Source organism: Amblyomma americanum, chromosome 4, assembly GCF_052857255.1.
Source record: "Amblyomma americanum isolate KBUSLIRL-KWMA chromosome 4, ASM5285725v1, whole genome shotgun sequence".
Classification (NCBI taxonomy): Eukaryota; Metazoa; Arthropoda; class Arachnida; order Ixodida; family Ixodidae; genus Amblyomma; species Amblyomma americanum.
In genome coordinates this window covers 186,067,065-186,211,243 of record NC_135500.1, presented here as the reverse complement: position 1 = coordinate 186,211,243, position 144,179 = coordinate 186,067,065, and positions in this window count along the sequence as shown.

Genomic DNA, 144,179 nt, shown 5'->3' with positions numbered 1-144,179 from the left:
CAGATGATGGCCCTAGTATTCCGTGCCCATTACAAACTTGTTCTGCACAAGGACCATTGATACGTAGTTTGGCAATGGTCAAGAGCCCCCAGTACTTCCCGTTTTGGGGTCATGTTGTGTAGATGGGGTCTGCATCGACAGAGTTCCACATCTCCTGAAGGTGAGAGAGCCTTTCCTCTTCTCCTGTTCGAAACTTGGGAGTTCAACAGATGCTACAGGTAACCACACTATACGGCTTAGAAAGAGAGCGCCTTGAGCTCTGAACTTTCGGGAAAGGCAGCGCATAATATTGTATATCCTACTAACACACGAGTTTATGGCAGAGAGAGGTTGGTGAGATGGTTCTTTACAATATCAAAAGTGAACATGGGAGGGGAAAGCCTCAGGGGGCTTGCCAACGTTTCGACAAGAGGACTTGTCTTCGTCTGGGCAAAGCGTTCAAAATGAAGGATGCTTACCTTGTGCAGTCACGAATTGTTCACACACGTCACCTTGTTCACACATGGATTAACGTCAAAGATACAAAAAATCAAGAGGTTTATGAATCCCACGCGCAAGTTAGAGAATTTATCGTTTAAATGGGTTTTATTCTTAACTTGTTGCGCTGTTGCGTATGAAAAGGGGATGGTTGAAGTTGCTTTTCCAAATGTTGAAATGAGCTTTAGTGTCCTGATGTTTTCTGACCACTACCGCAACACGTAGTCATGGCGACTGTCCTTTCGCTAACAGCTTTTCAAAACCGGAGAAACACTGTGACTTTGACTGTACTCACAAAATAACTGCACAAGTTTTAAGAGAAGCGAAGAAACTGCTTCTGACGGGACTAAACCTTCTTCCACGGTTGTTGCGCCCGCGCCCATGACACCAAGTGTTACACTTTGCAGAAGTTTGCTGCAGAGACCAGTTTTCCAAGCACGTAAGCGCAAATTAGCTGGGAACCAGGCCAGGACAAAGATTGTGCATGTTCGATAACCGGTGGGTACTCTGCCGCACTAGGGATCGAACCCCTCCCATATACGAGGTGGATGGTCAAACCACTAGGCCATCTCTACTGATCTTTGTCAAATATATTGTGAAAATTTTACATTGCCGAGTCTCTGAATCCTTTGGTGATATGAGAACGTTTGGCACCACTTTAACAGAATAGTGCTCAATATCATTCATTACATGTCCTTGCGTAGTGGACCGCTCACAGTTATCCAAAAAAGCGACAAAGCTGTAATGAGCGCCAAGGATACCGCAAAGAATATGTCTTGAACTCGGCATTTACATTAACCCTGCACTATTTCCCACTACCATTAAATTTATTCAGCCTGCATAAGTATCATACAAGCTGATTTGCAGTCCAGGCTGAAAGCATCCCCTTTGCAAGCCATTGAGCGTGAGGTGTTATGAAGACTGGCTAAAGAATGATGGCTTGCAACGTGTAAGTGCACTCGTAATTTTTCCTCCAGTTTGATTTCTTCGTTATTACAGGACAATTAATTGAAGATATTTTTGTTATTCTGGAACGCAAGTTTCTTCCACCGTTCTCGTATGGCAGGCGATTGTCATCGTACAACAGCCTGTGTTATCCTTACCCATTTCGAAGAAATGATTTTGGATGCACCACTTTCAAGCCTCACGGTAGGAAGCTTCCTATTAAGACCAAGTACTATCCTCCCGGTTCTTCCTTTCGCTGACGCACAAAGTCCGGAAGATTAGAGGCAAAGTAAGACGAAAGCGCAGTTGGAAGAAAAGCTGGCATTGGGGACCTAAGAGCGCTGATAGCGCAGCGTGGCTCTCAGCCACTTTGCACTTTGAGCGGGGCTTTATCAGGTGGAAGTGCGGCTCTTGTCTAACGTCCAACTGCGCCAGAAGCGAGATAAAGGGGTGATCGTCTATGGCGCCCGTCCTAATGGCAGCTGCTTTCCGAAGGGATAAAGAAAGAGCGGCCAACAAGGCATGCATAGCTAGAGGTGAAGCCCGCTATTATCACGTTCTAACCACGGTCATTTCCTCCTGTCGTTCCCAATAGCGCTGGAATTGTTACTCTGCATTGCCCTTGTCCACTTCGTGATGTCGGCTGTGATTGTGCTGCTCTGAGAAACGAAGCCACCCCTTATGTCTTCGTTTAGAAACGCGAGATTTCTAAGCCCCAGCTTCCTCAGCGCGATTTTTGGAGCTGGTGAACAAGAAACAAAACAGCTTGTCAATGCTGCTGTCTGATAGATCCGTGAGAATTACATTGTCACCGGCCAGAATATCTGGCCTCGAAGCACTCGTTTTCTAACCGTTCAGTTTCCTTCGTCTGAAGCAAAAGTCCCAGGGTCATCGCAGAAAGTTGTCGCGAGACGGTGCAAAAGCTGCCGCTAAAGCACTATAGTTCTTCCAGTACGTATGCTGTTAGTGAAGGGCTTAGCTGGGGTAAAGTTAACTTATGTTGCACAGCCATAATTTAAAGTTCCAACTGCTATTTAGACGCCTCCGCTCCCCCCCCCCCCCCCCACCTCTCCCGCTTCCCCTAAATGTACATGTCATGCCTCACTTTGGCATTTTGAAAACACCACAAAACGTGGAAGAGGAAGAGACTGACAAATTATAACGCCCAGCAAAGTGTACAATGGTCAATAATAACTTATTGCGCTAGGCAGCTCTGACCAGGAAATGTTGACTTGAAGAGCGAAACGATCGAAGCGATACGCAGAGCAGTGAGCATGAGACGTGGTCTGCATAGAAAGGCAGAAAAAAAAAATAAAATAAAGCATTTATTCGACGTTTAACAAATGGTCCCAGTTGCCAGCCAGAAATTCCTGACTTCACTCCTGCATTATAACGTTTTCTTCGTCCGGCTATAATGCGCACACTCTTTGTCTCATTATATGACATGTATTTCACAGCACACGTTATACATATTGTAAATTGTCTTGTGACGTCTTGATATTGCGCGTCGCAGGATAGCGACAGCTCATGCCTGCCCATAACACACTTCGCGCAATGTCTCCAGTTCCAGTTCTTCAATATCTGATTCCGCTGAATTCTCTGATGTAGCCGCTGGGTATGAGTGCGAAAAGTGACTCTATAATCTGCACTTTAAAAATGTGAAATAAAACTGAAATTGAAACGTCGACAGAGGCAGGAGCAAGTCGCTTTACTTAGCACGAGTAAGAAGCAGTATTGCATGAAAATTGCGAATTAACGATAAAATATGGCCCCTTCTCTTTGTTTCGAGGAAGTGTAATTGTTTCCAGGAGCTCTCATTTTTCTCTTTCATTCATGTATATGGTTTAAATAACATGGATGCTCATGCAAGCCAACCGGCAGCGAGGAGTGGGACACCTGAAATCTTCTGTCACAGAACATTACCGGAATCCCTTGTGACGTTCTAGGCGTTGTCTGAGCAAGGTTGACTCGAAATTCACCTTTCATCGGACAATTTAGACTGAGATACGGTTGTGTATTTTTTGCTTTAGATTTTATGTCTTTTCTGTAATTTTATTCCATTTTCATTCTCTTCGAGTCGTGAACGCAGCGGTTCTTCAATTACAGAGTCGACGGCTTCACGTGAGCGCACTGTTCATGCACATTTACCAGCATGCTTCGTAGTAAGATTCCTCATCTGTGCTGTATTTCGCGAGGAAAGTTCTTGGTTCATGCGCATACGTTCCCTGCCTTTATAACGAAGCGATTATTTCTCGACGCGCAGTAAAGTGCTACAGCCTTCCACCGTGTATGTAAGATAAACGCGAACGGAAAATTTTGCTTTCATGTTGATATCTAGTTTCTCACGCGCTTCATACGCTTCCCCTTATCTAAAACAGTACCACTTAGCTTGTTGTTGCAGAAGTGTTAACCAGGCGGTCACAGAGAGAGGCGATAAGCAACTTGCTTGAGGAAAATGGGCAAGAAAGAAACTAGCTCATTGCACAGCTCGATATACGCTAACTTAAGTCTTGGTGCTATTCCCAAGTACACCGCAGTTAGTACGAAGCCGGCACGGGTAACAAAGTGTCAGTCTAGCCTAACAGAAACAATCCACTTGTTCGTAACGCGTACACAAGTTTGCAGCAAATGTTCCTAAGACAGCGCAAAGTGAGCTTTTTATTATGTACGCGCCAGAAAGTAAACTGAAGTTTCAAGTGAGCGGTCTCACTCATGTGGTGTGATATCCAAGTGAACCTGCCCCTTTTCTTTTGTTTCCTTATCATTGCACAAAATCTATTCACGAAAAGATCACGTAACATAAAACGAAGCTCAAGGCTCCGTGTCTAAAGAATGTGAAATCCAGAGATTATCTCCTAAGCATCCTAACTGAAGAAAATGAGTAAATTATTTTGTACATCACGCTACAAGTCTATTAGAACTGCGGAGCACGACAGGTAGTCTTGTTATTTTTGTTTTACTCAAAGAGAATGGTGTGTTAACCGCGGCTTCAATTATATCTGCCACGACAGTGAACTCGAAAGGCTGTTTGGTTTAGGGACGTTTAACGTCCCAAAGCGACTCAGGCTATGAGGGACGCCGTAGTGAAGGGCCCCAGAAATTTTGACCACCTGGGGTTCTTTAACGTGCAGTGATATCGTACAATACACGGGCCTCTACAATTTCGCCTCCATCAAAATTCGACCGCCGCGGCCGGGATCAAACCCGCGTCTTCCGGGTCAGCAGCCGAGCGCCGTAACCACTGAGCCACCGCGGCGGCGAAAGGCTGTTTGTAGAACTCTGGTTCGTGATACAGTTAAGTAACAAGTAGCACTTGAACCATGACGCCTCTTTTATCAAAATACTCCCTGAGAAGGCAAGAGAATTGTTAAAAGTTTTCTTGCAACAGGAGGAAGCTTACAAAAGAGATTCTTGTCATTTCTACGGCGAATAATCCTGACTTCAGTCTCACGAACTCTATCGCCTCAAACCCTCCGACAACGTGAACGCAACAATATAGGCTCAAATGGGACCTGAATTCACATATATACACTAGCCTCCGGCGACAGTCGCATTGCTTAAAATATCCATTGCGTGTACGTCGAAACGAATTGACGGGTAGCAGATATGACGCGCCACTTCACAAAGGTGCTGATGAGAACTCACGCATAACTATAGGGTCCCTCTGACTCTTTTCTTACTGAATCTGCAGCGTCAAGCTCCGAAATATTTAAACGAAAGCCTCCCTTCTTGGGAAACTCAGCGTTCTCATAGTACTGCACCTTGCACTAAATCCTGTTTTTCTCAAATACGCCTAAGCCCGTTCATCTTCCGTTTTTTTTTAAAAAAAGAAAAATGTGATAGCAGTTATTCTTGCCTTGTAAAACCAAGAAATGAATAACTAATAATGCGAGATAAGTATCGAACGATTGATACATCACGCAACCTTTAATACGTTGCAACCTAACTTAACCGTTCGCACCCTAATAGGGGCAATCTGCGTAGCAGCTTATGAGAAAGACTGCTGCCTCGCACCCGTGCGCAGTGCTCAGCGGTAATTATGAAATAATTTTTTTGCACAATACCCGTGAGCAACTGCCTAAGGACGCGCAATAAAAAGGATATCTGCATACAGCTAATGAGTCATCGAAAAACTTGTCACAAAAGGGAGAGGTATGTACATATTCATTTGGGAAAAGTCACATTTCACGAACGTAGCAAGATGGCCCATAATATAGCCCCAGGACGGATGCTAGTAGGAAAGGTTTTCAGTGCATGTGTTAATTACCCCCAGTGTTTTAAATACTTTTAGCACTTTCTATAATTGTTTTGATCTTGCTCTCGATTACTTAAATTTAATCGCTTTTTCATACTAACGTGTTTTCAATCTCCTATCATAAGCGGTTTTGTCTGATCTTGCTTTTGTGTGCGTCCCTGTGTATATTCCCAACGAGTGTTCCGCGACTAACTACATTCTCGTAGTTTCACCATCTGAGACTTTTTCTTCGTCTTCCAATATTACTGCTCACATAGGTGAGCCTCCCCTTCCTCTGAGAGCGCCGCCCGGCCCCGAAATGTTCACAAACGCCAGCTCTTCTGGCTTCAAAAGCAAAACTGGTACCCTCTTTGAAGAAATGGTTATCAGGTGCGACTCGGTCATTGCTTCGGCGGGCACAGCCAGGGAAAAAAGCACTCGCAGAGACGTGGAATGATCGAGCATCCGAAATAGCTTCCGTGGAAAACATCTGGCTTTTTATTTTTACTCCAGATTGCTGCCGGCCATTCTCCATCATGCCCAGTTTCGGCGCAGCCTCCAAATCAATGTTGCCTATCCTGTGCGGTAATGAGAGTGAGAAGATTGGTTTTATGGGGGATTAACGTCCCAAAGTGACTCAGACTGTGTGAAGGGCCGTAGTGAAGGGCTCCGGAAATTTCGACCATCTGGGGTTCTTTTACGTGCACTGACATCGCACAGCACACAGGCCTCTAGAATTTCGCTTCCATCGAAATTTGACCTCCGCGGCCGGGATCGAACCCGCGTCTTACGGGTCAGCAGCCGAGCGTCATAACCACTGAGTCATTGCGGCGGCTGAAAGAGTGAGAAGAAGCGGCACACTTTCCCGGAATAGGAAGCAGGATTAAGACTGCAATGAACAGCGATTAGATTCCATTATCCTCACACACTGTGTCCTCAATTCAACCCCCATCATCGCCGAGAGTGTGAAGACTCTGCAGCTTCTACGGTTGTCGACACGCAAGTCGTTTTTGGACAGCAGCACTAGCCTTCCGAGCGACGGGTGGGGCAGCACGTTGTGCGCCAATCTCAGGATCAAGAGGTAAGAAGCTCGAATCCCGGCTGAAGCACAACTGCGTGGTGTTGACCATTTTATAATGCGACTAGCTAAGAGGCACCATTTTCCATTCAGTCTCCGCCACCACGTGTCTCGAGTTAGTTCATGTAACTAGCCACCGCTGTGGCTCAGTGGCTATGGCGCTCGGCTGCTAACCCGAGAGACGCGGGTTGGATCCCGGCTGCGGCTTTCACATTTAGATGGAGACGAAATGCTAGAGGCACGTGTACTGTGCGATGTCAGTGCACGTTAAAGAACCACAGGTGGTCGAAATTTCTGGAGTCCTTCACTACGCCGTCCCTCATAGCCTGAGTCGCCTTGGGATGTTGAACAACCATAAACCAAACTAGCTAAAGTAACTGATAACCAGTTCATATTCAACAATAACAAACGTGCCTCCTCATAAACCAAACTAGTTAATGTAACTGATATCCAGTTCATGTTTAACAATAACAAACATGTCTGCGTCCGCGATTCTAGCTTTGGTTTGCACAGGGTATACAACATGGCCTTGGAAAGTATTCCATGGGGTGGAAGTACAGAATTTGTAAAATTAGAGAGGCCGAAGGCGTAATGCATGGCGCAAACCCTATCACCAACACTTAAGAAGTAATGCGCTATTTAAACGAGATAAAGTAGTAAGATTTGCAGGTAGGCTTAGCGCGAGACAAACGAGGACAGGAGAGGGACACAGGACGAGCGCTAACTTGCAACTGAAAGAAACGGAAGTAGAATTACGAGCTCGAGAAACTGAATGCGCGTGCCCAGCTAACCACTGATTAAGACGAGGGGGCAGGATAGAGACAATCTTAACCAAGATAACGTGGAGCTAAACGACGAGATAAAATGGCACGAAAAGAAACGGAAGCGCCTCTTCCATCTTCAAGCAGCAAAACACAAGAAATTACGCAGCATTTAGAAACAGATTCCTTTCTCAGCAGAACAATAGACGCTTCACCCACGCACTTACCGCTTCCTAACCTATGAATAAATGACGCCTCAAGAAGCTCCCTTGCAAGTTGTCCTTTAGAACGGCCAATAACTTTTGTTTTTCAAACAAAGCTTAGGCAGGTTATTAGATTGAGACGATTGAAAATAAGCAGAGTGTTTCCTTACGCGTTCATTGAGTCAGCGATCGGTTTGCCCTATGTAGACGCGGCCACAGCTCAGAGGGACTTCGTAAACAACATCAACATTGCACGAAACGAACTTGGCTACATATTTGATGTTGCAAGCCAGTTTGTTATGACTTCGACTCTCCAGTGCGCAAAGGCTTGACAGTTTTCGAGGTGCCGTGAATACGACCCCCCCACCAAACTTGCTTGCTATCCTCTTTAGTTTATGCGACACGCGGTGAACGTAAGGCATCAGCACGTATTTCTTTTTCTGTCTGGGTTCCATGGCAGTGCTGGAAACAGGTCCTCTCTTTTCTGGCTTAAGTAGCTGCTTAAACAGGCTCTCCGATACAGTCCTCAGCACCGAAACAGGATAGCTAGCATTCTTGAGGCGTTCGACTTGATGTCCGAAACTCTATTCCACATGTTGAAAACACGACTTGGGCAGCGCGGATCTAAAAGACAGAGAGACGATATCACGCTTCACAAGAGTTGAATGTGAGGAATGACAAGTTAAAGGGGGTTTCTTTGTACGTGGCATATAGGCCCAACCATATGTGCCTTGTCTTCTTAGATCTTAAAGCTAGAGCGTGTCATTTTGTGGTAGTTCGAAGGTAAAATTCATGGAACTGGAACGGGAAAAAACCACTCCAAGGCCGAGTCAGCAACAAGAGCAATGTTATCATCTCTTAGTTGTAAAAAGACTAGGAAATCGTCAACTAATCTAAACACATGGGCCACACAATCATTGCTCACATTCAGGTTTAGCTCGCGGTCAAATTTTGCAAGAAAAATTTCGCACAAAACAGGTGCTACACATGAGCTGATGAAAATTCTTCGTTTTTGAAAATAACATTTCTGCTGGAAAGTAATAACAGCGGAATTTAGGAAAAACATAAGTAATTCTAAAAAAACTTCCAATGTAAGCCCGCAACCGTTCTGGAAGGCCACACTACCGGACAGGTCAGTGCTCTCACGGACAGCAACAAGAAGTTCATCTTGTGGCACAGAGTAGAACAGTACCTCAATACCCACGGAGAAGCCACTGTTGGCTCCACGCAAGTCTTGCCGGAGCACATCAACCACTTGGTCCGCACATCTCAATTTGAAAGGATCTTCAAATTGCTGCATGCTAAGGTGAAGATGTAAAAATTTCCTGACTTCTGCTTGCCAAGAGTCAGAATTTCTGAAATTACAGAAACTGTTAAACAGATTCTAAGAAGAACCGGCTGTATCTACTCCTTTGTACTCTGACGCTACAAGCTCAAGCTAAAACTAAGTACGTGGTTGCACGTCTCTGTATCGTCTCTGTGAATGTATGCTGATATTTTCTCCTGACAAACGCTACAAACGAATTTTGAGAAAGCCACCATATGCTACAGTGTAGAACTTCGTGCGATAATCACACTGTTCTACAACTAATATTCTGCTCAGTGCCATCTTCATTGTTGGCCAGCCTAAGAGACTGCGATTACTGCTCGCCTCGTAAGTTTGAAGTCTTTGTTAGAAGACGCACCCTGCAGAGACATCTTGCGCATCAAAAAGAGACACCTTTCGCTTTAACATTAGTTGCACGTCGCTGACGACTTGATCAAGCCCAATGGCGCCTTGTACCAAACGACCACTTTTGCAATGCCGGGCCTTACCATGCCTAAGCAGTGATGGGCAACCGAGCAAAAGCTCATATAGCAATCACACACCGACTGAGAACTGCACTGATCATCGTACAATGTGACAGTGGGTTATCATGCTGCAAATGAGCGACGGCAAATGAGCGGCTGCAAAAGAGCGGCTGCACATTTCGAGTGCACTACTTCCTTTGTGAAACGATTTATTTTAGCTGTACGTATACAGGCTTCACTGATCGATGCTGCACTTCTTGTTTCTCATTCTTTACACACAAGTGTGGGGGTTCTACGCCGTTATTAAAAGATTGTCATTCAAGTATGCATCGCCAACCTCTTCCGTGGCTTCCCGTTTCCACGCGGCCGAGAATACGACAGGACGCAGCGTCGTAACAAGCGAGGACGTACGCCACCTCCACGCCCGACTAACGTGCTGCCATTCCAGCCGAGCCAAGGAGTAGTCCAAGCGGAGTTCGGGTCTGCACGGCGCCTCATGCGTGGGCACGGCAACTCTCTCATGCAAACGAGCTGCTCCTCGGGGAAAACCAATCATAAATGCCGGCTGTGCCTAATTCAGGGCGACTGCATTTGCATACGCTAGTGGGCAGCCGACAAGGGTATGAGATATCTTCCCGCACGCTTCTCCTTGTAGGCGGCTAAATTTCGCTGGCGTTGACGATGTATGGCTCTTAGCGCCTTCCCTCTCTCCCGCCTTTGCGCTTACTTTCTCTCTCTACCACTCAATTTTTTATTCACAGCTTCCAACTTTGCGTTACACAGCACAAAATAGGCCCTTTGGGCGCCGTATCACGTCCGAAAAGCGCTCTCCTTCCTGAAGCGCATTTGTTGGCGCCTATCTGCTGTCGTTATTGGTCAGAATACCACGCTTTCAAAACAGTTTACAAATTGCTAAAAAGAACAAAAAAAGTAGTTTTAGTGCATTATTTTTGTTATCGCTGCGATATTGTTGAAATGACACCAATGGCTTTTCAAAAAAATTGATTGCGGCATTGCGGATTGTGGTTTAGGATATTAAAGCACGAAGTATGGTGCGAAAGCAGATTTTTGCAGATGGACACTACTGCGATCTGTTGCTGCTGTGATATCTCGGAGCAGACTGTCACCCCAGGCTAGTCACTATCGTTTTAAAAACTCAACCTCGTTACTTTCTCCTCTAAATTAACTAAGTTTGGACTTTTTCATCGTCATAGCAAATTTTCTCAATTAACGCAGGTGGGCTAATGCTCAAGCCACGTTCCAGCAACATGTTGTCACCGCCGAAGCGTTTTGCTCCATTGCCGCGTTTCTGCCAACGCATGCCGCGCACATCCCTCTGTCACTACCGCCACGTAGGTCAGAGTCCGAATGAGGCGCCAACTGACACAGGGATCCAGTTATGCGTGTTTGCTATCCTTTCATGAATGTCTCAGCGCCTTCACGTCCATTTGCGGATTTTGCGGAGCAGGACGAGGCTAATAGGGCTTTTTTTACGCTCGGATGGACCTTGATTAAGACGACGGCATGAAATGCACAGTGCGAAAGTGTGGCAGCTTAACACTAGGAGTGGTCGGTTGCAGCGACAGCGCGGTGCTCTCGTGTAGCGGCCAGCGAAGATTATCTGCTCGTGCCGCCCACGTGTTCGAAACGCAGTCGCGGCAGTAATCATTTATTTCTCCGTGTATCTGAGAGGCTTCAAACAAATATCACCTTGATCAGGATTGCTATTGTAGTAGTTCATCGCCCTAAAACAAAGAGGGTGCCAAAACGAGGCTTACTACACGAGATTTTCGTGCAGCCTTTTATTTATTACCGCACCACGCCTATGTCTCTGTTCACCTGGGCTCTCAGTCACCACCATCTTTATTGTTTTTTGAAGCTGGGCGAAATGATTGCATCACCCGCACTTTTCTTGGCGTTCTTTATATTTTGGGCCAACTTTCAGCCGCCGCACCGTCAACTTTTGAATGCACACTCCCCATTAAGTAGTAATTTTACTAACATCCCAGAGTATACACCTTTCGTTGTCTTGAATACATAGAACAGTGGCGTTATTGCTCCCTCCACAAAATTCGACCAGGTAGCCCGATGAAGCCTGCCTAACCCTAACATCCCCAGCTCGACATTGACAATGTGTGTTGCTTAAAAAAAAGGCAGAACAACTGAACATCTGCAAAATGACAAACTCGCACTGTTCAGCGCGAGACTCTAAAAGGTAGATGGATGCGAAACGCAAAGGCGTCCGTGTGCTGTGCGATGTCAGTGCACGTTAAAGATCCCCAGGCGGTCGAAATTGTTCCGAAGCCCTCCACTATGGTACCGCTTTCTTCCTTTCTTCTTTCAGTTTCTCCTTTATCCCTTCCTTTACGGCGCGGTTCGGGTGTCAGCCGAGAAGTGAGACAGATACTGCGCCATTCGCTTTCCCCAAAAATCAATTTTCATTTCAACCTTCATTGTCAGTGAAAATGAAAATTGCTCATTCATAAGGGACAAAGAGCACATGACTATTGTGCATGCATACACTATTGAAAGTTCTTTCGCTGAGAGGCAATTTGTTGTGGTCTAAATGGTCTTCTAGCTGTAAATGAAACTATAATTAGTTCCTTATTTAAGCCTGCAAATTGTTTCGACGGTGAAGGTGAAAATGGAATATCGTTCTCGAGTATCACGTCTGCTTTGCGGGCAGCCTTGCCATCACGTGAATTATAGAACGATATTATCCTTAGACTTTAAACTGGACGAGTGTAACTTGCAATCAAGCTGTGTGTTGTGCGCTCGAACACTTTATAGGGATCCTATTTCCACCCGTATATTTGAAAAGCAATTTATTATCACTAATCCTTGAGGACCAGCTGAGGCTGCTAAGTACATCAAAAATTAAGTGAACGCATAAGATTTCGAACTTCCTAAAAAATTGAGATTTTGCTGAAACGTTAAATTGACTACAGCTTTCTACAACGGCGCACGGTGATACGAGCGTGATTCTCAGCTATGGTGGCTTTCTCTGAAAAGTTTTATTGGCTACTGTTGCTACAGCGGTGCACGGTGACGTGCACGTGATTCTCAACTATGGCGGCCACATTGTCCTAGCGACATGTTTCAAAACACCCGTGTGGAGGTATTTCATCATCATCAATATCATCATCAGCCTGGCTACGCCCACTGCAATGCAGGGGCCTCTCTCATGTCTCTCAACTAACCCTGAACTTTGCCAGCTGCGGCCACCATATCTCGGCAAACTTCTTGATCTTATCCGCCAACTCAACTTTCTGCCACCCCCTGTTGTGCTTTCGATCCCTTGGAACCCACTCCGATACCCTTAAGGACTAGCGGTTACCGTGCCTTCGCATTACATGTCCTGCCCAAGCCCATATCCTCATGTTGATTTCGAATAGGATGTCATTAACCCGCCTTTGTTCCCTCACCCAATCTGCCCGCTTCCAGTCTCTTAACGTTACTCCGGAATCGGCATAGTAGGCACCCGTTAAAGAACTTGGGACCGGTCATTAATTTAGAGTTCTCCGCAATGGTGTACCTTCTAGCGCAGCTTTGGCATTTCAAATCAATAATTATTAAATTTTAAACTTTCTAACGTGCATTCTAGATTATGAGAAAAAAATGTATTTTTTTAGGCGCGTCAATAAGTGCGCCCTGCTCTCGTGACCATCTGATTATAGAAATTGCTATTGTAATACTAAAGCAACAGCAACAAGCGCGAAGTTGTTACGCCTACGATTACACGCCGCAATAATAAGCTTTCTTGGAATCGAAGCTAAAACCAGGTATGAGAAGCGAAGAGGCTATATGACTTGTACTACTCGATGCTATATTTTATACCATTCAGGCGCTCGTACACATAATATAGGAGCGTTAATAAGTGAAGAAAGAAATTGAAGATTGTTTTTCTTATCAGTTTTGTCTAGTGTGATAATGCTCTTCTGCCAGTATGCTGTTTGCGTTATGTTATTTAGATTTTCTTTTATATTCTTGCCTTGTTAGTTTGTTGCTTTCAGTGTACTTTTTATGTAACACCCACTCCCGTGAAAGGCTTTTTTTTTTCAAAGGCCGGCAGTACTCCTAAAATAAATAATATAGAAAAGTAACTTGAGCACGCAGCGCGAGGCAGAGGCAAAAGTGAGGTGCTCTCAAACCGTGGCCCTTGACAGTGCGCTTTTTGCTGGGTGGTAAAGCTTCCTTTTGCGACGCACTGAGCGAAGAGTGGGGACGGGGGGAACCACACTGTAGCACAGAGGTCAAACCTGCACACACTCGTCCAGCAGCCTCATTTGAATAATTCTAAATTAGCCCGCATAGCGACTTTGTGGCGAAGCACTAGGTACACGCCTCGCAGACTAAGACAACGCAAGCTGCCGCGTGCCTCGTCTTAGACGAGTGGGCAATCTTTACGGGCACGCCTCTCTCCCATTCGACTTCCTTCCCTCCTCTTGCTCGGCAAGAGACTGCCTACGGTGCGCTTTCGCTGCCTTTTATCCGACGCCAGCGGCGCCAGCCGATGCAAATGAGTCTTCCTGTGCACGTCCTTCGAGCGGGTTGTTTCGGGAGAAAGCGGTGTACGCGGAAAACCGTGCCAAGAGGGCGCACCCTTTGCAGCTGGCAGTACATGCAGCACTGAGCATTTGTCAGGGGATCAAGGTGCAAATAGATAGATAGATAAAGAGGAGGAGGGAAAGGCAGGATTGTTAACCAGAAAGGGGTGCCGGTTGGGTACCCTGCACTGGGGAAGAGGAATGAGGGGGCTAAAAGGAGGAAGAGAGAAGGGGAAAAAGGCATAACACACATAACACATAAAGGCATAACACTGTCACAATTTGTCACTCAATCCAGTCGCTCTCAAGTAGGCAAAGAGTGCCTTGTATGCATTGAGGGCAGTCGACTGCTGTGGCCACGGACAGAAGATCGAGGTGCAAAAAAAAAAAAATTAGGGGCGATCACTTGGGTTGATGCGCTGTAAATGCGATCGCTTTTTTTTTCTTTCACTCGGCAATCGAATTAAATTTTGATTGTATTCTATTTCTGATTCCATTGTCATCACTTCGAAATAGCTGCCAATTGCTATTCTATTCCAGTTCCGAGTCTATTCTAATATTGATTTTATTCCAAATATGACGATATTCCGAGTGTATTTCTATACATTCTTTTCAGAGTTTTTGCTGAGTCGTTTTTAGTCATTTTCATTTTTTTCTTGGTCACTCTTAGTCCGGGGTTTCTTTCCTGTCTTCTCTCCTCTCCCCACATTTAGGAGAAAAGAATGACTACAATGACTACGGCGTGAGGGGGGGGGGGGGGGGGCTTGGCAGATGGCGGCTTCACACAGATGCCAGAGCCATCGACGTCAGACAGTCGCTTTCGTGGCACTCTTAATTCTATTACATTAGAAACAGAGCATAATTATTGCACTGACTATAATTCATCAAGAAATAGATTTAATACCATGATTGTTCCACACCCCTTTTCTTCAGCCTTTACATGCTGCTTTATTTATCAGGAAAAGCTAGCGCTGCATTGGAAACACCAACAGAATCACAGAGGGAGCAATTAAGGAGTAGCCGTGGCATCGGTTATGAAGAAGTATATAGGGCACACCTGCGATGTGGTGGCAGAGTGATCTAACTGTGCGCCGGCAGGTGTTTTTCTACTGCTAGTGATGCTCATGGTGCGTATACTGTAGTGAAATAAATGATCTTGGACGTTTTAGGGCGCACAAAGCCTTCATAAGACTTAGTTGGCACAGTTCTCCTCGAACTTGTCTGTCGCGAGCGAGCATGTAGCCGCGGGGTGTCTTTGGTATTACTAACAACCTAGGCGTTGAAGAAAACATACGATGTTGGTTATGATAGCCAGGAATGGCAATGCTAGCTGCGGGCACCAAGTGTGATACCCAAGTCAGTCCTGTGGGCCCCCAAGACTCAGAGTTAAGTCGCTAGGTGGCAGCTCGAAAGCTACGCATAACACGATCATGCATTTATGTGCACGTTCGTGCATGATGGTTCACTCATGGTTCCTTTCTCATGCTTCTAAATGTTATATATAGCCAGGGGATTCCAAACAACGCTAACACACAGAGAGCGCTCTATATCTGTGCGGAGCAATGTACATAGGCTTATATACCTTCCTCCTACGTAGCACCGACGTTCGAATGATGAATTTTTTACCTTCCGGTGAAGCGGCTATAATCCCTTTGAATTGAGCGGTAGCTTGAGTCACTACATTAGTATCAAAGAGCCTCCGTGATGCAGCGCCTATTTTCAAACTAAAATTAGTATCTGGAGCTCCAATCAATATTGCACAGAGCTTGTTCCTCGCAACCTAGTGAAAGATTAAATTTTAGTTTTTTTTTTCTTGCCAAAGGGCAGCAGCCAAAGGTTTTTCTTCTGGGCTCTCGGTAGAGTTCAAAGCAAGTAGGCTTGACACGTGGATACGTTGTACCTCCTTGAGTGTGTCTGTGTGTGTTATTCCCGGTCTTTCGATTTTTTTTTGCATGATCATTGCTGTCAGCGTTGCTGAAAATCCAACAGACAAGGGGGATCTGCAGTGTTTGGGCAAAAGCCGAGATACAAGCCCTTCGTTTCAACAGTCCTCATATTTTTATGTAGGAACGCCACTGGCATTGGGCTTGGAAAAAACAAAAAACATTCACACGACAATGGATAGGGGCAGGTAACTATATGGAGCAGACAGTCTAATCTTTCAAGAAAGGTTCTTGCAGCAGAAAACTAAAGAGGAGCCCAAAACCGATGACGCAGCCCCCCCCCCCCCCGCCCAAACCTGCCGTTCAGCTTGTGTTGGGAAATGAGGAAAAAACAGCGCTCGAGGACAAAATGTGCTATTTTGATTAATCGGCAAGTAGTGTGGATGCTGGCAGTGGGGCCCGTCTCTCTCGGCGCGTCTGCATTCACCGTCTTTTTTTTTCTTACTATGTTTTCTTCTGTGAGTTATGGCGTTGGTCACCAGTTATATATTTTTCTCATAGCCGACACCTTATGCGTGTTGCTTAGCTGTCTTGGCCAAGCCGACCCGAACGTATTCTTGCCGAATACTTTGCTAACTTAGCTGACGTTCGTTTTGACACACTTGTGGTGCAAGATGAAAAGTCATCGACCAGGAAGCGAACAGAGCTCGGTTGAAGTTTGCGCTCCTATGGCGACTTTCTTGAGGCTCTGTGACAATGTGGCCTCGACAAATATAATATGAGGACGTAAAGAGTAACTGCAATACGATGCCACTATGCAGAAAAGAGCGCGGCACACTAGAGCTACGGTAGTATTTTAGTTACAGTTACACACTGTTTACTGGAAAGTGCGATGCGCTGGTAATAAAGAATCCGGCTGCTTTCATTCTTTGTTTTCAGAGGGTAAGTGTAGTATAAAAATCAGTGCTCTGCCAGCATGTCTACCTTTTTTTTTTGTATTTGACACAATAAGAATCAGTACACGCCGGCACTGCGGTGGGAACAGTTTTTCGTTTCAGCGTCGTATGACCATGCTATAAAAGCCAAAGCTTGACGCGCTCCTTGATTAATCTGCTGGAAAGGTCTTGCTAAAGATGAGCTATATTGTGAGTGCACAGCATGGAGTGTTAGGTGTAGACTTGCGAAGCACCCAGATCGTGTTTTACTTACAAGCACAAATGTTTAGCATTATCTCCTTCAAGTAAAGAAGTAGCAATCTGAACTAACTAAAGCGAAAAAACTTCTCACCTTCCCGAGCTCAGTGGCGAGTGCTTTCGCTGGAAGCAATTTGGCAAAACAGACCATAGAGAGGCGTATTGCTTCCAGATATACAAACGATCTTTGCTATGGGAAGAAAGAACGAAATGCGGCTCGTCTGTGTAAATCCGTCTACTCTGTGTTCCAGGCTTTATCAATTATAATAAGCACTAGAGATTGAATACATCCTGCGTCTGATTCTAATGTATTTGTTCAATAAGACCTCTTGACAGCCTTGTTTTTCTTAAGTGCTTTGCATCTGACAACTTTCATGCGCACGCAGGAAACAAAATAGTTGTTTTCTTTCCTTCTAATCTGTTTATGAAAAAAAAAATGTTATAGAATGGTATATGTCGTTTGAGACCGCATATTAGGCACTTATCCGTCAGAAAGACTGCCCAATCGGCGCATTGTTCATAGCACTCCATATTATTGTCTCAAGGGCACTTTGGTCGAAGTTTCTACAACCGATCTTAAGTCGATGCTAAGCCTTGTGTTTAACGCAAACGATAGAAACATTGTGGTCAGCTGTGCTACTACCCAGCTAAAACTAGAATAAAAATATGGAAGCGTTTAGACATGTGTTTGCACTCAGCTTCAGACCTCAGTGTTCTTCGAAATTCTTCTTCGGACAGCATTCTGGTTAAGTGCCTGTAGAATGTTTCAGCGCACGCCGTATAGACCGTGGGCGCCATAGCCAAGACGCATTAGCCATTTATAAATACAACCCGCCGCAGTGGCTCAGTGGTTAGGGCGCTCGGCTACTAATCCGGAGTTTCCGGGTTCGAGCCACCCGCGGCGGTTGCGTTTTTATGGAGGAAAAACGCTAAGGCGCCCGTGTGCTGTGCGATGTCAGTGCACGTTAAAGATCCCCAGGTGGTCGAAATTATTCCGGAGCCCTCCACTACGGCATCTCTTTCTTCCTTTCTTCTTTCACTCCCTCCTTTATCCCTTCCCTAACGGCGCGGTTCAGGTGTCCGCCGATATATGAGACAGATACTGCGTCATTTACTTCCCCCCAAAACCAATGATTAATATTATTATTTGCTATTTTACTGTTCTGTTGTATATGTTTAATTCTTGTATTCGCAATGGTGCAGAAGAGCTTCAACTTGCACTGTTATTTTTGTTTACCATTGCCTGTTTTGTTAAACTGCCTCGTTTGTGTCCCCACCCTGCTAAAATCCCAACTCCGGGATTGCAGTATCAATAAATAAATAAATAAATAAATAAATAAATAAATAAATAAATAAATAAATAAATAAATAAATAAATAAATAAATAAATACACCAGACTAAAACACACTGTCACATTTGGTCCTGCGGGTAAAATTAACGGCACTGTACCGAAGAAAAAAAAATTGAGCAAGGCCTTGAAGAGAGCCGTTCTTCTCTGCGTGTTCAGTTTCACGCCTACAGCCCGAAAGAGTTCTTGTTTCATAATCCTTGAGGTCTAGTTTCAGTTTACAAACGTAAGGGAATCAGGATAACAGACACCTTTAGTTGGGAGTACGCAGTAAGCTTGCGTACGCATCGGTGTCTTGTTTACACTGTTTACAGCGCACGCATCGCTTATTGCGTTGCGTACGCTGTAAATAGTGTCAACACGACGCATTTAGTTGGCCGTGCCGTAGCGCCTCTCAAGGGCGCGCGCATATGCTAGCGCCATCTAGTGACAATACGTTAAAGGACATCAACTCTCGGTTGAAGAAATTTTCATCCGTGATTACTGATAACTAGGCTGAGTGCATTGCGAGCTTTTGTTGTTCCAAGAAGAAAATTTATGCAAACCGAAGAAAATGTAATAACTGGCTAAAAGCTAGAAAACTTCTCCGCCAGGTCTCGTTGCTACGAGGAAAACACACTGCAATTAGTTAGGCCTAGGAGCTTGAAAATCGCCTGATTACCTGAAAAAACAGGGGCTAGCTATAGCAATTCTACCACTACGTGTGGGCGAGAGTGTTCGAAATAAAAGCGAACCGCTACCATTTGAGCGAGCTACTGCGTCGGAGAACCCAGCGGCAACATGTATTCATTCCGAAGCGGGCGAGCTGGGTGCCGCCATCTTGTTATGGTTTGTAGCGTGTGTACGCCCGTAAGACGCTGCGAAATAGCAGCGTTCTGCGCATGCGCAGTCGTTGCCCACAAAGAGAATTCGTGCGCTAGCTCACTGCGTACGCCTAACTAAAGGTGTCTAACATCGAGTGTGCGGTTTTTGCTATCGCGTGTTTAAGATTTTATACAAAAATTTTGCTCTAGCACTAGGTTTGTTTTTCTTGAACTATTCACATTCAGTGGTTCAAACGTATTTTCGTGCACAGAAGAGGAAATTTTTTTTGTGCAATAAACATGTGTCCCGGTGAAATAAAGCTGCTCGGTCCAACAGCGCAAAACTTGATAATGCTTCAATTCTTATCACCACCCCCTCCTTCTCTTCCACCACCCCGGAAAATGCGGGCTAGTTTACAATCGACCTTTCTTTATTTGCTCTGATTGCATTTTCACATGTGATGCGAAAATAATTACCGTGGTCACATTAACATCGTGTAGAAAGATTTAGCTATGCCAAGGATGACCGATCGAAACTAGTCTTCAAAACACACTGCAGCACCCTGACGCCTGCATTAGAGACGACGAAAAGTTCAACAAGAAAGAAAACGAGAAAATGATAATAATAAGAAGAATAAAAAGCACCTGTCGCCCGTAACATTTCCCCTACCTCTCCGCACCTGCGATTATAACGATAAATTGAGAGCCCCGAAAGGGTGTTCCGCACGCTGCCGCCCGTGCCTGCCCTGCACCTCATTGCGACCAGCAGTCGAGGAATCCCAATGGGCAGTTTTTCCTTCATTTTCATCCCCACCAGGTGGTGCTAATGTTCCACTGGTGACGAGGGCCCAACGGGGCTTTACTGTAGTATAAAGCGTGGAAAAACCGACCCAATTTGTGGACGACTCGGACGACTCGCAAGCGAACGAACTCGACGGCAGTAGAGTGTCCCCCTAAAGGGAGACTGGGGTATCGGCTGTGGCGGCGGGAATGTTGGCGTGCCGTATACCGGCCGCCGCTCCTAATTAAGTAGGGGTGGTGCCTTGAGGGGAACAAAGCGAGCACCGCTGATGGACGCAAAGACGGGATCGCGTTTGTTTCTGAGTTGGCTTTTGCTCCCCCCCCCCCCCTCCCCATGAAAAGCGACATTGATTGATTCGTCTGGTGTGCCCTCCTCTCCTCGCGTGCATTCCCCTGTCTGCCACGTACCGCGCCACTTTTCCCAGCACGCTTGCCTACCGCGCCGCTCCCGGGATGTTGTTTTGCCCTCCTGTTGCGATTTGCCCGCTCGTTTTCTTTCTACATTCTCGCATTCGTTCTGTTCGCGTGTTGGCATAAGCCTATTGCCGAATGGTAGTTCTTTGCTCGTTTCGACTTTTGGTCACGCCTCGTTGTAAACATATATAGGACAGACAACCCGGTCCAGAGGTCGCTTTGCCACCCGTGCGCCAGCGGCCTCCACGAAGAGATCCGAAAAAACTCTAACGCGGAGCAACTTCCTCGCCTGCACACGACGCGCTGCTGCACAGAAGGAAATGCACAGCACGCGTTCCGGCTGTAACGGCAGTCTGCGGTTGTCTTTTTTATGAATCAACTTTTAGTTAAAAATGATTGCGCTACAAAGTTCCTATTGGTCAACAAAACAAAAATGAAAATTCTCCTAGTGTTTCCTTGCATGCTATGACTGTTGGCTCCTATCATATGTACTTCTGAACGGCAAGCACGCTTTCGTAGAAAGAAAACTCCCTCTCGAAAGTCACGGCGTGCACGTCTGGCTATGAGCCCGATAAATTTCTTAACAGGGGAGCAGACAAAGCGGATAGCAAATTCTAGGTAAACAAAAATTCAGAAACAAATGTTGAGAGGGGAATGGTTATGCACAGTTTGACGCGCTACCTTCAGGTGCAACAATGGTTGCCACATTCTGTTAATTAAATGGAATCCTGTGAGAATAGTCAAGGCTGTTTGTTGCCGAGGGGGTTCCTAAAAGCTTGGCGTATTTTCGTTCCAGAAAATTTCACAGGGGCCACATAGTAATAGAAGGCAAGCAAAAGAATCTAACTGACATCAGTGACTTTTCAGCGTGACATTTAAAAAAAAAATAGAAGCTATGCCTCCGCACTTGCTATGTCGTCCTCAATGCTTAGCGGGCAACATACCGTCCCGAGAGCTGCCTCGTCGCCAAAACAAGATAAAATCTCTAATTGTGTCCATTGTAGAGCATTCACGTAGCCTCGAAATAGGCTATCACCCATTGCCGTGGCCTCTTCTTGATCTTTTCGCATTCGCTTCACCTTTACAACCACTCCTTTTTCCTGGCCAGAAGTAAAACCATTTTGAGCAGCCAGGTGTCGGCCTCGCTTTGGTCTTGGTTTTAGTACTGTGGCTGGTGCGATCTCACCCTTGTCGTCCGATACCTGACGGGCATTTCCGCATGAACAGCCTCAGGCAAAGAGAGAAAGAAAAAGAAAAGACAGCAATGAAAGAATGTGACGTCGTTCGTACCGGAGGGTGGCCGAGTTTATGGGGCCACCGGCGCCGTTGCGTCTTCCCCCCCTCTTGTGCTTTGTATTGAACAACAGGCGCGGGTCGAAGTTGCCAGGTTGAGCCGTCGTTTACGATCTCTGCACAGCGCCCCCTCTGATGTGCGCCACAAGAGATGGCGGCGGTGCGAGCCCGTGGCAGGGACGCATAAATCCTCCCAATAAATCAGGCCAGTTTGTTTTTGGAGAGGCGATTTGCGAGCGCTGTACGCACACATACACACGCACAAACACACACATGCGCGCGGACGTACACACACACACGCACACACATGACCACACACACACAACTTTCAACATATATACAACCACACGCGCGCGCACACACACACGCACGCACACACGCGCGCGCACACACACACGCACGCACACGCACGCACACACACGCGCACACACACACACACACACACACACACACACACACACACACACACACACACACACACACACACACACACACACACACACACACACACACACACACACACACACACACACACCACACACACACACACACACACACACACACACACACACACACACACACACACACACACACACACACACACACACACACACACACACACACACACACACACACACACACACACACACACACACACACACGCACGTGCGCACACTCGTACGCACACGCTCACATGCACGCAGCACCCACGCATACACACATACAAACACACTGAACCACTTCACGAGAAACTCAGAGCGCTCGGCTCTTTCAGCTCAACTTCTTCCGTATCGCCTTGTTACCTGAATGGTGCTTCCATTTTCTGTTTTCCTTCGTGTGTGCGTCGTGAGCGCCATTTTTTCGTGAGGTCTGCAATACACGCGTCTACGCGTCTACTTTTCGGCTGAGTTCACGTGTCTGTTCGGTGCCGGTGTGGCGGTTTACCTGCTGTCGCGCGGCTCGCCAATTTTGTTGTCGAGTGCTGTGCACGTTTGGTAGGTCGAAAAAAGAAAGCCAACCCAAGAAAAAAGTTTACGCGTCGCTACACAATGTTTGCTGACGCTTCGCGACTTTGCTGCGTTATGAAGCCTACAAGGAAGCCGTGCCGCTGAGGAGCGAAAAATTTATGTGATGGTCGCCTGTTCGCTGTTTCCATACACGCCTTTTTTCTATCATGTCAGTTCTTCAGGACTGATTTTTTCCACAGGTATTTATGAAGGCCATCAATTTCCTCGCAGATTGACAATCCTGCGATGAAATAATAGTGCAGAACTCAGGTCAGAAGCGTAACAAATTAAAGTGGTTTTGAGTGACTGATCCATCGATCAATTAATTGACTGATTGATTGATTGATAGATTGATTGATTGATTGATTGATTGATTGATTGATTGATTGATTGTAACTAGTGAAAACCAGATTTTCATCCGGCGAATGAAAGCCTCTGACATGGTACTCTGTGTTAAGGAGCTCTTTTGGAGCACAAAAAAGGTGAAGAAAAGCGCAGAAAACATTTGTTGCAAGTATTGCGAAAAGAAAAGATGTGTGCATAGAAGTGTGGTGACTTCATATCAAAGGGGATACAAAGAGAGTCTTGAATTTTGTCCAGAACTTCAATGTTCTGCTGGTAGGCTCAAAAGCAAAAACTTCGGTGCACATCACTAGTTCGACATACAGGGCGGAGGTCCAAAAACACTTCTCTTTGTTGTTAGTGCAGCCATAGTGTTAGACACCAGTTTTGTGACAGCAACATTGAGTCACGTCTGTTTAAGCGGATACATTTCAACAAGAAGTAGCGCAATGGTTTACACACTTGTCTGAGGGCGGACTGTTCGCTTCGCCTGTGCGGTACCATTCGGTCCTTGTGAGCGCGCCTCTTAGGCGGAGTCGATGGTAAGGGAATTCCAGGAGTATAGAAGTTCTGCGCGCCACTCTTGATGTGAACTGCTGCAAACACCACGTCAGAATAGGATTAGCGGCGCTGGCAGTAGTAAATAAACATAGAGTCTATCTAGGTGAAGAGGTGAGCGCAGATACGAAGCATTAGTGTAAAATAGCTGTTTGGTCGAGAGAAAGCCTCTCGAAGAACTATCTGCGCTAAAAGGAACCTCACGGGAGCTCGGGAACAGCAGTCTGGGTCTCACAAGCCCTACCTGTAGCTACCATTAAAACAGCCACGTGCCGCTGCAGTGGCGCATCGCTTAATCGCTGCACCGCTACGTGAGTAGGTGTATGAGGACTCTCCGCGATCTATCAGTCTGTGAAAGAGACGTAGTACTTAGGCACGAGGGGTCCCTAATGCTATCCCATTTTACTCTTAAGGGTAGATTAAGCATCGTCCAAGTTTTATGGCCGACGGTGCGTGTTGCATTAACCAGTGGCGGACGACACAGCGACCTTGAAAAGCAAGCTAATAAAGGAAATATACGGAGACAGGCAGAAAGGAAAATGAGTTATAGAACAAACGCGAGTTATCGACATCCTAGCTGAAATCGGGCAGATGAGATGGGCATGGACAGCGCATGCACGCATGCAGTGCGGACAACAGATAAACGATGGTCCTTTGAGTAAAATGGAGAGAATTCCAAGGTAAGGTAAGCGTAGCACAGACGGAAGAAAATCATGTGGGCAGATGACCTTAGGAAGTTTACCCGTATAAGCTTGTCGCAGCTGGCGCAGGAAAGGTTTAATCGGAGGCCTTGCAATGACTCTGATCATCACGATGGTAACATATAGACAAGTTTAGATGTTTTCGTCAGTCCCTGTACTCTAAATTAAAGCGACCAAAATACTCGAACTTACCGCAGGATTAGCATAATTCAACTCAAATAGAGAACCCGCTGTATCTCTCTTTTGTCCCAAACGTAAGCGGCGCATAACAATATTTGTATGCTCTTATTCGCATACAACATTTATTCGCCTCCATGGTATTATTATAAAAAGCTCCACCTCATATTTCTATAATCTTGTTTGGTTTAGCCTCTTCACGTTGTCTACATCGGGCCGCCATGTATCGTGTGTCACCTCACATATCAGTACGCTGATGATGGCGTCATATACAGAAATATATATACACACAGGCCGATACTACTCAGCTGCAAACAGATATTAATCGTATCACGTCATGGTGCTGCAAATAGAACATGAAACTTAATTTTAAAAATGTAATTATATCCGGTTCAGCAGAAAGCGCACAAATGTGGAGGCAATGTATTACTTGCATACAGAAAATATAATTTTGGCTGGTAGCGTTAAATACCTCGGCACAATATTCTGTTCATGAATAAACACGTAGAATATGTAACTACGAAAGCTGGCAGTGCACTTAATTTTATCAAGTGCAATTTCAGGTCTGCCCCTCGTGATGCTAAGGGAATTTATATTTACTAATGCCCGCTCCATCCTAGAATATGCCGGCATGGTCTGGGACCCTAATTACAATACACTAATAAATAAATTGCCGCCGCGGTGGCTCAGTGGTTATGGCGCTCGGCTGCTGACCCGAAAGACGCGGGTTCAACCCTGGCCGCGGCGGTCGAATTTCGATGGAGTCGAAATGCTAGTGGCCCGTTTACTGTGCGATGTCAGTGCACGTTAAAGAACCCCAGATGTTCGAAATCTCCGGAGCCCTTCACTACGGCGTCCTTCATAGCACGAGTCGATATGAGGAACCCCATAAGCTAAACTAAACTTATAAAAAAATTAGAAGCTGTTCAATATAGGGCCGCACGTTTGGCGACTAATTCCTACACGTATAACACTAGCGTTCCCGCATTGAAGGAAGCGCTTTTTTGACAAACTCTCGAAAGGTGCCGTTTCGTATCTAGGTTTACATAGTTGAAGAAAATAGCGCCAGGTAAGGTTTCAGTTGATCGCGATCTTTATCTAAAACCACCTACGTTTGTATCCGCGAGAAAAGACCACAGTTGCAAAATACGGGAATTAGGCGGCCGCATATCTGTGTAGCAATCATTTTTTTCCCACGAAAAATAAAACAATGATACAGAATAGCAGAATGTGTCATCCCAGGGACTTCAGATACTTTTCCAGCGCTGCTAATGAAGTATCGACGAACTTCAATCTAGAGATTGTATTCCTGCTTTTCTGCTCTTTTTAGCTCAGTATACTGCTGGTGAGTTGTCTGCGTCGGGGCTGCTTACCTGCTTACCGTCTTCTCACTTGACTCTTCCATTGTTATCTTGACGACTTCCGGTTCGTGACGATTCTTTTGACGATTGTGTCTTGTTTTACATGTCATTTTTTAAAAAAAATCTACTCTAATGACCTCTGGGCGCAGCATAGGACCATGAATAAATGAATAAATAAATGAGACGTGAGGTAACCAAAAATTGCAATAAATAAAATAATAAGATGTCCGGAACAGCGGACGTCTGTTTATCTGAAACCAAGCGTCTTTTAGCTTAGCGATTTACCTGCCAGCTATGTACACTGTAGCTGTCAATTTCAGTTAGTTCAGCTAGTACACGAAGAATAGTAAGAAAACTTGGTATGGAGTAAAAAAAATCTAGCTGTCTCTCTGACGGATATTTTTTGCATTATAGTTAAGTGAAGCCGTTATCGTGTGCCGAAAAATCTGTAATCTTATTTAGAGCTAATGCGACAGGTGACTGCGAGATATTTTAATTAGAAATGAGAATAAAAGTGCCACAAGGAAACCGAAGTTCACCACGTCAGTGCGAATCAGGAACGGGCTTTAGAATTCTGAAAAAAATGAAGTACACTTCAAAACAAGCTGTTTGTTAAGAACTTTTTTATTTTTCGTGCTCTTTATTTGTTACTTACCGCATATGTCAGGCGCCACTCAGGCACTGATTAAAAGAGGAAAAGGCGAAATGCTTAACCGCGTGATCTAAAAATGGGAAACAGAATTCACAAAGGAGCCGGCCAAAATTTCCGTCTTCTCTGCCTTTTTCTTCTAAGATTTTGATTCCGATGACAGGTTCCGGATTTCTCTTTGGCTGCTTATGCTAGCTTATTGCCTTGCGATAGCTTTGGGGTTTTAATTTTTTTATTTTTATCTTAAAAGCAATTTTCCGAATTATGGAGCGGCACCCCGCTAAGCGGCTTGACAGTGGAGCAGTGGTTTTTCGTAAGGAAACACCTTTCCTAACGAACTTTTCAGCAAGTAGCGAAAACAACTGTAACGGCCATCTTGAACGCCTTTTCCCTTCGGCTTTGAAAAGCTGCGGCGACTTTTACACTGGCTCCCCCACTCTTCGAGCGTTTTAATTTTGCCATTCAACGTTTGTACTTACTTTGTGTGTGTGTGTGTGTGTGTGTGTGTGTGTGTGTGTGTGTGTGTGTGTGTGTGTGTGTGTGTGTGTGTGTGTGTGTGTGTGTGTGTGTGTGTGTGTGTGTGTGTGTGTGTGTGTGTGTGTGTGTGTGTGTGTGTGTGTGTGTGTGTGTGTGTGTGTGTGTGTGTGTGTGTGTGTGTGTGTGTGTGTGTGTGTGTGTGTGTGTGTGTGTGTGTGTGTGTGTGTGTGTGTGTGTGTGTGTGTGTGTGTGTGTGTGTGTGTGTGTGTGTGTGTGCGTGCGTGCGTGCGTGCGTGCGTGCGTGCGTGCGTGCGTGCGTGCGTGCGTGCGTGCGTGCGTGCGGGGTAAAGCCGGTGGGGCCTGATTTTTTTTTCTTCCAACATACACAATCGATTATGGCTGCAGCTCTGCTGTTGGTGCTTGCGAGAGCGCGTGCTCCGTTCGATGCCAATGTCTCAACCTTTGCCACTTTTTCACCGTGTTGACAAATCTCTCCGCCGTTTTTACTGCCCTGGACACCTCAAAATGTCCGTCGTATACATGGTTAATGACTACGCAACCTTTGCCACATTTTCCCTCCTAAATTTCACACCCTGCGCTACTTAATGAGCTTTCTTCCTGTATATTGTTAACACGCCCATGCCATCACTCCTCTCCATGCTCTACGCTTGGAAGAGTGGCTCGCTTTAGTACAAGGTCACCAGCTTTAAATGCATGATCCTTCTGCAGGAACCCATGCAAAGGTTGATAAAGAAAGATCGGCAAGAAACCAGAGCTTACGAGAGTTGTAGCTTTGCAACGCAGACAAAAGTAACACTAACTCTCGAAGTTAGTGGACGTTGTATTTCCTGCCATTGTTTTAAGTGTTTGCGTGCGTGCGTGCGTGTTCTGTTCAGAATAACTTTCTTTCAAACGGTAGGCACATGCTTATGAAGTAAACTGGCACAACAAACAAACAATCATAAGATAAAAAGCTTTGGAAATCATGGTGTGGGGTCGATCGGCTGCTGGCGGATTTTTCCAAGAGGCTCTGGTGGTGACTTGTTCTTGGTAAAATAAACTTCTCGTAGGTGAACCCTTTAATTTTCTCCTATTAAACAGTGCGAAAATGCACGCGTTTTGGTCTCTTATTATTGCGCTCTCTGTATTAATGCGGTGGTCGGCTCACTCAACCACTTTCCCAATCTTTTTCCTTACACTTTGCATGTGTCAAATGAGCAAATGACAAAGTCCTCCTACCTGAAGAAAACGAGCAAAATAAATTCGATATTTCTTTATACCATTTGGCCGGCACTATCCTTGATTATCCATCATACGAGGAATTTACCTCGTTAAATTGCAACAACAGCATTATCAGGGCCTTAGTAACGTACCGAGACGCGTTTGTGAACTGGCGGGACGCCACGAACAGTAATGATTCCAAAATAGTGGCTCTTTCTCAGCTGACCACCGATTTGTACTGATTGAACGAACGTTACGGGTCGGCAGTGATGTGCTTTGCTCTTCAGCTAGAGCAGGCGATCTCGCGTATTCAGAGCCGTCTGCTTTATCGCTCATATTGATAAATGGGCAAGACCGAAGGACCCAGTCGCACCCGGAATTGACTCTTAAAGCGGACCAATGCAGTCGAACGGACATTTCTTTAAATGCGCCTCATTAACAGCACGGCTGGGAATCGGCGGAAGGGGCACTCTTTTGGCTATTCCCGGGGGCCTGATTCAATGAAAACGTCGCGCCCCACTGCATTGATCGAGTGCTAGAGTGCCAGAGTCACAGTCACAGTTGAGGATTGTGCAACCTTGGCGGTTTTATTGCTAAGCTGGGACTATTTGCGTGTACCTCGTCGATTGTCAATTATGAATTTTAAACCACTGTTCGGGTGAGCTGATATTTTTGCGCAACACGCAATTTTTTTTCGTTTCACTACGCCACTGTAACTGATTGGCGCTGATAATATCGGTGAGGAAACCTGAAAAAACCGAAATGTTGATGGGTGTAATCAAAGCGTTTATGCTGTGGCACAGTTCTCGCAGATTTGCGTTCAGCCGGGCAGATCTTCAGCTGGCGTGCGTGACAGCCGCGTTTTCCGTGCTCCTGCAGCTTGTGACGGACAAAAGTTTCGAAAATATCAAATATAAGCAAATGTTTGCTAAGCCCGTGCTTGATATTGAGCTTTCTACAAGTTTGCTTCGTCGTAAAGCGCAGGAGCGCAGAAAAGTGGGTCGTTGGGCACGCTAGCTAAAGATTTGTCCGGCTGTACTTCGAACAAGTCGTAAGCTTTGGTCGTTATTTTCAATAACGGTTGGTGGGAGACGCCTTTGCTTTATTGGCGAATACATGTTGCGTTGCGTTACTGCCGGATGTTGGAAGTTTCGGACCTTTCATGTAGCCACTGGTATGTCACAGTTTAATCTTCATTAAATGAAACGAATAATCTCGGTTTGATCAACAACGTAAGCAATTATCTCATTGCGGTCACGATTATATCGTTTCGTTATCACGAGCGACTTATTATATTATCCCGAAATGTCACAAAGGCTGAATAATTTGGGTTAAATTTAAAGCATTGAGTGCCACCTTCACATCAACAAATATTCACTAGCGACTACAGATATTTCTGCTTGTGAGATTCAATATCTTATGCGCACATTAAGTCTGCGAACCGCTGCCCCATCACCGTTCTGCCTAGATCATAAAGTAGTCTATATTCTAAATTATGTCCTTGTCGGCTTTCCATTTCAGAGCGTTAGGCCTATTAGCACATTCTTCAGTTTCGTGCTGTCTTCGTCGGCGTCCGCAGGGCTCCCTCCCACCAACTCGTTTGGCAGTTATCAAAGTGGAGAAAGTGAATTCCGCACGCAATTTTTAGAGGCGATGAGTGAGAGAGCGAAGATGGAAAGAGAAGATAAAAGACGGCGGGTGGCAAAATGAAGAGAGAGAACTCATCTTCTCCACTCCCGGAAGTGATGGCGGTTAGTGCCTTGGGCCTTCGCCACGACTGCGGGGGGTGGTTGATTCGAACGCCACCGCCAGACGAAGATGGGTAAAAGTGCCACCTGTCCCGGATTCTTTTCTTGCCGTCACACGACAGCTGACGTTCAAATATTCATGCTGCACAACCATAACAGTCCTGTGATTTTTTTTTTGCTATGTGAATCATGAATAGTCAAGGTTATAATCGAAAACGCTGTCCTAATTTCTCATAACATTGGCCGTTCCTCGGCTGTTCAATCCTTCCAATGTTATTTAACTTTTTTGTATCCTGGCCCAACTTTTTCAGTAGCTCTATTAGCTATCATAATCTTTCTTCTTTGAAAATGTTCCATAATGCTTTCTTTATAGGTTGTTGTACGAATGATTGATATCCAAATAAGCTGTAAACAAATGCCTCAGTTCGCATGTCTATTCAAATACATTGCGTGGGTGCTACAAATCAGCGCCCAAGTGCTTTTCGATTGTGAACCCAATAAGAAGTTCCCTCAATATATGTTATCTTCGACCACTTTGTTTGGCCCAGCATGAACGCTCATGTTCGGTGGCGGGCGCACATATACCAGAAATGGAAGTGCGCTAAGATCACTTGCCACTTTCTGCCGGCGCATCAACCGTATCGACAGCCTGAGTATGATATCGGCCGCGTGCGTTTAGACGAGGTAGGGCCGTTGACCCCTTGCCACAGCTTCAGATATCTGCTTACGTTCGTCAACAGATACTTTTCGTGGCCAAAAGCACCTCCTCTCAAGGAAATTTCCGCTGAAACAGTCACACAAGCTTTCATTGCCACGTGGGTTTCGTGCTTTGGGTGCCCGCTCCGGCTGGCAACAAATTGGGGCCGGCAATTCCAGATCAGCCGTTTCTCCACATGTTCAAGGCTACATGTAGTTCGCATCTGCCACACAAGGGCATACAGCCCATCATGCAGCGTGATGATGGAGCGGCTGCAGCGAGTGTTACCAGCGCCGCTGACTGCGAAACTTGACCTATAGCACTGTGTAGAGAAGCTTCCCCTCGCAGACTTCGGTCTGCGTTCGACTATTAAGGATGGCCTAGGCTTCAATTCAGCAGAAATTCTCTGCGGATCGATGGTCTGAGAACCGGGATAGTTTTTAGGCGAATAGACAAGCGCCATGCACACATCCTGGGCAGCACACTGAGTGGCCGTAAGCTTGGCTGCAGCAGCTACTGCGAACCACCCAGCGTACCGCATCCCAAGCAGCAAGTCAACAAAGTCCTAGACGTGGACACTAAAGCGCACCTGTTTTTGCGCCGATACTCAGATAAGGTTTAGTCAAATGTGAGTGCGAGCTCGTTGGGAAACCATACTTGAAACAATCGCGCAGAAAACACACCGGCGAGAGTAGACAACACAGGGGCGACAGATAAAGGCCTGATTACATCGGCCTGCAACAGGATATTTCGGCTGCTGCTGCTGGGAGAGAATACGGCCGCAGTCGTAATTGAAAGAGGGAAGGAAGTCTTCGCCTTCTTCACGTGAAGCCTGTGCACATGAAGATTTTCTGCTGTCAGCTTAATTTTTCTTCTCGTTTCGACCGCATCCTATTTTTCTTATCTTTTCAAGGAGGAAAGGGATGGGCGGAGGGGATGGGTAGCTACCCTTTGTTTCTGCCTGTTACCCGGTAGGTATGCCACGCCTTCTTGAGCGACCTCGCAGCAATTGTAAAAAATCTACACGCCTCGCACTCCCGACCCACGGGACCTCATATTACCGGGAAGCTCTCCCTCTCTCTTTCTTTTTCTGCCTTTCTTTCTCGCTCTCTCCGAGAGACAGTCGTTTCTTTTGCAAATAACACTATTCTGCTTGGAACTACTTCAAAAAAGGCACTACGCAATATTTCCTAGGCCCAAATACGGCTTCGGAAATATTAAATTGGTCGTCTTTACATATAAAAGAGCAGTTTAATGCGGTGTAACATGTTGATATTGCAGCCAGCCTGGAGAATAAAGTCTCTCGTCGCGGCGCTATATAATCGAGTCAGTGCCGCTGTTAATGAGAATGGGATAAAATATATTGAGCAGAATAGCTCGGTTATACCAGCCCGATCTGTATTCCGTTAATCAGAATGCTATCGTCTCTGCTGTAGGCGGAGAAATTCCGCATGCTGCGAGCACATTAGCTCCGCCGCCTATATGGGAGGTAATCGACACTCAGTTAAGCGTATATTTCAGAGACTTCAGCAAAGCTTATGTGTTGGAGACCCTTCAGGAAGTGGTGTTAGAGCCCAAGGATCGTTTCATACACCTGGATTCCAAACAGCCCCATGAAATCAAATAACGCTCACATTTTGTTCTATTTTTCACGCGCAAGCGAACTAATACATGAAATGACCAGCCCGTACGGTGATCGCTCTCAGCATAGGGCGTCATGCATCGTGCTTCTCTAAGTGTCCGTCATTAGTGCAGCTTTTGTGAACTGTAACAACGTTTATGGTGCACCACGTGAAGAGCGTTCGGAGCAGAGGATATTGAGAAGCTCGGAGCACATTATGCGGGCGTCTCACTTTATGGCAACACTTAGGTCCCACACCTTTGCTACTTTTTATTTTTTTTTCATGCGGACAAGCTGCGCCTATAAGTGGCTGTTCGCTTGGAACATTGTGTGCGTGATCCTGCACAGAGTCGATTAGGAACGGCGCGCGCGTAATGGTTCTCTCGTTACGACCGAGTGTCACCATCCTTGCCCATTCTCGAGGTGGTCGCAGCGAGGTAACCCCGGGATCGGAATTAATGCTCTGCAGTTGCCGCACCAGTTGTGGAGTGCACAAAGGACCAACGATAAGAAGTGTAGGCCCAAGGTCATCACTCCCACCTCGCCCTCTCTCGCAAGAACCGTGCAGAGTGCCGAAGCTTAGAGATGGGGCCAGCGAACCGGGGAAAGGCTTCTGTTGTGTCATTACGGGTGGTTACTGGCCAGCTGCTTTACTATCCTATTCTTATTCATGCCTATAATGAGCATACGAACCCGTTTCAGTGCTGAACAGTTCTAATGTGCGAATAACTTCTTGCTCTCAGGACGCGATCAAGTTGAACGTTAGCCCTGAATTTTCCGCACTTTTGCACGCTTCTGGTGGGTCAAAGTGTTATCGGCGCTCACTGGGTCCCTGGAAAGTGAAAAGAAATCCGCTCGTTCATTTACGCAAGCCGCCTTTACCAGGCGGCCATCAGAAACTGTGGCAAAAAAGGCGATAGCAAAAATAAAAATTTCTCATGAGACCAAATTCTTGCCAAATTTGCTGGCACTTGACTAGAGAAAAGGCACCAGGGGTCACCAAGGAGAGAGAGTCATTACCTTTGGGAAACGAAGCAAGGGATGGATGCTCGTTGCGCAAATTGAGTAGCGTTTGAAATTGCTAAATTTAGCGCCGAAAACGAACACATTTCACACTTTTTTTTTTCTCTAGGCTCTTAAGCCGACGATGAAGAGGTATTCGTTCATACGCATGAAAGCTCGGAACGTGACCTACTCCTGAGATTATTAGCAATTATATGCACTTGACGAACGAATGTATTGGATAAGCTGACGGCCAATCTCAAGGCAGGCGGTTAGCTTAAGGAAGACTCGGTAACCTAGATATGACGCCACGTGTGCACAGCCTCAAAGGGTGCATACATGACGTTCAAACTCACACGAATTCCGTATCTACTCTCGGTTCGCTTCTCAGTGGCCTACCCAATTGTGTTGTGGCGCAATCTACTGGGAGAAGAAAAAACTCAGGAGGGTGTGCTCTATATTGCGGTCGGCCTTCTCAAGCTAAGCCCACTTGAAACCGTGCCGTTTCATCTTTCCCGCTCCACGCACGCCTAAGTCGATCCTGCCTGAAGGTTGAGATCAAGCCGTGTCCAATCAAAACGCGTCACAGGCTGTCACACGGAGGCAACTTTCTCTCCTTTCTACTTTATGACTAGATTTCAAAACTTTCACGTGACTCTCGCTCTGTGGTTTCTCTTCCTCTATGGTCTCCACCGTTATCATAAGAGATTTCTTTGATCATCTAAGAGCTGTGTGACCATCAAGGGCGCTGCCATTTTTGTCTGCTCTCTCGCGGGGCACCTTTTCTTGCACTCTAAAAAAAAATGCCGCCCTTCGCTGATTATCACAGGCTTGCGGCGCCCATTACTCCGCTGACTCTGACACCATTGTTTAAGATCATGACGAGATCAGTTTCCCCTACGCTACGGGGCTGGCGCGCTTTGCTGCAACCTTCTTTCGGTCCACACCCTGCTGCCGGCTACCTGTTCTTGTCTTAGAAAATTTGCTGGTTTTTTAGCGAGTCAGTCATAGTTCAGTTTATTTCTGGAGGACAGGTGGGAGAGGGGCCAGGCCAACCTGACAGCTGCACTTGGGATATATTCACGATCTATTTAGCGCTGCGGACAACGCTCTTTAGTGCGTCATTTCACTTAAGGAAACGCGTTGTTCTTGTAGCAGCCTGTTCTTATTGTTGACGCTGCCGACATCGCAAGCAGCAGCTCCAAGTTGCTCCACCAGTATTCAAACGCGGTTCGTAGCTCTACAGCCACGCAAAGAATAGGCCGGCACAGCAAGCCAAAAGGAAGCTGCCACTTTTAGGACGACATTTGCGGCTTCTCGTTGCCCTCAATTGTTTGTCTGGCTGTGCCAAGCACAGAACGAAAACCAGACAGGGGTAGCTTGGACAAAGTATCGTTTTATCTTTCTTTCTCACATCGGCGCGCGCTCCACTATGTGGTGGGCAAAGACGGTTTGTGCAGCACCGTGGTGAATCCCAAAGCATAAGCTGCATGGCTGTTTTGCATCACAATATAGGTTTCGCATTCAGGTAAAATACGGCTGCTGAATGCACTCGAAGACCGAGTACTTTTCTGCTTCAATGCAGCCGCTGCTGACATCGCAAGCAGCAGCTCCAAGTTGCTCCACCAGTATTCAAACGCGGTTCGTACTTCCACAGCCACGCAAAGAAAAGGCCCGCACAGCAAGCCAAAAGGAAGCTGCCGCTTTTAGGACGACGTGTTTTTTTTTTCAGCCGAATGGGCGCGTGCGGTATTGTCAAAGAAATATCTGTTTACTTATTCGGGCCTTTGTTGACGAAGGGCGCTTACACACGCGTTCTTCCTGTGCGTTTAACATTACTTATCCAGAGGATTCTGGGAATAAACAAAAGAAATGTAGTACGGATAGGCGACATTTACCGCAACGCCCGCGACTCGTCTATGCGTGCCTTTGTGCGCACAATCGCTTAATTTGCGTAGAGAGACGCCTGTGGCACACAAAAAGAGCGATTGTGAGGCCCGACGTGAAGCAGATTCCTGCGAAGACTAATTTGAAATTAAAATCAGATGCGCGGAAGCAAGGCAAACCTGTTTCGATAAATTCACCGTCGTCGCGCAGAGCCTTCATGCAATCACGCCAAACTCCCCTCGGCCACTTGTTCGGCACGCGAGAGCTAGTTGGACTGAGAATATATTCAGGAAGCTTACATTTAGCAGGTGTGTGCAAGAGAAGATCTTGGAGGTTAGTTTCATGTGAAATAGATTAAATAAACTAACAGATATAAAAGAACAGGAACTTGGAAAATAAGGAACGATACAGATAACTAACATGAGTGCGAAAAAAGGTTGTCACACGCAGAACGCATTACAAGGAGCAGAAAAGGAACAGCAGACTTGAAAAGAAACCCCAACGCTTCGTGGGCTTGCCGACACACGGCGCCACCAGTGGCATAGCCATGAGGTATAGCGCTTTTATTGCATTTTTATAGCATCAATATCTTCAAAAAGATGAACACTTACACCCCATCGCTGTCTTTTTCTTTCTTGTTTACTTCTGCTCACTTTCCGCAATGTTTTTCCTGGGAATAAAGGTTGGTCGTGGACAACTAAAAAAGAATAAAAAAAAATGAAGCTGTATAACGCACTCTTCCTGCTGCTCATGTTTTTGGTGCCACGTGGTTTTCAGTGCCATTGGCCCGAAACTGATGTCCCTTATTCGGCATCGCTAAAGCTCAATTTCCCGACGCCCTGCCCGAGCCCTACTCAAGCCACTTAAAGCTGGGATCTTACGAAAGATTGGGAGAAGCCAAAGGCCCTTATAGTGGCACCAGCATTAGGCAGGCTCTGACAGTGCACTCGGGTTGCATAACGGAGCTTGCTAACAAGATCCATGTTTGGCGAGAGAAGCCAGTAGCGCAAACTGTGCCCAAAAAGCCCCTAATCCGAACATCTGGAGCCCACATCGATCTACGTCCACAGCAGCCTAATTTCGATATCAGGTGATTTGTTTTCAAATTTCATTTTTTTTACTGACCGTCTCTCTATTGTAGTTCACTGTCGTATTTCGACGATGCCTCCGCTTTAATTTCATTTCCGTATATATTCATTCTTTGGCACTGACGAGTCAAAACGTTTCAAGCTGGGAGCTCTTGATTCGGGAAGAGGAGGCATCTTCAACGGAAACTGTTAGCGTCAGAGCTTTCAATGTGCCATCTATGTGAAAAATATAGAGCAGAAGAGAGCTTGTTTCTTGGCCGCACCGCGTGGCTCATATTAATAATTGGTTTTTGGTGGAATGGAAATGGCGCAGTATCTGTCTCATATATCGTTGGACACCTGAACCGCGCCGTAAGGGAAGGGATAAAGGAGGGAGTGAAAGAAGATAGGAACGAATAGGTCCGTAGTGGAGGGCTCCGGAATAATTTCGACCACCTGGGGATCTTTAACGTGCACTGACATCGCACAGCACACGGGCGCCTTAGCGTTTTTTCCTCCATAAAAACGCAGCCGCCGCGGTCGGGTTCGAGGCTCATATTGCAATCCCAACGTTACGACACTCTCCAGTATAAAGGGAGCTCCAGCCCTATACCTTCCGAGGGTTAGGACTGCCACGGATACAACAAAAAACCCCTACATGGCTTAGAACAAGAAATCACTGCGCTCTAAACGTTTGACAAAGGCGGTACTATAACTTCAAAAGAAAAACAATTCAGAGGACTCCAGGTAGATCGAACGCTCGCAGTACACTTTCTTTTCGTGTTCCCTTTTCTACTCAGCACACTAGTACGCGAAGCAGAGAAAGGCGGAATCAGTGGCATCGGGAATACGAGTGTTACTTGCGAGCATCATGTGAAGGCAAACATTTTTTTATATTGCACCAGATATTATGAGACAAAAATATTCACAACGTTGTAGCTAAAAGCTGCGAAATGTGCTTTTGGTTCAATGTGTGTTGAGCTCTGCTGCAGGAGTTTACGATGTTTGGCATTACACAATAACAGATTGTTGGCAGAGTTGGTTTATGACACACTTTCGCAGACATCGAACATTCGACTTTTATGAAACAAAAAGCAGAGTGCACATTCTATTTTTCACGTTAATTTGAAAACCCATAGTTGCGATATTTGCTTACATTACGGCGTACCTCAAAATGCTATCAGCAACAAATTTCCTGCTCATCTGTGGTTTCGTAATGCTAACTAACGAACCAAACGCACCGAACTCGCAAGAAACTCGGAATCCATGTAGAATTTGCACTGTCCACTTTCCAAATTACCCTTAATCGCCATGAAGAAGGAAAAAAAAGACTAAATTTTTTTAGATTCCGGTCACGCTAATAGCCGATGAATTCTCTTTGTTTTTAAAGTAATCGTCTATTGCAGTCTCTTCATAGAATCCCAGCGGTTCTTCTAACATGCATGGATACACTTTTGAAAATGCCATTTTTCCTCATACCTTGCTATTAGCATGATGGGCTTACCGCCCAGTGCACGCAATTGCCTTGAGAAACCTCTAGGCTGAATGGTTCGCGATTTCAAAAAACAAAAACAAAAAAACAGCGCAAGCACAGCATAATTGTGGGAAGTCGAGACGTCCGTATTTTGGAAAAGGCGCGGGAAAATGGGCATACTTTTCAACGACCATAATTTTACTCTCTCAGCCTCGTTATTCAACCAGAACAAATTTTTCCGAAGAAAGAGTGTAGCTGCCATAGCATTAGTGCCAACTTAGACATGTACTCCACGATGCAAGAAGTCGGACACAAAAGAGCAAAGTGCACCTTGTTGCCGCCTATGCTCTTTATCGCTCAAGGTTTTTTGCCTGCTTCATCAACGTCCTTACTATCTTTTTCATCACCTCTCAAACTCCCCTGTATGTGCTACTTCACTCCATCCTCGTGTTAGCGAGTACTTGCAAGTTGAATTTAGCTCGCCGTTGTCCACTTAGTAATTTTTTCCAAGAATACAGCTGCCCTTCTTGAGGAAAGCCACGAAGCTGCTGTCTTTGAAAGCTTCTTTCATCTTGGAGCGCCAATCTTAATATTCTTGTCAGACCGTTGAAGATATGGGGACATGATAGCACGCACACAATAAATACCGAACACCTGAGGATTCATTTATACTTGTCAAATGCCGCTGAAGCTATTTAGTTGGACAAGTTTGAACAAGCTCCGTTCAACAATAAACTCTCAAGAAGTTCATTTCAACAAGCTCAACACCCACTCTCACTTCATTGTTAAAGAGTCAGCGCCACTACGGCGCTAGTCGCCGCGCTCCGCCATTGTCAGGAAGTTTTGTTAACGCACAACCTTGCCATATTTGCGTCAGGTTTTTTGCCGCTAAAGAATGGGAGCACGAAATGCGATGAATATGCAGAAAGAAACGCCAGCGTTAACGTCACGTGCCTCAGCTCGTCTGTGCCAAGAGCCCGACATCTCATCAGAGCGCTGAAAAGTGCTCAAAAGCAGCTTTCTTGCCTAAGTAAACTGTCTGGTTGATATTTCGGTACTCAGTAGAATTACGCGTGGTGAACTCAGCATGACACAAGCGGTCCATTCCTGCCTAGCAGAGGTTCCCCTCTTGCATTTTATCAAATATCGCAGGCTTGGGAGGGACGAGATTCTGCTTTGTTTTACCTAGAAGTATCTGCCATTCATATAGCATTCCCTGTTTGTAAGCTGTGCTATTTATTCACCTCCGTGTCCTCTTGCTACCTCATTTCATGCGCTGTGTGAAAGACCATGCACTTGAACTTTCACTTCAGTTCAAAAGTCTGATATAGAGAATCGCTTCGAAAATCATCTTGCGCAGCCAGCTCCGGATATTCCTCTTTTACGGAAATTCAGAAAACGTTGTTCTACAAACCAGAAGCGCTTCTAGATTAGGGATGCAGCATGAATTGGCTGCTGAGGGCTTTCGGGGTGAACCCTAGCGCAGAAATTTTCTTTACAAGCGACTGGCTAGCAATATGGTCTGCACTATAACGATGGTTCTAAACTTTTTCGTGATGACAGCACGTTAGAGGCTTGATGAAGCCTCTGGCAGTGCTTTCAAGCATAGCAAGAAATGCATTACTCATATCCTCTTCATGTTTCAAATTTCTCTGTTTTCACACAACCCATGGCTGTGGCATAAAGAGGCGAAAGAGAATAATCATTTCCCTGTTGTGTGTTACCGCACTCTCGGGCAAGAAACAGGCTCGGATTCAAGCTCTTCAACATGGTGCTGTCTGATTCCTAAAAGATATAGCATGTACCCAGCAACCGGAGCAATTGGCGGTCATGGCTCCTATGGGGCGCACCTTTTCATCGCGCCATTTTGATTACGTTGCGCTCTCTGGTTTGCCGGCACTGACTCCGGATCGTTGCGACTAGCTCAGAGGAACGGTTGGGGCTGGTGATTAAGCACCCGCATTCTTATTCAGCTAACTGTTTTTTTTCTGGACTTTTTCAAAAAACACTTCTTTGCGCACTAACTTGATAGACACGTTAAAACGCGGATTTTTTGCTTCCTCAGTGCCATCAACCTGACTTTCATCGTTAACCACCTTTGCTCGTGTTCAGTACTTTGGCGACAGGCGGGAAGCGCAGCCTCTCTTTGTCATGCACCGCCGGCTGCTTTCCATTTGACGCTACGCTCGACGGCGCAGCCATTGTTGTCGATGGGTTGGCGCTATAGAACGAGGCAAGACGCCTCTTCTGATATAAAGTTAATTAAACAATTCCCCTACACTCCAAAAAATGTTCGTTTTCGCCACGAGTGCCGCATATACCTCTTTCGGAAACGCGCTTATCTAAACGATCTATGTATTGAGAGGCACTTAGGAGACACACGTGCATGTGTGTGTTCCAGAAAATAAGATTTTAGAAGGTTAGGCACAAAAAATCTCCTGCTGCGTGTTTGCAACAGTACTCCTGATCGCATCGTGCTTGTTTCTTTCCGATCAAATGCCTGCACAACACCCGAATATTTGTAATATTTGTCTTGTGATAAAAACATGAATCCTTGGCTTGAAGTTTAATCCCTAAGTAGCAATAAGTAGCGAGAGAATACTTAACATTTAACTAAGTCAACACGCGATAGCTGCCCTCTAACGAGAATACTTAACATTTAACTAAGTCAACACGCGATAGCTGCCTTCTAACTACTTGCAAACAAATCAATGCTTGATTTCCTTCTTTCAGCAACAGTGTCGCGCGCACATGGGCGCCTACTACCAAGGTAGTCACGCGACGTAACGAAGCGAGCGACGTGGTGCCCCTTCCACACGGGAGAGGTTCGTTTCAGATGCACCAATACTTATTAGATTTCGCTGAACGTCCCTGGAAAGCAACAGTCCCTTCATCTTCATGAACGCCCCCAAAAGCCCTGGTGCTTCCAGTACTGAGCGGGGTGCATTGTTGTGTCTTTGTTGCCCTCCCCCTCTCCCCCCCCCCCCCTCTCCCCCGTTTGAAAGGGTGCCCGTCATTTAGCTTTGAATTCTGATCACGTCCTCTCCATCGATCATTGCCGAGTTCTTCCGGAACGTGCACCGTACGTGACTGCACATTCTCCGGAGGCTGATTGGCACTTGTTTGTCGGACGCGGACCCCAGGACCACGATGTGGAACCTCAGCGTATTCTCTCGGCGTAGTTGCAAGCGTAGGTTATCCTCATTTGCATGTAAGTAACCATACCTGTCAAGCTCAACGGTTCACCTGCTAATGCGTAAGCATTGATTACTGCAGTACTAAGGTGTTAAAGGGGCAAAAGGTTAGGATACAAACCTTGAACTATACGCACTCCATCTATTAAGAGCGAGACAGGCTTATGGCGACGACTACATTGTTGCAGACAAGGGGTGGGTTTGTCTTAACATAGTTGACCAAGTAAAGTAGAAGGACTACAATCAGACCTCTGCGTTTTCATAGTAACTCATCACGGCACAGCTAGGGGATTGTGTGACGCTTCATAACGTAATGTCACGAACATGAGCGCAAACATCTTTTCTAGCTTTCGTGTCGCGCAAGGTGTTCATGTGTCTTACGTGCATGCGTTTTGGACCGACACCACGACAGGAATGTGCGCTGAAAGTGTGATGGCCGATGGAGGAGTAACTAGAAATTTTTTTTCCATGCGTCAATAGATATACACGTATCACTCGGTGCACACGTGCCCATTTGTGCACCATGTGCTTTCCACACAGTCCCACCGGCTTTCTTATCTGAAATACAGTGCCGCAGACGGCCTCATCAAGGCCCTAACGGGCTCCCAAGTTCACCCATCGCGCCACCAAAGCCGCGGTGCTTCCGCAGAAACATAAACACACCATACTGGTTCGCCGCGTCTTGGCGCGATGCGGTTATGCTGTGTTAAGTGCTGTGAATGGCGTCGACGCCTACGCAGCTGGAACTAAGAAATGAACTCTGGAAACATTATTTTATTTGAAGAGGCGATTTAAAGCTGGTGTAAAGACAACAAGCACCGGAAGACGTTGAGCCAGATCGGGCGGGGAACAACCAACGGCTGGAGACAGCAAAAACAGGAGACCCGTGCTCGCCTATCACGATGACGAATGAGCGCTGCTGGCATTTAGTCTTCATGGTCTTCTTCAAAACGTGCGCTGCGGATGGCAACGCCGACACCACAGCACACAACGACAATGACGACGGCTCGAAATAGATCAACGAGCCAAGAAGGGCTGACGCTCTAATGTTGAAATGCCGCGGTCAGTATTGAGTATTTAACTCAATAATGAAGCATTGAAAGTTATCGGAAACTTCGAGACGGAACAGCTATTAATAAGCGCTGAACATGTAAATGTACATGACAAGGTAAATTTTTTCACAGATCTCTTATACCATGCAATGCAGCAATGATCATCACAGCAATATTAAAGTGCCCACAGAGAGAGAGAGAAAGGGGATTTTGGAATTTATTGACGCTTAAATTTCTTACAAAGCAAACACAGAACTGTGTACGGAGCGTTCGTTGCTGCCGAGGCCTTATATTTCAATCTTCTTTCAAGATTCAAATTTCCGCTTTCATGTAATTCGATTACAGCCACGTATGATAGCTGAGCCGGAGGTATTCACTGCCCGCTAGTAGTCAGCGTTGAAGTAAGCGGCAGCTAGCAACAGTACAGGTGGAAAGAATGAATTTGGTAATATTGTGTTAAAAGCCACAAAGTAGGCCCCCGACGCGCATCCCAAACTAAGCGCTCAAGTTAAACCTAGTAACTTAAGTAAATCTTTAAAGCTACTGTCCACACGTAATGAAAAAACTACGCCGAAACAATTACGCAACGATGGCGTGCTCAGAATTACAATACATACACAAGTGAGGCACCGCCGATGTCCGCTGGTTGATAACAAAAAGAAGTTTACAAGTAAGTCGATAAGGTTAAGCAGCTGCAGAGGAGTAGCCACGCCTACTTTTCGTAAGAAAGGAATTTCATTAGAGTCGAGCACTAAGGTGAACTCATTTAAAGAAAATGGGTCTTGAATTTTAAAATGCAAATGAAAAAATGACATTCATATGCGGTCAGTTATCGATCTCAGGCAAGCATGCGCACCGCATACTGTGAAATCGAAGAAAAATTACAAAGCCTGTGCAGACCAGTGCACTAAAAGAGAAAAGCAGTGCGGCACTTGTTTCTAGAGAGGATGTCGTATACACTCACGAGTCAGTGCCGCAACAATGCCTACATTCTTGCTGATTGGAGAGTGCTGAGCAGGAAACAATCGTACACCCTATGCCAATTATTTACAGCCCAAGAGATTTACTTCTCAGCTCTGCAGCATGACTCGTTTTGCACGTTCATCGACCTTAATCTCTGGAAGGCGGAATGAACTCTCGTCCTCAACTCTTCCTAGCTTGGGACTGCCGGATGTACTAGAGAGCCCCGCTATAATGCTTAGAAGCAAAACTCTTGGGCTCTATACCTTTGATAGAGGCTGTACCTCATTCCTTTTTCTTTGGGCGGAATTTGTCTCTATGCCAGAGGCGCTTTCTTCTCTAGCTACTATCCTGTACACCCCTTGGCCAATATCGCGACTCGCTCATGCGCCATTACAGGAGTTAGCCTATTTCGACGCGTCAATAGCTGCCCATGCTCGCCCAAAGCACTCATCGTCTTGCGGCCCATACCTCGCAAGCGATTGAAGTCCCACGAGGCCTCCTCAGCGCGCAGAGTGAGGCAGATTTAGCGCAGGTTCATGCTGTTTTCTTGTGTCCTCTATATTTTTCTTTCTTTAATTTCCAGCGCTGTGCATTGCATAATTGTCTATGCACCAACTCGACTGACAGCAGGCTTTGATTAAGCGAGCCACCTGGCGGCTTCAAACTCATTAGCACCTGTACTCTTCAGCTTGGATGGCGTTACTATCCTTTTGACGAGAAGGGAGCACCGGAAGTGATTTCAGAGCATTTTACTAAGGATGGCCCGAACTCCGACAAAAATTTGAAACTTGCCTCTCTTTTTAGGTTCACTTACCTCCCCTGTGTGCTTCGTGTGTCCTGGATTCCAAGAAGCGGCCACTTGTGCGTCTGCCCTGCACTGAGACCAACCAAGATCCGGCACCTGGCAGCTCTGGGTCTTGCGTTGGGCATCGTGGCACCTTACGTAGCGTTGACATAGGGTTTAGGAAACCGGTTTTTTCTGACCGCTTATTCCGCAAACATGTTTCTATTGATGTAATATAAATATCTTGTTAATGAAACGCTTAGTTAGGTCAGTTGATAAATATGCTTCCTGGTTAAACAGTGCAAAAAAAAAACGACTTCCTTTCTTCCGGTCCGTGTTTTTTTTTTGTTGCGGTGTTTTACCGGTATAATTCATTCCATTGTGACCTTGAGGTATTAAAGAGTAGAAAAAAAATGGGTGCTCCAGAGAACAGTACATTGCCGTTAGATGTATTCGCTGATGAATTGGTGGGCACAGGGAGAGACATTCACGCAGGTGATTATCAAAAGTAAACAACCGTTGACAGTCTCTGTGGACTAGTTCTTCCCCATTAGTTTCTTCCGCACCGACAGTTATTGGCAACCAACGGTTCGTGATCGCTGAAAAAGAGATCCTTACGAGCCATCATGAAGTCAAAGAGGCATAGCGCGCGAATCAGATTACGGAAGACGCAGGTACGTCCACTCCGCGCAGAATTGGTTTCGATGCGATTTGAGGAAACGAGACCAGCGATTCCGGCTTCTGCCGGCTGTTTTGTGCGCTCGTTGAAGAGCTTCCGCCCGTAACAAGCACGCGAAGTGCAGTTGGAGAACCGCCTTTGTGGGCCGAAGTGCTTCCTCCACGCGAAAGTACGCGCCTGAGAACCTTGCTGCGAATCCTTATAAGTTATTGCTTAATGCATTGCTGTTTTACGATATAAAAACTACGAGGCCAAGCAGAAGAAAAGTGAAACTGCCAGGTTTTCAGAAAAGAAACCTGGAGTGTTTTTAAGAAGGCATGTGCGTCGAATAAAATGATAGAAGGAGGCAGGTATAACTATAGAAAGGTAAAATTATCCTAAAAAGAAGAATTGCTAAGAGGCGAGCTGGCAGAAGGACACACGATCTGAAACATGCTTCTCGAGTCCATCTTTATTTATTTGATTGAAGTATTATTGTGATTAAAACCTGCCGGTGATATAGTACAAGTCTTCAGAATTACATGAGGTTCGTCCCAGCCGCGTCTGTCGCATTTCTATGGAGGCGAAATGCTAGAGGCCCGTGTAGTGAGGGATTTCAGTCCAGGTTAAAGAACACCACGTGGTCGAAATATTTAGGGGCCCTCCACGACGGCGTCATTCATAGTCTGAGTCGCTTTGGGACCTTAAATCCTATAAAACGAGAACCAAACCAGGACCAAACCAAACAACACGAGGTACCATAGCGCAAAAGAAGGAAGGAACAAGACACAACAGCTAAACTTCCACTAAACTCTTTATTTGGCGCTCATGGGGTTCATAAAGGTACAAGCTAAGTGCGAGAGGGAACCACATGAAAGGCTATCCGGCTAGTTATCAATTGCAATTCCTCAATGAAAAAGGCTGGTGTGTGAGCAGCCCCTCAAGAAAAGACACCGCTTTCTTCGGGGTGCGAAAATATGAAACGTGCATACCAGCTTTTAGGTTTTCCTGTGGTCGCAACTGCTTTAGTTTTGTTTTTATTTTAAGGTGTCTGTTGTGAAATTCCACACTGTCAGAGCAATATTCTTTCACGTGCTTCCGCTCTCGCACCTGGTTTGTACCTTTATAATCCTTGTGAGCGCCAAATAAAGAGTCTAATAGAAGTTTGGATCTTGTGTATCGCCCCTTCATTGTTTTGCACAATGGAACCTCGTGTGAATTACCCACTAGCCCGAACCATCACCATTCTTCGGAATCAGTTACATTAACAATACGTGCTTCAACCTGCATTAAAGCGTTACTGTAAAAAATTTTTAGTAGCTGTATTGAAAAATGACCACTGCGGTCACGCACCCGGACCCTGTAGAGTCACTTCCACAACCGATGATAAAGTGCCGCAGATACGCTGAATTATCTATGTGTGCAAAAGTGTCTTCTAGGATTGAAAACAAGTCAGAGTCAAGACTTGAAGAACTGGTGAATGGAGAGTTTAGAGGCTCATTAGAGAGATTTAGCACATCGCGTATGTACTAGCGCGCATGTATGACTTATTACCGGACGCCTAATGTGCACGCGTAGTTGCTCTACCTTGCAACTGGGCGTTCGCACGAGGCTTCCGGTAATGCAGTAAACGTCTTCAGTAGTAAGTCTCCGCTCGCACAATACCTTTCTTTGCCCGCTACAACAAAACGCTTTCTGTTGAAGAGATGCTCTCTTTTTTTAATCCTGGCTCCGTGGTATGTGATTATGAATGTCCATGTGTTTCATCTACCTTTTCATTTCAACCATTGACCCGTGAGCAGAGATGATGAAAAGGGAAAGTACAGGGCATACATGATACGTGCAAGACTTATGGACACTCACTCAGTGTTTTCAAAAACGCACTGCGATCAATTCTGCAATCTTCCGCAACTGCAGCAAATGAATGGCGCCACACGAGCGCTTGATTCTTTATTAAAAACGCTGTGGGTTATCGCCTTTTTCTCACGTTTATTATTTAGCACTTCCTGAAAATTCATTACAAAAACAGCATAGCGAGAAGATTGATCCCTTATGTTTCGCCTATCCGTTTGTGCTACATGGATGTCATGCTACGAAATAGACGGAAAAACACCCCGTTTTCATTTTAATAAGCGGAAGGCTCCCAAGAGCAGCAGAATCGTGATAAAGGTCTACAAACGCCCTACGAGCGTCGCCATGTTCCACTGTCAATAAATAAGTGTGTGCTCACGTTAAAACAAGCTTCCCACCGAGAAAATAAACTAAGCAGTTTTCCCCTCTGTTCGGTTAAACTTGAAGTCTGACCAACTTCAATATACTTTTTATTTACTTGTCATAACATGAGCATACTTTATTTTTCATCCGTGTTTTGTAAGGGGCGAATAAGCAATCCCTCAGTATCTCAAAATCCTTCTTTTTAACCATAAGCCTGATTGGTTACATATTCGCTCTTCTGAGACAAACAGTCGCGATGAAGTAAGGGGAGAACGGAATTAAATATTAGAGAAAAATTAGCACACTTAAGCTCCGCCTTAAAGGTATGACGCGAGAGCGTAGTGGTTTAGGCTTTCCATTCTGAACAGTTTAACACCTTTGAACGCATGTTCAATTATTTTAAAGCCGGTAATTAATTAACTGGATAATTACGCACACCAATTTTTCTTAATTATCATAATAAAGCATAGACTTCTATTTCTGAGCATTTTGACACCTTTCAACTCTCTTTCTCGATTTTTTAGTTTTGTGATTTTTTTATTTATCAAATAATGAATTAATTACAATGATTTCATTCACTCATCATAACCTATCATACACCAATCAATCACAAATCAATAGAACCTCAAATTATCATGATAAGATTTGTTTTACGCAGTCCCCGATTATTTCCGACAAGTGGTGCCGACTACTACTACGCCGAAGGCTTTTCGACGGAATGAGCTGCACACGCTTTCGCGTAGTAAAAGACGGCCTCACCTTTTCTCCACTTAAGCACGCCACTACCAGAGCCACCGTTCATGCGATGCACTTCCTCAAAAAGATAGAGGAATAAAAAAATGAGAGGATAACAAACAACGCCGAGCAGAAACCTCGAGACAATAGAGCCTGCAGGGGAGCCGGCACGACTCTGTCATCGTTCCGAGAGCGCATTTGTCAAGTTCGTGTTAGGAGAAATTTATCATTGCCCAAGTTTTGTGGTGCGGTTCCCCCGAAACGGCGGGATGCTTGCTTTATGCGTTCGCTAGGGCCATGCAGTCTCGCTCCTGCTTATTTGATTTCTCTTAGTGTTTTCTTTTGTCGTATACCTTGACGATAAGTTTCCTTCCCGCACCGGACGGAAAGAACGCGTTTGCCCCTGAAAAAAAAAAAAGGAAAGACAGGGTCACGGGTAAAACCTTCATCGTCGATCACAAATGGGCAGTTCGAAGCGACTGAAAGAAAATCGTCCAGGGATGTTTTGCTGTCTGGAGTCATTAGTCAACGCCATGTATAGGATTGAGCCATACGCTGAGACAAACTAAGTTTCGCATTATTAGAAGTGTGCAGCACAGCGGAAGCTAGAACTCGCGTCAGCTAATCAGATGAATTAATTTGCAACGCTCTTCGACGGACGAACTGTCTGTGATATCCAGTGTACGCCGTTCGACCTCGCTGCTATAACGAAGGCTTGGTGCGAATGTCAAGCTTTTTCTAAAAGAATTGTCGAATTAGTCTTCTGACGAGCTTAATCAAGCCTAACTTCTATATTACCGCATAGTTTTTTTTTAGATATAGGGAAGAAGAGAAAAAATGAGAGATAAAAAACAGTGTGCTTTAAGCACATAAGAGTAATGCGTAAGGCAGCGCCTTATAGTAGATACAAGATTGAGCTTGCTATTGCCTACCAAACAAGCTTTTATGACGCTAATATCCGAACCACGAAATCATAAGGAACACTGGCACTCAGTCGCTAGCACTAATACACTCGAAAAGTTAGCGCAGTCAATCTGCTGGCTCGTACTGGATCATGTTTTTTTTTTGCGAGTGTGGATAAGATATTTCTTCTCTAAGCTTGCCGGGAATAATGAACGCCGCAATCGAGCTTTCGCCGTCATTTCTCTTACTCTGATAATGTGTGACTCAGACTGATCCTTGAGGCAGATAGGATTGATAAGAGGGAAAAGTTTCTCAATATCTAGGAGTTTAAATATTGGGCATTGTACGTTATATATCATCAGACATTATGCTTTTTACACTACATCCTAATTCTAGCAACACAAAGCAACATAAAAAGGAGTGCCACTAGCAGGTGGTCTCCGGCGAAGCTCCAAACTTTAACTTGATTACCAACCAGGAAAGAAATCCGAAGTAGGTAGCATTTAAAAATTACAAACGCCTACTTTTGCTGCTTCATCATCACGATCAACCTGACTACGTGCACAGTAGGGCAAATGCCTCTCCCATATCCTATAAATTTTGCCCTATCCTGTACCTGCTGCTTCCACCCGATCCCCTCCAGCTTCCTAACCCATCCACCAGACTGCTTGATACAGCTTAGCATGGCTTACTCAAGCGGAAAGCTGGCGCGTTCCTCCGGGCGCGCGTCTCGTCATCATCGGCCTGCTTACGCTGAGCGGGCGGAAGTGCATACTGCGACTCTCTATCACCGTCGCCTAAGGCAGCCGTCGAGGGGCCAGGCACGGCCGCAGCGTACTGCCGCAGTCACTTCCGACGTTCACGGGCTGAGGCGGCTTTCAGGTGACGGCGATGCTCGGTCTGGTCCCCGCAACGAGCGGCTGCACCGCCGGCTGCGCCCAAAACAGTGCCCTGTTTGCGGCGACGCTGACATGCTCGCTCTTCAGCGTGGCGATAATTGGGTTTCTCTAGCTGCTTTTGTTCCGGCTGGGCGTATGCCGTGGCACTGCGCGCGTTCCGTGACGGTGATGGCGGTGACATCACGCTAGTCATAGTGTAAACCTTCTTTTGTTAGGCGCGCTGACCAGATGCAAAAGCGGACAATTTACAAAAGGTGATCAGAGACAAGCTCCCTATAACAGTTTTTCACGGTCAAGCTACGTACGAAAGAAACGGTTATGTAATAACGTTTCTTTTTTATCTAATCTGTTTAGGCGTCCAATGTAGCATCACTTAAATTTTCACTTAGTGCTCTGTCGCCTCTTGTGTTTTAAAAATTGCCTATGGTTTAGCTCCGTTTAAACCTAGTGTGTACGCCATATCTTCATACACATGGTTACACGTGGTAAAGCTCTTTATTCACCAGAAGGTGTTTTCCTGGTGATAGCAATGAAGCCAGTGCGCAAGACGAGCACTGTGGAAAGCACACATGAAGACGCGCATTTGTTGCTGAACTGCGCATGCCCAGTGCACCTGTAGCTACTGCGCATGCGCGACCAGGGCAGAGCGGCTGGGGAGTCGGCGGCGGCAGCGGTGACGGCGCAACTCTGATGTCACGCGCGGCGCACCTGTTGCTCGTCGCATGCTCCAGCTCGGCCCGGTGACCTTGGCATTATATGACTTAGTGACGCTATCGTTGCAAAATCACGCCTCCAGCGATATAAGCGCAGTGCCGCTGTAGCCTATGACGAGCTATCGTGTGGCATTCGCATTACCAAACCCGAGAGGGGCTTATAATGCAATAATGAAGAAAATAAAGAAAATACGTTCACTACAGCTTGAAGGTGCGCCATGAAAAAAGTTTCCCTGCTCGTTCCGTACCGCGTTTTTTTTTTTTCAAAAACCGCGACACCAAAACAATTTGTAGCGGGGCCGCTCTTTGCGTTTTGTTTCCTTCTGAGGTAACGTGAGGAATGCAACTTAGATAAGTGAAGAAATGGAACCCGTTTCCGTGGCCGGGCAGCGAGCATTCTCAAAAACCACTAAGGATGCAGATCATGCTTCCATTTAATGATCTGGAATAGCGCAAAACATCTTGCAGTTCCTTCCTCGATGATGTAACCCATAAGCATACATGAATTCACAGTAATTCGAATATCCTATCAGAATGTGTGGTTAGAAAGAATAGCTGTCAACTATTAGCGCTTCGACATTCTAAGACGAACGCGACAGAGGGGGATGCGAACAAATGCAGCATGCATTCAAGAACTCATGGGATTAGGGCTTCCTGAATAAAGGAAAATTTCCACAGCGCTAAAAAACACGACTATGTACTCGTTTTTTTTAGTGCTGTAGAACTTTTCCTTCATTCAGTATGTACCAACTAGCTTAGCAATTCGTTTGAAAATTGGCTTGAATATTGGTTTTCGGGGAAAGGAAACAGCGCAGTATCTGTCTCAGATCTCGGCGACACCTGAACTGCGCCGTAAAGGAAGGGATAAAAGAGAGACTGAGAGAAGAAAGGAAAAAAGAAAGAGGTGCCGTAGTGGAATAATTTCAGCTATCTGCGGATCTTTAACGTGCACTGACATTGTACAGCACACGGGCGCCTTTGCGTTTCGCCTCGATCAAAACGCGGCCGCCTTGGTCGGGTCCGAACCCGGGTACTCCGGTTCAGAAGCCGAGCGCCCTAACCATTGAGCCACTGCGGCGGGTTAATTCGTTTTAAGACTTCTTAGTTGGTAAAACTCTACTACTGTCGTTTTCAACCTTTTTTCTCAATAGGAGTTCACATTATTAGAGGCTTTTGATCGAAATTGATGCGTTGCAGGAAAGCACTTCATGAATTTTTGAGAGCCTCGAAAAAAATTTCGTCCCCGTGGATCACACGTAGTTGCCAAACAATTCGACAGGGAGAGTCATGTACGCAAGAAAAATGTCATATTATGAAGACCGTCTTGTCTCAGAGGTCAAAGCTGAGCAGGCCAGATGAGACAATAAGTAGGTACTGAAAAATGAAATTTTAACAGCAGATAAATCAATGCACTTCCATTAATCTTGGAGAAACATTTTGAATATTAGAGCTTCTTAAGCTGCTGTTATGAAAGTATTGACGGTAATGGTCCATTTTTCCGAAGCATACCAAAATTTTTCTTTTGAAGTTTTTCAATCGCTCGCATCGATTAGTTAAGACTGCCATGAAAACCAACGGGGAACGTTTTGACGACAGCAGAAAAGAAATAGCAAAAAATTGCAAGCCTTCTCACGAGAGATCTGCGGATACATTGATTGTCACAGTGAAATCTTTCAATATATGAAAAAAATCTATCATAAACTTTTTCCCGTTGAAAAATGTCTTTGTCCAGAATTGTAAGGCATGAAGAATGGTAATGTCAGGAAGCGGCTCAATTGAAACGAAGTTAAGGGGATGTAGACAATTAATTTTTTATTTCGCCAAGTGCATTAATCTCGTACTTCGAAGCACGAAGCTCATCTGCGAACAGGTCGGTCGCACGTGCCGCTTGACGGTAGCTTAATTTAATAGAGAGTACGGATGCTCACATTAAACATGTTGCTCCTTTTAACGGGTTATAAATCTTTTCACTCTGTACCAACGCCGAAAAGCTGGCGCCAACAAATGAAATTTCCCGGAAGTGAGCCCGTTTCTTTTTCTTCCGGAACAAAAATTTAGCACCAGTAGTTCATGTCTACGTAACATAAATTACGAGGGAGCGAAGACGAAAAATGAGTTTGCGACTGCACTGCTGAAAGCCTGATTTTTTCTTACTTTTCCTTATATAAAGTTTTCCTGATATAAATTTTTTCTTATGTAAAAGAAACCGAGGATAAAATATTTGCAGTGTCATTAGATTTGTCTTTTATTTAACATTTTTTTCCTACGGGTAGCGTTTGTTGGAGGATATATCTCTCTGCATCGCTACAAAAGCACAGAGAAAAAGGAAAGGACACTATTATTATAAAAGAAAATTTCCAATAAGGCATGAAGTAGCTTACTAAAAAAATTAGCTTTTCGTTCGCCTGTGCAGGCTCACGTTATACCAAAGATAAATGTAGCCTGCGAAGATTCTTGCACGAAAAAGAGCGTCAACATGTTTCAGCTGAATTACGCGCAATGCAATGTGCCGTAGGTTAAAACGAAGAAAGCTTCTTTTTTTGGTCCAAGGTTTGTGCATGTTTTTTGGATATTTATAGCCAAATATATTAAAGAAGTGTGACTATGGAATAATATTTTTAGTTGCGTGCAGGCGTTTTATGTCAGTTTCTATCCCGAGGCTCCACTTGGAAATATAGTTCTATGGATTTACCGTATTTCACAAACAGACGATACTTTAAAATATCAGCAGGCGCAATTTATTTCCGCCCGCAGTTTACGGTTTACAAGATTGGTGAGTTTTTAAGTCCTATATATTTTGACGAGATGCGGATTTTATTGTTCTTTTTTTGTTTTTTGCGCGCAAAAGGGGGAATAAATGGCGTTCCGAGAGCACTAACGGCGGGCAAAGTAATCTGCGCTGGTGACGCATGGTCGCCGAGAACTCCAACAGTGCAGCAGGGTGGCTGGTTTACCGAAGCAAGCCTCGCGTAAACCATCGCCAGGCGAGGGCGCTGAATCAAGGAGTATCTACTACGAACTCTGAAAAGACGCAGGTTGGTATCGCCCTCAGCGCTGCCTCAGTTACATGCAAGCGTGAAGCACGCAGAGCTTGCTTCAACTCAAGGTGAAAAAAAAAATGAGAGAAAATGCCTGAAATAAACTGCTGGCAGGAGGCAGTATTACGATTTCCTTTTGTCTACTGGAATGCTTGGAGCTCGAAAATCGGGTTGCATGGGAGTACAGAGGGCAAAACACATGTCTAGAACGACCGAACTGCGTGTTCCACAGCTTCAAAATCCAGGATGGCAAATTTGTCGATGAGATCCTATGAGTTTGATTGCACATGATCACATCCAGACCATTATTAACTAAATGTTATCGCTAGATATCGTGTGTTTTGCCCTAAACACGCCCAGAACGTGTTCTAGGCAAGCGAAAGTGGGAGCGAAATCCAGCTTATGAGCGAAATCGGAATCTGTACGAGTAAATCGGTATCTGGTCTTGTATTTGGCCCGCGTTGATCGCTAAATGTTTGACGTTAATCACTGAAACGCGATGCTATGAAGAATAAAAGGTCGTCGCAATTTAAAAGCATTTTAGTTTTTTACGATCACTTTTCCTCTTTAGTCAGTCAATGAACATCACGGAAGGTCCCACACATACGTAGAGACCTTGTGAAGACCAATGATAGTCATAGTTATAGGTCGTCGTTCACGGCTCAGGCGGATATGGTCTTGTTTAAAGCGCGGCTTTAAAAACCCTTTCAGACATGTCTCAGTTTTTTTTGTGGTTCTCCTCATATATATTAAATTTTCCAGTTTTGTAATTATTTCTACTGTGCGCTTCCTCTTTCTGTTTGGCTGGCACTTATTATAAAACAGTCCAATAAATAAACCATATTCAGTCCTAAAATGATAGAGTACCCACGAGAACGCGGAAATCATAACCAAATATCCTGAACAAAAGAATTTTTCATTGAGAAAAAGGTCAGGTACGCAATTTTTTGTATTTTGTAATGTTTTGATACAAGAATCAATATACACGCAGATCGTCAACAGACTTGCAATTATTGCTATTAAAGTTTTTGCTATCATCTTAAATGTTCCCATTAGTTTTGCATGGCAGCGCTAACTCCTCGATACTAGCAATGGAAAAGCTTTAAAAGAAACATTTTGCTATGCATCAGAAGAATGAAAATAACCTTACATTTTTCCATAAGAAAACCTTACAACATTCCCATATTGAAAATTTTTGTGCAAGAATGTTGAACGTGGGCGAATCAATTATACTTCTATTCGATTCACTGAACGAATCAAATAGTACACTCTCACAATTATTAGAAGCGAATCGAATCTATTTCCAAGTTTTAGAAATTGGTTTCAACAATTCGCTCAACGTTCACAAAAGGCAAGTCGTTGTTTATTTAGATAGCTTTCCCAAAAATGATGCTCACTCCGACATCGCACTGCATGCTGTATCGATGGTTCTGTGGGCGAAGTTGTGTTCCGCATCATGAAGCGTTCAACTCTTATGAAGGTGTTCGTAGTACTTATACCTATGGCCTTGAATATTGGGCAAAGCGACAAGGTTCAGCAAGGTCTAGCAAAGCTAGGGGCTGCATTTACCTCAATACTGTTTTCCAGTGTTCGAGAACAATTCAATTTATTTTGAAGCACTGGCTAGAGAACGCTCCGAATCAGGAGGGAGAGAATCTGGGCGCGATTCATCGTGTGTCTCTTGACACGACTGTTAAAGTTCATTCCTTGTTCTTTCCTAATGTACGCTTACGGGTTGCCTAGCTTATAAGCCCATATAAGCGCGTGTTGCGGTGCTGTCTGCTCCGAGCTTTATGATGTTAATATTTCCCGGCGTAATTATCGTTTCCCTGTCTCTGCTGCCTTTGTTTAACCTTTAATTAAGGATTCCTGGAAATGGCCCACGTATCTTTAACAGGACACTCTGATTACTCGTGTCATAATTAAACCCGAACGAAGTTCTCCTACACCATGTTTGGATTCTTAAGCAACGCTGCGGTTTCCAAGAATATCAAGGACAAGGCAAAAGCCCACCGTGAAGCTCGTTGAGGGCATTTTCTTCGGGAGCAGAGCACTCAGGAAGAGTTACCTGGAGCGCGACTTCAAAGAAAAACAACTGCGAGTGTCTGTGGGTACGATGATAAGAGCTTGCGTAAAAACATCTGAATTAAGCTGCACGTTTTTTCCTCAGTTTTCTAAAGAAAACAATACATAGAGAATATCAAATCCAGCCTTGACGCAAGAAGTAATTAGGGGGTGAAAATTTTCAACATCCACGTGCCTGTGCTCCAACGACAAGAATATTACGGGAAATAAAATGAACAAAATAGAATTCTACAAGTATTCAGATAATTTTTTTTATCTAAGCGGACCGCATTGGACAAGGTGAAGGGAGCATTAAAACGTAACTGAATTAGATTAAAAACAGGGAAGTAATAAATAAAGAGAAGGCTTTTTCAATCTCTCTTAGTTTCGTATCAAAGAGGCAGTCATTCCGAATGTTCATTTTCTCCGAGAAAGCGAGGTATCGTCGTTTTTTCTGCCTTTTTTGTTTTGTTGATTACACTGCCCCAGAGAACAAACCCATGTTAATGGCGAAGCTCAAATCAAGAGAAAAAATGCCTTGGCCAAGACATCTCATGCGAAGAACATGCAACCTGGGGTCAGTTAGGGTAACAGAGGGTACTCCATAGAAAATAAATCGCAGGCTGGAATTGGTTGAAATCAGGTGAGGAGATCAAATTAGGGAGATTTGCAAAAAACAGTGTCGCAGCATCTAACACACAACGGGCATTTTTTGATAAAGTCAAGAGATGCATGTTTCCTGTAGCGGATGTAGCCGAGCTGATGCACTTGATTTTGATGTAGTGCCGGAACTTGAGAGTCGCATTAATTAGCTTCTCTCGTGAGCCCGTTTTTACTTTTGCGGCTGTTTCGAAGGTTCTGAACAGATCACTGCCTGAACAGATCACTCTAGTGGCCCTCGTTCACTGTGCTCCTGTTTTTGCTGTGGTCTCCCCCCAGCCATACACCCACCGAGCTAGTGTCTACGTCTGCGTTGAGTAAATGAGAAAAGGGGAGCGGGACTCTGCGGTAGAGCTAAAAAGGGGATGCGAAGAACATTCTGAGCCACAGACGAAACCATTAATCTACACTCTCACGTCCTCAGCGCTTTTTAAAACGTGCGGATGGAAAGTGCTGCTGCGAGTCGTCTTCGAGCGTGCGCACGGAGCGGGAACTGAAATTCCAAAGATGTAATTTGATGATGGAAACCACCATCTCAATTTTGGTGGCTCCAGGATTCTGCCGCAGGCACTCCGCTATACCCTTTGGGTAGATTCTGTAGCTCTGGTCGTTCTTCACTCGCCTCACTTTCGCAGCGCGTACTACACATCTTTTTTCGGCATCTTAGCTAAACCTGGTGAGCATCCGTGTTGCCTCTCGCCTTCCCCTTCACAGTTGGCTTTGAGACCTAAGCATAATCCCAGCGTCGCCCTTCACCGAAGCTAAGATGCCAGGTCTGCGGCTTAAAGGTTCCTTCCCGCCAGAGGCCATTCGCGCGACTTAAGGGGGGATGGAGCTTCCAGCAATTCTTTTTATTTCCTAATGTATTTACAATAAAATATTTGTGGCTAATATAAATTGTTTTACGACTACTCTAACCAAAATTTCATGGTCTATCTCCGGAAAATTGTTTGGTAACATATATTTTGCCTCTGAATCATCTGAAAACGCTTCGTGAATCTTTTGAAAAGAAAATGTGGCCAAATGCTGGTTTAACGTTCATTGCGTCCCAGCTGGAGTGTTAGAGATCAAGATTTTGCTAGAATTTCTATTTTACAAGGCAGAAATTTTGGTTTAGAATATTTGCTATGCAGTGCCCGTTGACATATTTGGAGTGAGAAGTAAGCTTCTCACAAGAAATTTAAAATTCAAAAAATTTGAAAGCAAAAAAAATGCTTTGGCCTGCAATGTGGTCCTAGGAATGCAACAAAAGAAACAGAATAAAAACACATAAGAGAGTCGGTAAGAAATTTGCTCCGGAGGGTGAGTATCTAAGCCCGTTATAAAGAAAGCCCCCCCCCCCCCCCCCCCCCCATTCTTCGAGCGTTTCTCTGCAACGCACATCCGCAGCAGTTCACCAAACTATTTTGTTAAGAGCGCTTCCCGGTCCATCTCATGAATTAAACTACGGTAGAGCATAAAGAACAGGGTATACTAGCGGGTACAAAAATTATTAAGAAATAATTTTTTGGTCATTTTTGAGGGTCTCAAAGCCGCGTCTTTTCTTAAGTGCGTGCAAGATAGACTAGAGTGACCGTCCGAACACATAAACTCTAGACGTATCCTTCTTTTTGTTTTTGTTGACGAGCACGGACTCATGACCATAGTCGTGTCTTATGGGACATGACCGGCAAAGCCCCCGTCCGTTCTTTCTGTCTATTCTCTTTCACTCCGTTTACATCCATGCACATCTGTAGGGTAGGCAATAGGGCAATGTGCTTCGTTAACCTGTCCGTCTTTTCTTCCCTTCTTCTGTCTTTCTCTCTGTATACCCTGCGCAGTGTCTCAGAGACAGGGTTATTAGTTATGCCACATGTGGGAATTTATTCCTAGGTGTCGGCTTTTGTTTCTTTTTGCTTATTCTTGGAATGGCGTCAGGGACAGCGGTGTGGTCGCTTTTGGTATGAATACTTTGGTTTGAGAAAAATATTTCACAGAGTCATAACTATTTTTTCTGAAGTAATTTTCTTGCTTGGCAAGATTTAAATCACGTTCCTTAATGACCTTCGCTCAATTCAACAAGTGCTGCTTGCATCGGTTGCAACGCAGAGAAACCAGGTTTCCATGTTTCCAAACGCCGCAGCTGCTGCAACATTTTCCGCTTTAGCAGGAGTTAATTACGACGCCCTTGTTCATCGCTTGTTAAAATAGCTCGGCTTAAACCTGGAGTTATGCGATAGCGACATCTGGCTGAGTGGAACTCGCTCAGTCGAATTGCAAAGTCAGTCTTTGGCCACTCCGTTTCGTTGAACGTTCGTTTTTCATCTTCATCCCTGGACGTGCATTCACTCTCTACCCCCTGTCCCTTCTCTCCACTCCCGCTCCCCCCGCCCCTCGGTTTCGCCAGCGCGCCGCGCCGCCGGAAACTGCTCCACATCACGTGACTAACCACGTGACCTGCCACGGCGCCGCCACAGAGCTCAAGGACGGCTACGCAGCTCTATGGGTGCCACGCTGAAAGCTCGAAGTGCTAGCGTAATGTAGCTATAGCTACAACTAAAAAAAAAGCACCAAAGGAAAGGTGCTCTCATCCCACCGCGTAGTTGTCACCGCCAGGCATTGCTAAACTGGAAGACGCCCACTATCACGGGGCGACAACCTTCGTGAGCTGAAAGAAACAACACAGCGAGATGATTCACGAGGCGCGCAGGATTGCAGACGGTTTTGCCTCTGGCGCCGTGGCTTGCCGCGTGACGAGAAAGCAGTAGTAGTTTGAAAGTTCTGTGACCTTTTGTTGCAAAATATCGAAGTTCAGGAGCTATTCGATTCCGTTCTTTTTTTTTTGACAGCAGAGAATGCACCCCTAAACATCGGAGGCATCGGTGGGTTTCGCAGTTTAATCGGGATTTATGTTGTTGTTCATGCCGCGTTTGTTCAGCGGGGCGGAGAGAAACTAGCTGCGAAATGTCTTTCACAAACGCCGCAGGAAGGTGTGAAGTTTCTATAAGGCGCTGTAAGGTTGTGCGACAAATGAAAGCAGGTTAAGATTGGGGCAAGTCCCTCCTTGGAGACGCATGTGTTCTTAATTAAGTAACGTATGCGTAACAAGATCCACACTTTTAAAAAGGGTACTGAGTGAGTAAAACCTGGATATATGAGTGCTGTTCAGATGGACGTGAGAAGCTGCAGTCGTAAAGCATTGTTAAAGTTATGCGTATGTTGTGCCACCTAACGCGTGGCAAATAGATATGTTTAATTATAGGTTAGTAGTCATCATTTTGTCTCACGCGCACACACAGGATAGAAGAGAGCGAGAACAGGTGTTCACGTGGCTGGAGCCGGTTTTTTTTAATGAAAAATATGTTTTAAAGCTCATTTAGAAATATAGCGAGAACAAAGCTGGAAACTAACAAAACAACAATGCTGATTGCTGCAGCGCCCCCCCCCCCCCCTCAATTTCTTACTAGCCATGCGGATAAAAACTTCATTTACTTAATCCTGCCTTGGCCGGATGATTGTTACTATTATATTAAAGAAATACAAAAGGGGAGTAATAAGTCAGGCTAGCCTGATAGGTTAGGGTCAGCTGATGGAGAATGTGTCATTTTTACTGAGAACATTGATTTCATAAGCGAGCAGAAAGAGAGAGAAAGAGGGGGACGAAAAGGCAGGGAGGTTAACCAGGCGATGCCCAGTAGGCGACCCTAAACGTGGGGTGGGGAAGAAATGGATGAAAACGAAATAAGGAACAGCAACGAAATGGATTAATCGCGGGTACATCTAGTTTGTCCCCAGAGGGCGCTCGCTTAAAGCGCAAACTTTATAATCGGGGACTCAACTCCGAGTGCTTTGAAAACTTCAGGAGCGCCTTCACCGCTTTTCTTTGTGATGAAGGTTTATGCCATGGTCCCGGAATCTCAGTTTCTGTGAGAGAACGAAAGTCCAAACGCCCCCCCCTCCCCCCCCCCCTCCATAAACGAGTAAATTCCTTATGAGTGAGATACACATGACGACGCCACATGAAGATTCGTGAAGCGGCGATGAATGATTTTTTCGTTAGCTTTTTGGAGGAACGCTATTCCGTCGTCTAGATGGGCAATTGTCGGTATACGAGGAAAGCCGCGCGGCGTGCATAGCCGACATTGCGAAGAGTCTCGTAATTAAAACGACGCAAGACAGACCACGAAGGGAAAGGCTATAGTCGCACACACGAGAACTTAATCTTTCACCTCGCATCCTGACCACTTAGGCTGCGTGTAGCCGTTGTAAGCAGCTATTTCAGAACCGCAAGCTCTCAGCGGCTTTCACGCTTTGCGTCCTAGCTAAGCAGCCGATGAAGCGTTTTCGTGCTCACTTAAGCCGTCGAATCGGCTACTTTATGCAGGCTGCGGTCCTTATGAAAATGCAAAGCGTTTGTTTCTTTGTTTTTAGTACGCTCTCATGCACACAAAATCTTGTATGCATGTCGTCAAGGTGTGAAGCGCTATGTGAGCACGTGGTATTCCATGCTTTCTTAGCGGTGGAAATGCGAATATGCTTTTAGATGTGCCGAAAAATATTTGAGAAGTACCACATCCTTGCACCACCACTTCTCATTTGGCTAATTAAAGTAAGCATTTTCCCAGCGCGGGTTGCCATGCGTGCAGAACGTAAGGCGCCGGCGCACTAGGCAGGGTTCTCGGCGAAAAAAACGTTTAGCCTGCTAAGGTGTGTTCGCGTGCATCCCCTGCCCACAGCTACAGCCGGCAGGGGCGAACTTGCAGGAATTAATTCACGAACATTGAAATTGCAACGACCACAGCCGAGTCGATCACAGGGGCTGTTTGCGAGCATACCTACAGGGGATTTACTTGACATACACGCGATAATAGACCGCAAAATGCGCTGATGGATGAAAAATGCACGTGCAGTTTTTGCTCTTAGATATGGTGCTGTGCTGAATGCAATACGTTAGAGCGCGAGTGCTGCTGTCAAGGATTTGAGGATGTCTCGAAGATAACGCGCACACCTCGCGACGGCTTAAATGGGTGAGCGCGATCAGCAGTTTGTTCTGCAGTCTGCGGCTGCTCTCGGTGACTTCCTACAGTTTCTTTCGCATCCACAGAGCTGACTTCTGCCGTACACGCGCCTGTCAACGAGATGAATGCGCACGCGATGCAACGGACAGCCTCCATGGAAATAATGAAAGGAGAAGGCGGCCTGCACTTGCAGCTTGCCCCTATGACCACTGATTAGTTGACTTTCAATATTCGATTTCCGACCGCGTTTATGGTCCTTGAAACTGGCCCCTATGACTGGTCGGACTGCAAATACGTTATAGAAATGACTTCGCGACCGTTAATGTTTTCCAGGCGCTTGGAATGTGGAACGGTTTAGGGCCATTCATTTACGTTTGCCTTAGCAAAGCAGCGACCTTTCCACGTAGAGAAAAGTGCAGCAGCGTTCCCGAAAAATAATCTAATCTGCTGCTTGTTTTTATCATTCTCTTCATTGTCCCTTTGTAATCGAATGTATATTTCCTATGTTCTCTTGGTTGATGCTTACATTTATTTTCCTTTTCTTAGTACCTTCTAAAATGTGGTCAGGCGAACTCTGCAAACCTGATGAGCCACGGGTGCTTCTAACAAAATATATAGCTAGCAAGGATCGCAGATGGCAGGGAAGGTCAATCAAAGCAACACACCGCTGCCTAGTACCGGGTAAACGCACAAGGAATAAAGCGAAAAAAAGATTGACAGATGCCACACAGACTGTCTGATCTGATCAATTGTGTGAGTAAAATGCACTTTTAGTATTACGCTTGCTTATTTTGATGCTTTTTATTTTTATGTATCCCACTTCTTTAAGGTTAGACTAAATGATTAAATTTTACTTTGCTATCTCGGTAATTATTGCATGCGTTGCATTTGCTGCTTTCACATTTCTCAAAATTTAGGCTGGCTTTAAAGGGTTTGCTAATAAGTTTTGCGCTTTTACTCTTGCTGCATTATGCACATTTCCCCCCGCCTTGTGCGCCACATTGGATCAGCCAGTATGGAGTGCTCGCTTTCGGCGTCGCCCTCAATCTCTCCGCACTCGCCGCTCGCTTGGAGGTGTCGCTGCGCCCGCCTCTCCGTATCCGCCAATGCACATCTTCCATTTCGCCCCTCTTAGAAGGGCGGTTCTCGAGCTGGGCTTGTTGCAGGCTCCAGAAGCTTTCCTTGGCAGCTGCGCAGAGATACACCCCGCCATTTATACCTAAGGCACTCTTTTCGTGCATGCAGTAGAAGTGAAGTTCGGAAGCGACGACGCCAACACAGTGAGCTCGCGTCTGCTGTTTGAATCACAATACACAAATGCATGCTTAAATACATCGCAAAAGCACCATAGAAGGCATCTAGTCAGGCGGTACGTGGCAGACTTGTTTCTTATGCTTTGGAAAGCTTTAGTGTTGCTGTGCTGGTGGTAGAAGTGTTTATTTCTGATCTCGACAAGAGCGAAGGCCGAATGTTATTTTAAAAGCCACACTATGGACTATGGGTGATTAAACTAAACTCATAGCATTGTTTCTTTCAGATTTGCGTTTACAGAGTATTCAATTAACTAACGAGAGGCCTGTGTTCTTTTTTTAGACTGTAGTTTTTTTGGATGTCTAGTTCCAAACTGACGAGGCCGCTGCGTTAAGGCATCGCGATATCCGGCACACCTCCGAAGCATCGCTTCTCTGATCAGGGCAGCAGCAAGTACAGGGAAGCGATACGCCGGAGAAACGACTTTCCTCCCCGTGGAGTGAGAATGGAGTTGTGTTTCCGCTCACTGATCTTGAGCCCACCGAAAGAGCCGGTGTGCTGGGCAGTTATCTAGTGGCTGCTCCATGCTGCTGGAGCGGCGTTCCTGACGGAAACACAGCAAGTCTTGGCTGCTCAGGACATCGACGTAAGCACGGAAGCTGGAAGTGGAACCACGCACTTTTATCGCACTCTTGCAGACGATGCGTTTGATGCTGAGGTCTGTGTGGTAATGCTCAATCTGAAGCGTCCATTGAACATTGGTGCTGAGCAGAACACTTTGGCGAATTTAAGTGCATTTAAACAGTGCGGAAGTACGGTTCCCGCAGAAGAAAAGTGGAACACATATGCTGTGCTCCTGAGCGAGTATATAGCTTTCACTCTCACTCATCACCAGCTGCCATTTCAACTTGTGAAGCATGCTACCCACTTTTCACCGAGATTAATCTACGATGTTCCTTGTTCTCCAACTATAAATGTCGGATGTGAACCGTTAAGCAGCGTTCTAAAGTACTAAGGCACAGTAATTTCGAAACAGCCGATGGAGCAGTGCCATACTAGAATAATAATGGGTCATGATAAGAGCCCTCAGACAAGGGCTATAAAAGGCTGTCACCAACCTTTACGTTTGTTGATGAATATCACACAACTTTCACTGGCCTCGTTTAAACTACAACAAACATCAAGCTAGAGTTTGTCGGAATGCAAAGTGTAACTTCCCGCACAAAGGTTTCGCACGTCCCACGACTGAACATCGCGCTGCCATTCTTTTAATTCAGCCGGTTCATGCCACCACCACACTGCTGCTGTCGACGAGAACCGCTTGCCTCAGGAGCACCTGGAGCAACATTTGGGGGCATCGACAGGATCATTACGTTGGGGTCTTTTTCCACGCCTCCTGAAAAAAAAATTGAAAGGTCGTTATTTTTCTTCTTCAAGTGTGTTTTTTATCCGACAATTTAATGGGTGCGCTTAGCGAATACGCCGATGAGCCTAAACGAAAGAAAAATAAAGGTCAAGAGAGAAAGCGAACGTATAGCTATCACTTCCGCCGTTCTTAGGAGCAGCCGCTTTCCGAGCGCCATTTGGTACATTCACATCGCATTCCGTCTAATGACAGAATGCGATGACTCAGAGAGCTGGAGTGACGAGAGCGTTAGCGACGATCACTTGGGACGGTTATCGTTTCTCGCAAAGGTTCTTTAGCCGCAGTCGTAGCAAGAAGGGCTCACGCTGCTTCAAGCACTAGCTCAACGCGTAATTTCGGGTTCATGATGTTTTGTTTCTTTTTGGTTTTGGGGAGTTTAACGTCCCAAAGCGACTAAGGCTTTGAGAAACGCCGTAGTGAAGGGCTCCCGAAAATTTCGCACACCTGGGGTTCTTTAACATGCACTGACATCGCACCGCACACGGTCCTCTAAAATTTTGCCTCCATCGAAATTCAACAACCGTGCCCGGGATAACCCGCGTCTTTCGGGTCAGCAGCCGAGTGCCGTATTAACTGAGCCACCGCGGCGGGCAGATTCATGATGTGCCAAGAAAATTGTGGTGGAGCAGTTTCACGTAACTACATGTTATCTCGTCCTTTGGCAGCGTTCCTTGGCTGACGGTAACATGAGAGATCATTTAAAAATATTGCTAAGATATTTGTGTTGCCTTTTTTGCATGATGAAACGTCGTTCGTATTTTTTTTTTACACAAAAGAGGATTTTCCTTGAGGCCGGTGACGACAGTGATTCCTAGGAGTATACATTAAGAACGTGGATTTAAAGAAGTTGAAAGTAACTGATAAGATCCGCAGATGATGAATCCTTAAGACTTCAGGCAGCGGTCTTCATATATGATTTCTGTCTTTCAGACACTAACGAATAGGCGTGAGAACGCTATAAAAAAAAGGAATAAGAGAATGAAAAAGGAAATATCATCGGCGCCCTATTTGTTTTGAGGGCCCCTGTTTCCTCAGTTCGCATACATTACCTCAAGTGAACGTTTCTTCAGTTACCGCGACAAGGATGTCCATACCCGCCTGTAAGATCGTCTGGGTAATTTGACAAGCGTTTTTACTAGAAACTTAGCGCAACGGCGCTCTTAGAAACGTATTTTACACTTAAATTTTCACAATCATTGTGTGATGGACTGCTACTGCCAAAGTTCTTACTTTTTGTAGAAGCGCTAAAACTTGCATCCATTTTAACTGTGGTAGTGACGAGACGGATATTAATGGGAAGGCTCAACATCAAGGACAACAATGCTGCATGTTCTGTTGCGGCAATTTTGCTGCAGTCTGTACTCCGGTGTCAAAGAGTGAAACTGGCATTGCTGCCCAGGCTTTGGATATGCTTGTTCTCTTTTTAATCATCGTCCCCTCAACCAGTGGCAGCACTGCTGCCGGCGGTCACAGGACGGGCAATATGGCTGCACCAGACGACCAATTATGAAAGGTTACAAAAGAATATTATAAAATTTCATGCCCCTCTCTTTTGTGTCACTGTTGCAAGCGTCGCCCCCACTGCAATAACGCAGTAACCAATACCAGATCCGTTAAGCGACCGCCACATTTTACCAGGTCGACTCCCTGAACCCTAACGGGTTGCGCGGTTCGTGTATTATCGTCTGTTGTCAAGAATTTATATACTCTCTAGAGAGCACAGTTAATGTACACAAACGCCCGGTTAAAACCTTGTAGGCAAGCTTGTCTGAATATTAGTCTGGAATAAAATTTGCGATGATGTAGTGTTCTGAGAGGTCAAACGAGTCAACTACTTGCTTCGCATCGGATGGGTTCGATTTCATCTTAGACCGCTGAGGAACATTGTTTCTTTGTGTGTGTGCGTGCGTGTGTGTGTGTGTGTGTGTGTGTGTGTGTGTGTGTGTGTGTGTGTGTGTGTGTGTGTGTGTGTGTGTGTGTGTGTGTGTGTGTGTGTGTGTGTGTGTGTGTGTGTGTGTGTGTGTGTGTGTGTGTGTGTGTGTGTGTGTGTGTGTGTGTGTGTGTGTGTGTGTGTGTGTGTGTGTGTGTGTGTGTGTGTGTGTGTGTGTGTGTGTGTGTGTGAGAGACAGAGAGAGAGAGAGAGAGCGACCTACACACCATCTTTCGTACGTATTGCTCACGTCTTGTTCGGCTTCAACTTCCGAATCAGCTTCGGCAACATTTAGGGGGATGCCCGGCAGATAGTGTCCACAGTGGGACATAACAGCATTTCATATTCAAAGTGCTGTCGGTGTCGCTTACCTGCATTGAAAGCAAACAAGAAAACAATTATATTGATATTGATGAAATGCCGCTAGCGCAGTGGACGGTTCCTTCCAGCTCTTTTATTATGGCGACTATGGGTGTCCGTGAGGTTTTCTCCAAAGCCAAATCAGAAGCTAAACGCATCCCGCATCTGTTATGTTCGTGTTTGATTGCCGGCAGGAAAAACGAGGTGAAAATTCTTAGCGTTTCCACTTTTTTTTTATCCTTACTTTTCCAGTTTTATACGGAAATTTTTCTTATGCCTTTTACAAGGAGCGGAAGTCACTTTGATGTTTTTAGTTCCCCCCGAAAATTGAGCACTAAAAGCAGCTACTATGCTTTATTTGAGCAATAGGTCAGTAACAACTGAGAAAGAACTTAATTTGGAACATAATATGAATAAGCTCTGCGCGGAATATAGCTCCACGCGAATATTTTAATCGGTAGCCAATAAATGCACTCCGTTTGTGGTACAGAGTAAGCCGAATGCACCTGTCAAAAGGAATGATAAAAATACATAAGCTTTTCCTTAATTTCTCATCAACGACGCGCTTGTGTAGATTTACGCAGAGTCGGCTACCAGTTGGCACTTAAGTCTACCGATAACACATAAGACATCAGATAAAGGTAGTGCAAATGTGCCCACAATTCCCAAGAATGGTCTGTTCGGGCCCCAAATTTGGCCGGATTGCCGTTCCAGACAGCCTGTTAAGTGTAGTTCAGCATACGGTTAGGTCGCGCATACTCTAATTGACGTTACCCGGGACTTCAGGTTACCTTCACGTCACCGCCAAACTCCAGCAAGCTCGCGCTTTATTAATAATTGTTAAATTATTGTTTAAAACGAAAGACGCCTCAACTAGCTGACTCGAAGTCAACCTCCGAACGGTGCCGTGAGAGAAGCGATAAAGCAGAGGGTCCCAGTAGGTTAAGGACATGACTTAGCATAAAAATGCTCTTAGGCATTGTTCTTCATGTGTTAACTGGAAAAGAAAACAACAAATATTCCTCGCGAAATGTTTCATTCATTTCTGCGTATTCTTTGGTCAGTGCTGCGGCACGCGGCATTAAGTTTTCAACGCGAGGTTAAGAGGGCTCTGGAAAACCGATCACCCGCGGTGGTTGCTACGATGCTCCAGATGGTTGGCGCTGCTCCAGGCCCCTAATCTCGAACTTTCGCTGTCGCCTGTAAGTTGAGTACAATCGTAGGTGTCCGGCATCCTGATTGCGATGTTCCTTGTGTGGAGTACCTATTATAACTGCTGCCGAGTTGCTTACATCCTGTGTGCAAATTTTCTCCCAAGAAATATTTCCAGCCGAAGCATTTCTTTGCGAACGTACTTAACATCGCCGCCACCTCAATGTATGTTCTTCCAGCTTCTGCAGGCGAATCCTTGTACCCTTGCACACTGGTGATGAACATTTGTGGACATCATATGGCGACGATTAAACTGCATATCCTCGCCACTTCACGGACACGTTGGCTCTTTCGAGAGACGATAGGTGACCGTGCATATCCACGGATGTGCATGTTAGCTCATTCAGATTCATGGCGCTTCCACTTGACGAAAACTCTGAAATGCATCGCAACAGCTGCGAGCCAGGCAACAGCGTGTGGTGTTCAGAACTTGCACATGTGAGGCTTTACAACTTCATTTGTATGCCGCGCTCTAAAACCGTCTTTTTTACATTTATGTGCCTTTCATGTCTCCTCGCCTTCCCTGTTCAAAAGTGTTTTCTCGCAAGGAAAGGGATGGACAAAGAAACTGCTCAGAGTACTTTTTTTTACCCGATACGCCGGCAAAGAGGAACATTTTTGATTCTAGGAACGAATGTTCTATGAAGAATGCGAATGAAGAAAGCTAGAGGGCTGGAAATGTAGCGACCAAAAATGGGAAGAAAAAGTCTGGCTCCGGATTTTTTCTGCGCCGTAGGCTACGGAGCCAAAGTAACAGAAAAGTTTCAAGAAAGCAAACGCGAGCCTTGGAGCACACCGTGGCTGCGTTTAAAAGGCGATGTGAGCTTCGTGTCTTCAGTTCTGTCGACCTGTGAGAATTCCGGAAGAAGAAAGGTCTTTTCATGTACGGAAGGGGGGAAGAGTTCTGTGTTGCTACAGAAAGAACGAAGACGGAAGATAGGACTCGTTCATTACATTGTGGGCTACTTCACCATCGGTTGCAGCATTATCATTATTAAGTGACATAAACCAAAAATACAATTGCGACTATGCAGAAGGAGTGAGTAAGGGATTACGCTTTGGTTGTCGATATCTCCTTGATGTCCAATGCTTTCCTGCAGAAACATCCTCTCATTACTTTTCATCCACTTATTTTGCTGCGCACGGTGCGCAGTTTTTCTTTTGCCTGTTTCCGCGGCAGCGAGGCAATGTTAGGCGCGGCGGCTCAGTGGTTATGGTGCTCAGCTACTGACCCGAAAGACGCGGGTACGATCGCGACCGCGGCGGTCCAATTTCCATGGAGGCGAAATTATAGAGGCCTGTGTACTGTGCGCTGTTAGTGCACGTTAAAGAACCCCAGTTAGTCGAAATTTCTGGAGCCTTTCACTGCGGCGTCCCTCATAGCCTGAGTCGCTTTGGGACGTTAAACCCCACAGATCAAACCAAACCAAGCATGATTTTAGCTTAATGATTAGATTTATTTGATGGCGTGACGTTACGACAACTTATAATGGCGATATAATTGCAAATATCCTGAGCTGCTTACTTCCGAAACATTGCTGTGACATGCTCCAGATTTTTGCTATCATTGTTGCGCTCGCAAATTTATTCGACATAATATATACTACTTAAAGAAGGCTGCGCCGACATAGGCTGTCCACATTAGTAGTACTTTAACTGCTAATTGCTTTTTTTTCGGATGTTAGCAAAGGCCTGCAGAACTCTGAACGGTGAGTGCAGTCTTTTAGCGGATGAATGTTTTGCACAGCCAATTTTTCTTCGACTTCAGCAGTGCGAGGCATGTTCACTGAATTACAAGTTTAAGTATCATGAAATTGACTGGCGGTGGTGGTGTTGTTTGGATCTCAAGCAAAGTGTTTAGGTAATATTGAGAGATATATGTGTCGCTTCTCTTATTCAATCTCTTTTCAAAGCGCCACGAATGTCGCTTTATGGTTGCAGGCGGAGTAAGTGACGGCGTCAAGCATTATGCAGCGAATAATTTTTTGTGAGAAAAACTGCGGCGGCGACTAGCTTTTTCTGGTGCATGATGCGCACCTATAGTGGCACTGCAACGTCGTAGTGACGTTTAGATTGTAGGCGACTTAGTTAAGGAAGGGCAGATAGCATTTGTCCTACAACCAATGAACGTTTCAAGCTGTTGGAATGACCGCTCAAGAAATGCAATGCAGAGTGAACGATGTAATAGTGAATTTTAAGTATTGAAGCGTACTTCGTCTTCCCGTAGAATACAGCGTTAATGCGAGGTCCTTGTAAGTAATCTTTTTGGTGACATTGAACGTGTGCACTTTTGCGGTAGCTGCTGAGCCCTAATAATGCGAATCATGACGTATAACTCTTCACGATTGGATGCATGCAGAAGCTGGATGTCGAAACGGGCAAGACAAGTAAGAAATGAAGCGAAAAGAAAAAAGTATGGAACTAAATCAACTAAAAAAGAAATTTGTCATCACTGGGTTGGCCGTCTAGGAAGGAAAGATGTAAGAATATGTTGTGTTGGGTTTCATGGCACATAGGCAGCTCAGGCCACCATGAATCAAGATCAGAAATCTGTAAGAAGGCAACGAACCAGGCAGGAAAATCCCCAATGCAGTCAGCCACCAAAGCGGCAGGCACAAAAAGCTTGCGACAGCAGTTATTCAGAAATGAAATTTGTCTCTGTTACCCTCCTCCTGCTCTACTTCCTCGTCGTTCTTCTCAGCTGAAGTCAATGCCCTTTCTCCTTCTTATCGGCTAGAAGACTCAGTCCTGGTGGCAGCAGCTTGCCTGAGATACCGGAGCGGGTGTTTCCAGCGCGGACGTTATAACGGACAACGGACATCCACCCCCAGCGGTTGGTACAGAGGTGAAGCATCAACATCAGTAGCAGCAGCAGGGACGCCGTTGGCTCCTGACCGAGCTTCTCATGAGCCGGCCGATATTAAGAAGCAAGGTGGAGTGAGCTCATGGGCTCTGGTGTTTGCAGGACCAATCTCAGTGTGCGAAAGAAAATAAAACATGACAAGCGCAAAAAAGGAAGCTTCATGCACTCAGGTGTTCGAGAGAGAGATAGAGAGAGAGAAAAAAAACGTTTATTACATAGAATGTTTGGGCAGGCCCTCATTCCACTGTTTTAGTAAGCGGCGTGGTCAGTGCTGCGTTCGTGCACTGAGCAGTGCACGTGGGTCCGGCAGTTTTCGCCCATATGCGGCAGGTAAGAATCCTTTAAATAAATTTTTGCGCTTAGTTCTTCACGCTTCGTATTCATAAATTCGCAGTTGTTTTCTAGTGTAGTCTTTTCAATGACGCGTGCAGAACGTGGAGCCTGAAAGGAGGCCATCGAAAATGCTTTTTTTAACGCCGCAGCCTGTGCTCTAATAAAGCTTAAGGGTGTCGCAGTCCAGTGTCATTAAAGTTCACGTTTTTTTATTCGCGGATGAAGATAAATACTCGAAAATGCTTATATGCATATGTTTTCTTTCCCTTTGCATGCTACTGGGAAGCTTTAATTAGTGCTACTTATTTAACCCTAATTTTTCAGTTGTCCTTTGTCATTAGAATGTAACACCACAACTGGCCACATCTAACCCAATGGTCGCTCTCAAGAAGAGACAGGAAGAGGAGTAAACTGCATACAGAACTGCATTTTGGCCACTTCGAAAGTACTGGACACATTGGGCACTTAAAATGCTTCTTAAACTGAAGGTCATAAATACAGGGAGAAGCTCATATTCGAATTTTTTTCTCTGCTCTCGCAGAATTATGACGGAATGGCGATGTATACAAGCCACTTATGAAGAAGAATGCGTTCTAAACAAAGACCAGACTTATATTGGGTTGATTAAAAAATGCTAAATAGGAAAATATTGAACAAATCAAAGGCCTGCAAAAGAGCCTTTTTTTATCACTCATAAAAGAAAATCACATGGCTAGTGAACCTACCGCTCGGCCATGAAACAGGATCCCGGATTTCCTCCGCTGGTGGGATGGGACGGCGTGAGCTGGTTCACAGTCCTTTTGGGATCACCCTACATTCTGTTCCACTTTTCCTTGCACTAGCGAACATGTCACTCGGAGAACAACTGTAATACAGGAAGCTGAAATATATTGGAAATGTGGCGCTGGTAGCTTCAGCATATAGATCTTTATGCATATCTATTAGAATCATATTGTAGAACATTTGTGGACAAGTATGTCAGAGCTCTCCGAAGAGGTTCCACGCATCGATGTCTTTTCTATTTGAACTGCAAGATTATAAGTCTTCACTTTGCTTACAATGTATTGCGAATTACATTTGAAATTTTTTCCTATGCCTATTGTAGCAACACCTAGCCGTTGTTAATAACAGTCGTCCCCTGTTACAGGTCAAGAAATAGAGTACTGCCCTAATCGCTATAAGTGCGAGTTCCCGCTTAGGTCGCAGACTGATGAGAATAACTATTTATTGCATCTAGCAAGCTGATGAACCCCTGGCTGCAGAATTTCGTTTAAGTTGCACCTCTCACAGTAATGCCACAGTGGCGTAGCGAGCATTTAACACCAGATATCGCAAAATGTTTCAAAAGAAAGACGCATAGGCTTTCTGGAGCATGCTAAATTCAAGATGTACACGAAACTAACAGCGTCATAGACTATGTCCCCTCTCCTCGTAAGAGACAAAACATGTGGCGAAATCTGCATGAATTGATTACGTCTCCACACTTCCTTCGACAACGCTCTGGGAGGATTGCAAGTGACACTATTGCTCCACCGGCTCAATGCAATCGGCCTGCTTTGCGATACAGCGACGAGTGTGTCGACACATTGTCAGCGCGCAATTTAGACACCATTGGCCAGACAGTTCTTTGACGAATGGTTCTTTGATGGGATTGCCTAACAGGTGATACTAATGGCTCCCTGCTGGTGCTGGAAGTTTATTGTTATTATAAAAGAAAGCGACGCTTTCTCTGCGACCAATATTTTCGCCACAAGCTTAGTTCTGTGTGTGTGGTACCCTGAGGTTTGGGATTTTTACGAAAGACCACTGCCTACACTTATATCGGGTCTTCAGTTCTCGGTTACGGAACGTCGGCAACAATGAGATAAACTCGTAAGGAATGCTATACTTGTGCAACTTCAAGCAGATGTTTGCTTTCACGGTATCTGCCACCCTATTCATCTTCTTAGCTTTTTACTGATAACGTCGATATTTGCACAATAGCCTTGAGGCGAACCGGTGACTGATTAAAAGTGCGCGCTAGCGAAAAATATGTAGAAGACTCGTTAATGCATTTATTTGTTCTCATTTGTGATGCGGTGTATGGCAAATGACAGTTGATAACTACCTTGTCTGCAATTTTCTCACCGTGAGGTACAATTGGGAATAAAAAAACACATGAAGCTAAACTAGTGATAAAAAACTGAAGCAGACATGAGAGTATTGAAACCAAAACGAGTGAAGAAGTACGAGGAAATGAATCCATCGACGCCTGAGCAGTGTTGGACAAAATTAACCTCTGAGGTTAACAAATACGGCCATATCTTGGCAGTAACTGAACAGACGAGAAACGCGCGCCCAAATAACAAAGGTTACCGGTGAGACTTCTGGGCGTGGAGCAGTGTTGTTTTGGATTCCGCAAAAGTAAAGTAGCCTCACGTTCTGTAAGCTCCGCAAAAGACAAAGTTTTGAGCTGCTGTTCACGGGGAGGAATAGCACTTGAAAGCGTATTTATACAGAGCCGCGGAGCCTCAGTGGTTGTGGCGCTCGGCTGCTGACCCGAAAGACGTGGGTTCGGTCCCGGCCGCGACGGTCGAATTTCGATGGAGACGAATTTCTAGAGGCCCCTGTACTGTGTGATGCCAGTGCACGTTAAATAACCCCAGGTGGCCGAAATTTCTGGAGCCCTTCACTACGGCGTCCCTCATAGCCCGAGTTGCTTTGGGACGTTAAACCCTCATAAACAAAAATCGATTTATCGCACTCTTATACATGATTGGCAGCTCTGCCACATGCACGGATCTAGAAATCATGTCCTTGTAAGCATATTTTATGTGTATTCATTTGAAAATGTGTCTTGGTTCTTCTGGTAATCTAATGCAATTTCATCGCTGCAAGTGGTGCAGCCTTGAGTCGCCGGATGGTTCTAGTCGAAACGATTCTTTTTTAGCGTATTGTAATAACAGTACTCCACACGATCGCAGCCGAGGCACTGAGAATATTCCGGTGATTTATACGGTGATAGCGCTAGAGCCGCACTCGGCGGTTATGAACTAGTATTCACCTATAATTGAGACTACAAACAGGCCAAGGTCTGTGTCCCTGAACTTCTCATGGTTTGATGTATTTAAAGTTCTGTCAAAGCATGAAGTGCTTTTCGCTCCAATTCTTAGGAAACTCATTCTCATATTTGAAATCATTTTTGCTAGCACTTAGTGAACACACGAGACAAAGAACACAAATACACAGCACAGACGCTAGTCTACAACTGCCGTTTATTCGTTTGCTCGTTTATTGTCTCGTGTGCTCACTATGCGCTAGCAGATATAATTTTAAACGCCTTCCAACAAGCCCAAGTTTCCGCCTTAATAAGTGTAATTCTAATATCCTCCCGAGACCGCAATTATGTTGACGCTGAAATAGACGCAAATTTCTATCCAGAAGGTAGTCGCGAGAAAAAAAATTCAAAAGCGAATCGACCTCTAATTTTTTTTTAAGAAAGCTCGAGTTAGCATTACGATAACAGCCCATGATCAGCTAATAATTACCATATGATGCAGCGCACCATTTCTGCATGCTGTTTCTGAAAATATTGGTGAGAAATGGCTACGGTCTGCGCTTTAAGTATATATTCACGTGTTATGACCAAATAACTAAAGTGCTAATTCAATGCGTGTACATGTCCCGTTCAACAGGCTATGGATCTCGATAAAATCGGCTTCTGAAAGTTCATAATGAAATTTGGCCCCGTTAGATTTCTCTATTCTCTCTGCAGGTTCATCCCAGTGCTGCCCCTTTGGGTAGCACTGCCCAACAAATTTCTCAGCAGAAAACGCAGCCACACAAAAGCGGGAGCAAGGAAATGATAACTCTCGTCGGAGAGTTTTCTTCAGCGGTTCTCGTTGCTTGTGTTTTATGTTCCTGCGCTGATAACCGTACCTATTTCTCGTGTACTACACAGCGTTCCTGCAACTTTTGCAGAAACATAACCCAGCCTTAACTATGCGAAATCGGGCCACTCCATTTGGCGGGCTGTTATTATATCACTGGTACCAAAACTTTCGGTCCTGGGCGCAAACCATGCGTAACCTTGTGCCGTGGAACTGCATAGTTACAAGCTAATTTGCATGCTAGAGTGAACAAACTCCACGCAAAGGCACACAAGGTGCGCTCCAAGCCTGACACTGAGGTAGGACAGAGGAAAAGGAAGAGAGAAAATCCCCGAAACACGTGATGCTGGCAGCAGCGAAGGCTGGCCAAACTCAGGGACGAGGTGTGTCCTGTGCGCGCTAATTCAGAATTATTCAAATCATGCTGTTTTGCGCACCGGTGCAAGACAGCTTGGAGGTAACTCTTTCTCACTCCTAGCCACCTCGCTATGGAAGAGTTGGAAGAAATTTGGAAGAGAAATTTCACTCGCACTTTCGAATTATTTGTACTTGCTGTTTTCCTCTGTGACCGATGGAGAGCGGCGCCAACGAAAGCGGAGTCAGATTCTCTCACAATGTCAAAGTAATGTACTGCCGAGAAAGGCAGAATTCGGGAGCACGCGATTTGCATGTTATTGCACTCATGCACAGGTAGAGTAGACAGGGTGTCTTCTCAGGCTAGCTGGATCAGCAGCCTGCAAGTTTGCTATCTCCCTTCGGTTAACACGCGCGGAACTTTCGGTGCAGAGTTTTGCACGCAGCTAGAGGCCATAGGACTTGCGCTTCCACTCATAGGCCTACTGTACAGTTGATACTTTGCCGTAAATATTTTTATCACTTTGCCGCTTCGTTAGGTTCCTGCTGTTAGCAGCATTGCTTTCTGGCGAACTAGTTAATGCGATTCGTCAGGGTTCAAAAACTGCTCGAGAAAACGAGGACGAAAGGAAAGGAGAAACACTGCTCTGTATGTGTGTGTCCTATTTCCGTTTTGTTCTCGTTTTTTCGCAGAATCTTTGTACATCATTTTCTCCTTTGATGATTGTCCTGAGCAGTTTGGGTAAGCTTTAGGTACGTGTGGTTAGCATGGTACATACTAGGAAGCCTGTTTCTTTTCTCTGTATACTTATAAGCAAAAAATAATGAATGAGTATCAACATCAACCTCACGGTTGATTAATAATGTCTTAATCTAATAACAACGAGCGGAGTGACTTGTGATCTGTGTAGTTACTCTATGCATAGAGAATGATATAGTACATTACAATAGTAATGAATAGTATGGAACAGTAAACAGGTAGTTAGTATCGGCTGTACTAACATTGTCTGTAAAGAGCAATCCTTAATGAGGCTTGATAATTAAAGAGACACTGAGGAAAACTCTATCAAACTTATTTTCCAAGTCCAAATCTTTATTGCTGCTCTTTATAGCTACGTACCTCTTTTTGCAGCAGGAAAATACGCATTTATTACCTAGAGAATTACATTTAAAAATTATCCCGCAACTGGCTTCAAGCTCTTGACATAGAGACCGGAAACGACTCGGGGATAACTGTTTGGAATGGCAGCGTATGCTCGCCTAAAAAACCCACGCCCAAGATGGATCTGCGTCACCAAAGGCATCAACAGCATCTTTCGCAATCCCCGCTCAGCAGACGACCCGCAGATTAATTTTAGGACACAAGTCTACTTCAACCGCTGCAGAGCTTGCGGGACTTCGGGAAGTGATCCGTCACATCTGCGGAGAACCGCCTCAGGAGCGGCGCATTTTCACTGACTGTAAACCGGCGCTACAAATTTTGGGATGCTTCCTACGCCACACCGCCTACCAAGCTCTGGCGCTTGATATAATTAGTCTCCTGTCATTTGCTCAGGAAAAAGTGCACCGTATAGTGTTTCAGTGGATCCGTGGGCACTGCAGACTCGATGGAAATGAGACCGCCGACGCTGAAGAAAGGAGCGCCTTCACCAGTGGCCTGCATACAGCTGCACGGTTCTCTAGGCCGGGCACCACTTGGCTTCTTTTGTAAATCAATGAGGAGTGCGACGGCTAGGTACTGGACCCTACCAGACACTCGACACCTACGCCTTAAGCGGCTAGTTCCAGCGATGACTTTTTCTGTTCCTCGCGGAATGCCACGCCCTATTGCATGCGTAATCCATAGATTACGTTTAAACGTCGCCTTCATGCGCAAATACTTGCACTTAATAGGACAAGCGGACTCCCCGGACTGTACCACATGTGGCGTGTAAGAGACTATAGAACATGTTTTGTTGGTGTCTCCAGCATGTACACGTGAAAGACTTATGCTTCTATCTGTTTTGAGGCCTATGGAGACAGGGCCCCTCCCGGAGGATCTTATCCTCGGCGCTTGGCCAGATAGTTTGAAAACAGTACAGGCAACGCGAGCGCTCTCACGATTTTTAAGCGACACGGACATTGCATCACGTTTGTGACGTCAGAAAGGGTGCATTTTTATGTATTTTTTCATCTGCCTCCTCACATCATCACCATCCCCCATCGTGACCCTCTTTTTTCTCCTCTTCCCGTTCCCCAGTGCAGAGTAGCGGGCCAGATATTCGTTTTTCAGGCCAACCTCTCTGCCTTTCAAGTCAATAAACCCTCTCTCTCACGCCCAAGAAAGTGTGTCGCTGTTCCCACAATTTCTCTCCTAAAGTCTCCAGTGGTGACGGTAGCTTTATTTCATTTCTCCACCTTTTCTGGCACTATAAATGTGCCTTTCTCAGTGAAATTGCTTTTCGTCAATAAAACGCGGCAATCTGTCAATAGACGCGGACTTCAATTTCCTCTCGGTGTCTGTTTGAAGTGCTGTTACTTAGCCTAAACGCATGTTGAGCGCACGCATCATTTCACGAAAACAGCCCCTGTACACGTAGTAAGTTCATTGTTTCCTTTGGGAAATTCCAAGTCTCGAAGATGCTGAGGCGCTACATATTTTGTGCTCTATGTAGGAAGACGGAACACGCGCATCCTAACGCTACAAGAAGCTCACCACAATTAGACAGCACTAACAAGCAAAAAATACAGCCCCAGCAAACCTGGAAGCAAGCCTCGGACCCGCAGCAGCATAGCCAGTATTGCAACGCAGGCTGCAAAAAGACTGACGCAGCGCAGCATCGCAATCATGAACTTTCGCTCTTGCATCCGGGCGCGCCTCGCGCTGAGCGTTGTCCCATGGAAATTGGTATGAAGGTTCGAAATACAGACTCCCGTTTTTTCCTCTTTGTTTCGCGTGCCGTATCGAAGATGCACATCAGTTAACCAGGGAGTTTCCAAATGTACGCAGCAGCCAGGATTTTTTCCTCCGAGTATGAGCGTATAAGTTTACGAACGCTTCATTGGCTGTAGTTGCTGCTATTTGTTGTTGCATTCCAACTTTTTCCGTAGTTTTACAGGTCTTAATGAGAACAGAAATAAGGCTTAGGGCTTCGGAAAAGTTTTCAGTATGGGTCGTACGGAATATGTGTTGAGACCAAGGCTCTTTTGCTCTTTATGCATAGAGTGATGCTGCTTTGGGGAGAGGGTGCTACGCCAAATAAAGATAGTGCTCTATTTCTTTATCATTTACGAATAAAATAGGCAAAGGCTGGATGAATGTACCCCGGCCGCTAACTGGAATTTACAGAGCGCGTTAAAAGACTTGGATGGAAAAGAAATATTTATGCAGGTATAATGCAAAAAAATCAAATTAGTGCAGGTTCGCAGAACACTTACTGTGGAAGTGACATTATGTTTACGCCGATGTGTGTTGCATTGAAACTTGCAGACACAATGTTTTACACGGCTCTTTTTTTTTAGCATAAACGTACAGGTTTTAAGCGAAATGTCATGTGATGCAATGGTCTCCAAAGCAGTGGACGCCAAACAGATGAGAAAAGTTTGTGGCTGATTGCATCAAAACAATTTTACGCACGAGTGGGGACTGAGCAGTTTATTTGCTGCTTTGCAGTGTCATTGGCGTTTCGGGTTTTTGATCTTTGAATCAGAAGCTTATGTGCAGGATGAGTACCTTGCGATGGAAACTGCGGACAAGAAAACATTGAGAAAAGGCGCAGGAGAAATGTTTCGTATCTTTTACAATTGTTTACTTGTTTGTTGCGCGACCTGCCTATAAAAGTAGGCTCCTTTGCAATAAATCCCCCGGTTGTAAGTCAGCGCTGGTGTGTACGTCTCTTCTTTGCGGCCTCGTATTGTTAGCGCTGTTTTAACAACGAGCTGTCTTAATTTTTTTAACAATCGAAAACAGTGAACTGCGCAATGTTCCTTTTTATTTTCAATATCGACGATGGCGTCTCAAAGTACGATTTAGGCGACGCCGTCGCGCACGGGTGCCAGGAAAGCGAGAAAAAATAAGCTGGAAGCACTTCCTCATTTTGAACTTTCTTCCAAAACGAAGCGTGCATAAAGGCGTTCGACGGATATTCGCGTTGCCCCGCAAGCAGCATTGGAGCCCGAACACATCCTTCGACGGAATCCACGCAATTGCAGTTGCGGCACAACTTTACTGCCTCAGAGGATCGTGACTTCGAGAAGCCGCACGTGCCAATGGCGCTCCCGAGAGAATTCTTCGGGGCGCGCGCGCTAATACGCTTTTATTCAAAGCAGGTCGTTGCGCAAGTTCACGAAAGTCGCGCTCCGGGACCCTTTCCTTGCTCTCGCGGTGCTCGTTCTCAACGCGCAAAGCAGCTCCCTCAGGGAAGTGTAAAATCATGGAGTCGACAAGAAAGCAGACTTTGCTAAGCAGCACCATAAGGCACAACGTGCATATTGAGTGCCGTAGATAAAGGTCGACTGCCAAACGAGAGGCAATGAAGCAACATTACCGGCAAAGGTTTGAGACCAGTGTTAAGGAAGCTATTGCTTAGCTGCCTCTGGCAACAGTCGACACAATGCTGGGCTCATCGACTGAGCAATGTCGGTTAGTTTTAATTTTTTATTATTATGTGCTTGTACCGCAACGCGTCTCCTATTAACGCCGACGACTTTGTGCCATTGCTGTAGTTAGGAAAAAAGAACTCGCATTCCTCAGTGTATGAGCGTAATCTTTCACATGTTTTCTGGCGCCTCTCTATCTCGGAAGCTGCTCTTTTATATCGCGCACGTACAGTCTTCTGCCGTGTCATAGCAGCCTTTGACCGCTGTATAAAACACTTGCGGTGTCATGAAATAAACAGTTGGAAGTAGCGCTCGTCCTGTCTGTTCCTTTTTTGTCCGTGTTCTTTTAGCGCTTGCAAAAAATGACAAACGTCCACCAACCAGCCCGATCCGACACTCTTCTATACATATTTTAGACCACGAGCATTTCACTGGCGGGAAGAATTCCAAATAAAATTTGCTTGGCGATAAATCCGTTTGTTTTTTCGCTCCAGAACAAGCGTCAGTGTAGCCAGAAGGAGCCAGAGATTCCATTTTTACTTAGAACATTGATTGGATGGAGTGGTCCTCAGTGTTCGTCGGGAAGTCGTTTTCACTAGCCAATACCTTCTCCCCCCCCCCCCCCCCCCAAGTGTTATCTCGGCACGACACATCACTTGTCGTACTAGAGGCTGTTCACTCGTACACGTAAAGCCTTGCTGCCCTGGCTGGCACTTGCTATGCCGTTAAATATTGTTCGTTCGCCATCCGCAACATCAAATTCTTGACTGGATTTTTTCTTGTCGTCGTTGTGTCTTAAGGCTGTCCTTGCACTTGTAATTTTGCGTCACTTTTACAGCGTTTCTCGCATTTACTTTTCTTTATTTATCTGCTTGCACTTTTTATACCCTCAGCTCTTAGTTTTTTTGTGTGTATATAATAGTGCCCATGTATTGACCACAGGGTAAATGCGCCGGTTTTCTCTTTGTTCCTGCTTACTACTATTTATGAGGCAATAAACATAACTTCAGCGACTTGTTCTACCTGTCGCTAATGTATAATTGTCCGGTCCATCGTTCAACTCACGAATAAAACCTTCGCTTCTCTCAACGCTTGTTCAATAAGCACTGTTTGTCGTATTTTACTGGAGAAAAAAAAAAAGGCCTGGAAAATTCGGAAGAAATCATGATTCACATGAATGAAGACGAGTGACACTTAGATTGCGCTTTGGCTTGAAAAAGCTGCATATGGCTTTGAGCATGTCTGTATCGAAGCAACCCTCTTGAACACTATTAAAAATGTTTTGCTATTTGCTCTTGATGTAAGAATTAGCTGTTAATGTTCAATTTTTTTTCATTAGCAGAGTTATGTGCTCGAAAGAAACGATTTCCTGGGGGATAATACTGCCTTCATGAAAGACTTGTGAAAAAAAAAAGTTTAAATCCTAGCCCACTTGAGAAACCGCTAATTCTAAGAAAGCAAAATCTGCGGGAACAAAAATGAAGCGCTTATGTAAACTCAGCGATTCAGAACCAGCGACACAACACCAGCGTTTGCACGTGCGTCTCACGCAAGAAGCTGAACTTTCTTGACGAGAATTGATTGAGTGGAAGTCAAGCAGAAAGACGCCGGTCATGCGTCACGAGCATACTTGACAGAGCCGAAATTTTCTTACGGAAGAGTCGGCTGGACGCATGTCCCGAGCTAAACTTCGAGCCAACAATAAAAACAACTCGCACGAAATCTTCGACGACTGCTTGCATGATAAAATTACTTCTACTAAGGGGGTGAGAAGGCTTCGATCCCGCCCTAGGCTCTCGTCAACAACTGCTGCTTCCACCCACCTTGATACGTGAAGGCATATGTTAATTTTTTTTTTCTCGGGTTTCAATCTCCCTTCTAAACTTTTGCCGCAGAAGCTTCTTGTTGTCCATAGCGGCCTTTATAACCACCTCAAGCTTTTCTTTCCGCGGCACCGACGTCGCCGTAGGTGCCGAAAATATCATTACTTGCAAGTTCCCCTCATCGTTTAAGAAACACGTGCACTCGTTCACAGTGTCAAGCATAGCCTGCACGTGACGAGGCATGGCTTATCTTTGCGCGCTCTGTAGATTCAACGCAGCTGCGCAGCCGGAGTAACCTTTAGGAAGTTCGCGTAGAAGTGCGTTTGATAGTGAGTTTAGCTACATTGGGGCCACAACGAGTAGCTTTCCAAAGCGAGTTAGGCTCCCAAAGCGAGTGAGGCGCTTCCAGATGGACTTATTTGGGCACAACTGGAGTGCTTTGCAGCGTGAAAATCTCGTTTAGAAAAACCAGCTAACGTATGAGGCCGCAGGAAATAACTTGCTTGTTCCCAGTGTAAATGTTCAAAAAACTGCGCTAACAAGGAAACGGAGACGTGGTGATGGCTACATTGGTCGTAAATACGGAACGAAATTATGTTAAAGTTGTCTCGCATCCTACCTGTGCTCCTCTTCCCAAGGTGCAAACACAGCAAAACTTTGTGCCTGTGTCAGCCAGTTTGGTTGTAGCAACGATTGAGTGGACGTAACCGAACGTTATGTGATGATGGCCAAATAGGTAGGAGGAATAAGTGAAACTGAAGTGACTGAGTGCGTCTAGGAGCACGGGAAACACGGCCTTCACGCAGGCCAGCTAAAGATTCCGCCCGCTGTACAAGGTCATAGCTCGGTGTTAATGGCACAGCTTTAGGTGAACAGACTATTTGGAGGCCTAGAAGTGTACCGCTGTTTTTCCAGACAAGACAACAGAGAGTTAAAGAAAAGTCGGGAAAGGCAACTTGGTCAAACCGAGGCAGACGCCCAAGCAAGCCTCTCTTGTGGCTAAAAGTGTCGATGAACTGTTTCTTGAGATCTGTGTAAGATCCCTGGGTGGCTAACTTCGTGCCAAGGGAGCAACTATTTGCAGTGAATGGCGTCGCGCGCACAGACTCAGTTCACGCTCACTATAACGCTCTTTTGTCGCAAAATTGTAACCCTCGCCGTACCAATGAGCTTTATGAGGGCGCTGATCCAATATTGCAGCTGAGTGGCTCCATCTATTCGCTGTCAGGTTCCTTAAAATTTTGCTTAGATGCCCCTATGAAACATTATCTGTCGCGATGAAGAACTACTTGCGCGCCTGATACCTTCTTGAATGAAATAACAAAATTATCAAGGTAAATAAATAAATACGCAAGCACTGTCCTGAGAGAAGGGATGTGACCGCGCTTCACTTGATGCGAAGGTGGTGGCACATAATATTGATCTGCGCACTGACTTATTACTGCTGCGGTAAATTCGCCCTGCTCAGCTTACGGCGAGCGTGCATTTTGAAGCAAAACTCGAGCTTACCTTCATCTTCAGTTCTTCACAAATCAGACATCTCTGTTAGTGAAAGAAATTGGCCGGCCGTGTCGAAAATTCGTTGGGCAAAAACTTTTAATATTGGGAAATTGTAAGGTACCGTTATGGAGGTTTTGAAGGTAATGGTTCATTATTCTGATGAGCAGGAAAATGTTCATCTTAAAGTTTTTCCATCGCTAGCTCGGAGCAGTTCCGACTGTCATAGAAAACAAATAGAGAACCCTTTTGACTATTGCAAAAACGTTAATAGCAAAAAAAACTCATGTGTGTTGACAGGAGATCATCAGAGATAAATATTGTCATAGTGAAATCTGACAGTATATAAAATATCGCGTTCCTAACTTGTTCGAGTTCTAAGATCCTTATTTCCAGATTTATTGGGTATGTCTGGCAAAGAAAAGCAAACAACTCATCTGCAACAACAAAAACAACACATTAATAATGATGCGCTGCAATCATGATAAATTGTGCTGCACAACCAGAAACGAACGCGATTGTCTCAAATATGGGGACAAATTAAATATATCTAATGTCGAGCATATCCTTAAGAACAAAGAACACAACTGAAACATCCACAACACATCTGCGTCTTCGTTGTACTGGGAGAAGAAAAGAATTGTGCCCTCGTGCACGAAAAGATGCGATTCGAAGAGCGCAACGCAATCGGTTGCCAATGGCAACAATGTGTGAGAATTAAAATTGGTGTTTTGGTGTTCTAGTAGCATTTATCAATAATCACGTTCCAGACTGCATTACGCAGAGAAACTGAACATTTTTGGGATCTTATTTAAAATGCTGCAACAGTGTTTTTCCTGGTCATTTCCCTGGCTCGTATTGAGAAGTTCGTGGAAAGCTCCAAGAATTCCAACTGTTACTTGCGCCGCATTCCTGTTTCCACAAATGGAACGCCGGGGCAAATATCGTAACCCTCGTATGCTTTACAGGAAACATTGATCATCTCTGGCGCCTCTAATAATTGCATGTTCGCCCCTTTAAAATACAGAAATGCCGAGAATTTGAGCCTAAGAGGCGAAGATTGCAGTAGGAGAAGAAATATTTATAATATCCATACGAAGAAGCGAGAATGGGAACGGGTTTATTTACAACGACAAAGCGGGGATTGGGGACGTCACTGAATGGTCAGCGTTCGGCGGGCGCCAAGGCTCAGTCTCATGCCCATCGAGTCCATCGTCTTCTCACTGCACTGCAGTGCGGCAGCGCGGTGTAAACCTCCACCTGGCTTACTCGAAGTTCGTTCTCGAGTGGGTTAGACAGCGTTAAAGGCGGGCTACGTGAACAACCTAGCTCTTGAGAGAGTGGCGATTACCTGGGGCACCTTTGGCGATTGTGTAGTTGACACCACTGGGGCGATCGAGAACGACGAAAGAGCCGCAGTACTTTGAGAGGAGTTTCTGGTAGAGGCTTGCTAGACGTCATCGTGCTTCCTCCGCACGGCAGAAGGTCTGCGAAACGAACGGATCAGGATGTTGAGGAAAGGGAAGAATCGTGTCCAGAAATATGCGTGGGATACCGGCGTAAAGGAGAAAGAAGTGTGTGTATCCAGTGACATCGTGTTTTACAGTGTTGTAAGGGCGCGTGACAAACGGTAGCACGGTGTCCCAGTTCCTACGCTCGGCGGCTACATACATGAATGGAATGTTCGTGAGGGTGTGGTCGATGTGCTCCGTCAGGCCATTCGTTTGTGAATGATCGGGCTTTGATCGACGATAATCACAGTGACAGAACCATAAGGGCTCTTCCAAAATGTCGGCAGTCAACTGGCGCGCACGGTCGCTGATTACGACTTGAGGAGCTCCGTGGCAATATGTGACGAAGTGCAGTAAAAAGGAGTAGACGTCTGTTGCTTTAAAGGACACGAGAGCAGCAGTCTCCACGTATCAAGTAGTTGACGCAAACAATAATTAAGCGTTTTCCCGTGGTAGATTTGGGAAAGCGGACCAAGAAAGTCACCCTCGATCTTTTAAAAGGGGAGTGAGGTGGTTTGATCGGTTGCAACAAGGCGCGGCGGGCGAGGTAGTGCGATGTTTAAATCTTTTACACTGTAGACAGCGTGCAAATTACTGCTGATTTGTCTTGTGAAGTCCAGGCTAGTGAAAACATTAACGCGTTCTGTGGAACGTACAAGAAAACCCTTACTGACCGGAAGCGTTATCGTCGTGCATGGCAAAAAGGACAACGACATGAAGACTGGCAGAGACAACCAAAAGCAGACGTGCACCCTCAACTGAATAATTCTTCTTAATGAGCACGCCCCCAATATGATGTACGGCGTGACAGGCTATGTTGGCTTCTTTATGTCCTCAAGAATTTTCTTCCTGGTAGGTCTACAAATATGACCAGTTTCCTTAATAGCGCGTCTGTCTGGTCATCAGTTTTTGTTTTTCATTGCCTCCTTCAACACAGAAAAGGCTACCACTCTCCCGTTACCGCGGCACTCAAAGCACACTTCTACAGTTAATACATTTCGCGATTCGCGCAGGCTGTCGCTTTCGTCACTGCGTAGAATTTTTCACTCAAAGGAATTGCTAACTTGTTTCGCTTCAACAATGAATTGTGCCGCAAGATCGACGGCGTCCTCGAAGTGGGGAGAAAGCCTTCATGAACCTAGCAGTTACACCGGGCCCGAAAAGAACTTTTCAGCAGCTCCAGAAAAAACAGGCAAAAGAGTAAACATCTTGCCTACCGGCTTTTTTAAAAAAAAAAACTTTACAAACGAAAAAGAAAACTTTCTCGACAGCCAGTCGATATCCCTTGTGATGAGAAAGGGGAAAGGGGGCAGTAAAAGGAGCCTGTGAGAGGAGGCTGTGTGTAGAAGTAAGCGACAATAGAAAAGGAAAAACCAAACGAAACGAAACAAAAAAAACTTAAAAGATCTGGTTCTCAAGGGGTGTAAGTGGGTCAGCTTTAAAAACGCAGACACGCTAAAATGCAAAAAGTGAAAGCTTGCCCCACTTTTCACGTCAGTTAACTGATATGGCCTTTGACAGAAGCTCATCACAGACTCTTATCTTTCGTCTCTTTCCCTCTTCCTCGTCTGTTGCAGCTGGAGAGGGGAAATACGAAGTGGTGTCCTATGAAGCGCGTCGACAACGGAGCCAGCTATGAGTTCTGAGTGAGTGGGAAACACGTCGACTATCAGTAGCTTTCCCGAATGCTATCGACAACGGTAGAAACCTAAGCTATAGTTGATTTCAGAACGCTTCCAGTGTTCCCTTTATGTCTCTATTCATTTTAGGGTTATCTACCAGGATAATGCTCGACTGGTATCTTGTTTTTCGTGGTCTAAATTCGGCCCCGGTTGCTGGCCATATCTGTGTTAGTTTTGTTTTCTAATCTCAGTGAGTCTCACTGGAAAACTCTAAACATTGCCGGAGCCAAATTTTGAATGAAGTATTCTCGGATACTTTCATTACATTTTAAAACTGTATTGTAGGTGTTTTCTGTCGTGCTTTTTCGAACATGCTAGTAATACCTGTTACGCACTCAGCGTTATTCTTTTCCTGCTCCTTATCCTTCGACAAGTATCCTTGTGTCTATTTCAACTGCTGCCTTGTTACCGTTACACGGCTCTTTTTAAGATATGTAGTTTTTTCTTGTCAACTTTTTAAACCATTTTATTCGCGCGGTAGTGCTCTGGCCTTGCGGTTGTTCCTTTGAGTGCTGAACTAACCTGATCGTTTCTTCTTGTTTGCTTCTTTCCTCTCCTCGGTAATGATTAATCCAGACTTCGGTTTTCAGTTATTCTCTCGCCCATTCTTTTAAAGTGGTCCGTAAGCTTCATTTCACCTAGTGATATTATGTGATTTTCCTTGAATGTGAAATCACCAAGGCTAACGTTTTTTCTTGATACATTAGTTAACAGTTGCTAAAAAAGTTATACCGTTAACTGTTTCGAAAGGAGCAATAACGCTGCTTTCTGAAAATAGCGTAATTCAAGGAGAACCTCTCTTATACATACTGTTAGGTACTGTGGCGAATTGCGCAGCTGTTGGGAGCTGCTTAAGTTTGGAAAAGGACCATCTCAGCTTTTAGCGTGTCTAGAAACAGCCTCACTGTTCAGAGATCCGGCAGATCACAGTTAATCGCATCCTCTGTATCCCGTTTGTCTCAATTTTACATTGTATTACTACTCTGCTGTTACACGGTTGGCCCACCGCTAAAATAGCATCATACGACGTGGTAACAAAATAACAAACTTTCTGCCTTATTATACATGCAGGGAGTGCATCGTTGATACGTGAAAGCATAATGTTCTTTTTCGTATTACGACGATTTCATGCTTTCTTGGTCATAGCGGCGCATTTTATATCCAGTAACAGAAAAATCAAATAAAAACCTCCTTTCAGGCAGTACGCAGGTACCAAGTGCCGGTGACTGATAAATTGTTATGGTTACTCTTTTCACGAAGGCTGGGCGCAGCATGGTTAACTCGCATACGCTTGTTGTTTATTGGTAGGACTTAGCTACTAGGAACATCTCTAAGAAAAAAAAAAAGTAGCAAACCCAATATTCTGGCCTAGCCTGGATAGATTGCATCCGTGTTGCACGCACTTATGCACTTTTCGTTCTCTTACACATGCCATGACAGCAGCGACTGCTCGCTCTGAAAAATATTGTGGTCAGGACATGTTGTGCCGAACTTTATCGACTGCTGTCGCTGATCCGATGCCTCTAGCAAGCCAATTACCAAGAGCCAGCAGCTCTTGGTGCTAGAAGCTTTCTGTAGCATCATTCATCTTGCAGACTTTGCTCACGCATACTATGCTTAAAGATAAGTGACTTTTCAATCAAACTCGGTAATCGAAGGCATAAGCACAGAAAACTTCGCAGACTTGCTCGAATATAAAAATAAATATGGTAATAAGCTTTCCCTAACACATGACCTTTCGCTAATCTTCATGCGAAATGAAGGCTAGTACATAAATAGGCTTGGTCCAGGATCGAGTGGGAGAATAGGTGGAGCATTTTGAAGGAAAGAAGAATCCAGAGCTCTGTGGCAGTGGAGGCCACTATAATTTGGAACGAGTTTAACCGTGCATACTAGAATGCTCGGTGCGGGTGGCCACTACCATTGGCGCTGGAGACATGAGCGCTTGCTGCGTGGCCATAGCACCGAGCGCTCCTACTCTGCGGACGTGTTCGAAGAATGCTGGTTCATCGGCCAGCTAGCCTTGTGCAACACGTTTTTCCAGGCGACGAAACTGGTGTTGACCGAGTTTCTGCCAGGCAAGCTGTTTCTGCGCTCCCGTAATGACCGAGATGACTACGGGTACAGGAACCGTGGTGATGGCAGTGAAAGTACGGCACTTGCCTGTCGGCTTGGTTGCCCAAAAAGCAACACTGCATCCACGAAGTTCGAGTGTACGACCTAACGCAGTTCGAGCGGCTCTCTTTTGTGTTCTCTGTCATCGCTGGACCTGCGCCCAACCTGCAACGCGTCATGCTGCATCCCCACTGCAGGCTTCCTGGGCCTTTCGTCCGCCCCCGGACCTCCGTGAACTCGACCTCACCAAATTTCGTGTCATCCACGCCCTCGAACTCAAAGCGGTCGATGTGATGAGGAAAAATGGAACGACTCTCGACAGCGTCAAGCTCGTCGGAAACCAGTTGTCTCCAGAATTTGCCGGCATCCTCTTCCTAACGCTAGTCGCGTATGAGCGGCTGAAGGACCTGGCCGTCCAGGACACCACAAGGGCTTCCACATCTGACGCCATGGAAGAGGTCTGCAAAACGAGCAAGGTTTTTAAGAAGCTCTCCTTGTTGGGTCTATGCGAAGGTGGTATGAGCTTCAAGCACTCCAGCTATGCGAGTGGATGGAGAGTTTGCCTTCAGTATTTACAGGTTTGTTTGCTGCATTGCAAGGCGTTCAATTATTTCCGCTCTTGGCACTGGAAAAAAATCTATTGGTGACACATTGGCAGAGGCATTAGCACAGAACATTATCAAGCATTACCCACGACAAACGCTTTTGCTGCTGACCGCGGATTTGATAGCAGAAAAACCACACGTATTCTCGAGGCACTTTCTGCGAACTGCAATTTGGAGCATCTAAATTTGGACAAGTGTGGCCTACAAGCAAAACCTTCCCGCTTGCTGTGCTCGGCTGTTCCTACCAACTCGTACCGCAGAAGACAGGTGCTGCCGAAGGTCAACAGTGTATCTTGAGTCCGGCCGCGTTCAGTTTCCGCTGTTGGTGCACCGAAAATTCTTGGTGCCACTGGACCCGGCGAGGTTCTCAAATCCACTGCCAAGGGGAAGATTTGCCACGGGACGTTTGTCGAAGACATCCTAGCTCTGTATATGCATCGCTGACTCCGAATCGCACCCTTCTGTCTCTCCACATAAAAGACGTGGGTGACGGCACTGCCGATGATGGCAACACACCTGGAGCTATTATCGGTGCACTCTGTACGGCACTCAAGGTATAAGGGTGCCTCTAGATCTTTCACTTGTACATACAAAGGGCTTAAAATGAAAGCGAGGAGCTGGCCCTACTACTGATCGAGGTATTTGATGCCCGTGATAAATGACACATGCATAAGAAAGCTTTCTTTGGTTGCCTCTCGAGAGACCCCCAAGTCTGCTCACTGAGAGGAGCTTGATGTAGCTTCACATTAAGAGCAGTGCAATATGTGCGAAGCAGTGCTTAGTGTGATTCACGAGCTGGTGACCAAGAATGTCTACCTGTCAAGAATAAATGTCACCTGCTGCGCTGTGCTGTGCTTGTAAAGACTTGCTGCGTCGCATTGTACCCGTGGATGACGCTAAGCAGCACAAGTTGGGCCTGCTTTGCAAGGCAGCGTGGTTAGCGACAAGCCTCGATACAGGGCCAGCAGCGTCTGCCGCGCATCCCTGCGGCGCAGCATTCGACGAACTGAGTGGCACGACATTGCTGCGGGCTGTACTGTAATGTAATGTGTTGTAATGTACTGTAATGTAATGTAATGCAGTGTACTGCAATGTAACGTTATGTAATGTAGTGAAATGTAATGTAATGTAACGTAATGTATTTGTCACAAATCTCTTTAGAACTTTAAGGCTATAATAAACGATACCGATGAGCACTCGGCAGCGTGTCGGGGAAATCCGTTCTCCAGGTTTCCCCTTACATGAAAACGGGGTTGTGCTACAGGCGGGATAACTGCAAGGCCTTGTTGGTATGGCGCGCATGGTGGTTGTATAAAGTAACTTGAAGAAAAATAATGGGCTTCTGAAAGAAATTTACCGCTTTCCGAAAATGTAGCAGGGCCTCGCCGAAATCTCAGTGTGCTTTAAGAAACTTTTTTTTTATTTTGCAGTATTCTTCTCTACCAGCCGCTTCCTTGAGAGTTCCAAAAACAACGCATCAAATTCATGACTTTCCATCCCAGAATGTGCTCGTGGACAGTGCACGAGAGAGCGAAAATCCCAGATGCATAAGAGCTATAGCTTACATAACCTAGTTTACATAACTTAGATGTTCCTTATTTTATTTTGTCTTGAAGCTTTTGCTTTGACTCCAAGGGCAACGTAATAAAGGTGCGAAAAATAACCAATAAGAAAAATAAGCTAAATATTTGGTTTTTGACATCCCGAAGCTTTCTGACAATTTAGAGCAGCCTTTATCATGTGAGAGACCTCGTCCATTCTCTTTTATATACGAGTGTAAAATTTTAGTAACGAAGTTTTGTTCACAGAGATATGTCAAGATGGGGTCGCGAGTATAATCCCTGCAGATGTCGCTATTTCGATCTTCACTGTAGAGTGCACAGGCACAATGCATTTTTCCCGAGCTTATCTTAAAACTCCTAGTCTGCACGGAAATGTACATCGTTGACGAACGCTGAAGGATGCCTTTCTGACGCGGACACCAAAGGCGACTGATTATACAATGAAATTAATGCCTAGGGTAAGTCGAGGCCGATTAAAGCAGTCTCCTATTGAAGACTTTACTGAACCTAGACTTACCCTAGTCATTATTTCATTGTATTATAGGTCACCTTTGGTGTTTGAGTGAGAAAGGCATCTTTAGGGCGGTTCTTGCGCTTTACATTAATTGATCTAAGCTCTTGAGTGATTGATTTTGTGCAAGTACTTTTCTTTCGCTTTCATCTCTATGTGTAAACGAATGCCAGTGAGAAAAACAAAATGCTAGCTCTCGTTGTCAGCGTGGAGCTAACGAGGTTTTGATTCAATCTTCCGTAGCAAGAACTTGAAATGCTCTATGCACATAATACATTTTGCAGACTTAAGTAAGGAAACAGGAAAGAACTGACAGGACATAGCATGACGCGTTGCATTTTTTCTTTGGACATGTATACTTGAAAGGGGAGTACCTGCTCTCAAAAACACTGCAATTGATACCAGCGTACTTGAGTGTGTTAATCTTCGCTAAGAGAAGTAAAAACTAAGAAGGCTGGAAAATGGGACATAATTAAGGCACGTAGAAATTAAGTCCCGCTTTCAAGAATCAGTGGAAAGCCTCACGCACCTTGCAGCTAAAAAGGCATTCGTGCCATCTCAAAACGCATAACATCACACTACCACTGTAGTTTGCTATTCGGTAGTCACTGTGTACAGCCAAGTTGAAAGACTCTGCGCTACGTAACTTACGATTTGTGCATAAAAACAAAAAAGAAAGCAGGAAAGCACACTTCTCAAACAAGTGAAAACGTAGAAGTACACTTGACTGGCTTCAGATAGATGAAGTTACCACGTTTTCACTTTACGGGCATCCTTAACTTTCCTGTCATGTGTTTTTGGCTTAGAATTCTCGGAGTTTTCAAAACGGTAAATATACTGTAAAGAACAATGCAAAATAAGCCTGATTCAAATTTCCCGAGCACGTGTGCTGTGCAGTCAGCTCCAACTTGACGACACACACCCACTGCCGCATCCGCTCCTACGTTAGCGTAGCACCTGAGAGCGGGTATATATGAACTAAGATCTCCTCTAACATCGAGCCAGGCCGGCTGACGTTGTTTCTACGGGCGGGGAGGCGTATAGGCAGTCTGATGCCGCACACCTTAGGAAAGCCTCAGCAGCCTAACAAAACCATTGAGTACAGGAGAAAAGCGGCCAAGACGAAGCGGACAACAGCACATAGGGGACGGCCATTCAACGATGGCCTCCGCAACCCAGCGCGTTGGCGTCCTGCGCGACGTGCTCAAAATACCGCGATCGCAGTGCGCTCCCGGAGGCATTTACGTCTTCATCTCCTGTGTAGCGATAAATCAGCGCCTAACTGACGCCAACACTCGCCGCCGCCGCAGCTCCCTTTCGCCCGTTCGGCTGATGGGACCGGTGGTACAAGTCCCGTTGTCTGCCTCCTTTGTGTTGTACTTCCGCGTCTTTGTGTACTGCTACTCGGCATTCTGCGTTCGCAATAGCCTCTATTTTTTGCTGTTTCTCGTGCCGTTCGTGTTCCTTCTTCGTGTTTAAGCATTTTATGGTGAGGGTCTGGACATAATGTGTCCGAGCGTGACTTGGGTTTAGACAGCGGAGTCGGGAACACCGATGATGCATGACGATATCCACACACAGAGCATGCCGGCAGTCTCCTTTCCTCTGTCTGCGACTTACAGAGCTCACAATATTTTAAAGGTGCAGACGGCAGGGCTTTCAGCAACCCAATGCGCAACTGCGCGATCGTATTGCTCCGGACGGTGGGGTCGATAGAGGTTCTTTGCATGACGTAGAGATGACGTCACGCACACAACACTCTTGCGCGAATAGAATGTTGACCTATCGGCTGCGAGCAAAGACCCTGTTCATGAAATGCCTTGCATAGCTCGTAGCCAAGGCCGGCATTTTATAATTCAGTCTGCATAAAGCGACTACAAAGGGACTAGTATTGTTGGTGATTTCATAGACTCAGGCTTACCTCCAGAGACCTGCCCAATTGTAGTCACAAAATGGGAAGCAGTAAACAGCCACCTTCTTTGAAAAACGACGCCAAAAGCCTACTATGTTTTGAATAGAACGTCGGGAGACTAAGAAAAACCTGCACTAAAAGTTCTTACTCCAGGAAATTTTTTAAACAAAGGGAATTCATCAACAACTTATTCACTTCTTGAAAAATACTCCGCTGCTCCTCATAATTAGTCTGTTTTGCCTGCAGAGATGGAAGGAAAGTTGGAACTGAAAGCGAAGATTCTCTAACATGACGCCAGAGCCTCTGAGCCATAATAGGCGTACAGTTACTATGGGGATTAATAAAACCGTCATGTCCGCTGCAGCGGTTGGTAATTTTTCGAGTGAGGCCAAACATGAGCAAGGCAGGCCAATGCTTTAACAATCCATACTCCGACTACCTGTAAGCAATGATATTGAAGACAAAATATAGATAAAGAAATGCCTTTTACAACTTTCCTTCCGGAGCAATAAAAATGGGATCAGAGAGCTTTCCAGCAAGCGCAAGCACCGTTGTCTGCGCCACGACAAGAGTGAAAGTGACAAAACGCGGACATGAATTACAGTAATGCAAACGGTAACATCCACCATGAAATGAACGAGAATAATTCGTCCTTTCTCGCTAATCAGTATACTATACTGATGACACCATTACCAAGTTTTCGCAGTAGTAGTCATAACCACTCGCTTTACAGTCATGCTGATTGCGCAAATGCCGCTTTGCAGAGGTTTCCTCATACGCACTTTTAACTTCGCCGTTAAAGTGAAGCCAGCAGATTATTCTGCTTCTTTTACGCAACAGCTGAAGGCTCTTGTTTTGCAGAAAAACAGGCGCCGTCTGTAGTGTTTCCGAGGAAAAAAATCTGCATTGGCCAAAATGGCGGCAACGTCACTCATGGAGCGGTGATGTGAAAAGTGATTAAGAATCAGAAAACTCGTAATTAGTAGGTTGTAACATGACTGAAACGTCATTGGAACGAATAGGTAAATAAAACAAATGAATTGCGCTGAAAAGAAAAGTGGGGTCATTAGTCGGTAATGGAACGCCATACCTTTGGGTGGCGTGTCAGACAGGCCACGAATTACAGTGAGACCAGCTGCTTGAAAACCGGATAACGCTTGCGATTCGACCAGTGTTTATTTTGTTTTATGGATTAGGGCAATAAAGAAGAAAATGCTACGCCACGCAGGAACTTCTTGTTTATTGCTTGGGAAGGTGCCTAAAAAGGAGAAACACAAACATACTCATGCCTAAAATCACCGGGCTGCATAATGTGAGTCCGTTATACCCCCGCACTGCGCCACCATCACAAAGTTCAAAATTCAGCGAGGCATACACATGCATCTAGGTAGGGCAGCCAGCTTAGGAGGATCATCCCGCAGGCAGTATCAGACTTGTGCCCAAGCCAAGCAGGTACGTTCGTGAGGCTTGGTTAAAGCGGAGCTTTATGTGAATGCTGTGTGGTGTTTCACAAAATAGTTGTGAATGTAGAAGTTGAAACACTGTCCTTGCCTTAGTGGGTAGGAGGAACAATTTAGAGTACACTTATTCTCCCCCTTTGCAGAGGTTTTCTCATACGCACTTTTAACTTCGCCGTTAAAGCGAAGCCAGCCGATTATTCTGCTTCTTTTACGCGATAGCTGAAGGGTCTTGTTTTGCAGAAAATCAGGCGCCGTCTGTTGTGTTTCTGAGAAAAGAAATCAGCATTAGCCAAAAATCAACACAACACAACAAACAACACACAAGAAACACAAGAAACACAACAGACGGTGCCTGATTTTCTGCAAAACAAGAATCTTCAGCACTCGTGTAAAAGAAGCAGAATAATCTGCTAGCTTCGGTTTAACGGCGAAGTTAAAAGTGCGTTTGAGGAAACCACTGCAAAGGGGGAGAATAAGTGTACTCTAAATGGTTTTTAAAATAAGACGTAGTACATATCGATTTCATATATTCCTGGATTAGTCGAAAGCATTTTGATTTAATTAGGCGATTAACATTATGGCCATGCCAGTAGCCATTTCCTGAGCGATGGCCCTATTCCGTATTCTGAAATAAATAAAACTTTATAGTTTCTTGCAAGCGCCCGAAGAGGGAGTTGACCGCCACTATGCACACTTTATCTTTATTACTTGGTCCCCAGCAGATACCCGAATGACAGTTGTGTCCTCTCCTAGATGAGGTTACCATCCCTCGGAATAAAGGAATATTAGCAATCAAGACAGCAACCAAGCAATCTACTCCCATTATTTCTCGAAGATAAGAAAATAATGGCCTGTTTGGAAATCGTAAGTACCCTGATTCCTAATGGAAGCATTAAAACGCCAGGAAATGACGCCGTTCATCTAATGAACTGTTAGAGTAGAGTGTACTGAAAACTCATTTGGCGCTGCCTTATGAGAACACAGGGAAATGCCGTTACTAGTTGATTATGTGGATCGATGGCTCACTGGCGACAAAGTGTGGGCGCTGACCACTAGGATGCCTCTTGAATGCAGAATGGTGGCGGCCACATTTTAAGCCGAGTCACTTACTCACGCGGTTGAGGGAGGCAAGGCAAAGCCAAGAAAAAGATGGCTTAAGCAAAAATATATCGAAAAGCTTAGAAACAGGATAGTCAAACTCACGAAAGAAATTCTACGCCACTCCGCAGAACTCGCGAGACAGCAGTGGAACGAAATCTGCGAACATATAAGTGCCAGTCTGGGTACGAGAAGTAGATGGAATCTTCTGCGGTGTCTCCTCGATCCGCAATCCAATAAAGCTACGACTCGAAAGGAAATCACCGAAAATTTTATACACAGATCCGGGCACGAATGAAGATATCACATACATGCTGCAACAGAAATACTTCAGCACAACACGAGTGACCAAGTCCCTACCCGAGTTTAAAGTAAAACATAACCACATCCAGGACGCGCACTTAAGGATGGTGGGAATAAGAGCGGCCCTCCGTAAGAATCGCATGACATCCGGCTCGCGAGAGGAGGGCATTAGCAGCAAGACACTCAGACTCCTAGACAACGCTCCTATTGCAGCCCTGTCGGACTTAGCGAACGATTGTTGGAGAGAGGAGTAACTACCAGTGTATTGGAAAGACGCCATCGGTAAGTTCACACCAAAACCGGCAAAAATCTCGCGGTCGAAAGACTCAGACCTATTTCTCTTGCTTCTTGCATAGGAAACCTGATGTAGCACGTCATACTAGACATACTTCAGTCCCACATGCACAAAGGGGGTTGATATCAAAACTCTATGGTCGGCTTAATACCACATTGATCAACGGAAGATACGATGCTCAGACTAGCAAACGAAGTCATATTTCAGGAGAAAGAAAAAAAGCACAAGAACAGTCCTACGCCCAGATGTAACGAAATCATTTGGTAAGCATTTGATAGAACTTTTTTCACCTTTCACTGTAGACGAAAGAACACACAACTACATCAACGACTTTCTCTCCGATATAGCGGCTAAATTTCAAAATAGCAGGACCAAATCCGACCCGTTTAGAAGACACAGGAACGCCGCAAGGATAGGTCCGCTCCCCTTTCCTATTCAACAATCAAGTTCATCAAAATGTCACACAAACTCGCAAAAATCAAATACCTGTAACACTCTTTCTACGTGCACGATATCAAATCAAATGAAATCAAATTATATCAAATCAAATCCTTTCATTCAAAATTTTTTTCAAAATAAACCAGGAAAAAAAATACTGGAAGATGAACAAAAAGCTGCTATCCTAGTAGATTGAGAAGGTTCCCGCCCCTGTCTTGGCATGGGTAGCACACAACAGGCACTTATATAAAAACAGAACAAAACTTACGATGACGCAAAATCATACACGCGCTCAAACACAATATCGCATAAGTAATTTAGAGGTCAGAGAAACCAAATTAAAAACAAAAAAAACAGCAAACATAAAAAGTACAGAACATTGAAAATGAACATTTTGTATTAAGTACAGTGTTTGTTATCTACTCCGGAATCATAAGAAATGGCAGAGTTACATGCTTTGCAATAAGAGGTATTCTTTCGTTTGCATCGCCAAGGGGATTATCAGCATGATAGAAGATACGCTACAACAAGCGGCAGGTGTCGTAGTAAGAGAGACACAAGCCGCGGGACTCTCGTGTTTAAATAAAGAATAAACGCTCTGAAATCAAAATATAGAGGGGCAGGAGCAGCCATCCCAGAAGTGGGAACAGTAGTGAGGGTGTTTGCAAGATGCCAACCTAAATGCATTCGCCTTAAAAACGAAGAGCGAGCACTGATCCGTTTGTTCCACGTGACAGTGGTTGATCGATGGGAAGGCGTAAGAGCGTGAGGTAGAAAGGACTTAAGGTTGGCGTCACTTTATGAAGTTTCAGGGTCTTTTCTTATTAAGAAAAAAAAAAGTCGCGTTAAACACCTATCCTAAAGAAGACACCAGAAATCTGTCGTTGGGTGAGGCGAAAAAAAAAGCAAGATAAAGCACATTGGCACCTTCATAGAAGGCCTCCATAATCCAAGTGCGCTCTCGTTAGTTACCAACAATGGCCGCAGCAGTTCAAGCCGGGCATGCGCGGAAAAGCACTACGCAACAGCCCCGAACGCGATATTTACTAATAACGACAGTCAACGAGGCGGCAGATGGGCCTTTACGGGACACGGGAACAACGGTCAGTCACAGCCCGCAGTTGCGTAGGATGATTCTTGAGCGGCCCACTGCAAGAGCCGGGGCAGCCAGCGGAAGCCGCCCAAGCATATCGCATCCCTGAAACAGTATTTATACATACAACAGCTCGGAGCAAGACCACGAACAAGAGGTTCTCGAGATGAACGAGCGTACTAAACAGGAAACGCCGACGTAACTAAAAGCTCTGACCTTCAGTGATGCCCTTGATGTTTTCGCAAGTGCCCAGAGCAGACTCACTCTGCCCTGTAATTAGCCGCAGCGAAGCTGCTTTTAATTAATGCCTCGGGAATGCCGCCGTCAGTGGCAGCGTGCAGGCTGGACGGACTTACCGCTGTTGCAGTTCTCACAGCAATCACGCCGGGGAAAACGAGGTTCAGGATAATAACAGCTTTTTTTATTTTGTAATAAAATATATTACAGATTCAACGCAACTGCTTTTGCAAACCAGACGATGTGTTTAAAAATAACTAAAATACAGCTGCTCTCCGGAAAGTTTGAAAAGGGACTCACAGGCATTTTTATTTTGAAAAACAGGACAGCCAAAGTTAAATCGAATATTCCCACCTTTCACGAAGTCTCACGCGTTAAAAAAAGTGTTTACGATAGCAGTAGCATCTGACAAACAAAAAAAAACGCACCTGCCAAGATTTGAACCTAGAATCTTCCCTCGACACTCGAAAATGTTATGCGTTACAAAACGGCGCACCCTCCCCTTCTTTTTTCAACACAGCATTTATTTTTCTTTATTGGTCAACTTTTTATTTGTTACAGGAAAATATCCTTCAATGTACATAAACCGTTTACAAGGTCTTTAAGAAGTGGCAAAGAAGTCATTTCAACAAGTGCCATAGCATCAGAACAGTAGAAGGGAAGCAAGGCTGATCGCGTTACCAATAGGAAGTGCCACTCCAGTTTGAAGTCTGTCATGATCATATACCCTTCCCCTCAGATGAAAAATTATACGCCTGAAATGAGATTTTGTTGCAGAAACTGATTCATAATGCTGGTTCACAATACGAGTTTTACATGAGTTGTGCAGTCCTATCAGAAAGAATATATCGAGTGGTTCATCAACATTTTAAAATGCAGTAGGGTACCGTGCCTGTTGTGTGAGATTACAATTTAATTCGCCTCTTCGAGGTGGACTCCAAGACATCCAAGGACAGAATTTTGTCTTTACGATTGAAGAATTGATCCTTAGTTTTTTTTGGAAAATCGCAGAGACGGCAATTCACGAACGACACAAAAATTATCTTCTGACGTTAGGTCCCCACGGGCATTGTCTCTGTAAGCCACTTGTAGAAGAAAGTTGTCGTCCATAAGGAAAGTGACATTTTGCTCACCTGCGCAAGTGCATCATGCTAATCAATTAACTAGGGAGGTGTCAGAGGCCTATCATATCTGTAATAACAAGCAGACATGTGTTAGTTACCCATCAGTTGTCCTGTATGAAAAGGAGTTCCCATATTTTGTTTTACCATTGCTTCAGAGCATGTACTTATTCTGCATTTTGTGAATTCGCGCTGAGCTGCGAGTCAGGGCTTGTGTTACCTCTTCGTTCTACGTCCGTCGTCTTTTTGCGCTCTTTTGTCCAAGATGCCTCATGCCCCGCATGATAAAGCAAATCGAACAGGAGATGAGCGGAGCACTAACATAATCTTTTCACGAATTTTTTCATGACACCGAGAGTAAAAATGCAGTTAAAAAGCAGACTGCATGAAAGTGTGCAGCAGAATACTCCCTTTGCCTAAAGGCCGATGAACAAAGATGGTCGTGAAAGTTACAGGGCATACTGAGTGTGTGGAAAGCATTAACTCAAGTGGTCTGCAAGAACATATAAACTCTCGGGTTGGAAATGTCTCTGAAAAACATAAGCCGAGACCTAACCTGCCACACGTAAGGATGGAATTACGCAGCAAAGACCTACCAGGCCCAGACGTACGCAACACTTTTAAAGCGACAGCTACTACTGCTACGTCTTGCGCTAAATCCTGTCAACTCAGAGGTAGTAGTATCACCATTCTTTATTGGGGAAGCTTCAGGCTTGATTGATAGCATAGCTCAACGCACGAATGTCGTCGCTCTGCCGAAGATGTCTAAAGTTATAAGAAGTGATAAGTTATAAGAGTTTTAAAGTTACAAGACTTATGAAGTTACGACAGTTAAAACAGTTTTATAAGTTATAACAGGTAAGGCGTTGGAGCAGTCGTATAGTGGCGGGACATCTGAGGTGCTATTCTGCGGGTGTAGCTTTTTTAGAAACGTCTGCTTCGGTCTGCGCGCAGATTTTGGGACTAGAGCCAATTGGCGGGGAGGGAAACGGGCATGCCTAAAAAGGCGACAGCCGCAGAATTCCACCCCTAGACGGTGTCATGAAGGAAGGGGTTAAGAAAAGCGTGAAAAGGCCCCTTACGTTGAGATATCTGAGCAGACAACTGACCGGCCAGAAGAGCTTTCTGCTTCATTGACTCAATGTCACAGAGTATAGAAATGATGAATGAAACATCAATAATTAACCAGTTCGACCAAGCTTTTCTAGCCAGAGGCTGAAGAGGTAACACAGAACGAGCATGTGTGCGCGTGTGCGAATCCAGTTGCCAAGATACGCTTTGTGGTTACGGCAGGGCAGATATTTAGAAACAATTGAATACTTTTATCCTACCGCTCACTGAGCTTCATGATTTACGCACCAAGCATATAAGTTGTAAATATTGCCCTAATAGCTGCACATTATGTCTGTTAGTGAACTACTGACAATTTCAGTTGACTTTTATACCTAATTTGTTCTATTTTATCTATCTCGCTCGAAAACGTTGTGATTTTTTAAAAATACTAGTTCTCACGGGTTTAGAAAGGTGCGAGTGCAAGCTCTAATACCTGTATCTGAATTCCATGCAAAGAGCTTCGGAAGGGTGACGCGTTTCCACCCCACGCCAGTTTCTGGGGCTCTTAAAAACAACGATGTGACTGCCTAGTCACTACCACACTTAAATTTTTTGGTGCGAGTCTGTTGGTGAGACTGTTTCTAGCTAAGACGCGTCTGATAAAACTTCCGTGGTATTAAATGTCCTCCCGCAAAGCTGTTCTCTGCCTATGCCCAGTTCAAGAGTGGAATCTAAGCCCTCAACTTGCATCGGCTCACCTCTACTCGAGTGACAATGGAGAGCAGGATGGGGTTCGTTTAATTCCCGAGCCGTCGGTATACCCACTAAATAGCAGCAGCATCGCATTTCTGATTTCAGGTACCAAAAAAAGCACTGGTGCTCGCCCGACGGTGTCCGTGGGAAATATTGGCTGAATGAGATGCAGTCGCTCGCGGCAGCTGCTTGGCAGGAAAATAGAGCGGGTACAAATTTATGCGCATTCATCAACGAGCCATGCCCGGCGGCTAAAATAGGCGCATCCGTGTGGCGACGGATATTGCCTGCGGCCTGCCTGCGTCCGCGCGTGAAGCAGGAAAGCGCGCGTGCCAAAAACCTGCCTTTGTTTGTGCAGTGGAAACATTTGGAGATTCGCGAAAAGCAATTCACACCTACGTAATATGTGGTAAGAGTAATGAGGTGGACCGACTAATGCAGTCGTCTGAAGCGTGCCCTATATCGCTAGCGTTCAAAAACCCGTAACTAGAAAGAGAGAGAGAGAAAAGTGACAGTCGCTTTCTATTCATGGATTCCCTCATGACGGTTGTCAGAGTTTTATTGGCTGTCTGTAGGAGCGAATATATTAAGCGCCATATTCGTAACGGCTCCTGTTGTAATCAGCAGCCCCGGCGTGCTGTTGTACATGGTGCTCGCGCTTATTAGGTTTTATTTCTTTTTGCTACCCCGTGTCAAAGCCATTCGTACCTCCGGTGTTCACGGCAACGCATGTGTGAGAACAAGCTTTAGGGCAGACTGCTGGATTTGATTATCAACTTCCTGACAATTTTTGTTTGCGCTATAGTGTATGAATGGTATCGCTGGAAAAAAAAAATTACTGACGAATCGTGGCACCAACTTTATACGGTTATCTGCCAATTCACAGAGGAACTTCGAAAAGAAGACGGAGCCACAGGCCACCGTGGCGGGCCTTAGAACAGCAAAGGTGTGCGGACGGTTCTAATTCAGCTCCCAAGAAGAACCTGAGCAAATTAGGCCTGCGGGAGTTTGTGGAGTTTGATCCTTAGAGCCGATGTGCACTGATCGGTGAGAGAATATGGGCACAAGCCTTCCCCATGCCTGATGCTCGGCTTATCGGGGAAGAAATGTTTGGATCTGTTTATGAATATAAAGTAGAATCATATTATAACGTGAAGAAGCTGCGCGATTTTTTTTTTATAACCGTTGCTTCGTTATAAAGACACGCGACCTTGATGTCTCATGCACGGGGGCTTACTTGTCAGCGTGTGTACCCAGTAGAACCTAGCCGGTGTTTAGTGCGTCGCCGATGTGCGTCGCAGGCGCCTTGAACACGCGTCTCGGGTGCCCTCCACGCAGCCGATATACGTGCACGAATCGATGTGTCAGCTATAGGCAACGCGCACCCATATCTTCCACTGCCCGCACGGGGCTTCAGAAGCTAAAAAGGGGGTCTTGGAGCAAGTTTCTCGCCTTACACAGGGTGTGACCTATTCATGATATTTACCTTCGCTTTCTAGGTGCTGAATCAGGTGCCGGCCTCTGTAAAAATGGGTGCAAAACAACGACATCATCAAGAAAACGCGTTTTTATTGATTTCGCCACAGCTCACACCGCGCGGGCCTTAACACTTCACCGCACGACAGGCATGACTTGTGTAGAGCGCGTAAGTCAGACCGAAGGATTTACTGCGGTCCCCTTGCGGTGAACGGAAATTGTTCTGGGCTTTGGTTTTTCGTCGCTGAGACATGTGAAATGAATGGTACCTTTATACCCTTGACGCAAATACGGAACCAAAATGTAGACGGGACCAGAGAAGCACAGCGCGCTCACAATAGTCTGTGTGGCGGTGGAAGGTTGGAGGAGGAGGAAAGAACATTTACTGAGCTCTCAAATTCGTTTTTGATGGCTTCAGATGGCGTCTTCCTTCTTCGGTTGACACTACATCTTGTTACAGGGTTGGAGCCCTAGTATAAGACTCCACTGAGTATGGCTGCACCTGTCACTCTGTTTATCAGACACTTTTGAGTCTCCAGGTGTGTGCTGGTCAGCATACCCTCCCATTGTTCCATGTAAGTGGAAGGTTGGAAAAGGCAGGCACTCCAATGACCTTCGCGACTCTCTCAATGCACAGCATAACGCAGCAGGCTGCTGCCACCAGGCAGCGTGGCACCGTTCAGCAGAAATGAAATTGAAATTGGTGTTTGGGGAAAGGAAATGGCGCAGTATCTGTCTCACATCTCGGCGGACACCTGAACCGCGCCGTAAGGAAAGGAATAATGGAGGGAGTGAAAGAAGAAATGAAGATTGAGATGCCGTAGTGGAGGGCTCCGGAATAATTTCGACCACCTGGGGATCTTCAACGTGCACTGACATCGCGCAATACACGTCGCCTTTGCGTTTCGCCTCCATAGAAACGCGGCCGTCGAGGTCGGGTTCGAACCCGGGTACTCCGGATCAGTAGCCGAGCGCCCTAACCACTGAGCCACCGCGGCGGGTAAGTTGAACAGGCCACGTACCCAAATTTGGCTGACGAAAAGAGCAGGAGCGACGAACCTGTTCCCAAAGCTGGAGAGCTCTCCAGACAGACGGTCCATGGAGGCCCCGCTTGGGGAGAGGTACGCTTTATGCGTGTTTTGCCTCGTGCTAGAAAGATCAGGTTATAGGCAGTGATTTCACTATGCCACATGAAGTCGCTACCGAAGTGCTGGGAACCGTTACCAGTAGGCCTTGGCAGCGCGAAACTCTAGTCATACTTTATTGGAGGTCCATTATATCCCGTTGTAAGAAAATTTTATTCCTAGAAACCTGATATCAAATACTTAGACTTCAACTGAGGAATTCAAAGGGAAATGATTTTTCCTTCGGTGTATCTGGTATTTCGTTAAAAAATGTTTCCTTAGACCGGGACCTGAAAGCATAGGTTAGTACCCTCAATAACGGTAATTTTTGCGAACGGTCACTGATGAATGCCAAGCTTTAGAATAAATTTACAAAATTCAAATGAAAAAGCAATACCATCGATATGAAGCATACAAAGAAAAAAAGATGCGAATCTACGATGACCTCATGTCCTAAGGCGAGATTATTGGGCTTTGAAATCATAGTGTTCGCGCAGACTAATATTTCTTCCAAATTTTGTTAGCCCACTTGATTTTCCCAATATTTATATTTTTTTGCAAGCGAAGTACTGACGCTAGAAATAAAAGCAGACTGCTATAACTTCATCACAAAAGCCTGAAAATGTGTAGCAGCTGCTCATATAGCTAGGAGCAGCTCATATATGCAGCAGCCCAAATATAATATTCTGGGTTTTTCAGACACGTCTTATGTTTAGTAAACAACCTTTGTACAGTTCGCACCAAAAATACTTCACAAAATGCCAGCGTTGCGGCAGGCGTTACCACCTGCCAGACAATGAACTCTACTTGAGCTTTGCTCTAGATAGTATTGCTTTGCAGTCGAGTGCAGGTGGGGTACCTTTCACGAAACATGTGAAGTCTTGCCTGCTGCGTTTAGAGCAGAAATCCGGGCTCTAGCGCACCTGTAGTTCTTAGAAAGTCCACATGTTCGATCGTTCAACAACTGCTCCGGATATTTTCTATGCCGTGTTAGCCAGTTACCCGCAGATGTCTCCATGGCAGTCGCGTGCCTTTCTGTAAAACTAAACAAATATAAATTTATGCATTAGTTTCTTTATTTGAGCTGTTGTTTATCCGGTAGAATCCTAAATTCTTACTTGTTTTTCGTTCACATTTATCTAGAAGCAAAAGTAACTGCATCAGTCAGAAACGAAAACAATAAATACGTGTATTGAAAAAGTTTGAAGAAGTCTTGCAGGCTGATTATGTTTTATTTGATTTTATTTTGTGTTCGCAGTGCTAAGCCAAAGCTGAGAATTTGTGCCGATCTGCCCCCTTGTTTTCAGCGATCGACCAAGACACATTGCTTCGCGGCAAGCACTTACTCTACGATGTTTCCACCTCCCATATTAGGCAAGCAAAGCATTTGGTTGCCATAGTTTATAACACTTGGCGCATAGCAGCGATGTAGCTGGGTTTAATTTAGAGCTGTAGGGCAACCTATCGTACCGATATTGCTGTTGTCTAGGTTACTTCGCTTTCTCAATACACAGTTTAAAATTTTTATAACCTGATTTTGGTCCTCAAGTCAGGTCACTGCCTTCTACTAACGTTAATACTTTCCTGTCAAAAAAATGGCGATGGTTTAGCTCTGGTTAGACCTGGAGTGACGCGATAGCTACAGCTGACCGAGTGGAATTTGGTCACATGACCAACCACGTGACGAACCACGTGATCAACGACGGCGCCGCACCGCCGGCAGCTGATCCGCACCACGTGACCAACGACGTGACAACGTGCCGGCGCTGCCACGCTGAATGCTCGAAATGGTACCGTAAAGAAGCTATCGCTACAAAACAGATTTATTACTATATTTTACCTACCGCTCTTACCTCTCCTTAGGGAACGCATAACTTGCAGCCTTTATTCTTTTTCTCTCCGTATATTTTCATTTTAATTCATACAAAAACATTCCGGATTTTCAAAATAGAATAAAAAAGTGAACAGTTTCTTCTCATGGCTTATAAAATCCCGTTCGCATTAGAAACATCTCTTCGCTGACAAACCCAGAGTTGCTGAATAAAGCGCTTTCTCCTCTCCTCACTCGCGACATCTTTTTGAGCATGCAAACTAACCGGCCAAGGGAAGACGTAAGTGTTGCTTATGCCGTCATTGTCGCTTTGAAGCGAGTACAATGGATGTGCTCAGCTTAGGTGTGATGTAATAGCCACCGAGCCCCTTTGTATCTAAGCTGCCCACAGCTGCCGTGAAGAAAGGCGGTGGGAGGCGACGCTGCTGCTTTTGACACTTGCAGCCTTTGTCCAAAATATAGAACCGCTGGGGTTTCCTTCAGGGCCATGCTCCGTGGCTGGTTATGATTTCCAAGACTCCGAAATATCTTCCACCTAAAAAAAAACTTTTATCCTCCCCCCTGCTAAAATTAGGTCTTCCACGGGGATTACAAGAGCTTAGCTGCACGGGCTCGAAGCAAATCCTTTGGGCGCTTTGCTTTTGGCAAAGGCTGTATGTACCTACGGCATCTGCTCCCTAAAGACTAGTGTTGGAGTGATGTCATGACCGGTTTAGGACAACCCTCCGGGAGAATGGTTTAACGCCCGTTGCATCTCATGGCGCATCTATGAGCTCAGGACGAGACAGCAACTGAAATCTCAGAATGCGGGAATCGACTAAATTATTCAGCGGGTGGAATTTTTTCCCTCTTTGTAGGATTGCGCAAAACTTCGGGTGCGTTGCGTGGTGTGCTGTCGTTCTGGTTAGCCCCTCATGCTTCTGACGGTGTGAGCCGGGGAATGTCGTTTTTAGTTCTTTTTATTAGCCCATTCTATTCTTTACCATTTTGAGTCCTTTATTCACATCTAGTTGCTGACCGTTACCACCCTTACGCAACTCTTCCAATTTGCAGTGTGGCAAAAAACGCTTCAACTGCATGAACATTCTAGAATTTCAAAAGCAGGAATATGTTACGAAAACGTTGATGGCAATTTTGCCTAGTTTTGCCACTTGCGAATTATGTGCGCTAGCTATTAAATTCCAGTGTTCGGATCCAATGTTCGCAGATGGAACTTGTTCGGATAGCGATATTGGGTTACTGCCTATATATGAGAAATTGGTCATTCGCTTCTTTACATTCATAGATCAGTGGGAGTCGTAACCGTTTTTGAAAGCACGCAATTTCTCTTGTCTTCTTTTTCTTGCCTGCAAAAATTGTCGTTGCACCTTTTATGCCAATATGGTTCTTTTTGTACTCGATCCTATTTGTTGTTTACTTGTTTCATTGTTCCGGAATAACCATTTTTTGTTCTTTTCCCGTGAGCGTCATTGACAGATTTATATGCAGTCAACGCTGTTTTTTTTTTTTGCGTGTTCCAGCTGTAGTATTGTAAGCCGCTCCCCTCTTTAATGCCCGAGGCTCCTGAGCATATTGCAATAAATAAGTAAATATCGTACGCGGTGCTTGTTCTGGTAAAATAAGTTGCTCTTAACGACTGCATCCTGTTATAGCTAGTCGACGCACCATAAATGTTCCCTGCGTTGTTTCAACAACCTAAAATACTAGTGCCTATTATTACAGCTAGTACAATTAGCTATGCGACTAGCTGTCTTCATTTCTTGCCTCTGCACACATAAATAAAGTGATGCGTCGGCCCAGTGGGAGTGGCTCAAGCAAATAGCGAGGACATTTGCTGTTCGACGCTATCAGCGGGATAATTTGACGTTCTGACATACTATGGCAGTTTTTCAAGGCCGCTCTCTCCCTATATTGAACGCTCGTACACGGTACAACCACGCTCGATAACTTTCTCAGCCATTTCCGGTTAATGCGTCATAAATAACATTCCGGCCGTAGATGGCGGCCGTGTGCGATGTAGGTAGATTGGGAAGAGCGCCAATGTCCGGCTTCCCACCCGCGCAGTCGAGCGTGACGGTAATGCATTGGCGCTTGAGGATTTCGATGGCGCGGCGCGAATGCCCAGGTGCAAGCCGAATGTTCGCTTATCTCAAAGCAGTGGCTAATGCCGGATCTTCGCGGCGCTTTTATTCTGCCAAAGTTTCTCGGAATGAGCGGCGTAAATAGCTTTTCGTATGAGGTCTTTATTAGGGTTAGAAAGTTTTGTTGTAAATTACGCAACTAAAGCAAAAAAAAAATGTCGGTTCCGCTGAACAGGAACCATTCTGAAAATAGACAGCGCAAAAGCTGTAAAACTTCTCTCTAGGAGTAAAGTTGGACTTTAGATGGCTACCGGAAGACCACCTATCTATATTTCATGTCGAGGAACAATGGATTCATGAAAATCGAGTATTTCTTTGCCCGGCCGGCAGCTGGCACTGACTCTGAGAAGAGCCGGAAGGGTCTCACAGACAAGTGCACCCGGCGCCTACTTTCGAGGAAAATGATTTGAGACGAAAGCGAACAGGTTTCATCCTTCTGAAATAGACACTCATTGATCACCAAATGGCCAGGAAAAATTTAGCTAATGTGTCATCAGCGCCTAGAGGACTGAAAATGCCCACGCTCACTTGTCCTGCGTTCGTTTGACGCCTGTAACAATCAGCAGCAAGGGAAATTGAAACAGGTGGCGAAGCTGAGGCCCGGGCGTGGTATAGGGCCACGTGCCTATGACTTTCACCTTGTGGCCATGTGATCGGTGTGCCACTATGAACTGTACGAAACAAAATTAATGAAGTAAACTGCTTAAAGATATATTCATTGTTCATATCTTGTAAAATATCATATTGGTTACTGCTAATTTAAGATTTTACTTGATCGGAAGGTAGAACGCTTTGCTGCATGTAAAAATAGTTTGTCTTTTACAGCGACAGCCCTTACGCGTCCGTTCCTAGGTTTCGCGTTGCATTAGTATGCCGTAGTCGTCGGCGTAACCGACGAGTGCGTTGCCATGGAAACCACTCGGAGTGTGGTACACTGTCCAAAGAGGAGGGTGTGACGTGAGCGGAGGAACGCCTAACCGGCGGGTGGTTAGCGTCGAAACCATCCGGAGGAAGATAACCGTTGAAGGAGGAGTCTGCTGCGACAGCGGAAAAGCCTCCAACTCCGGAGGTCAGTTGCCATGGAAGAAGGAGGGTATGGTGCGAGCACTGGAGAGCTTAACCGGAGGGTGCTTAGTGTGGAAGGAGCAAGGTATGGCGAGAAAATAAGGTGAAAGCGGAGGTTAGTTGGCATGGGAGCTCCCCAGAAGGCAGTTACCCTGGAAGGTGGTGGAGGAGTGTTATCGTGTAAGGAGGTTGGTATGGCGAAAGCGTAGGAATACCCAACCGGCGGGTGGTTACCACGGGAACCATTCGGAGGGTGATTGTCGTGGAAGGAGGACGGAGAGTATGGTGAGTGCGTAGGATTGTAGCACTGTCGATCTGCGGCAGCTACTGCGAAAGGCGCCACCCGTGGAGAGGGTCACTAGTTGCGACGCATGCCCAAAGCGACGAACTGGAGAGGAGAGCTAGTCGAAAAACGAGTATGCGCGTAAAACTAAAGCGAGCATTCCAGAGCTCTGCAGATAAGAAGCCGACTCATACTCCCTACCTCAACACGTCGCAGGATGTAAATACCTTAACAGCTGTCGCTGAATATCATGTTACGCAGTGGTAACCGTCCTATCAATTTTTGTTTCCGCCTTCTCTTGAGAGTGGTGTTTAAGTCTTTTTATAGCGTCGTAAGCCACTAAAGAATAAGAAAAGGGAAGCTGGTGTTAAGGCATCGATGACTGTAGAGGAAAAACAATGATGGTCGATTTGCATAGTTAGTGCAATTAGTAATTATGTACGCTAGCTGTTCGGTTTTAACTTCGGCCCCGGTGTCCTGATTCAGTGTTCACGGATGGCAGTTGTTTGAATAGTGACAGTAGGTTAGGGCAGCGTAAATGTTGCACTATAATAGTTACTTAATAAAAGGAAAAGGTGGGATCTTATTTGCCCTGTAGATGTCATGACAAGCCGTCGAGCCCCCTTTTTCATGAAAGCTGCGTACCAAGAGCGGCTGTGAAGGAAGCTTGCGGGAGGCCGCACTGCTGCTACTGCCAATTTGTGCCGTTGTCAAAGCTACGAAGCCGAAGAGGTTTGCTTCTGATTCATGCCGTGTGGCTGGCTATGCATCGTCATCGTTTCAAATTCATTGGAGGTGGCATAAACACTCACCTTCACCCGTCCTAAAGCTAGGCTTCCCGCGTCACAAAGGTTGCACTGCACGGCTAGTGAGCAAATCCCTTGGCCTCTTTACATTTCACAAAGGCTGTATTTGCGGCTCCTCCTGAACGTAGTCTCGTGTTACCGCGACGAAGAGTACGGTACCGGCCAACCCACGGGGAAAATCCGCTTGGCATCTGTTACCGCAGTTTTCGGAAATCAGGGATGAGGACGAGACAGCAGCTGGAATCTCCGGATGCGGGATTCGACTCAATTATTTAGCGACGGGATTTCTCTTCCTTGGTTCGAACTAGCGCGGAAAGCCCCGAGAACGTTGCGTGGTCCGCTGTCGTACTGAGTGCTTTACTGAGCGCCAGCTCTGTCGTACTGAGCGCCAGTTCTTGACTGTTACTGCGCGTAAGAAACTTTTCCGTATGCAATCTGACGGAAAAAGCTTATAGCAACACCTGACTGTCATTTAATTTAAAGAGACAGTACCCGCAACGACGAAAAGTAAGCGGAGACCTGAGCTGCGGTGCCTCAGATGAGACTTTCTCGGGGACTAAAGACATCACGTGTACCACCGGCAGCACGCTTAACTGGAACGCTAGAGCGTCTGTTTTCCACTGACATTAGCGCCACTGACCGCCGGGCGCTGGGTTTGAGACAGTGTTAAGGTGGAAGCACGGTACAGCCGTTACCAACCGCCACACACGCACACTGTGGAGCATGGTCTCGCACCTAGCGCTAGCATTCAGTGGCTTTAATATTAGTGCCGTACGCGCAATCGAGCGTTCCTGTTAAGCGTGCTGTCTGTTTACAGCGCACTAGAGAAAGACGGTGAACAGTCTTTGATTTGAACATCTTTATCACAGGAAACTGTTTCTTCAAATCTCTGTATGTTATATACGGGCATGTGAACGTAACGCAGAGAAATCGATGGAAATCAAGAAAATTTTGTTAGCTTTACTGAATGCGGAGAAAAATTTTAAAATTCAATAACTTATGTGCCCGCGCCCACTTTGAATAATGCCCTAGCTAGGTACTAACTCTCTCAATGCGTTGGAATCAGATCGATGACAGCTTATAAACGACGTGGAAGCTAAAAAAATTGCGCGAAGGATGCTTTGGATGACCCAACAAGGTGAGCGAAACAGGAGATCTAAAGTTGAGAGATGGATACGAAAACATAGATTATAAAGCAAACACGAGTTCATGAACCCTAAACTCTCTGGATGGAACTGAGAGAAAAAATTGCACCATGACATGACTTGCAAATTTCGTTTTCTTATAAGAAAACCGCTAATGTAATCTGGGAACGTTCCGAACGTAGATAAAAGAAAAGATGTACTATGATGGGTGGTATAGAATAAAATTACAGTAATTTTGTACCTAGTCAGGCACGTGAGAAGGCAATAAGGATTCGGAGAGTAGTATGTACGACAGAGTAGTAAATTCAGCTAGGACGAATAATGATGAGAGTAATAAAGCGGCGTCAATAATGCTGAATTACGGTATGCCGCAATGCAGCTACTACAGTATTAGCCTCCTTTTAGCCTCCGGCAGCTTTTATTTTTTGCAATGCAGAAGAGAGCTATTTTTTTTCGTCACCATTTTCATTCTTGCACGTAGTTCGAAAAAGGCGCCAAGCACGAACACGCTAAATTTCCTCTGTACAGAATATTGAAGGTAGTTAAATACAGGTAAATAAGGCATAGTGATTTTTGCATGTATTGCTTGTTCCGCAAAAAGAAATTACTCCTTACGAAAGAACGCAGTTATAGCTGGTAGAAGGATCATTCATGTTCCCGGCATTGCATAGGCAACGTAAAGCGCCTCCGCCATTAATACAGCTCTTAAAGTGCTGAATTTGCGACCAGCTGCCTACTTTTCTTCCTCATGCGTACAAGAAACATAAAGTGGCCCGTCTTTCCTGCGGGAGTGCAAAAGTGAAAAGTGATGACACATGGCCTTTGCTGTTGGACGCTCGCAGTGCGATAAATTTACGTCATGACATAATTCGGTCGTTTATCAGGGCCGTTCAGTGCCTATTACCGACGGTTGTACACGGTACAACCACACTAGTTATTGGTTTCTGCAATATCTAGTTAATGCGCCATAAAAAACAATCTGGCCTGGCTGGCGGCCATGTATCATGCATGTAGATAGGAAAAACGCAACGTCCCGCTACCCACCCGCGTAGTCGAGCATGATGGTGCAGCATTAGAGCTATTTTGATGCCCAGGCGCGAGGAGAATGTTCGTGCACCTCAAAGCTGTGTCTAATAGCGGACTGTCACGGAGCTTTTACTCTTGTTATTTGACTAGGAGCCAGAAATTTTAAAATGATGCGCGCTTTGTTCAATTCGAGCCAATCAGAAAAAGACGGTGAGTAAGAGCACTAAAGCTTCAAACTGTGAAAAAAAGTTTCAACATCCTCGCTTTGAAACGCGAATGAAGAACCGCCTAATTAGATTTTATCATCCTCAACATGGGATCTACAAACATTGCCCCGCAGCGGTGGCCTCGTGGGTAGAGCACTCACGTTGCATGCCGGTTGTGCAGGGTTCAGTCCCCAATCCCGCCGGGTACTTACGGGTTTAACACATTGTTCAAGCTTTTCTCTGGCCTGGAGCTCGGATTCTATGGGGTGGAATATTTGAAAAACGAGCCTATGACCCCACCACGTGAAACAAAAAAAAAAAGGCGTTCCATAGCGCTCTTCGGCGAAAGGTGCCCTTTCGCTATTAAGACTCGCCGTCATCATCACGTAAATCTCCTATTTTCTTGCCCTACTGCTAGCAGTCAGAAGGGGCAGGCAAGAGTCCCGAAGACAAGCGCACCTAAAGCATACTTTCACGTGATGTGTTTTTGGTGCATTCGACCTGGTTTCATTCGACCACTGTAAGAATATCGTCATTAAATTAAGCGATACACTTCTGATCATCACATTAAAAGAAATAAAAGGATATGCGATTTCCGACTAGCGGAAGCGAAACAAGCACGCCCACTCGTCCTGCATTACGTTTTACTTTCGACCAGGCAATACCAAGGTCAACTGGAATAAGTCGCGAAGTTGAGGGCTGAGAGCTCAATAGGATGTGTTGTTGTGCAGGTTTTGATGACACCTACATAAACCTAGTTCATATATGATTGAACTGTGATTATGAAATGTGGCATAAGTAATTAAGGAACAAATTATTTAGGCACGCCGATTATATGTTCATAGCTTGTAAAACAATATACTCATCACTGCGTCCTAGAGTACTTGAGTTATTGCCGCTTGCTTGGAATGCACAACGCTTTCCTCATCGTAAGAAATCCCTCGTGTTTTAATTTGCGCACTCACTTAGCAGTGCTGCTTATGCCTCACTCTAGCGACATATCGCGTTACAAAAACCTCGTCATTCTTGTAGTCATTTTCATTATAATCAGAAAGCGACTTTAGTTATTTGCAGTACTGAGGACTTCTTCAAGCCAATGACTAGCAATCAGTAATGTATCACGCCAGGTGCAGCCACGCTGTTCTCGCAAATTTTCTGAGCCCGCCACTCAATCTGACCCTCGGTTAGGTTTTCATTCTCTCGGCATCCATACCGCTACTCGATTAGTGCACAAATTTTCGTTTAAGGTCATATACATCTCCTGCCGCTGTCAATTTCCTCTCTATAATTGAAGCCATAATAACCTGTCTTCTTGTTTCCCCTTCAATATTCGCTAGGTTTGCTGCTTTTTAATTTGACACGAACAATTTTCTTTTTCATCGCTCGCTGCAAACTTATCGCGCCTCGTATGCCTAGTCCCTGGTGTTTTACGCAACGTAGACTTCCCTGGTGGAGGCAGTATTGAATTACTGTCAGAAATTGAAAAATTTTCCCCGGAAGCATAATTTCCGCCGCGAAAACATTCCTGCCCAGGAGGATCTATCAATATTCAGAGAAATATGCTTATCGGTTCAGTAAAGGTGGAGATGAACAGGCCTGTGGGAGGATGCGGCCGCATTAATCAAATGAATTTGCCTCCGGTAGCAGCACACAAGTGGCATACGAACGAAAGTACGCGTGTTCGTGGTTGTCGGCGTAAACAATACAAGCCAATTGCCATACTGCTTTATGCTTCCCCAAGGATACAGTTATTTGGAAAGGAAGTGGGCGGACTGCTGTGAAAATAAAAATAACCGTCACTAAACGGACATACGTTTTAAGAGCGATAACATTAAAAAAAATTATTACTTACGAAACTTATAGCGCTGTCAGTTTGCAGACGGTGAAAAATGGGCAGGAAAAACCTGACAGGAATATAACCTGGCAGGTGCTCAAGCCCCCGCGCATGTAAAAGCACAAAACAGCACTGCGCAGAGGTACAAATTTCGCGTTAACGTGCTTACCTTAACTGATGTCTGGTTTTCGAGCTGATCTGAATTGAACTTAATACAGAAACGGGACGTAACATAAGCTCATCTTTTCCTTTTTGTATACACAAGTAATACACACATACATTGAAGCTAAAGACAAGAGAATGCAATATTAGTGTTGCAAGAAATCAAAACCTATTTGTGTTAATTTTGTGATGAAACGAGAGAAAAAAAAATTAGCAGGTTCCTCTGATCAGGAATTAAAAATCATAACTATTCTGATCTGAAATAAACCACTGAGCTACACTTAGAGCAATCAAAGATGTATGTTTTGAGGTGACGTCGAAGACTTAATAAATTAATGTCCGCAAGTGCACGGTTGTTGTTAGAAATGCACATATAACGATTAAATGGTGGTCAGTGCTGACATAGAGGAAATTCGGAAACTCTGTTATCCAATGCCTTGCGCGCCTTGAATTTTCAGAAATAATTTTCATAAATGTAAAAATCTTTAACTACGTGAAAATAACCAACCAGCGAGGTACGCGAGTATCAAAGCACGAGTTTCAGAGTGAAATTTTGCATCTTTCAGAAATGGCAAACCGTTTTTAGCTGCAGAGAGCACGACTTGATCGTTTTTCGTACCCTATAGGCCCTCAAGCTGTCACTCCTTTCTTGCATACTCCCGTGTAACCTACCAGGGCCGCTCTTCTTCGCAACTCGCTTAAGAATGAGAGCCGAGTAATATTATGACTCGCTTACTCGCTTCAGAAGACACTAAGATTTTTAGTCTAGAATTAGACAATCATTTCATTATCTCAGTAAGCCTAAATCTGTGCGTATACGGTTTGATTGTCGTAAATATTGGTCTTCTTATGCTTAATGCGAGAACAACTACAATGAACGACATGGTCCGGGGCATGCTGTTTCGGTTTCACAAGCTTGAACAATGTTAAAAGACCTGTAGAAATGCCGACAGAACACACTGTAGCAACATGACCTGTCCGCCTTTCTACACCGTCTCGATCCCAGCTGATTTCTCCAATAGTGTTGTTAGTGTGTCTCTTCCTTTTGCAGCCGCGACCACCTTTGAGACAACAGCTGTTTTTTTTACGTTTCTACCCAGAAACTTTATTGAATTGGCCTCAAAATTATGACAGGAGCAAAGCTAACATTGTGACATGCGTGTGAAATGACAAGTGCCTGTTGTGTTGAATGATGAGTAATTTTAGTGCAGTCAGCTACCTTTTAAAAGCTAAAATTTTCATATTGCTACGTACAGTTAGAGGACGATGAAGAAGTGCTCAGGACAGCGATGACAATGACGCCGTAATGGCTCTAGTGAGCTCAACTATTCGCTATGCACCCTGGCCAGTCCCCCGCCGTGGGTATGAGCCAATAAGCCTCAGGACATCATCACCATCATCATCATCATCTGTACTTATCTGCTGTCTCATGACATGGGCCCTTGGTCTCGCAGCTTGCGTAGGCCTGTTAATGGTGATTTCGTTAGAATATTTCAAAGCATCAAACCATAAGCGCATGCATTCAACTATGCTACAATACATTTGCGAAACTAATTATTTCGTGTGCACCCATAATGTCCACTGCAGAAATAATTGTACAGTTAAGATTAAAATTTTGAGTGAGGGGGTTTCGTGGAAAAAAAAGGGTTATCCCTGTGCGGTCTGGCAAAGCAAGTCAGTGAAGGGCATGGAAGCACAACGGCATATTCGTGCTATATCTTCTGCAAAAATACCCTTTGACTGACTGGCTAGGCAATATAGAAATGAATTTATTTTCCGAAAATCCACAACCCGCCAACTTTTTTTCCATGACTGTATCATTACTATGTAGACTCGTTGTCACATACTAACCTGAGATTGAAAAGCGCAGTGCCCTTTAGGACAAGCGATTGCTTCAATGTGCTTCCGCCAGGTCGAACGACCTATAAAAAAGTATTTTGTCTCTAAAAGCGATTTGCCTTTCACACAGTGCTAATAGCAGCTCCATAACATGAAAATCTAAATTGTATTATGCTCTAGCATAATTTCTAAACTATCGCTACTTAAGAAGTCCTAGAACAAATGTGAGCAGTTAGACTTCCGAACCAATGGATAAATTGTAAGGCTTTGAGCGAAAACCATAAGCAACAGTCTTGCGTCATTCATCACTCATTGGAGTTAGAAATCGCTATTTCTCGGCAACAGGGTATGTTTTGTTACGAATGTTAAGAATTTCTGTGCATGAAAACGTTTCAGAGTCCCATTAACTTCCCTTTCAGGTGAACAAACACCGCCGTGAGATTCCCCAGAGGATTTTTCTGACTTGGCCGCCTCGATTCTCGCCCTTTAACACAGGATAGATCCTGGGATCGTCACTACAACAATCAACTGCCCTCAAGGCCTACAAGGCACTGCTTAGCTTCCTGAGAGCAACTTGCTTGAGGGACTTACACGGAATGGGCTCATCACCCCTTCTCTCTTTCCCTTCTCTCTTTCCCTTCTCAATCCCATCATCTCTCTTCCCCAGTGTACCACCCCTCTGGTTAACATCCCTGCCTTTCCTCTTCCTCTTTACTATCTCTCACAGTAAATTTGGCTTCTTTATTACCTGAAAAGAAAAAGCATAGTGAAAAAAGCACAATTCTTTGGATGCATGTAATAAACCTTCTTATTTATATGGGAAGGACTCAAGTGCTTCCTCAGGAATAAGGCAAGCGCAGGCCCAAAGTAGGAGATACGACTTGACAGCACAAGTTGTCTCCCAACGCTAAGATCATAAGATGAATCTTTCGTGCGATCGCAAACACAGCCTCAGCTAGATAATCATATGGCGTGCTATAGGCCTCAAGAGAACCTACCTTATATATATGCTGCCTTCTTTCAAAGGGAGGTATTGTTTTCGAATTTCTGATAGAAAAGAAAAAAGTGCACGGAGAAGAAGTACTAACAAGGAGGAGTGGTCTGCAGACATTGCGAGGTAAAAAAAAATATGGTCCCCTATCATATGGCAGCTAGCGAGCAAAACAACACTTCTTAATGAGACTACGAGGCCACTATAACCTACTACTCAAATTTGGCGCCAGTAGTGCGTACTATAATGAACGATGCCGTGACAACCTTCTATGATGTCTTCCTTTGAGACGTTCGCTATTTCATTACATCGGTCATGACAGCGTCGCACACTGATGAGGGACACACAAATAAATGTCGTAGCGCGCAACGTCTAGCGAAAACGCAAAAGGGCACGACGAGAAACGATTGATCGCCCACCTCCGAGCCACCGTATCGCATCTTGAAGTCGTCTGAAGCCGTGGCTGAGCAAAAATGTTTGCTGAGATAACAAAAACTGTAATAAAGTGTTTATTTTTTTTACTAAAACTCAAAACACTTACTGCGTAGCTCAGATTTGAAGGGCTACTTTGAATATCGCAGGGGTGCAAGGTTACCATAAATAAAAGTTCGAGGACTAGCTTCGGCAAAACTCGCCATCAATTCTACCTTTCTTGCCCCTTGCGGAACACTTTTGCAATGGTGTTTCACTACTACTTTTTCCTTCGCGATGTCTCTCAATGTTGCAATAATGACGAACCCTTTAAAGCGAGGAGGCTAAACCTGCAGTAACCAGCGTTAATTTGTATCGCGTCTTTTTTTACCGCAGCCAACAGCGAGTTATTATATATACAGGAAAACTTATCAGCGGGAGAGCAGAATATTTCAAATATTTTTTTACATAACAAATCAAACTGAGATGATAGTGACAAAGTTTACACGCCCAACCACACCGCCTTGAATTCCTCCTGTGCTCTTATGCAATGTCTTTCTGCCATTTCAGAACAGCTGCATTCTATATGACACAAACCTACTTCCGCAACACCCTATCATTCAATGCTGTGTTTGCGTCAGCTCACACATTTGCGACCGTATGCAAGCCTTCAACGTAAGCTAACTTTTACCAGGCGTCCGGTTAAGAGTTTTTTCCTTGCGCCTTAATTTTTCTTTCTTCCATGTCCTGATCCTATCTGTCAAAACTTTCCTTCTTCTCCTTTCATTTGCTTTGGCCAAGTATAAAAAGGAACTTCTCTATTTCTTATGGGTCTAAGTTAGGACACCCGGACGCAGGAAGAGGTAAGAAGGATGGGACAACGTTGGGTAAGATCCTGTCAGCGAGCTCTCAGTGAAGAAGAGGTCTCCTTTCGCTGCGCGTCTACTTCTTGGCAGCTCATTCCAGATCTCCTGGACGTTTTTTTTTGCTTTCTCATTTCTTTACTGGTCAGGATATTTATTTTTTCTCGATAAAAGTTTTACTTTCTGGTCCACGCATCTACCTTGTCCGCTTCTGCCTATTTTCCTTTCAGTCCTGACTTCCTAGGTTATATCTCTCTTTCGTCTGTTGTCCTATACAATTTAACCATCGGCTTTGATGTATTGTCGTCAGCCACTAAACGATTGCGCAGCTTTCTCATTCGTTATTCTTGGAAAGAAGACTTTAAGACTTCTTAATGTCGTGCTGTTCTTTTCTTTGAAACAAATCTTTTTGATGATTTCACTAGTGAGATTGAAAGGGACCATGAACGATGTTTGCTGGCAGATTTATTGCGTCGCCCGCACTCCACTAAGGAGCTGAATTTGAAGGCGTGATGTCCTCAGCTTTTCCTACAACCATAACAGTCTGCCTAACATTTCCACTATTTATGAAGTCAATGTAGCGACTACATTGGACTGGTATTCTTCAGCCTTGACCACTAGAAGAGGTCCGTGGCTTCACTCGTTAAAGGTTTTATGTCTTGCGCCTTCTTTTGGTTGTTTATTTCTTTAAAATCGATCACGAATAATTCTGCCACAACTAAAGAAGCAATTTTTAGGAATCGAAGTGTTTCCCTTCCGGGCACAGCTGTTCTCAAGCCCAACGAAGTGAAAGACTTTAAAGAACTGCAAACACACCAGCTTTCGCGTGGATCAGGTGTCCTCTAGGGCAAAACAAGCCTCATAGAAAAACTTTCGCGGGATATCAAAGCCCCAGGCCGAGCCCAAGAGGCGCTCGGATTGACGGCCGCGGCACTGGAAAGACGAGTTCCGCTTTTACTCCCCCTACACAATCCGCACCCGAAACGTACCGACATCCACTCTGCTTCGCATTTGCGCCAGCAGATATTTGCACACGCCGACGTCTCTCACGTATGCATGCACAAGCATGCTTACTTATGCAAACAGCGAGCGAGTGGATACACGCGCTACTGCACTTCACTGAAACAAGGGTACCTCTTTGAGCGACATCCATCGCAGATTACAGACACGGCACGCGAACTTTTCCCCCTCGTCTATTTCAAATTCTATTTTGAGAAATTGAAAAGCGTCATCTCGTGAACTCATGTGCAGCTGTAATTCTCGCGCTAGAGTGCCTATGTGTGCAGCCGGCAGGAAAAAAAAACATATTCCTGCATTTTCTCCGTTTACATTATTTGCCTCGAGAAGTCTGATTCACCTTTTGGACGAAGCCTGCTGTCGATGCCGAAGTGCTGACTGCCGACACAGATATCCGCTCAATAAAGAAGCGAAGCTGAGAATCTCATGCTGTGGAGGCAGGGTGAAAGGAAGTGAGGACGCAAGAGAAAATAAAACCTTTCGTGGTGGCATTAAGAAATTGGGAAAGTTGTATAGAAGGAGCGATTTCAGTTGAAAGCATGGCCTTAAACGTTGCGTACTGACAAGAATAGCGCGTCTTCCACCTGAACGAGATTACCAATGTCGGAAGCCGGAACATCAGCAGTCATGTAAGAATTTGTTGCGCAACAAAGCAAGAAGATTTTAAGATCGAGAGCGAAGCACTGTAAATGGCACAATTATACTTGTAGTTAGGGCAAGCAGTGACCGCAAACTTGGGCAGTGAAAATTAAATAACTGGAAAAAAATAATGAGCTGGAGTGCATTCGGCAGGCACCATGAGGCGATCAATACTAGTTTACCAATACCCTCAAGAAAAAAGTAACATGTATCCTACCGTAACTAAGTTATAGGTAGTGGCTGGACTTCTTGCTTTTTTATTTTCAGAAAAATCTGCTGACTTTTCTGGCGTTCATTTCAAAACACATTTTTTCATTCGTAAAATATTGGTTTTTACAGGCGAATTGCCCTTTCTGTTTTTTCGGGTATATAATGTGGTACTCTTCTTAGGTCGGAAATCACCGATAATTTTTATTGACCCTTTAGAGCGAAAGCTCTACTCCACGACTAAAACTACAAAAGCCGATTCAGCGCTGAAGCCTTCACTTTGATCTTGAATAAGTAAATATTGCCGCGACTGGGACTTGAACACGCGCCGGCGCGAACAGATAGCTTCGCTGGCCACTGCACGAGAGCACTATGCTATCGGCGCAGCCGATCATGCCTCGTGTTAAAATGCAACACACTCTCGCATCGTCGCCACTCGTCGCCTTCATCACCTTCCATCTGTGGCGCGAACAAATCAGATCAGCTTAACCTCGATCAGAGGTTAACCCGAGTCTAACATCGTCGTCGTCGTCAGACGTGCCGACGACCCAGCAAAGCAAATCCACGAACCAAAAAGGTTAAACACATGCTTTCGCACGTGTAATTCGTTAAATTGCGTTAAAACGCTAGCTATTTGTTCATCCCAGTCATTCGATTTACCAGAATTTAGCGAAAAAAATAAATATTTAGAGCTGTGCATACAGAAAGATAAGCTATCGCTATTAACAAAAAGGGAAGGCACCATAAAACGAAGACAAAAGTTGAAGTCGACTTGAAAAATGTAGGTTGTAAATCTCATGTTGGGTTTGCGCACTGGGTCGAGCGAGGTGTGAAGTCTCACGTGATATGCATGTTGACCAGTGCGACGGAACTGCCTCTTAATTGTTGAGGAATCCGGAATATGACACATTTCGGGCATCCTGTGCACGGTTACGCGTCAGTGTCCTAACGTGAAGTGGAGGAGCCTACTTAACTAAGCAACTGCGTTAAGTGGGTGAGGGCTGTTAACAAGGCCAACGTACAGACAGCACAGTTTGCTTACAACTCGTTTACAGTTAGTCCAGGGCGGTCGCTATCATGCAAAGCGATCAGGAAACTTTGACGAAAACTTGCTCCTGAGGACACCGTGTCAGCCTGACCTGCCTAACTACCACCAAGCGTAGCGGTTTCCTCGTTCTTCGGATCGGCGTCAGCACCAAACTTGTCCCTAGCTGTCAACACTATCTGTTATTCTGCCAAGAGCTAAGCGCAGTTTATTCTTTTAGTGCCAAAAAACCACCCTACCAGTAGCATGCCGGTTCCCTCAAGTTTGTTTACTCGCGAGCACTGCGTGCATTCCACGAAGCTGCGTAGGCACAGTTGCACCACCAGCCACACACTCAAAAGGGCAGCGCCAACCGAACGTGAGCCGACATGCAGTCGGGACTGCGCCCATCCCTCTATGCGTGCTCACTTCTTCGCTGTCCTTCTCTCGAGCATACGATAGTCCTCATTAGAAGGCGTGCTGCTGAGCTGCAACATTTTTCGCCCATCTCCAAACTCTAAAAGTTTGCGTGTCGGCTGCGCTTTGACAAGGAAGAGACCTTCCAAATCTTTCACTATTGCAGTTGGCTAACCGCTGCTGCTGCTGTTTACAGAGTTTGCTTCAAAACTCATTCAAACGGTGTCAGGTGGAAAAGGGGAAGGAAGAAGGAGAGGGTGAACGACTAGCCTTATAAACGGCGTTCAGGTTATAACTGCTTTATCGCCCCCTGCACAACGGCCCTGCAACTTTACTGGTACAGCCTCCGGGTTTTTAAAAGCGTGTAAAATAGCGGAGTAATACCTTATTCTCACAACTACGCTACTTAATCTGTTATTTTTTTCTTGTTCTGAGGGCAACTTCATTCAATAGCCAGGTAGTTGCGGCATGTATATTAATGAATTCTAACCTTTTTCGGTAAAAAATGAATTCCGTGAACTCAATTCGGCGGCCGTTTCTTGTTTTTTGTTTTTCGATTTTATTCGAAAAGTTCAACCCCTACCTTATAGGGCACTAACTTGGAGGCTAACGAAAAGACTGAAAATTAGGTTAGGGCTAGCACAGCCTGCTACGGAATGAAAAAGTAAAATTATAACGCTATAAGACAGGAAGAAAGCAGAATGTATCAGACCACAATCTCAACTAAACGATAGCCTACTGGAACTCGAGAAAAAATATGGGCGCGGGCTGGACACGTAATTTGAAAGCAAGATAGCCAGTGGTCCCTGAAGATAATTGAGTGGATTCCAACAGGAGGCAAATTTACCAGGGCACGGCAGGAAGTCGGGTGGATAGATAAGATAAATAAGTTCGCGGTGATAAGGAGGCCGCAGCTAGCACAGTTCGGGCTATTGGGAGGGATAAGGAAGAAACCTTTATCCAGCAGTGGACGCAGTTCGGCTGAAAATCGTGGCGATGATTATGACACAGACTGCAAGAAACAGGCTAGAAGTCAAAATATATTATATGACTCGACATTGCTAGACGCTGTCATTTTTCATCAGCGTTGGAAAAGCTCACGCCCTAATTTTTTATTATAATATAAAAAATTCTTCCTTGACTGCGTAATATTATTCGACTATAATTCCTCAATAATTTTATGCACTTCGCGTCAGAAGGTATCACGCAGAGGGGTGTATTGAAATTATTAACAGAACAAACCCTTCCTTGTTTTCTTGAAGGCGATGTTATCGGTGATGATAGTGATGGAGGCAGGAAGGGAGTTCAATAGTTGCTTATGTGTCGCAAATGAATCCGAATACACAGTAGTCCAACATGAGGGGACACAGCATTCAAACGTGTGATTGCTTTTGTGATGGAATATATCTTAGATAAAACAGTAACTGCTGTTTAAGAGTGGGGTTGGCGTGAAAAAACTGGTAGAAATGGTATAATGTGAAGCATCTGCAACGAGCAAATAGGCGAGCACAAATGAGAGCAGGTGCTTCAGCGGTGGGCCTTGTGCGGCCCAGATTGCTCTTCCCGTGTGACCAGTCATTAATTTACCTGGGCAGTTTGCTGACTATCCGGCGGCAAGTTTTGATGACGCTACAAGGTCACGTGACCTAGACGGCCCACCTGCCGCCTAGATTTCTCTCTGAGCACCGCCTGCCATAGTCATGCTTGTGATTATTTGCTCACAACGCCGACACGGGATTTTGTGGACAACGGGGCCTTTAAAGCTCTGGCATTAAAATTCACTGCTGTACGATATTCTTGAGGCAGCGTCCTTTGACATCTCAGGCATAACGCTTCTTTGCTGAGAGCTCTTTCACAGCTCCTTTAAGTGCAGATGTAGATTAAAAAATTGCGGCGTAGATAGCCTAGTATATGGTTAGCATTTTAATGAAACAAAACCGACATGCTTGTCAGTGAGATAGGAAGAGAACCTAATACCTCGATACTTATACGAGTCGACCAGCTTTAGTTTCGTGCTATTGATGGCATACCTACAGCTTCAAGGGTTTACCAAATACCCGATACCCTCATTAACCTATATTTGGAAACACGAAGTTTTGTTGATTAGCTATGACACCACGACATGGTTTGTCAAGATAAGATAAAGCGTAATGATATATTTTTGTTAGCGATTGCGCGATATGCACAGAAAGCACCGATGCACAGGAATTCCGTGATTAAAATTTTGTTTACATAAATTTGAGCATCTAATTTCATTTTATTTTCTTCTCCTACCCGTAGTCAGCTGTAGCAAGCAATGTGGCAAGAAAGTTCGCCTGTGCCCTATGCTGCCGGTAATGCAGGCAAGAGCACTAGCATTTGTTAGCAATATGCTCACAATGCTAGTGCTGCGTTTAATCTGCATTTATTCTGTGAAGAATACTGAAAGGTGATCCTAGCTACCTTACGGTTCTCCATGTTAGTTCCGAGCTGTTCCTATATTGAAAATGTGCTAATACCCTGTGAGCATTGCCCGCCATGAACTTCAATTAGGGCGCGTTCAGATGGCGACCGAATTAGGCACACTTTTATGTTATTTATTTATTTATTTATACGAGTACCTGCAGCACCACAAGGGCACTATTGCAGGGAGGGACAGTTGCAGGCAAATGAACATGTGACAAAAACTTAAAAAACAGCTAGGCACAGTTCGTAAAAGCAAGAAAGTAGTAAAATACGTAACATCGCTAAGTCATCTCGACGGCAAACGGTCTTCAGTGTACCGCGGTGCAAGATTACAACACAGAAATGGAAAGGGTATACTATCGAATGAAGCGCAATGCTAGGCAAAAGATATGAAGTAAACGGGATGATATTAATCTGCAGCAGACTGCGTGACAATAAAGACAGAAACTGTGAACACGTTTTACATTCAATAATGGTGTTGGGAAGTCTCTGCCAGTGTGCCGAAGCATGCGGAAAAAAATGAATTACGGTAGACAACAGTACGGCAGCGCATTTCAAGAACTTTCAACTAGTGATTACATCGTTTAGACGAAGTGGAGAGGGAAATTGTACAAGTTAATATTTATTCCTGTGAGAAGGAAAGAAAAGACAGCAGGCAATGCTATGCGGGTTCAGTCGAAGACGCTCCCGATCCAGGAAAGGACACTGTGTCATTCGCCATAAATAACAAGTTCCCCGATATCCGAATCACCGTCTTTCTATTTAGGCCCACTTTATCCCGGAGAAAAAGGCTATCCATATTTGGTTAGCTCTTGTCGTTTCTTCGACGATACAATTTCTGCCACGCACGCGCCATTCCGCTTATGAGACAGATTAACGCACATCCGTTAGCCGAGGCTACGGCAAGGAAGCATAGGGGCGATGTTTTTTTTGTATTTGTTATGCTCATCAATGGGAGATTGAATAGGGTAATTATTTAGAGATAATTGAAAAAAAAAAGAAGAAAAACAAGACCCAAAATCCCGCCAATAAGATTATTGCGACAGAGTACCTGGTGACATAAACTGTTATCTGCAGATATTTATGCACACAGGACTCTCGAAGGAAGTCCACTAACGTATGTTAACCACAGCATAGAGTTAAAATTGCATACTTGCGTGGTCTATGTATATGTGTCTTGGCAAACTGCCAGTGCTGGTGGCAGAGCTAAAAAATATAAACTTTTTGCATACTGCTGCGTTGAAGATCCACGGATACTGTTACGGTTTGCCACTGGAAATGCACACGCAGATGAGCCCGACGGGTGAGGAGCGGGCCAAATGTGGCCCCTCCTGGCTCCACGAGACCATGTGAGCATGTACAGTTGATTTTTCAGTTGTTCACGGTACCGCTATACAGGCACATTATAATGATGACATTCCACGTCACTTCCCACAAGGCATCATTTTTTCGCCACTCCTGTGAGTAGTGTTCGAGTTTTTGCAGTCGTCTGAATGCTCAGTTGCGTTCTCTTGGATCTGAAGACTCCTCAGTAAAATAGCTTATATACGCTTTGCGTTTGGTATTTTGTAATTAGACGAACAAAATGCACCCAGACAAAAATAGTGCAACGGGTATTCTCGATGGCGCGGAAGCCTGAGGGCCTAGTTTGGTTGCTTCCAGTGTTAGACGTGCTTCCAATACTCAAAAGACAGATCATGTAGAACATTATTACCACGATAACAGGCTTATGCGCTACTACTGCAGAAATTCTTTTATTCCTACTTTCATTTCCCTCAGAACGACAAATACCTTTTGCCATGTCGCATGGGTCGCATTACAGCCGTTCCCTGATGTGTTTACCCATGCATAGACGATGTAAAAGATGCAATTTTTTTTCATGAGGAAAAAAGGCTGCATGAGAATACCGTACTAAAAATGGGATACCCTGAAATTAAGTGGAACGTTATACTCCCTACGAGGGCACCAAGAGCCAGTACAGAAAGGATAAATTCTTCGCTAACACACAAACGCCTGCCTCTACTGCAGCTGCTTTCACGCCATATCATTCTGTACCTTTCTTTTTGTTTCGATTTTATTGCAAGCCTTCGGATTTGTCTGGCCATCAGCCAAGCGATCCTGAAAAAAGTATCCAGTCAAGTGAACCGAATCAGCTCATAACAGAGATCCTTAATTCAAACACCGCTCAGAAACGCGTCTTTTCTGCTGCGAGAAGTCAACATAATTTCCGCAAAGGAACTGGCAGGGATAACCTTGGTATGAAACATTGCCTTACAAGTTCAAGCAGAAAGTGATTATATGTACTTGTAATGACCGGTGCAAGTACACAAACATTCAGATCTTTTCTTAATGACCTCACTCCTGGTCGACAAACATAAACTTATTCTAGGCCCGGCTACTTTAAAGTTTAATGCCGCAGTTTGTCGCTGTTCAAATAGTGTATCACGTCGCGGCTATATGTATCAGAGGCAAAAAAAAAGGACGGTGCCACGCAAAAAAGCAAACATAGCAGCTATAAGCATAACAGACGTTCGTGAGCTCTTAGCTATCCTCCGACCTGATATAACGCAACGCCGTAACGCTAAATCACTAGCGAAGCTTCTTTTTTACCGCTGAAGAAAATGAGTTAGCAGTAACAAACGGTTCCGCCATCCATAAAGTCGTAGTTGTTTACCGTAACAATGTTAACGAAAACAGAGCGAAGAGGAATACTCCAAGAAGTGCAGAACACCTTCATATTATTTCAGGGGTGCGGACAGTTGAGGAATGCATATTCTCACTGAGCTCTGGAGGTGCTCATAGCCATTATTATGTCACAGCAAAGCGAAATCACTCTCTTTATTTTGTGCGCTAAGCATAGTTCAGGGCTTTTGCAGCACTACTTCGTGAAGTAATGGGTCTCATTCTCGGTAAGAATAAATGAATGCCTCCTCTGTCTTGATAAGGACAAGAGTGCGGTAATCAGCGTGATAAAGAATTACTCTTAAAAATATTGAATTTTAACAAACGAGTTTTTTTGTGTAAACATCATCATATGACAAAGATGAGAGAATAGCACAGCGTTTGCCACTTTGTCCTGTCTGATGGTGGTCATCAGTGTACTCTTAGAGAAGATAATTGCTATTGCTGCTGGCAAGACCAGGGAGCCAAGAGAGTATATTTTTATACAGTTTAAGGTCCCAAAATGCCTAGTAAACAAGGCAACCCCATAAATATTAGCTGCCTTAGGGTCTGCAATAAGCCAGATTGGGACTAATTTTTCGAAATCAAAAATAAGTGAAGTGAGATTAGAGAAACGTGGGCGAAAAGAAGTAAGTTTTGCTGCTGGGAGATCGACATTAATATAATATGTTTGAGGAGGACAGGTTAAAAGTCATACTTATCAGCTACCTATGTAATTTTTTACTAGGCGACCACCGTCATACTCCTCCAGTATAGTGTTTAGTACTAATTATATATCTCTGTCTCTAATAGCAGTTTTGGGTATGTTTCAAATGTGCAGGTTCCTCAAGGTAAAATAGAGCACGGGACCGGTGGAAAGACTGCACCGAGGCTCGCTCAAGCAAAGTGCATACGCATGTACACAGCCGTTGCTTACGTACTACACCTTAGTGTGCAGTGAAATATTTTTCATGTTTGCCTCACAAGCTATCCCAGTGAAGAGGTGCAGTTTTTCTATAGCTAGGATGTTCCATTTTACTTTTGAGATACCTAAACGTTAAAGCGTTTTTCACCGGGAATGACAGGATATCCTAAGGTTGGTGGTCGGTCCAAAAGACAAATTTTTAGATGCAAGGAAACAACGATCAAACACGGGCAAAAAAAATGATGTAGATTTTGAACATCAGCGTAGAAAGCCTTAACAAGAACTTTCCGTATTGCGCCGCCTATACTTCCAGAGCATAGTTCTGTTTGAGGGCCACGAAACACACCGAAGCCTTTATTTCCTTCTGCCTCAGGCACTTCCCATTTCGTTTACGTGTCGAAAACTGCACATTTTCTTTTTGCGCGCTGTAATCCCGCACATAATCTCTTAATTCCTGGTGGGGCTTTTCGCAATGCTTTGAGTAAACCGCAGATAAACAAGCTCCTTCCCATATCCGAACTGCTGCTTCCTCATAATCTTCTCGCTCGTTTCTTCATTTTGGCACCCGTTCGCGGCAAGCTTCCTCGGTATTTCTTTAGTTCATCCCTCCCCTTCGGACTCACCTCGCTGAGTTCGTGAGTCGTTTTGAGTTCTGACTGCTACATCTTATTTGGCAACAGAGCGGGGAAGAGCCCTTTTGCTGGGGCTGACTAATCCCTGGCATCGCGCTCTGGGCGCGGAAACGCGAACGTGGCCGGTTCAGCACGACGCGGATCTTATTGCCTCCGGCACCGGTGCCGAGGAGAGGGGCGCATTCGCGCTGACTCATCCTCTTCTCACCCATGTTCTCGCCCATGAATAAAGCGTTCCTGCTGTGAGTGCGAATGTGTTAATGCAGTTGGCGCTCCAGTGTTTATATGTTATGTCGTTTTTTGCCTATGAGCTTCTCTCAGTTCTTTCTCTAGTATGTCGTTCTATCTTCCGTTATAAGCACTCACGACCCGGGCATCACGACACAAGGCACACCCTGGCATCAATTTTTTGGAGTAATCTCTTGTTAATAATTGTACACGTATGTATTAAGTGGGTTTAAACGGTGCTAACTTCGTTTCGGAGTGCTACCGCTCAGAGGTAAGTTCTGGGGCCCTCATGTAGATGAGTGCGCCTTAATCTAGGCAAGCAGAATGAACAAGGCACATTCTTATTTTGGTGCCTTTCCTCCCTTTGATTCTACGATTTCAGAGCAAAATGACGGGTTGAATCCCATCGCATTCAGACAAATAAAACAAACATCAAAGCGTTCCCAGAAAGGGCGGCAGAGGCAACATGCGTAGCTGTAACAACATATGGCCAAGAGGTCTTGTGTCTGCGTGTCCTATAATTTGCGTTTCGTAACATTCCAAGCAACGTAGCTCCAATCATCATTTATCGGTGCTTCTGGATAGGTTATGCCGTCATGACATCGAACAGAGACTATCAAACACCAATATTACCTTGAGCATCAGCGTGGGTTCGGAAGTTTGCAGTGTGTCAGTGACTACGTGCGCAATGTCTTTGGAAACAAAGCAGTCCTTGGGTGTATGAAGCGATACCACCCATGGCTGGAGAGACTGTCGCATTTCAGGACATCTCCGAGTGAGGTCAAACGCAGCTACTGCAGAATTAAGAGCATTGTGACGCAAAGTCGACGAAGAGGATGCTGGCGACATGGCGCTCTATGGCGACCCCAGATATTGCCGGCTTGTGCAAAACTTTGCCGAGCGTGAAACAAACTCGCGCAGAGCGCCTACCACGCGAGTTTCTAGACAATGCCTTGGCGTCTACCTCGTCTCAGCAGCGATATCGTCCCCCTGCGTGCCAAAGACAGGCAGGGACTACTAAACGTGTGCGAGTAGGGAAAGGGTAGGCAATTTTCAACTGCATTCTCTGCAAGGAGCGGCATCCCCGCACCCAAACCCAGTCAGCCGACTGCTGTTTCGGTGCTGGGCTCCGACACCATTCGGTGTTTTTAGTCCACCGAACCACCAGCTCGCGGGCACATCGCTCCCTTTTATCTCCTTTTTTGCTACAGCTTCCGCCTCTTCCGCTTCTTCCTTCTCTTCTTCCGACTCTACCTACACCCACTACCTTCACTCCAGGCGTCCCCTTGCGCCGCTTCGTCTTTTCTTTGTCACCGCTGGCCACGACGAGCCAACCTGAGCTGGCTTCGTCCGCTCTTCACCCTCCTCCCATCCGCCTCGCTCGCCCCATGCTGATTTCCTTCTTGACATGTCAAAACAAGAAACTCGGTTCTCTTGCTCCGGCAGCGTGGGATTTCGCTATGTCGTGCGCCATAGCCTCTTCCATTCCGCCTGTCTCCATTATCTGGACCACATTTTGGAGTCAAAAAGAGCGAGCTGAGGGGCTAATTGGTACTGCACTGTGAAAACAAAGCGCACGGAACTAGGAAGAGTAATACAAAACATAAGAGACTACGTAGTCAACGCTTTATCTTTCATTTCCGAGCGCCGAAGCGGGGGTATCGTGCGAGATGCGGGCAGCGAAATACCGTGGCGGGAAAAACGAATGGTTTCAGCTTATAGCGAAAGATTAGGTTTAGTGCGCTATTTGTCATTTAAGTGGTATACAAGAGGGAATTAGTGGAAAAGCACATAGCTGAATGAGCGCTCCGTTTTATGGGACGTTACCGTTCTCGTCGCTTCATACACGTGTATCATTGTCACGCGATGTTGACGACGGCCAGACTACAAGACGATGGACGTGCAGTACGGGCAGTTTACTGACGAGATTTGTTCGCATCCAAGAATCAAATTCAGCTGCAGCCTCTTGAGACGTTTCTCGTCTGAGCCAAAAAATCATTCTTTTTTTCTAAGGAATTAAAGGAGAGCTCTGCGAAATCCTAGATTCTCCAAAATAATTTTTTTGCTGAGAAATGTTTAGGAAAATCATTTGAGAATAGAACAGGGGCGGCGAAAGCCTAACTTTCATTAGTAAGACTGTTTTGAAAGTTGTTCGTGAAACTGAACACGGAAAATTTTATTATAGGATGCCAAATATCCTTAAACAAATTGTTCAAATGGTTCAAATTTCAAGTACACGTAGTTGAAATTCCTACGAGGTGTCGTCAACGCCATAGCGGCATCTACTTTTTCGCAAAACGCTTCATTTGCTATCTCATGTCTCCACACCTCACTCGGAAAGAATGTGAGGTTCGAGAAAAGTTCTCTTCCTAGATTTTGGTGCAGTCGATGTCCAAGCAGAAATAAGTAAAGCAAATAAAGTAGTTTTAGAGTATTGAATATTATTATAAACTTTCTGTGCGTGATTATGGCTCAGGTTAGCGTACTTCGTTTTTACCTTCGTTCATGACATGACGGTGTACTTGTGGTCTTGGTGGTTTAGTTAGTTTTAACTGCCAAGCTGCCAGTAAACTAGAGCAAACGAAACGGTTTCTCATTTATCGTTTTCTTTTGCCGTATTTACGGCAGGTACTCTTATTTCTGTGCATCTTTCTACCTACGCATAACACAAAACGTCTACTCAAGTGGAAAAACTAGAATAATTTTGATGAAAACGCCTGAGATGAATATTAAAGCAATGTTTTTGTGATGTTCTTTCATTGATTCGTTCTCATTTTGCGCAAGTTAGAACCTGCTCTGCTTTCAAGCTATGCTTTGGACAAGTTTGGTGTTTCAGATTGCTTCTGAGCATTAGGCGCATGCCAAAACGAACCTATTCCTTTTTGCGCAATGGAGAGTATAAATATTAGTTCTACCACAGTAGGCGGCTCGATTTCATGTCATGCAAGAGCTTCCTTATCGTCATCGTTATGTCGAAAAAATTTTGAAAGCTCGGAAGAAAGTTCATTGCTCAAACATTTTTCTGGTTTCCATCCAGGACGGAAAACATAAACTGGGGGCTGCTTGCGGTGCGCCTAAAATGAGGAGCTTATAAGACAAAACGAACGGGTAGATTAGAAGGATGGGGGGGGGGGGGGGGGGGCTATACGAACCTTACCTCTGTCGAACACAAGAAAGTTTTTGTTTCTACTTGCCGCTGAAGATATCAAGGTGGCAGTGAACGAAAGAAACGAAACAAGGAGGCTCGCAATACGCATGGAAGACAGAATTTGGTGCTCGTAGTTATTTCAGCACAACAAATTACGTTAGGTTAAGAGGAGTATCGTGGAAAGCAGATTAAATTCTGCTTGTTGGGTCATATGTCTTGTTAAGCCGCACAGAAAAAAAAAGGGTAAAAACAATGATAGGATAAAAACGGGAAAAGGTGGGTGGGAATGATTACGACTGGAATTTTCCACACCTCGTAAAAAAATGTAAATGTCTTCGCTTACTATTGGACACACTTTGAATAGAGCATTGCATCGAGCAGCCATCTGCGGTATGAAATAAGATACTATTCGGTTTTCGCTTAGGCCTATTTGCGTCTACGTAGAAGAAAACACTTCATCCTTACGGCACGATGCCGGATGAAAGTTGTACGCATCCCTGGCACTAAGAGACTTACACTGATGTTCCCAATTTAGGCAATGTTTGCCTTTAAATTTGTGGGCCTATGCGGCCCTTTTTAGGGAAGAGAGCGCTGCTGGCGTGCGCTCTTTTCTTGTTTACGGCCCATCACATAACTGTTACGCATGGAGAGTTGCGTTAGCAAGAGCGTGATCGCAGCGACAAGACATACTTAATAAGCGCCGCGAAAATGGTACGAGGCGATACCAAGGACAAATGGCGATTGAAGCGGGAGCTTTACTTGAATGGCTGGGGGGCGGTCTCACTAACGACGGCCAGTCGGTAGCATGGTTTCTTAGACCACTTCGATAACTTATTAATGCGAAAGCATTAGAAAACTCATCGACACGAAAACCCACAGTCGCCCAAAAAGTGATGGTGGTACAAAACTTTCGATTGGTCGAAACGGTGTGACGTCATCACAGGCGGGAAAATACGAAATGTTAACCAGTAATTGTTTCTGAAAGTACTTGCACCTGCACGCACTCAAGAGAAACGGAGTAGAATTGGAATATGATTGGAATAAAAATGCAGTTCTTTCGGGTTACTCGCACGTAAGCTTCTTAAGTGCATCCGGTTCTTTATTTATGGTTCAGTGCATTTCTCTTTCGCAACGTCCAGATGCTGGCGCCCTTTTGCTGTGGCCAGGCCGCCGCGGTGGCTGAGTGGTTATGGCGCTCGACTGCTGGCCCGAAAGACGCCGGTTCGATCCCGGCCGCGGCGGTCGAATTTCGATGGAGGCGAAATTCTAGAGGCCCATGTGCTGTGCGATGTCAGTGCACGTTAAAAAACCCCAGGTGGTCGAAATTTCCGGAGCCCTTCACTCCGGCGTCCCTCATAGCCTGAGTCGCTTTGGAAAGTTAAACACCCATAAACCTTTTGCTGTAACCATACTATTGCCCTCTCAAAAGCCTAGATCGCATGCTCTGCTCCGGCGATATGTTATCGTGTTGTGGACTTTGAGAGCTTTTGTAGGCCAGGAGAAAACCAGAGTTTCTTTATAGTGATCGTGGGCGTGCCACATGTCGGGCGAGAAGATGGCTCGCGGACCCTTTCTCCAGAAGCCGTGACTTTCAGACTTACAATCATGCGTGCCTGGGTAGTAGATTTACTACTAAAGAACATAGTGCACTCGAAATCAGGATTACAAATCATTCCATTTTTTTTCGCGCCGTTCTTAAATATTAAATACACACAAGATCATGTAAGGGTAACCATAGTGTTTCCTTCAGTACACCACTTGATGCTGAAGAGATGTTGAGCTGCCTAAAAAAATTAGCTGCAAGGACCCCTTTACTTAAACCTCCCGAAAAAGAGATAATTTTCTATGCCTACAAAAGTTATGAGAGAATATTCACTTTCCTTTGTGCGACCGCAGAAGATGGGTTACGATAGGGTTTCAGAGCTTTAATCTCGATCAGTATAGCTGCAACAATATATTTCCTTCATCCGAAACGTACTCAGCGCAACAAATGTACATTTTTTTAAAAACGAATAATCTTGCAGTATTATAAAGTTCTCAACATGAACTCCAAAGTGCCTTTACATTTCACCAATGTTCCCAATCGGTGGCGTCTAATGTGGTTGCTTTTGGAGGGAATGATATAATGAAATGCTTCATAAACAAGCATTTGACACACAAGCAAAATTAAAAATACCAAATTGCCAGTAAAATATCAATGTATGCAAAACGCCTATCATTGGTATAGTTCCGGTTCATAAGGTGAACTAGCGTGTATTCAGATACGTAAATGTCCAACTGTCACAATTGCAAATCTCTCTAAAGAAGTTCACCTCAGAGTATCAGGGAGGTGTCCGAATTCATCAGGCTGTTTGAACTTGTCAGAAAAAAACGGCTGCCGTGGGAATATACAACACGAGGCGGATTTAAGTTGCTTGACGGCGGAACAAATCACTGACACGTCAATGCAACGGTTCGGTTGAAGCCTCTTTTCCCAAGTATTTAAGCCGAGCATCCGAAAGGATCCAAGCACCAGGGCAGGGAAATCTTCTGCCCATTAGATATACGGTGGTTATCTGGGGCCAATGAGGATTAAACCGAGCACCCCCCCCCCCCCTCCTCTCCTCCGAATGCGAGGTGGAGGCCCTACGACACGACCACCGCTTTGGTAATATTATGGCCGCCGCTGGCTGCCAGCAATGTAGTTTCCCAGAAAGAGCTGGGTCTTATTTCCGAGAGCTGAGGTCCCATGATGGCCGAGCAGCAGGCCAGGGGCCCTCTCGTAGTTATTTTCCCGGTACGAGTACGTAATAATAATAATAATAATAATAATAATAATAATAATAATAATAATAATAATAATAATAATAATAATAATAATAATAATAATAATAATAATAATAATTGGTTTTGGGGGAAAAGGAAATGGCGCAGTATCTGTCTCATATATCGTTGGACACCTGAACCACGCCGTAAGAAAAGGAATAAAGGAGGGAGTGAAAGAAGAAATGAAGAGAGAGGTGCCGTAGTGGAGGGCTCCGGAATAATTTCTACCACCTGGGGATCATTAACGTGCACTGACATCGCACAGCACACGGGCGCCTTAGCGTTTTGCCTCCATAGAAACGCAGCCGCTGCAGTCGGGTTCAAATCCGGGAATTCCGGATCAGTAGCCGAATGCGCTAACCACTGAGCCACCGCTGCGGGTACCGGTACGTACCCGTCGAACCCGAAATGCCTCCCATGGTCATGGCGGATGCTCAGCCCCAAAGCCGCCAGTAGTTCGACAGGGAGTGCGACAATTCTACCTAAGAAGAAGCGCCATAGACCCCACTTCCAGATTGAGCCCCCTAAGTGGCCGAGCACTCCGGCGAAATACAGTGGTCCCAGAAAAAGCACTTCATCGCCATCATTATCATCCCTGATTACATCTGTTGCAGGGCAGAGTCCTCTCCTAATGATCTGTGGTCGTCCTTGTCTTGCGCTAGCCACAGCCACTATATCCAAGCAGTTTTTTTTTTATCTCCCGTCCAACTTTCTGCCATCTTCGGCTACGTTTAACGTTAATTTGAAACGATTATAGGAGAGGTAAACATGAAATAAAAAAAAGATGGAAGTTTTCAACGTCAAGCTTCCAAGAGTTCGTCTGGAAAGGCGATCAGAATACCATGGCTGCAGTGGAGCTACTGTGTCTCAGTTACTTTATACAAAGTGTAAACTTACGAGATTTATTTCCCGAGGCCCAAAGCCAGACAGAGCCGCACCTTGCGGTTCTTCGGAGTTTCTGATGAGTGAGGCGCTACGAGAAAAGAATGTCAACAGGCATGCTCGCGGCCCATCGCTAACAAGAACGTGATTAGAATTCGAAAGCTAACGGGAGAGGTCTTGGCTCAGGGACTTCAGAGAAAGGGATTGAAGGGAGGGTGTCAGTGTACTGTGCTGCACCGCGAAGGTCGAAAAGGAGGTGCAGACCATACGTGACAGAATGCGAACAAACGACCCTCTAGGGACTATATATACGTCAAAATCTAATTTGTTTCCTTCTTCATTGGCAGCAATTAAATGCAATACGTTGTTGCTTTGTTTACTAAGGCCTCCTAGACTCGTTCAGCGCTCTGACACTATAATCAAGCTTGGGTTGAATCCAATCCTCTTAGAAGTTGCGCTTGAAAGGGCAACTATATCAAGCAAGTAGCGTCTTAAAGACTACGCCGGGAATAAAAGTAGTCTAAATAAATATTTTTCTGGCACTAAGCGCCCGTTGAGTACACACTGCTTGTTGAGGTGTCCGGTTTTTTTCTGTTTGGTATGTATTTGGATGCACTACATAGAATAACAAAGATTGGCTACAATTGGAGAGGCTGAATGTTTTGTTTTTATTTCCTCGAGAAGAAACTGCTGCCAGTCAACGAAAATCTAACCTGGCTCTTTTTCTCGCTCATTTTTTCTACACCTCTGTTGCTCCACTAAAAACCAACAAAATGCACAAATGACGCGCCTACTGGCATTTTTGGATTGCTTCATTTAAAAATCCTTTGGTTAGGAAAACGAGGGTCTCGTTATGAGATGCATATGAAGAAAGACAGCTTCCTACTCAGTTGTATTTCAGGTAGGCAATAATAAAGTACTGAATTCCTATTGATAAAAAAATAAACAATCTGTCCTATATGCTTTCTTCAGTTTCCGTGACTGTTGCCTTCATTCATGTCCATGTCATGACGAGTACGTCATTCTCCTACCACTGTCTGTTCAGTAGCTTGGCGATAGCCTCTGTTCTAAGTCTTTATGCCGCAGGCAGCGTAAAAGGGTACTCGCATAGCTTCCGCACACTCTGCCGACTCCGCAGATATTTCCCTAGGCTTCTCGCGTATTTTTAAGCACTGCATTTCTCGCGTCCTTTTTGCGCTCACACGTGTTCCCTACAAAGAAGCCGGCGATCAAACGTGATGCACTTCAATACTGCGGTGCCAGGGAAGTTCGAGAAGAGCGCACGCACAACGGAGCTGCCGAGGCAGATGCAGCCTGAGTAGATGCAATATAAAGCGCCATGGTGGTAAAGTTCGCTCCAACTTTTTGAAGAAGGAGAAAGAGAAACGAGAGAAAGATAAGCAAGGAGCTCCGAATGCTCGGTGCGGCATTAAGGTTGTGTACAGGCGCGTGCGACGAGTACTGCATCAGGAAGCAGGAACAGGAGAGATCCGGTGCTTGCAAAGACGCTTGCCGTCTTTCTCATTACTGTCAAAGCCCTAGTAACGAGCAAAAACACTGAAAGCCTGGAGGAGCGAAAGACATGGGAGCATATAAGGAGTAATCCAGATTAATTGGAGAAATAAAAAGACAGTAAAACAAAGGTGAATGAGCCGCTCCCTCGGCGTTAGCCCCCTTGCGCCAGCTGTGCTCCCGTGGCTTTTCCAACTGCGCCAAAGAGACGCTCCCGCAGAGAACCGCAACGACCCTTAACGCAATTAAAAAGGTGCGATGAAAGGCCCGGATAGTGAGTAAAGAGCTCAAGTCGTCTCCACCCTCTACGCTACTCGACACGTACTCGGTTCTAATGGGATCAGACGGCGCCGGCTAACAAGCCGTCGCGGTTCCCTCCCACTAACACCCCCCCCCCCCCCCCCGCCCGCGCGCCACTCTATGCTTTGCTTCTTTTTAAATTCTTTTTCGAGCTCCACAGTGCGGGGCTCCCAATGTGCAAAGGCGCAATGGTACACTCCTCGGCCTCCTGCATGGCGTATTTGAGCACCGCTCTTATGTTCCTTTATAATGTAAATTACTTAGGCTGCAGTCTGGCTTTTGGAACTCTATTATGACTCTTTCATCACTAAAAAGGAGTTGCAGATTTCCCTTCCCAAAGTTTACTTTTTACCGATGGGTGTAGTTCATCTTTCTGAGGCAAAACGAAACTAGACTGGGTCGCGAGGGACTGTAAGGTGTGGTCATGAAGTCTTTTATCATATTTTTTAATATCTGTCATCATCATAATCAGCCTGACTACACCCAATGCAAGGCAAAGGTCTCTCCCATGTCTCTCCAATTAACCCTGTCCGTTGTCAGCTGCGCCCACCCTATGCTTGCAAACCTCCAAATCTCATCCGCCCACCTAAACTTCTGCCGCCCCCTGCTACGCTTGCCTTCTCTTGGAGTCCACTCCGTTACCCTTAAGGACTAGCGGTTATCTTGCCTTCGCAGTACATGCCTTTCCCAAGCCCATTTCTGCCTCTTGACTTCGACTAGGATGTTATTAACACGCGTTTGTTCCCTCACCCACTCTGCCCGCTTCCGGTCTCTTAACGTTACACCTATCATTTTTCTTTCCATGGCTGGCTGCGCTGTCCTAAACTTTTGTTGGATCCTTTTCGTTAGCCTCCACGTTTATGCCCCGTAGGTAAGTGCCTACAAGTTACAGCTGTTGTATACTTTTCTCTTGAGGGATATTGGTAAACTGCCATGCATGATCTGAGAGAACCTGCCATATGCGCTCTACCCCATTATTATCCTTCTAGTTATTTCCCTCTCATGATCCGGAGCAGCTGTCCCTACCTGCTCTAAGCAGACGTATTCCTTTACCGCTTCCAGAACTTTGCTGCCTATATCTGTAAAAATGCCTTGTCGCTGCCATGTCTGATATCTGTATAAACTGAGAATTTAATTTGACTATAGTGATAATCCACTCGTATAAGCAACATCACTTCTTTCTGACCTCGACACTACAAGTGATATCGTCACTTTTTTCTGATCTTGACACATGAATGAATGAATCCACCGGTTTGGCGTTTTGCAAAAGAACAGCAGCCTTACAAGGCGAACTGAGCGCGACGAAGCACTTCGCTACGAGGGGGGCATTAGCCAGAGAGGGCGGTGGCGACATCGAGCCAAGTGCACCCAGGAAGCCGTCATCGACCCACGTCCAGTGTCGTCGCACTTATTCCTCGTCCGTGCTGGGATGGACGCGGCATAGGAGAGCAGCCAAGCAATTCCTCGGAGTCCCATGACCGAATGCGCGCTTGACCTGCTCGCTGTGCACAGACGGCTCATTCCCTCCAAGTCGGCCGACTGGCGAAGTTTGTTGCTGACGTTGGAGTATTTGTTCCTGCTTTAATGAGGAATCACGCGCTGCTAATTAATATAGCTCCTACTCAATCCAGTCCAACACCTGTGCAAACCTTATCATTAGTGAGAAATCATTGGAGACGGCTACTGGCTTTATCCTTGGTATCCTAGCGCAGGCTTGGTTAAGAGTGGAATAAGCATTGACGCAATTCTAGTATTACAGTTTAATGCAGGAGCGAAAGATCGGCAGAGTTTATTTTAAAACAAAAGACATAAAGTATCGCAGCTCCTCGCCCAAGCACTTCAGAAGAATTCAGAGAAAGCTTCAAGCCATGAATGTGTACACGAGTAAAAATTGTGGAAAAAAATAAAACTTTTACCTTCTAGACATATGGCTGGAAATAAAAAAGCTATTTATTCAAAGACTAATTGACAGTTCTGGCTTGAAAATGAGAATAAAATTGGATGGTTTAAGAAAAAAACATCAACTGGCTAGTTCGGGCAGCACCTCCTTGATTCTTTAACTCTACGTATTGCGAGATGCTTGTTAAATAAGAATCTTGAAGTAAGTTCCAGTCCTCGGGTTTCGCCCGAAATCATGTACTTTTGACGTATAGCCACCCTACCGCGTTAGCTACCCCAGCGTCTTTTTGCTAACACCGATGTACAAGCCTGGTGGAAAGAAATGCGAAAGGCGGAGCTCAACGGCTCTGCTGTGTTCGCATTTCTTTCCATCGCTCCTGTACATACGGCGAGCTTCCAGCCGCGTCCCTCATATCCTGAGACGAATCTCGCGCTCGCATCTCAAGCGACTGTTTACCAATGTCCTCTCTTTCGCTCATGCCATGACATTTCTGGGCACCTTGTTCGTCTCGCCACATGTTTACCTAGTCTGGTGATGTGATTACATTGCATTCGAAATTTTGTTCTTATAGTAGGACTACGTTAGACCTCGCGACCTAATTTTTCGTTTTTCTTCTTTTATTGTGCTCCCTATATGCGCAGTAGACACCGAAATAAGAAAAACAATGCTATTCAGTATAGTTTTGATCTAGTTATTATTAATCGCATTGCTGCTTTCGAACAGTCGGAGGAGCCTCTGGATTGTGATGCTCTACATCCAGAAAGTGTGCTCCTGGTAGGAAAAATGTCTAACACAAAACCTAACTACCTGAACTGTGTTTGCGGAATAACTGATGAAAAGGTGCTTTAGCAGCAAATAGGCAAAGAAATTACTTGAGCCAAGAGGAATTTCCTCCAATACTTTTGCCTAGGCTTCACTAACTTACGTTGGCACCACTGGCACAGCCTTGTTGAAAAGGCAGTATGCGCTAAGACTTATTTTTGGCAATTGTTAGAGGGTTCTAATAGCCCAAAAAAGTCCAACTTTGAGGGTGCGACGAGAGGTTTGATACTGACTCTTCCCAAGCTTTCGAGGCTCAGGGGCAACACGAGTGCCCGAATGCTCAGCTCAAGACCATACTGTGTGGTCGGGAGTTGCTGATCAAAGCTGTGATTTACTTCTGCAGGATGAACGTTGAGGTTATTCCCTTCGTGCTATGTTTATTCGTATCATGCAAGGTCAGAAATAAACAGCGACGGGGCATAATAACCAAAGCTAAAAAGAAGATCAAACTTTTAACCAACTTGCAATAGAAGCGTACATTGTACGAAATGGTTTTGTTTCTTGTCGCATTTTCCTTCTAACATGCTTCAAAACGCAATCTGAACGAACCTTTGCCTAGGATTTTATGAAGTTGACGATTCAAATGAAAATATCAATGAATGTCAATTGTCAAGTCGGTGCTCATGTGTCTAGTCGTTTCTGTCCTTGTGTCCTTGTCCACTGCGCGCTCTTCAAACCTCTCGTGCAATAACAACGTACCGAAACTTCCACGAGGGATAATTTGGACCACCTGGGGTTCTTTAACGTGCACTGATATCGCACAGTACAGGGGCCTCTAGCATATCGCCTCCATCGAAATGCTACCGCCACTGCTGGGATCGAACCCACGTTTTTCGGGTCAGTAGCCGAGCCACTGAGCCACCGCGACGGATCTAACACCGAAAGTTGAGCATGTCCTGGTGAAAGAACATTAAAAAAAGATAAACTTTCCATTTCTTTCCCTGTGTCTTTGCAGGCTGATAGCAATACTAGATTTAAATTTGTGTTATAGCATTTCAACATTGCTTTGATTGCATTATGGTTGAGGAAGATAACAGTGTGTATGAAACATACTGCAGATGCTTAATAATTCAAATTCAGAATAAAAAGAATTTGTATTCTTCACGAGAATGAGAATAACAGAAGAGAAGAAAGGGAATTTTAATGAAAGAAAGGCGGAGAGGTCGGCCGGTGGTAACAGGGCCCTGGCCTGCTACTCCACACAGGGGAAAGGGAAGAGGAGGAAAAGGAAAGTGTGAATGAAGGCTGATGATGGCATAATACAATGAGTTTCACGGGTGATGTCTATGCACACGCACACACACACACACACACAACACTGGCTGGCGCTCGCATCGCGGTTACTGGACACACATAAAACTCAAAACTGGTGTCTGCAACACAACACCGACACATGTCATTAACCATGTAGGTTGTGCACAGGCGGTCACAAACGAGTATCCAGGCCTGTTTCACACAAAAAGTTGAGCAGGGCTTTTGTCACACGCCACCAATCAGAACGTCTCGGCCTTGCGCCCAGAAGAGTTTCCTCAGAGAGAGGGCGAGAGTCCAGGTTTTTCACGGTCGCCTCCAATGTTGTTCTTTCAGAAGTATACTTCGGGCACGCGCAAAGAAGGTGTCCAATAGTTTCTGGTGTGTTGCACTGTGCGCAATTTGGGTTACTTTCGATGCCGATCTTGTGAAGATAGTGTTTGGTGTAGGCAACGCCAAGCCGTAGCCGGTGGAGTAAAGTCCCATGACGTCGCACCACCACAGATGGGAAATGTAATCGTGAGCCAGCGTCAAGCTTACACACGCGGTCCTGTTGATGACTCGGATCATGCCAGTGCGACTGCATTGCCGCCTGCATTAAATGCGCCAACAAGGCTCCAATTTCTGATCTTGAAAAGGCTATCTCAATGAAAGCACCATCACTATGTGCCATCCGAGCCTCGGCGTCAGCACGCTCGTTTCCCGCTATGCCGCAATGGCTCGGTATCCATTGAAACTTTATGATATGGCCGCGGTGGAAAGCCTCGGCTAACAAAAGCACAATCTGTTGAACCAGCTGCTCGCATGCTCTTGGTTTTAGATAAGTTTGTACGACCTGTAATGCCGATCTCGAGTCGCAGAATATAGTCCATTGCTGCGCTGGCTGGTGACCAATATAAAGGACGGCTTCTCGTATGGCTGCCAATTCGGTTGCCGTAGAGGACGTTTTGTGCATGAGCCTGAAACGGTGACATGAGGCATTTCCTGGCACTATCACCGCTGCAGCTGAAGAAATGGTCGTAACGGATCCGTCCACGAAAACATGCTGGGTGTTAGTATACATAGATGTAATGTATGACAGCGCCAGCTGTTTCAGTCCGACTGTTGGAATGTGCGTTTTCTTTGCTATCCCTGGGATTGTTGTCCGTATAGATGGTTTTGGTACTGCCCAAAGTGGCACCTCCGCAATCTGGTGTGGCGCGTAGTTCGAAGGCAGCGCATTGCGCTGCATCCAAAGGGCTCTGGAAAAGGCTGCATCTGGACGCACCGCACTAATGTTAGTCAGGGGGTGATGACGATGCCTGGTCAGATGCCGCAAATGCACACGAAGTGGCTCCTGTTGAAAATAAATTCGTGCTGGGCAGGCGCAGGCCTCATAAAATGTGCCCCATGTAGAAGTTTTACATGGCAAACCCAAGCATACTCTCAAAGCACGCAGGCCTGATAGTCTGACCCCCGAGAGAACGGGTGCACTGTATCTGAGAAGGCCGACCACCAGCGCCTGGTACACGTGTAGTAAAGATCGCTCAGAGGGACCCCAACATTTTCCTGCCATACACCGCACAATGCTTGCAAAGCTGTCGAGCTTTTTCTTGAGCACAGAAATGTGCTTCGTCCAGGACAGGTCACGGTCTATCGTAACACCTAAGAATTTGTGATGTGTTACGTATGGAACAATTTGCCCGTCGATTGTGACCGGATACCACGCCATTATCTTGCGTGTGAAAGCCAATGTTACGCTTTTAGTTGGCGAAAGTTCAAGCCCCTGACGGCGCAAGTACGCAGACGTAATGGACACCAAACGCTGCAATCTTGCTTGCACTTGGGGACGCGTGACACTTGATGTCCAGATGCAAATATCGTCTGCGTAGGCGGATATTGAAACAGTCTTCGGTAGTTGTTTGAAAAGACCAATGAGCACGAGATTGAACAACGTTGGACTGAGCACTCCTCCCTGAGGAACACCACAAGCAACATGATGATCTGCTGTGTCACCTTCAAGAGTCTCCATGTAGACTGTCCGGTTTGTCAAATAGCTTGCAATCCAATTGTGTAGACGTCCGCCTATACCACGTTCTTTGAGTGCATTTAGTACTGCATCATGCTGAACATTATCGAATGCGCCCTTTATGTCGAGGAAAAGAGCAGCAGTCAGCCTGTGATGGCGTTTTTCATGTTCTACCGTTGACACGAGATCAATTACACTGTCGATGGCAGACCGGCCTTTGCGGAAACCCGTCATTGTGGAGGGGTATATCCCATGTTTTTCAAGGAACCATTCTAGACGGGTTAGCACCATACGCTCCATCGTCTTGCCAATACAACTTGCCAGAGCTACTGGTCTGTAGGATGTTAATGTGAGTGGCGATTTCCCTGGTTTGAGCAAGGCCACAATGCCAATCATCTAACAATCATCTAAAAGACATGGACTCTGATGGATATGTGAGTAATGAAGAATAAACGGTTCCTGGGAAGGTAACAAGGGAATCAAATGATCGATTTTGGTTCCATATTTTTGGGAAAACCTAATTGCTTTACTTTTATAGCGATAAAAGGCTCTTTTAATGATATAGAAATAAAGTTTGCGCCGGTTCAGCTGTTAAACACATCAAGTTTAAACACAGAATGAACAATAAATCAAAGAAAACAAATTCATTGCTGGGAGAGAGATAATGTGCAGTTTCAAAAGCAGAGAATACGTTCCCACCTGGGATATGAGAAACTTTTTCGCCGAAAATGAATACATGAACAAACGCACAGGTAGGCGCTTATCGGAGTGATAATGATGACTGAACACCGCGAGGGTCTCAATGGACGCAGAAATCAGAAACTAACTGCCAGTGGAAACAAGAAAAGAAGATCACTTCGGGTCGAGTGGGATGTTGGTAAGCCTCTCTATTAAAGGCTGCTATGCAGCATTGTTCAGATTTTTTTTTCTTTAGCAACTCGCCATCAGTAGAAGCATGTCAGTCTAGTGGTCGCGTATCTCGGCAGCAACCTGGCTTCCCATAATAGTAAGGTGCGGACCGCGAGTGATAATTTGCAGCCTTGCGGCCAAACCCGCCAAGGGCTTCAGACATATTTTGGCCTTTACTCTTTGGCCATGACGTGTGTATTTCTGTTCATCCCCTTTATATTCAGAATTCAGTGAGCTTTTCATGGAAGCGCTCCTCTATGAAGTTATCTCATAAGTTAGGCTGAGCGAATTTCTTGCAGGCCAATATAATATTAGTGCCATATTTGACATGTGAATGAAGTTGTCTGCGCTAAATATTCTTACGTGCGCCTAGAAAAATGGCGATAATATACATCTATGATTTTTAACGCTAGCAAGAGAAAGAAGAAAGAAAGTGAGATTAACAAGGTTAGGGTCTTATTTGCTAGCCTGAATTGTGAGAGCAAGAATTAGCCGTCAGAAACAAAGGAACTTGAGAAAGACTAGCAGAAACTGCAAGAAATGGCTACCCTGTGCCACACAGAAAGCTGTCCAGCATCAATCTGGAGTTACGACAAATTTGAAGAACGCATCATCGAAAAAATTGTTTGTAACAACGCAGGCCGATGGGCAAGTCTATTCATTTTTTTCGCCTTCTCTTGTCTCTTCTTCTCTCCCTACTTCATTCCTGTGTTAGCCTTACTCATTTGTAAAAAGAGACACTTTTTTCAATGCATAGTCCTACACTTCAGCAGTGCGCCTACCAGTCAGCTTCCAGAAAGTCATGAACATGCTATATCAGAGGCTATTCTAAGAGAGGTTAGATAGGCAATGAAAACGGTGAACGGCCTCTTTGCTTACAGGCCAATACATTCTCGTACTGTCTGTCTAAAGGTTTCTGACCTCATGCAAGCAATCACGTGAAAACAATATCCATTACGCATGCTCAGAGGGCTCGTTATTCTCTAAGGGCTCGTTACACTGAGCACAATAACGTCCTTTCGCCTTTTGTTGTCCGTGCGCAACTGTCGGACGGTGTCGCAATGGCGGCGGTTTCATAAGCTCAATGACGGATGGCGGAGCAGTACCCAATGCAGACGAGAGCAGTATCTGCAACGCATACAAAAAGAAGGCAAAGATGGCGCATGTAGAAATCCAAGGCGCAAAGGAAGCCGGCGGACATGCAATCTTTCTTTAATAGGTACCTACTATGAGCAATAAGAAGAGCTGTCATTTCTACGCTTATTGTGGTATTGTATTTTTTATCAAATCAATAAGCTGAGGCTTCGAGTTGCTAAAATGGAACAAGCTCCACGTTGAAGAGCAGCAGCAGGAGGCACTTTCAT